General features: G+C 37.1%; 3 protein-coding genes across 3 annotated transcripts; all 3 read right to left on the reverse strand.

Moving 5' to 3' along the window:
* Positions 1-25,040: 25,040 nt before the first annotated feature.
* LOC150079738 (uncharacterized) lies at positions 25,041-27,547 on the reverse strand. Its single transcript, XM_090382420.1, has one exon. The coding sequence runs from the start codon at positions 27,417-27,419 to the stop codon at positions 26,094-26,096; it is 1,326 nt and encodes a 441-aa protein (XP_090238546.1). The 5' UTR covers positions 27,420-27,547; the 3' UTR covers positions 25,041-26,093.
* A 17,108-nt stretch (positions 27,548-44,655) lies between these two features.
* Positions 44,656-101,576, reverse strand: LOC150079739 (uncharacterized). The gene is made up of 4 exons (XM_090383205.1): positions 101,115-101,576; positions 95,772-95,969; positions 79,200-79,285; positions 44,656-45,816 (listed from the first exon to the last, which is right to left on the reverse strand). The coding sequence occupies exons 1-4, from the start codon at positions 101,574-101,576 to the stop codon at positions 44,856-44,858; spliced, it is 1,707 nt and encodes a 568-aa protein (XP_090239331.1). The 3' UTR covers positions 44,656-44,855.
* Positions 101,577-127,487: 25,911 nt separating this feature from the next.
* Positions 127,488-128,297, reverse strand: LOC150079740 (uncharacterized). Its single transcript, XM_090383206.1, has one exon. It carries the CDS (start codon positions 128,295-128,297, stop codon positions 127,488-127,490), a length of 810 nt encoding a protein of 269 aa, XP_090239332.1.
* Positions 128,298-144,179: the final 15,882 nt, after the last annotated feature.

A 144,179-nucleotide genomic window follows, 5' to 3' on the forward strand; every position in this document is an offset into this window, starting at 1 on the left:
GTCAGCTCATGGTAGCTAGAATGATAGGTGTTTGAACTATAATTGTAACGAAACATATTTTTTCTGTTCATGAATAAAATGAATATTTTCAACGATGAATAAAATACTATAAAGAAATAAATCTTTATTTCCATTTACTGTATTTCTAAAATACATTTCGCTCCCTTGTGCTTAGAAACGCAGAATTAGAATAGAATCATAAGGAAAAGCAAACAAATATCTTCGTGCACATGACATTCAAAGGTTACACTATGTTTATAGAAAAAATGTTTCAAGGCATTACGGTTTTTTCAATTTTGAATTTAAATGAATATACTTTTAATCGAAAACAGATGGCATTCATCTTTAATCAAATCAAAAAAATCTACAAGAATAGAAAACACAGCGTTTTAGTTAGATTAAACTCGTTTATCGGCAAATGTTATTCCAGTTCTTGAACTATCTCTACTTAAAAACCTGTTACAAGAACAGCTCTTTACGATTCGCCGCGATGCCTAAATAAAAAATCGCTATTTTCCTTGCAAATTCTTTGATTGATGTTCCTTTAGTCTATTATTCAAATAGGCAGCCTATTTAAACATCTTACTGTATGAATACAACAGCAGCGATTTTTGTTAAACAGAGCGTAACTTTCCATCCCGAAAAAACGACAGCTTTGCTTTTTAGTGATAGCTTTAAAAGATGATGAAAAAAAAGATATTTTTCTGTTGTTTATTTGAAGGTTTAAGCACATTTTTTCAGAGAAAAAATACAAATCAGATTCAGAACCCATTGTGCAGTTTTTTTTTATTGTTTTTTTTTTACCCTCAATCTATAGGTCAGATTTGACAGGGAGCAGTTTTATAACATCAGATTGCCTTCTTGATGGCCAGTCACGATTTTTTTAAAATCTTATTGGTCCTCTAGGGCCACCATTTCGATGCTTCCTATTGGTTGCAGCAGGGGTCCTATCGGTTCTAATCGCTGATTGGTGGTTCAGATCAGGTACACAACATCACCCGAGATTCAGATATTAGAACTCGAAGTGGGAAATGAATGAATGAGTCTGCAATCAAAGGGTAGCTAGCTCTCTGATCTGTCTGTTGGTTTTGTTCTTTGTTTGAGATATCTGAATGAAAAATCAAAATGTGTGTTGCTAGCTTTTAGCATACTTTTATCTTTCCGAATCTGTATTTGTGTATACATTCATTATTTTCAGTGGATTCAAACAAAATGATAACATTTTGTAACACCGGAAAGCAAAACTGTAGAAATCTTATACGTGGTGGTGGTAGTAGTAAGTTAACTTGAAATTATACGATCAAAAGGCTTTTTTTTTTTTTACAAAGTATAGGAGAAAGTTACGCTTTGACACATATCAATTTCATTCCGAAGAAGGAAAATTAATATCAGGTCACATTTTTCCAACCACTCAGAAAATGATTCATACCTGAAAAGGTATGATTCATTTCCTGTGGAACCAATAGTTCCACAGGAATTGAATATTGGTTTGGAATATTGGAATACAGGTTTGGTTTGATTTTCGGTTCGGCTTTGAGGTGGGAGAGGTACTCTCACCTTTCCAAATCAGTATCTGTGCGCTAAATACTAAAGCCAACCTTTCTACAATGAAATTCTGCATCTAAAATTATCGATTTCATAACTCCCAAAAGTGACAGTTTGTTTGTGAATCGTAATACCATAACCGATTCTTGACCGGTAACGTGTATTAGTACCGACGTAGTAGCTCAAATTATCTGCACCTAAATATTCTTAAAAGTTTAATTTTCTAGACAAAGTTACAGCTGCCCTTGAAAGCTGAAAATTTGTCCCTTTTTATTTATTTATTTTTTTTCAAACGAAAATGGATATGTAGGTGGACATTCTTAGAATTTTAAAATTGTGTCTAATTCTTTGAAGTCTTAGCAAGTGTACCTGTAATGAATTGCATTTTATAATACCTCTGAATATACTTGATACGTAAATAATTTTCAAAGTAAATAAATTAAACAGTTGTCAATTCTCATCCTAGCTTTGCTTTTAGTGATAGTTTAAAAGATAATGAAAAGGAGATCTTTTTCTGATGTTTATTTGAAGGTGCAGAGTCTTCTCTGTTCTCGGTGCTACCTGAAAAAATAAAAATAGTGAAGTTCCTTACAGGATTCATCGTTTGAAACGTTTAAATGGTGCTTCTCTGCTGTTGGAACTGCCTGAAATAAAATTGTTTTTATTTCAGGAGCATCAGTGGTAGCACACGCTCCTTGATTAGATCGTGGTTCCAGCCTGTCACCACTAGGGCTTGCAAACCGGTTTTATAAACCGGTTAAATCCGGTTTTCATATTGAGTTGTTAAAACCGAAACCGAGCTTCTAAAACCGGATTCAAATATTTTTTTAGTTAGCCCTCGAATGTAGTTTTTCGTTACGCACATTTTCTTTTGTTTGTTCGTTTGTCTGGATCGTTCAACTGCTTTATGTTTTTTATTTTATTTTATTTTAAGGTAACTGTATTCATTGACTCTAGACGAATATACGTCTATACAAAATAAAAGGTATATGAATATAAATGTGCATTCAAAAGACAATCATTGGTCGTTAGGTCTTATTGAGATTAATGGTTCACTTGATAGCAGAAGAACTGAGCAAATTGTGAATGGACACTTGAAGGAATTTGGTTTGAACTTGGATGAGGATATTGTTGCCTGCACCACCGATTGAGCAGCAATGATGATTAAGTTTGGCAAGCAAATTACGCCTAATCAACAATGTATAGCCCATTGTATACATCTGTCAGTTATAGATGTACTTTATGAAAAAGCAATCAATTATGGTGCCACAGTCTCTGAGTCTCCTAAAGACAATGAAGAAAATGAAAATAATGAAGAAAGTAGTGATGATGAAGAAGTTGAAGAAAGACAGCAAGGCATGCTTTATCAAACCGACTTTACCGATGAGCTCATTTATTTCTTCAATCCGATGACCAATATTGCACAAACTATTAATAAAGTCAGAAAAATTTGCAAGCTTTTTCGAAAATCGCCTACCAAAAATGACATATTACAAAATTTTGTTAAAGCAAAATTTAATGGGAAAGAATATAAACTTATATTAGATTGCAAGACTAGATGGGATAGCACATTCTATATGATTGAGAGATTTTTGAAATTGAAAAATTGCATTCCAAATGCTCTGTGCAGTACAGTCAACTGAAGCTGTGTCTGACGATGACTGGAAAACACTTGAATTGCTACGTGAAACTCTGCGACCAGTTGAAATGATTCTGAAGGCTATAGAGACTTACTTAAAGTAGAGTCTTCAATAGAATTTCTGCTTGCTAAGCTTGATACAGCAGAAAACCCATTTGCTTTAAAGTTTCACCAAAGCCTTTTGCAGCGTTACAATGCAAGACGAAATTGCCAAACTGTGGCTTTGCTGAGCTATCTACACAACTCCAAAAAGTTTAGGAAAGAAGATTCAGATTCAAGAACTTTTGATTTTCCAAGTAAGCAAGTTTTGAAAAAGCATGCTGAAGAGATTTATCAGAGATTATTTGCAAAACATTCCGAAGGAGTCTTAGCGTTGAATGAAGAAACTGAAAATAAACGAACTGTTCTTTTAGAAGAAAACAAAGACTCGTCTAGTTCCGATGTGGAGATACACTCATGCGAGAGTATGATAGTGTAATAAAGAGATTAACTGAAGAACATTCAAAATATCCCAGTGAATTGGAAATCAGCAAAGAATTTAAAATTTTGGAGGCAACTAGCAGTAGAAGTGAAAAGCTGGAGAAAGTTTATAGAGCACTGCTGACCATTAAACCAACAAGTGTCCAATCTGAGAGAGTGTTTTCGATCACTGGTCTCTTTAACACAAAAATAAGGTCCATTTTCAGAAAAAAGCTGAGAAAAAAGCAGAAAAAAAAGTAATTTCCCCAAGCTGTTTTTTTTTCACATTTTTATTTATTATTATTATTATTATTATTATTATAGGGATTATTAATTTTTTGTTTACTATACAAGAAGATAGTTTTTATTCAAAGGATTTGAATACAATTTGTAATTTTGTATAATCTCAAGCTGGTTACTTTTTTTGGAACATTTTAATTTTTTAATTTTTTTTACTATAAGAGGTGATAGATTTTGTTTAAAAGATTTGATTACGATTTTTACAATCTACCCAAGATAAAATAAATACCTGTGTTATAAGCTTTTAATTATTTTCCCTAAGTCTGAGAAAATCGGTTTTAAAACCGGTTTTAAGAGTAAAATTCGGTTAAACTCGGTTTTGAAATTTCTCGGTTTTATGCAAGCCCTAGTCACCACCAAATACGGAGGATGCGGAAAGGTCAGGGAATGACCACCCCATATCCCCGGAGCAATATGGCCTTAGTTGCTAATGCTCCTAAAAACCAAATAACAAACAAACAGCGATGGTTTGAGATATATTTCTCAGCACACTCCATTAGCTGTGGCGGTGAATGGTTGTCTCCAGTATGAACACAAATATCTCTTATCAGAGGCCCATTTCTGGAAAACATTCTTGAAAGCTGATTTATGACAAATTGGACAGGTGAAAGACTTTTTATCATTACGAATCTAGACAGGGGTTGTTAGCTCTATTTATCAGGCACTTCTTTCGTAGGTTTCAGAACGGCAAGATCTGATACCGAAGTATTGCCACAGAAATTGTAATTTTCGTTTAATAAGACCATTCATCACTCAAAGATTTCTTCTTGATATGTACAATGAGAAGAACTCGAGATTCTTTATATAAACGTCTTAACAAGTTTAATTGTTGGAAGGCTATTTTGCGTATGTTCTTACATGTGATGGTTAAATTTCCCGAGGGAACTGATTCTTACAGATTGGAGTTATGAAAAGATTTTGAATGAAACCATAAATAAATTTTGAGATGCCTTCTTCCTGAAAATGTCCTCTCACAGGTAGGTCAACAAAACACTTTTCTCCAGTGTGAACTCCGGTAGTTTTTGAACTTTCCTCATTCTGAAAACTTCTCACGGATTGGACAGCTGAAAGGTTTTACCCCAGTATGAACCTTGAAATGTCCCATGAAACTTTTAGCGAAAACGTCTTACATGTTAAATATAGGCCGCCGTAGCCAAGTGGTCCAGCGTGCGGGTGCATAAGTACACATTTTTTTTTTTATGAAAACCCCAAACACGAAAGGTATCAAAACCTATAGTACTTAGTACCGTGCATGGGTTGAAGGAGAAGTATGGGGGGAGGGGGATGCCGGAAACTTTGCTCTAGAGACTAAACATTTTGAGTGTCCCGGATTCAAGCCCGTGACTGCTGAATGCAGTGCTGTTTCTTGTATACCTTGTAAACTCTACCTTGTTTCTCTACCTTGTAAACTCCTCTGACCGTGTGGTCGTCCCGGATTATAAACAGAAAATTTATTTATTTATTTATCTGATTGGTTTCTCCTCAGTATGTAGTATCAGATGGTCCTCACAATATGAATCACAATTTAACAGAAACCTTATGAGAACTATAACCTGTAGTGTCTGCTAAAGAAAATATATTTAATCTAAATTTTAAGCATTCATATTCTATTTAATTAAGAGTCGAAACCAACATCAGGCTTAGCCGAACCGAGTGATTTGTGTTTAAGGCAACACGTCACTTAAGCTCCTGGCAAGGACAAGTGGCGAAAGGGTTAGTGATTGTTTCTCCCCCACTCCCACCCACTGCTGCATACTTTCTCCACTAGTCATCGAACGGAAGAAGTTCACTACCACTACAGTTGACCATATGGATGTCATCCCAGGGCAAATAGCACGTGACTTTAAATCCTATTGGTGGTAGCTGTTCTTGTGTATGTGGACATGTGTTTTGTAAAGGGCGGCTCCTAGAACGTGAGTTCAACTCCGCCTCGTATCTCTGTGAAGAACAGTATCACTACAAATGGGCCAGATGTGTGTGACGTCGGTTTGTGTGTATTGTGTGTGTGTTCTGTTGTTCTGTTCTGGCCTCTTGGCTACCCAGAAGCATCAGTCACCCGGATAGATGATTCTGGGTACTCGTCCACACCACGGGAAGGTAGGCCAGTCCCAATGGAGCACGTACTGTCTCGATACGAGACTCTGAACCACCTGATGTTGCCAAAAGGTGGGCCAGATTTCTCTGGGGGCCCACTCCAGAGAGGGGAAAAATATAAAAATTAAATAAACTAAAAACAGAAACAAAATGTATTTCCCGTGGTGCAAAAAAGACAAAAAAAAAAAAATAATAAATAAAATATAAATAAAATAAAATAATAAACAAATAAATAATTATAATAATTCCCCGTGGTGAAAAAGAAAATATATTAAATAAATAAATAAAAAAATATATATAATAAAAATAAATAAAAATAAAAAAAATTTAAAAAAATAAAATAAAATAAAATAATAATAATAAAATAAAAATAAAAAATAAAAAAATAATAATAATAAAATAAATAATTAACTAAAATAAGAAAAATAAAATAAAATAAATTCACTGTGATGAGAAAAAAAAAAAGGGAGAGCTGTCTGGCACCAATGATAGTCCACATCCCAGTTGTCAGAACAGAGCACGAGTAGAAAAAAAAAAAAAAATGAAGCTAAGTAAATAAAAAAAAAAATAAAATAAAAATAAAAATAAAATATATAAATAAATAATAATAATAATAATAATAATAATTACAGAATAATTAAATAATTTTAATCCCACAGTGAAGAGGAAGATGTAAGTCGGGGTGCCAGCAGAGAGAGAGTAAGAGAAAAAAAAAAAAAAAAATGTGAGAGTGGTTATCTATCCTGCACAGAGGGAGAAAGAAGAAAAGGTGAGCCAAAGCTGCTCCTAGTTCCAGGGCAGGATCCGGAAACAATGCAGAACGGAGGTTAGAAAAAAAAAAAAAATAGTCAGTAGAAGGGGTGACTTTCAGTTGGCAGTGGAATTGTTAATGATCGGCATTTCCACGTCGGTGATTGACGATCAGTGTCCTCCTCCAGGCAAATACCTCAGCTGCAAAGGTCTGGAAAGTGTGTAGCACTTCTTAAGTTGATTCACATACTAACTTGCAGTGGGTATCATCTGCCCTCATTTTCTGAGCTCCTTCTCTGAGACTGTCTCGCCACTCGCTCATCCGCAGTGAACTCGCCAATTAGTATCTGTTCAAATGGAAGGTAAATCGAGGAAATCGGCTGTAAACACAACCCTGCCAGTGACCGACAACCCTAAAATAGCAGAGAAACACGAAGAATCTCAAACTGAACCCCACATTAAGAAGAACAAAAAACCAATCGGTACCAAATTTGATCGGGAAACCAGGTAAAAATCTCAAAACAGAGGGACCATGGAACCCCCCTCTCCCAAACCGAGTACACAAACATGAGACAACCTGACCTCCCCCTTTAACCCAACATGCCTGAGGGTACAGTTATCCAACAATCGCTACAACTGAAAGTAGCACTGGAGAACTTGCTGAAAGAGCCAACTAACAGAGTTACAACACTTCTTAGGGCAGAAATCGTCACCCTATGGAATAAACTGGAATCGCTGCTTATCCAGACTCATCTGGAAAGCGAAAAGGCAACTGCAAAATTGGAAGCCTACACTAACTGTGGAGTAAAACAAATGCGACAGCGCGACTCCACATATGCCCAAGCGCTGAGGAAGCCACCACCGGACATTATTCCCGAATCTCAGGAACTGGGCTACAAGACAAACAATTCAGGTGCCAATCTATGGACTACACTGAAGAAAACGCTATCACCCAGACCTAACCTAGTGTTACTTAAACCCCCAACCAATGAAGGTTGTATGTCCAGTGAGGAGGTCAAGAAGACCGTCATGGACTCCTTGACAGATGACTTAAAGAACACTAAAATCAAGTCAATTCGCAAAACGCGAAATACAGGAGTAATTATAGAAACAGCCACAAAAGAGGATGCTGAACTGATTATTAAGAACCCTAAAATACCATCTCTGGGACTCCTGGCCGAGCCACCTAGACAAAAGGGCCCTTGTATACTGGTGCTAGACGTGGACAAGAATCTCCCTCCAGAGGAATTGCAAAGCGAAATTTTCCACAGAAACTTGAAACAGGAACTCCCAGATGAAGAACCGACTTCTCACATAATCCCTAAATTCCAAACAAAAACCAGAGCTGGGCACACCATTAACCAGGTCTTTGAGCTATCACCAATGGCCTGGAAGATCCTCTCCTAGCAAACAAGAATTTACATCAACTGGGGCAGCCACCGCTTTAGGGAGCATGTAGCCGTCCCCAAATGTTTCAGGTGCTGGCGCTTCGGCCAAACTGCGCGCACGTGCAGGCAAAATCTGCCCACCTGTGGCCACTGTGCCGAAATGGGGCATACGTACGCTACATGCCCCTAAAAGTCTCAACCTCCCACATGTGCCAATTGCAAGGCCCTAAAGGTGCCAGCCAACCATTCACTCCGTGACAGCAATTGCCCAGTTTATCTCAAAGCCAGAAGTGCTCAACAGTCAAGAATACATTATGGGGAGTAACAGACCAAACGTAAATATCCACACTGTGAAAATAGCACAATATAACACTCAGAGGTCCAAGGCTGTTGCTGCACAACTGGTCAAAAAGGCAGATGAAGAGAACTTAGATGTGCTGCTTTTTCAGGAGCCATACAGTCATAATAATTAGGTAAAAGGCTACCCCTTGAGATTTAAAGTGGTCCAGGTTGATGGTGACACACCCTGGGCCGCGATCGTCGTTCGCAATTCCGAAGTGATTGTCACCGAAATCACTGATCTGTGTACTAGCTGGGCTGTTTGCGCCCATGTAATTTCACCACTGGGGCAATTCTACTTAGTCTCGATATACTGTCGACCAGGGGAAGATATTCTTCCTGCCACCCGATATCTACAGACCATCCAGCTACAAATGCTAAATGCAACACTCATTATAGGGGCTGATGTTAACAGCAGGTCCACAGCCTGGCACAGCCGTACTCAAAATCACAGGGGAAATAGAAATGGCCAACATCTTGAGGACTACTTATCTAACAGCAACCTGGTCATTCTAAACAAACCTAACTGCCTGCCAACTTTCTCCAGTACCCTGTGGGAAACTACCATAGATGTCACCTTAGCCTCAAGCTCCATTGCTCAGCACCTTGCTTCCTGGACAGTCCGTGAGGACTGGACCACCTCTGACCACAGGGTACTAACCTCCCAACTACGCCGTTCACTAGTAACTCAACCAAACTCAACAAAGAAGATATGCCCTGAATAAGGCTGACTGGAACCTTTTTAAAGAGGAATTGACCAGTGCAGCTAGCCACTTCAATCCTAGCTGCCTCAGCCCAGACCAGCATCAAAGTGCAATTACACAGCTCGTCACTAATGCCGCAAACAAGGCGATCAAAAAGAAGAGATTCACACCTGGTGCTGTTCCCTGGTGGTCACCAGAACGCCAGGCTCTTAGACGCGAAGTCATTTACCGACGAAAACGCCAGCAACGTGCAAGAAGAACATGGCCTCCAGAGGCTTTACTGCAGCAATATCGAGCGACCAGGAACCAGTATACCACAACAATAAAACAGCGCAAAAGGTGCTCATGGGAAGCCCTGGTAAGCACTGAAGGGAACGCCGATCCCTGGGGGGGTTGTGTACAAAGTGACCACTAACAAGCTCCCCAGAGGCGAGGTCGTATCAACCACAAAATTACCGAACGACTCTACACCAGATCGTGGCAAGACACTATCAATAATATTCTAGACGCTACTTTCCGGCAGCCTGCTGACCCACACACAATGGAACAGCTAGAGCTCTGCATGGAAAATGAAACATATCGCACAACTGCAATTAAAGAACCCTTCACCCCAACCGAGCTCAACTTAGCTGCATCTAGAACCAGAAACAAGAAGGCTCTGGGCAGAGACATGCTCGATCCAGAAATCGTCCAGAAAGCCATTGAACTTATTCCCACTACCATACTCAATTTGTTAAACCACTGTCTTCACCAAGGATTCTGCCCCACACAGTGGAGGACTGCAACCGTTAGACTTATATTGAAGAATGCAACCAAACCACATGATCTATCACAATCCTACCAGCCCATTGCACTGCTGCCAGTCTTCAGCAAACTTCTCGAAAGGATGATCTCCCATAGAATAGAAGCCTACTACAATGACGCTGGTCTCTCCTCACCTAACCAGTATGGTTTCCGGAAAGGACACTCCATGGTAGATGCACTGGAAACAAACATTGAAGCTGCTACCAACTGCCACTCCTATTACTTCTTTCTAATCTCCTTTGATTTTGCTGGTGCCTTCGATTTCCTCTGGTGGCCTAGCGTCCTCGGCAGGCTCCGGAGGGCACAAGTCCCAGAAAACTTATATAGATGCATAAAGACCTATCTCCAGGACCGGCGAATTGTCGTGTCCACTACCCACCGCACTGTCTCCAGACCAGTCTTCAGAGGATGCCCTCAGGGATCTGTCCTGTGGCCTTTCCTTTGGAATCTGGTGCTGGATGAATTTTTGAACACCAAACTCAACAATGTACAGACCCAGGCCTATGCAGATGACCTGGTCATGCTCTTTTCTGCCAATAAAGAGCCCAACTAGAAGCAACTGCCAACCAGGCCATCTCCACCCTTCAAGTTTGGGCAGAGCATAACAACCTAAAGATCCCACCCAGAGAAAACCAATTCGATCCTACTAAAAGGTACTCTTGATTTGAGAAGACCACCCCAAATCAAAGTCAATGGTGTTACAGTAAAACTAAAAACAGAGCTTAAATATCTAGGTTTGATCTTAGACAAAAACCTCTCCTTCACTCTTCATCTAGATCAACTCAGGATTAAGATCAGGAAGTATGCTGCCCAAGTCTCAAGAGTTGCCCGGAAGGACTGGGACTTAAAGAAGGCAATGCTGTCCCTTTTCTATAAGGCAGTTTTCATCCCGGTTATGACCGGGATTTTTTTTTTTATATATATATATATGTGTGTGTGTGTGTATATATATATATATATATATATAGGCCTCACAGGTCTAAATCTAAATACATCAAAATTATTGCCCGACCTATTTGGCCCTAGAACAAGTTATCAGAGAACACCCCTACGCTCTCTTAAAATTACAACCGTTGCTCACGAAACAGCGATGGTGTCATTCTCAAATCTGGTCCTAGCCACTGAAATTCCAGGAACGTAGGTGGCAGGACCCGCCAGAGTACTCTAGCATCAGTGGTGCACCCGGTCAGCCTCCCCGTGGCACGGTGTGGTAACGTCGGGTCCCACTAGGGGCTTGGTGGCTAACAGACCGGAGGAACAAAGGGCACAACACAATATACAGCACATGACCCCCACATACTTCAAATCTCTGGCCTGATACAATGTATACCCGCGGAGATGGGAGAAATCCCAGGAGACGTTAGACACTAACATACCTTACACCTTACACGATAGATTTGAGGACCCCACAGAAAGAAATCAAGGCTCGATAAATCAGGTGAGCATGGGGGCCAGGCAACGTGTCCATCGCGGCCAATCCATCGACGCCCAAAACACCTGTTCAAATGGTCACGAACACACGTTCCATAATGGGCAGGCGCCCCGTCATGTTGAAACTAAATGTTGCATCTCACATTTACTGGAACATCGTCAAGTAACCCTGGTAAAACTTGTTCAAGAAAGATCCGATATTTAGCGGAGTTCATGCGGGATGGTAACAGGTATGGGCCGACTAAGCAGTCACCGACCATACCTGCGCACACATATATTGCGAAGCGATGTTGTACCGCATGGGGGCGCACACCGTGTGGTTTGTCGTCAGCCCACACATGAGCATTGTGCCAATTGAATAAGCCTTCCCGAGTGAAATAAACCTCATCCGTGAACAAAACATAGGCTGGAAAATTCAAGTCTTGAATCCTTTCTTGGAGAAACCGTTGAGCAAAAGCCACACGTGCAGGATGATCTTGGGGAAGCAGTAACTGAACCCTTTGGAGATGAAAGGGGTGTAAGGAATCGTCGTGCCAGACACGCTGTACACTGCAACGAGACACGCTGTACCCTGCAATGAGACACGCCTAAGGCAGAGGCAACGGCACGTGTGCTCGTAGTAGGATTATTCTGGACGGCATTCAACACACTTTCTTCCATGGCGGGAGTTCGTGTCGAACGTGGTCTGCCCGCACTACTCCTGTTACCTATAAATGACCCATAATCGCACAAATTTTGATGCACATGCGCAAACAAACGGTGGTCCGGGACATGTCTGTCTGGGAAGCGTTCTCCATAAATTCGTTGAGCGGTTCGTCCATTTCCCTCTGCTAATCCATACACTAGGTGCATGTCTGCCAGCTCACAGTTCGTATATCGATGCATGCTCTTCGTGCGGCGCGACTACTGCTTGAATGAGTAAACCAGAAATTTTCCCTCACGCGAACTGATGAACAGCGCCGTCTACCGACTTACGGTGATGTTTCCGGTTATGGGTTCGTATGCGATTCACATTCCTTTAGATGTTACCTGCATCCCCTAAACGTTTGTACCAATATTTTTGAGACACCCTGTATAAACACTTAGGCCTTGCTGTAACACGAATGAGAACACCGGATTGTGCTCTAAATAACATAAAAACTTTAAAAAATTTTGGCGCCTAAAATCCGTAACTATACTCCATGCCGCACATGCGTGAGAGTTGCAGGAAAGCATATTCGATATCTGATAGTAATTATTAATTTTATCATGTGACAACTTATATATGCATAACGCACCGTTAATTACCTGTTGACGACATTTTCAAAACATTTTTTATTTTTTGTCCATAGTATATAAAAGGCTCAATAGGGCCGGATTTACGGATTAACATAATCTAGACAAGCTACAGCTTAGTGCCTCACATTACAAGAGGACTCCGCGTCAGTATAGAAAAAAAATAATTTAAAAAATATATTGTAGGAGTAGAGGCAGGTAATGCAAGAAGGGAAACTTCAGTAGCATCGCAAAAAAAAAAAAAAAACATTTCCCAGATTCATTCCCTATAAAAGTTTGTCCAGTTCCTCCTTGAATTTATTTTAACTATAAACTTCCATGGAAGTTTGCTGGAACAAAGGGTAAAAAGGCAAATTCAGCACATCTATTCGACAACTGTCTTTCCTGAATTTATGCCCCCACAGGTGTGCAATCTGAGAAAGAGGAAGAATCGCATCAGCATTAAGCTTGCTGAAACCATTCAAGGCCTTATACATCTGTTAGATCACCTCGAAGATGACTAGGCTCCAGACACTGCAATTTGCAGTACTTAAGCCTTTCTTCGTAAGAGCATCCCCTTTGTTCCCCTCACCAGTCTTGTTGCCCCTTCTCTGTACTCGGTCTAGCAACTCTACATCCTTCCTAAAACGAGGCCTCCAGAACTATATGCAGTATACTCAAGGTAGGGCCAGTCACATCACCTCGCAGGTGCCTAGGTGATGTGACTGGCCCTGCAATCCTTTTTTCCACTCAAGTATGACGAACGACAAGTAGAACACATTCAGAATGACTTAGGTTCATGAGAAGATCAGATCAGTAAAAACATTTAATGTTGCCTAATGCAGAGTTGTCGTAATCCAAAAATAGCATCTACATTTGGGGTGGAGCAGATAATACAGATTACTGACGAATTAAAAATGGCAGAAGAAGAAAGCCGTCTTGAAATTAGGATAGTGGTAGACAGTGAATGTTTTTATGCAGTAGAGAGAGGACGCATATGGTGTCAGTAGGAGGGGAGGCACTTTGAACAGAATTGCACAGCGGGTGGTCTGGCGACTTCCCCCTCCCTCCCCCACCCCAAAACACTTTGAACAGAATTGCACAACGGGTGGTCTGGCGACTTCCCCCCTCCCCCACCCCAAAACACTTTGAACAGAATTTGTCAGCGGGTGGTCCGTCGACCCAACCCCGCCACTAGGTGGCACTGTCATCGAAACACTTTGAACAGAATTTCAAAGCGTGTGGTCTTTCGACCCACCCCCGGAACACTTTGAACCGATTTTGGTTGCGACGGTCGCCGCTAGGTGGCACTGCCATAGACCAAGGGCAGTATTCCACCCTCTCCACCCCCCGCACACAGATGTTGAATCTTTGATTGTGATGACATCACCAATCACGTGAATCCTTCCCATGATAATGTTATTTTTAGGCAATAAATTAATTAGTGCTATTTTGAATTGTTTTTACTTTAAAGTATTCATGAACAAATCAATGGTATTTTTAAAGTATTCATGAACAAATCAATGGTATTTTTAAAGTATTCATGACCAATATTTTTAACCAATGGTATTTTTTAAAGTATTCATGAACAAATCAATGGCATTATTTGAACATAATTAAAGTATTCATGAAGAAATCAATGGTATTATTTGAACGTCGATGGTATTTTTTAAAGTATCATGAACAAATCAATGGTATTTTGTGATTTGAAAGTGATTTTCAATATAATTTTTAATGAAGACAGATTTTAACGGATGACCTTTTTTGTTTGGAATACTGAACTACAGTTGCTTTCGAATAGATTTGAATAAATTTGTACATGAACATCCTTGTGAATATTGTTGTTTGCCGTATAACGAACAGTCAAACTCATTCATGGCAAGATTTCACTGGTTCTCTTTATTTCGAACACAGTTATAATTTGATTAGTGTTATTACTTGAATGCAATTAATGTGTTTTTTCATAATTATAAAGTTCGAAATTAATTTAAAATGGTTGAAGTTTAAGGGGAAATTTAAAAAGTTAAAATAAATTAAGGGGAAATTTAAAAAGTTAAAATAAATTTACCACAGGTTGTGTGAAAATTACAAGGTAAACATCGTAACTCCCAAGCTGTATAACATTCTTACTATTCTGGTTAAAATTCTAAAATCTTCATTGCAGACACGGGTTAAACGAGCTTTTATCGGAATTCTAAAGAGACCGCACAGGTCTTTACTAATAATAAAATCTCAATTCAGATTGCATACTGTTATGAGAACAATCCATTTTTTTGTTTTCCCGTATGAAGTTTTCAATCATAGTTCCAGAAAGTGTTCAGCATTTACAGTATGGAAAAAATTTTGAGCTCCACAAAAATAGACCGGTGATGCTAAGTTTAAGTACTTAGCAATTAAATTTAACTTATTTACATAGTTTTCCGCTCATCTAGTTTTATTAGAGTTCACATTTTGTCTTTCCAGTGAGCAAAATTTTTACCCACACATAGCTGAACGAGAATGGTTTGAATTTGAAATTGTACGTTACCCAGAGCCACAATCCTTGACACGTTGTCTTCCTTTTGCTGCGAATATTTTATCAATTCAGGACGTTTCTTCTCCACTTTAATAACAACAACACAAGAATCTGAATGGAGGGTTGAAAATTCACAAAACCAACACGAGCAATCCATTTGAAGATACAGAAATTGTAATGATATCAACCCCACGGCTAAAAGGCAACTGAAATGCTATAATTATCACGTGGGAGTTTAACCAATCATAAACCAGCTTTGCACGATAACAAGCAAAAAATTAAGTGATATCCACAATATTTTTTCAAAAATGTTTCCAACATTTGTGCGAAACGTAATCTGTATACTGATATGTCCATAAGCCTGGAAAACGCAAAATAGGTAGAACTCTGAGAAAAAACCCCCAAAACAGCAGTGCCATAAACCTCCGTTTACGTCATAATCCTTTGGTTTAATTCCAGGAACACAATTCCCAATTAAACAACGTAGTTTTACATAATTGTAACATGTCTCTGTAGCCAATAGAAAATAATTGCATGTCTATATGAACGAAATAATATTTATTGTGATCCAGCGATTGTGTTTTTACCAAAACACTAAGACGTTAGTATGAACTTATTTTCTCTCTCTCTCAATAATAGTACTAAGACACAGATAAAATTCGCAAAAGAATAAAAACTTATTTCTCTATCAATAATAATGTTAAGGAACCACAAAGACACAGATAAAAGTTACAAAAGAATATTCTATTTTATTCTTAAAAAAACTAAAGAAAGATACAAAATACTTACAACTAAAGATTCCCTAATCTAAATAAATCAAGCTACTGTAACCACCATCTGTTGTTAAAACATCGTTACTCCGATCGTGCCAGATGATGGGCATGGTGGAAGCACCGGACGTGGAAAAACCGCTCTCGTCAACGGCATAGGGATTCCGAGGACCACCAACATTTACTTCTTCTTCTTCATACTCCCTGACAATAATTATGTCCGGTGAATGAACCTCACGATCAACGTATGCCGATCCTATTGACACTTCCGATGCCGACCGTGAGGAGTTGGATGCGGATATATCACCATCGTATGAAAGATGCAAACTTGCAGAGGTTGAAAATTTCATGGACACTTCCCATGAACAGAGGCTATCATCCAGCGATAGAGATGAAAATTGGTGTAATCGATACAGGACTGCCCCGTACTAATGGGAGTTGAGCTCCGTGTTTTTGGAAAATATGTCGAGGCATTCCAGTCAAAGACCTCATAACGGTTAGCAACGTCCGAAAGGTCTTCGCAGGAATCCAAGGGAGTTGAACTCCGTATTTTCGGAAAATATGTCGAGGCGTTCCAGTCAAAGGTCTCACAACAGTCGGCAACTTCCAAAAGGTCTACGTCGTTGCAGGAAACCCACGGGTCACAACACTCTGAACTTTTATCATAACAGACAACTGACCCTGAACACATGCACAAACTGTACCTACACAACATTGTAAGGATGGAAAAAACGTGAGAGTAGCATGAAGAAATAAACAAAAAACTAGCCCTTTTAAACTCAAGCAGGTTCAAATGTTAACCCAATACAACCAATCAGATTGGTAGGGAAAGCTGAAAAATACTGTTGCTAAAAACAACTTATTAGTTAACGTGCTACTTTTTACATAATTTGTTAACACACATTTTGTTGGATCTGTGAACTGCAAAGATTTAGAACATATTTTTCTGATATAATTTAAAACTTCATAAATGAACGTTCTGTTATGGTAATAGAAATGAGAAAATACAGATATATACACCTAAAAATTAACAGATTTTCTAATTTTCACAACCTATTTGTAGGTGTCAAATGTATATTTTAGCCGTTAGGGGATAGCACAGCTTGGAACTCCACAAAGTTTACGAAAGATAGCCTTTGTTTGTCCATAAGATCTTCACTGAAAATGGGGAAGTTTGAGAAAATCACATGTCACCTTTAGATATTTTGCGTGTCCAACCGGAAAAAATTTGTCCCGTTATATTATTTTCAATTGCTAGAATTTGTACGAAATCGAACTTTTTGTGGCAGTTTCTCTTTCGGGATAGAGAAATTGTCCTTAAACGATTTCGCCCACCTTTCAATCCAACCCTCAGGTTTTTTATGCATTCCAACTCAAAAAAATCACGCAAAACGACTGTAAAACGGTTCGCAACCGACTAGTCGGAATTATTGAAATCATGAAAAATAAATATCATAAAGCTACATTGACTGGTAGTTTAAAATCAACACTTGTTGACAAGCTGATGGAGGGGAAAAAATAACGTTCAATCTCAGCAACTGCGAATAGATCCAAAACAGTTAAAAGCTGAGATTTTTAATAAATTTTCAGTTATCCATCAACACTTTGTAATCTTTTCAAAACAAACGTGAAAAAATCAACTTAAAATTCTTAATTTTAAGCATTTTCCGTGTACTATAAGATAAATTTGAACTTGAACAGCTCATTCAAATCATAAAAAACATCCCCAAATAGCGTAAAACCCCAACAAATACAGCCAAACCTCGGAAAATCTAAGAAAAATTATGTAAAAAATCTTAACATGTTTTTCAACATTTATTTGCGATTGAGACCCACACAAGAGGATTACGGTGTCACAGCAGATTAAAGCCTCATGATTCAAAAATATATAACTCAAGGGGATTAATAATGATTATAACGTTCTTGGGTTTTTTTCTCAGAATTCCAATAAGCTTACACATTAACATGAAAAAACAACGGAAACTGTGTACATGTAATTAATGGACCCTTTAAAATTAGAGAAAATGATCAGAAAGAGAGAAAATAATCGGCTTTTCCCCATGTACCCAAAGGATGTGTTTGTGAGATTTTTACACATCATTAGTGATGTGTAAGCAAATTAAAATTTGCTTACACATCACAACATTTTTGTGCTGTCAAAACATGAAATTCATTCATCACAGTAAAAATCAGGGTGGAAACACACAAAACACTGTCAAGAGACAGAAATATAAGAAAATTATGTAAAAATATCTTAAAAATACAGCTTCAACATTTATTCAACCCTCAGACCCCAGCCACAACTTCACAGGTTCTTAGAAACCCCCCTCAAAACGATTATGGTGTTAAGACACGCCTAAGGTTAAAAAAATATTAACCGTTATCATTGAAATAATCACATTTTAGATCTTTTGTGTACTGTAAAATTAACAATGACAACAGAAACTATACTTTTATGAATCTATCGGCATAACAACTGATGAATTTTCATATGCACACACTCATACAAAAGATGAGCAAAGGTAATTTGAGACAAAAATCTTGATTTAACACAAAAACAACATAATAGATGATGGGCAAAACACCATACATGTGTTCATACAATTCTAAACTACCATATTTAAAGTGCATGTTACAATAAGAAAAACAAGCAGTGTGTTACAATAGGAAAACTCACCACAATGTTCCAGAAACATAAGTAATTTTGAATCTCAAAGCCAACAAGAGTTCTGAAACCATGGTAATAGCAGTAATAATCACCGCTGTTACAATCATATCCTTATTGATGTACCGTGTTTATTATATAATTCGTCATTTACCAATGTAACGCCTTACTTTATATTTGAAAAAGGAAAAATTCGAAGCAAACACATGAAAATTTAAGATAATTTTAACTGGAAGCGTATACATTTCAAGCGTCACACTTTAAATTTCATTATTTCGACCGAAAATAGCCGATGCCTGCAGAAATAGTACCCACCGAAGGCAATTAGGCTAAGACTGCATGCTATTTTCACATTCACATTGAACCAAAATAAACCTGAAAAATAAAATAACCGCTGCAGATCACCGACTATTTTACACACGATAAGACCGAACAACACCAACCTAAGTCAAAGATTTCACTAAATCAAATAATTTAGTGAAAATCAGATTTTCACTAAATTATTTGATTTAGTGAAATCTTTGACTTAGGTTGGTGTTGTTCGGTCTTATCGTGTGTAAAATAGTCGGTGATCTGCAGCGGTTATTTTATTTTTCAGGTTTATTTTGGTTCAATGTGAATGTGAAAATAGCATGCAGTCTTAGCCTAATTGCCTTCGGTGGGTACTATTTCTGCAGGCATCGGCTATTTTCGGTCGAAATAATGAAATTTAAAGTGTGACGCTTGAAATGTATACGCTTCCAGTTAAAATTATCTTAAATTTTCATGTGTTTGCTTCGAATTTTTCCTTTTTCAAATATAAAGTAAGGCGTTACATTGGTAAATGACGAATTATATAATAAACACGGTACATCAATAAGGATATGATTGTAACAGCGGTGATTATTACTGCTATTACCATGGTTTCAGAACTCTTGTTGGCTTTGAGATTCAAAATTACTTATGTTTCTGGAACATTGTGGTGAGTTTTCCTATTGTAACACACTGCTTGTTTTTCTTATTGTAACATGCACTTTAAATATGGTAGTTTAGAATTGTATGAACACATGTATGGTGTTTTGCCCATCATCTATTATGTTGTTTTTGTGTTAAATCAAGATTTTTGTCTCAAATTACCTTTGCTCATCTTTTGTATGAGTGTGTGCATATGAAAATTCATCAGTTGTTATGCCGATAGATTCATAAAAGTATAGTTTCTGTTGTCATTGTTAATTTTACAGTACACAAAAGATCTAAAATGTGATTATTTCAATGATAACGGTTAATATTTTTTTAACCTTAGGCGTGTCTTAACACCATAATCGTTTTGAGGGGGGTTTCTAAGAACCTGTGAAGTTGTGGCTGGGGTCTGAGGGTTGAATAAATGTTGAAGCTGTATTTTTAAGATATTTTTACATAATTTTCTTATATTTCTGTCTCTTGACAGTGTTTTGTGTGTTTCCACCCTGATTTTTACTGTGATGAATGAATTTCATGTTTTGACAGCACAAAAATGTTGTGATGTGTAAGCAAATTTTAATTTGCTTACACATCACTAATGATGTGTAAAAATCTCACAAACACATCCTTTGGGTACATGGGGAAAAGCCGATTATTTTCTCTCTTTCTGATCATTTTCTCTAATTTTAAAGGGTCCATTAATTACATGTACACAGTTTCCGTTGTTTTTTCATGTTAATGTGTAAGCTTATTGGAATTCTGAGAAAAAAACCCAAGAACGTTATAATCATTATTAATCCCCTTGAGTTATATATTTTTGAATCATGAGGCTTTAATCTGCTGTGACACCGTAATCCTCTTGTGTGGGTCTCAATCGCAAATAAATGTTGAAAAACATGTTAAGATTTTTTACATAATTTTTCTTAGATTTTCCGAGGTTTGGCTGTATTTGTTGGGGTTTTACGCTATTTGGGGATGTTTTTTATGATTTGAATGAGCTGTTCAAGTTCAAATTTATCTTATAGTACACGGAAAATGCTTAAAATTAAGAATTTTAAGTTGATTTTTTCACGTTTGTTTTGAAAAGATTACAAAGTGTTGATGGATAACTGAAAATTTATTAAAAATCTCAGCTTTTAACTGTTTTGGATCTATTCGCAGTTGCTGAGATTGAACGTTATTTTTTCCCCTCCATCAGCTTGTCAACAAGTGTTGATTTTAAACTACCAGTCAATGTAGCTTTATGATATTTATTTTTCATGATTTCAATAATTCCGACTAGTCGGTTGCGAACCGTTTTACAGTCGTTTTGCGTGATTTTTTTGAGTTGGAATGCATAAAAAACCTGAGGGTTGGATTGAAAGGTGGGCGAAATCGTTTAAGGACAATTTCTCTATCCCGAAAGAGAAACTGCCACAAAAAGTTCGATTTCGTACAAATTCTAGCAATTGAAAATAATATAACGGGACAAATTTTTTCCGGTTGGACACGCAAAATATCTAAAGGTGACATGTGATTTTCTCAAACTTCCCCATTTTCAGTGAAGATCTTATGGACAAACAAAGGCTATCTTTCGTAAACTTTGTGGAGTTCCAAGCTGTGCTATCCCCTAACGGCTAAAATATACATTTGACACCTACAAATAGGTTGTGAAAATTAGAAAATCTGTTAATTTTTAGGTGTATATATCTGTATTTTCTCATTTCTATTACCATAACAGAACGTTCATTTATGAAGTTTTAAATTATATCAGAAAAATATGTTCTAAATCTTTGCAGTTCACAGATCCAACAAAATGTGTGTTAACAAATTATGTAAAAAGTAGCACGTTAACTAATAAGTTGTTTTTAGCAACAGTATTTTTCAGCTTTCCCTACCAATCTGATTGGTTGTATTGGGTTAACATTTGAACCTGCTTGAGTTTAAAAGGGCTAGTTTTTTGTTTATTTCTTCATGCTACTCTCACGTTTTTTCCATCCTTACAATGTTGTGTAGGTACAGTTTGTGCATGTGTTCAGGGTCAGTTGTCTGTTATGATAAAAGTTCAGAGTGTTGTGACCCGTGGGTTTCCTGCAACGACGTAGACCTTTTGGAAGTTGCCGACTGTTGTGAGACCTTTGACTGGAACGCCTCGACATATTTTCCGAAAATACGGAGTTCAACTCCCTTGGATTCCTGCGAAGACCTTTCGGACGTTGCTAACCGTTATGAGGTCTTTGACTGGAATGCCTCGACATATTTTCCAAAAACACGGAGCTCAACTCCCATTAGTACGGGGCAGTCCTGTATCGATTACACCAATTTTCATCTCTATCGCTGGATGATAGCCTCTGTTCATGGGAAGTGTCCATGAAATTTTCAACCTCTGCAAGTTTGCATCTTTCATACGATGGTGATATATCCGCATCCAACTCCTCACGGTCGGCATCGGAAGTGTCAATAGGATCGGCATACGTTGATCGTGAGGTTCATTCACCGGACATAATTATTGTCAGGGAGTATGAAGAAGAAGAAGTAAATGTTGGTGGTCCTCGGAATCCCTATGCCGTTGACGAGAGCGGTTTTTCCACGTCCGGTGCTTCCACCATGCCCATCATCTGGCACGATCGGAGTAACGATGTTTTAACAACAGATGGTGGTTACAGTAGCTTGATTTATTTAGATTAGGGAATCTTTAGTTGTAAGTATTTTGTATCTTTCTTTAGTTTTTTTAAGAATAAAATAGAATATTCTTTTGTAACTTTTATCTGTGTCTTTGTGGTTCCTTAACATTATTATTGATAGAGAAATAAGTTTTTATTCTTTTGCGAATTTTATCTGTGTCTTAGTACTATTATTGAGAGAGAGAGAAAATAAGTTCATACTAACGTCTTAGTGTTTTGGTAAAAACACAATCGCTGGATCACAATAAATATTATTTCGTTCATATAGACATGCAATTATTTTCTATTGGCTACAGAGACATGTTACAATTATGTAAAACTACGTTGTTTAATTGGGAATTGTGTTCCTGGAATTAAACCAAAGGATTATGACGTAAACGGAGGTTTATGGCACTGCTGTTTTGGGGGTTTTTTCTCAGAGTTCTACCTATTTTGCGTTTTCCAGGCTTATGGACATATCAGTATACAGATTACGTTTCGCACAAATGTTGGAAACATTTTTGAAAAAATATTGTGGATATCACTTAATTTTTTGCTTGTTATCGTGCAAAGCTGGTTTATGATTGGTTAAACTCCCACGTGATAATTATAGCATTTCAGTTGCCTTTTAGCCGTGGGGTTGATATCATTACAATTTCTGTATCTTCAAATGGATTGCTCGTGTTGGTTTTGTGAATTTTCAACCCTCCATTCAGATTCTTGTGTTGTTGTTATTAAAGTGGAGAAGAAACGTCCTGAATTGATAAAATATTCGCAGCAAAAGGAAGACAACGTGTCAAGGATTGTGGCTCTGGGTAACGTACAATTTCAAATTCAAACCATTCTCGTTCAGCTATGTGTGGGTAAAAATTTCGCTCACTGGAAAGACAAAATGTGAACTCTAATAAAACTAGATGAGCGGAAAACTATGTAAATAAGTTAAATTTAATTGCTAAGTACTTAAACTTAGCATCACCGGTCTATTTTTGTGGAGCTCAAAATTTTTTCCATACTGTAAATGCTGAACACTTTCTGGAACTATGATTGAAAACTTCATACGGGAAAACAAAAAAATGGATTGTTCTCATAACAGTATGCAATCTGAATTGAGATTTTATTATTAGTAAAGACCTGTGCGGTCTCTTTAGAATTCCGATAAAAGCTCGTTTAACCCGTGTCTGCAATGAAGATTTTAGAATTTTAACCAGAATAGTAAGAATGTTATACAGCTTGGGAGTTACGATGTTTACCTTGTAATTTTCACACAACCTGTGGTAAATTTATTTTAACTTTTTAAATTTCCCCTTAAACTTCAACCATTTTAAATTAATTTCGAACTTTATAATTATGAAAAAACACATTAATTGCATTCAAGTAATAACACTAATCAAATTATAACTGTGTTCGAAATAAAGAGAACCAGTGAAATCTTGCCATGAATGAGTTTGACTGTTCGTTATACGGCAAACAACAATATTCACAAGGATGTTCATGTACAAATTTATTCAAATCTATTCGAAAGCAACTGTAGTTCAGTATTCCAAACAAAAAAGGTCATCCGTTAAAATCTGTCTTCATTAAAAATTATATTGAAAATCACTTTCAAATCACAAAATACCATTGATTTGTTCATGATACTTTAAAAAATACCATCGACGTTCAAATAATACCATTGATTTCTTCATGAATACTTTAATTATGTTCAAATAATGCCATTGATTTGTTCATGAATACTTTAAAAAATACCATTGGTTAAAAATATTGGTCATGAATACTTTAAAAATACCATTGATTTGTTCATGAATACTTTAAAAATACCATTGATTTGTTCATGAATACTTTAAAGTAAAAACAATTCAAAATAGCACTAATTAATTTATTGCCTAAAAATAACATTATCATGGGAAGGATTCACGTGATTGGTGATGTCATCACAATCAAAGATTCAACATCTGTGTGCGGGGGGTGGAGAGGGTGGAATACTGCCCTTGGTCTATGGCAGTGCCACCTAGCGGCGACCGTCGCAACCAAAATCGGTTCAAAGTGTTTCGGGGGTGGGTCGAAAGACCACACGCTTTGAAATTCTGTTCAAAGTGTTTCGATGACAGTGCCACCTAGTGGCGGGGTTGGGTCGACGGACCACCCGCTGACAAATTCTGTTCAAAGTGTTTTGGGGTGGGGGAGGGGGGAAGTCGCCAGACCACCCGCTGTGCAATTCTGTTCAAAGTGCCTCCCCTCCTACTGGTGTCCTGTCGATAAGTTATTGAACAATTCGTTTCAGTGATAGGGAGTATTATAATTCCACTATATGATTTTATTTCAATACATATGGGCCGTTGAGACGGGGAGAATTTACTTAGAAAATTCAGAGGCCACCACGGAATTCTGCTTCTTAATTTGATTTAAAAAATAAAAATTAATTATAAATTATCCAAATGAATAAAGTGCTAAAATATATGGGTAACGGATGTTACTTTAAGAGAAATTCATCAGAAATATGGAGATATTTTAGTTCATACATATTTAAACATATTTAAAGGAAGCAGTAATCGAAACAATTCAATTCATAGATATGGCTTATTTTTGTTTTTATTTAATGCATTTCATTGTTCTAAAAGAATTCATAGTCACACAACTGTTACCTGTATACGAATTTTAATCATACAATTTGAACTGGTAGAAAATCTAGAAGTGTTCGTTTTTCTGAGGACTTCTTACCAGTTTCTAGAGCTAAAATATTTATCATTGGGACTAATAATGCAGAGCTGTTTTTTATGAGAATCTTTTTTTTTTCTAGGAGCTTCTTTAGCAATGAAAACCAGCTGAAGGATGTGTCTCTTGTATACAAACTGAGATGGTTTTAGATATATTTCTCACACAATCCACTGACTGTCGTGATGAATGGTTGTCTCGAGTATGAAAACAAATATCTCTTATCAGAGGCCTATTTTTTGAAAACGTTTCATGACAAATTGGAAAGGTGAAAGAGTTTTTCTCATTACAAATCTAGACACGGGTTGTCAGTTCAGGCACTTTTCGCAGGTTTCTGAACGTCAAGATCTGATATCAAAGTATTTCCACAGAAATTGTGATTTTCGTTTAATAAGAACATTCATGAATCAAAGATTTCTTCTTGATATATAGAATAAGACCTTGATATGCTTTATATAAACGTCTTAACAGGTTTGATAGTTGAAAGGTAATTTTGTGTGTACTCTTTCATGTGATTGCTGAATTTTCCGAGGGAACTGATCCTTACAGATTGGAGAACTGAAAAGGTTTTGAATGAAGCCATAAATACATTTTGAGACGCGTTCTTCCATAAAACGTCCTCTAATAAGTAGGTCAACAGAAGTTTCTTCAGTGTGAACTCAAGTAGTTTTTGAACTCTCCTCTTTCTGAAAACTTCTCGTAGATTGGACAGCTGAAAGGTTTTACCTCAGTATGAACCTTGAAATGTCTCATGAAACTTTCTTTTTGCGAAAACGTCCTACATGTTAAACATCTGAATGGTCTTTCTCTAGTATGTAGTATCACATGATCCTTGAGGTGTCCTTTATTTGAGAACTTTTTCACGCAGATTGTACAACTAAAAGGTTTTCTCCAGAATTAACCACAGACGGTATTTCAGGTTTGTACTAAATGACAACTTCTTCCTCAGAGGTTGGACGGCTTAAAGGTTTTTCTCCAATACGAACTGTGAGATGAGTTTAAGGTTTACTCTATGTCAGAACTTCTCACAGGTTGGACAGGTGAAAGGCTTTCTCCACTATGAATTCTGAGGTATGGTGTAAAGTCTCCGCTCTGTCACTAACCTGTGAACTTTTTTTCACAGGTTGGTCAGCTAGAGGGTTTTTATTTGGTATGAACTCTGAGATGGATTTGAAGTTGGTGTTTCTGTGAGAACTTTTTCTCACAGGTTGAACAGCTGAAAGGTTTTTCTCCACTATGAATTCTGAGATGGGTTTTAAGGTGTGCTCTTTGTGAGAATTTTTTCTCACAGGTTGGACAGTTGAAAGGTTTTTCTTTAGTATGAACTCGGAGATGAACTTGTAGTTCGCCTTTCCGTGAAAACTTCTTCTCACAGGTTGGACAGGTGAAAGGTTTTTCTTTGGTATTAATTGTGAGATGGATTTGAGGTTCGTCTTTCAATGAGAAGTTCTTCTCACAGGGTAGACAGGTCAAAGGTTTTTCTTCACTATGAATTCTGAGGTGTTTTGTAAGGTTTCCCCTTTGTGAGAACTTCTTCCCACATGTTGGACAGCTGAAAGGTTTTTCTTTGGTATGAGCTCTGAGATGGATTTGGAGGTCGTCTTTCCGTAAGAACTTTTTCTCACAGGTTGGGCAGCTGAAAGGTTTTTCTCCACTATGAATTCTGAGGTGTGTTGCAAGATATCCTCTCTGTGAGAACTTCTTATCACAGGTTGAACAGCTGAAAGGTTTTTCACCAGTATGAATTCGGAGGTGTGTTTTAAGGGTTCCACTCTCTGAGAACTTGTTCTCACAGGTTGAACAGCTGTAAGGTTTTTCTCCCCTATGAATTCTGAGGTGTCTTGAGAGGACTCCTCTCAGTGAGAATTTCTTCTCACAGGTTGGACAGCTGAAAGGTTTTTCTTTGGTATGAACTCTGAAATGCAAACGGAGGTCGTCTTTCCGTAAGAACGTTTTCTCACAGGTTGAACAGCTGAAAGGTTTTTCTCCACTATGAATTCTGAGGTGTGTTGCAAGATATCCTCTCTGTGAAAACTTCTTATCACAGGTTGGACAGCTGAAAGGTTTTTCTTTGGTATGAACTCTGAGATGGATTTGGAGGTCGTCTTTCCGTAAGAACTTTTTCTCGCAGGTTGGACAGCTGAAAGGTTTTTCTCCGCTATGAATTCTGAGGTGTGTTGCAAGGTTTCCCCTCTGTGAGAACTTCTTCTCACAGGTTGGACAGATGAAGGGTTTTTCTCCAGTATGAATTCGGAGGTGTGCTTTGAGAGTTCCACTCTCTGAGAACTTCTTCCCACAGATTGGACAGTTGAAGGGTTTTTCTTTGGTATGAACTCTCAGATGCATTTGGAGGTCGTCTTTCCGTAAGAACATTTGCTCACAGGTTGGACAGCTGAAAGGTTTTCCTCCACTATGAATTTGGGGGTGTGCTGTATGGGTTATTCTCTCTGAGAAATTCTTATCACACATTGGACAAAAATGTTTTTCTCCACTATGAACTTGGAGGTGTCTTGTGAGGTACCCCTCTGTGGGAATTTTTTCTCACAGGTTGGACAGCTGAAGGGTTTTTATCCAGTATGAATGCCGAAATGGATTTGGAGTTCTCTCCGTTTATGAAATATTTATGAATTATAAATATGTTCATAAATCTCCGTTTATAAATTATTTTTATGAAATATATCTTTCATACGAAACTCATACCAGAAATGTTATGAAATATATCTTTTATAAGAAACTCATAGGCAGCTGGAAGGTTTTCGGCAAAGTGAACTTTGAGATGACTTAAGACTTCCGATTTCTGAGAATTCTTTAACATAGATTTAACAGCTGAAAGGTTAATCTTTATTATGCTCTCTGAGGTATGTTTCAAGATGTATTCTCTGTGATAACTTCTTCCAAGAAGTTTTACAAACAAAATATCTGTCCTCCTCAGAAGCGAGAAATGGGTTTTAAGAGCTCTTCTTCCTTTGAGCGTCTTACCTCAAGTTTTACAGCACATGCATTTGTCAATATTGCTAATTGGTGAATGACCTTAGTGATAGATAGCTATATCGAATATCACAGAACTACAAAGCTTATTCTTAGGAAGACGTTGAATATTTTGTTTTTTAGTGGTTTGGTTAAAACTCTTTGCCAATGAGAATTCTCCCTTTACTACTTTGTGTGAGATCATCTCAGAAGAAATACTCGCACTGGTTAAAATTTTCACTCTGTTATGAACATATCTGCGGAAATTTTACTTCTGAAAAACTGTATACTAATATTTTTTTTATGATTTGGACTCAAAACTGTGTTTAGATTAAATTCAAATTAATCCTAACAGCAAGCATCATAATTTTTTTTTAATTGATTGACTAGACGTATGTGTTTTTAGACATATTCCTTCAGCTTACTTCATGATTCAAGTTGAATATCTTCATAATTGTTCAAAAGGGTTTCTTCTGTGGAAGAAAATATGTATAAATATCTTTTGTCACCAACATTCTTTATGATGTGATTTGATTATAACTATATGGTAGTTTGACACATAAGGTGTCGTAACTTTTGCGTAATATTCTTGATTGGTGTTACTTACATTGTACCATTTATGTTCATTTGTCAGGTCCTGCAGGTGTACGGTCTACAGAAATCTTATTAGAATATTCAAACCAGATGCTCAGTTTTGAATCTTTCCTTTAGAATTATATGGAGGTTTTCGATTATTAGAAATCTTCACTCTGTTCTAAATACTTTCTTCTTCAAAAGTGTGTCTTCAATTCATTTTCTAGTGATCTTGTTCTTTCTATTAACAGGTTTCGAGTGGGATGTTTCTATTAATATGCCACGTTTCCTAAAAAATAAAAAATAAAATAAATGCCATTTTCAATAAAGCTATATACACTCACCAGCCAAAGACTTTGAAACCTTTATTCAATATCTAGGAAGACCCACCTTTTTCCCAAATAGGAGGTTGTGAACTTCGTGGCATGGATTTCACTAAATCTTTTATGGAGACTAGCCTTCCTGACTTTGACCAAACTTTCATAAAGATGTTTGTTGTATTGTGATTTGCAGGGAACTGTGAGGCCGAATTACTCTAACCAACATATCCCTGACATTTTCAGTTTGAGTCAGATGTAAAGTATGATATGGTCAGAACAGACCATGGAAATATTTGGAATCTCTTTAAAAGTTATGAGGTTACATGGCTTGCTAATTATATGACTGGACCCAGTTTTCAGCAATAGAAGCTATCTCTTGTTATTCGATATCATAACAGCACCTCCATCCGATTGAATGGTGGAAATCATTAAGTTGGGTGCTTGACTTCATGGTATTCGTGCCAGTCGCGTAACTATGGCAATTCAGCCAATGCGATGCATTGGGGCCCACGTTCGAAGCGGGGCCCACTGCCCTCCTGCCCGATACAGAAAACAATGAGTACAAATCCAAGTTTTCCAGTTATGTTTATGTATGATAAAATTTTATGTCGACGAACAATAATTTTTTTAACATGAAATTGTGAACATGTTATTGTTAGCTAGCTGCACAGCACAAGCGAAACTGCAGTGAATATAGGTGAAATGGTATTAGCATAGCTGCTGCTTCTAGGACAATATTTAAAGACTTGTGAGTGCAGGGGACAAAGTTAAATAGTGGCACACTTATAGGGGGTCATAATTATTGAGTATATTATTACTCAATATTTTCAATATTTTCAGGGGGTTCCACAGTAAACGTTGCATTCTGGGCACACTTTTTATAGTTACGACACTGATTCGTGCCATACTTTCACACGACCACTGGTTTAAATAAGGGTAAATTAATGCATGTTCTTTATCTACAGCATGTTCTTTATCTACAGATCCTCAGTCCTCTTTTCGTGTAGGCGGCAAGCAAATTGTTCGAATTTCAAAAGAAAGAAATCACTTTCGTATAAGCTCACGTCAACCAAATCGCAGATTGTTTCAATTCCCTCCGCATAGTTCAATTGGAAATGGGCCATTTTCCTTGAATATTTGAATTTTTCTAACATTTTCTGCCCTGGACCTTCTATTCTGGTTTAATTTTAAGCCACACAACTGGCTTAAAATTCATGTGGTCTCTTTCTTAAGATTACCGTATTTCGGTCTCATGTATTCCTTTTAGAGTTATTTTCTGCTTTTGTCTTCCACTCATTTTACTGTTTTGAGATGATTGCTTCCGACACCCCAGTGATTTCTTACGTTTCCCTGAAGTGTGACCCCTGCTAAACACCATCCAAGAAAAACAGCTTTCTGAAAATCGGAAACATCATCTGACTTGCGCATGATAGGAACGACTATGCGGCCCCAGGAAAGCGCAGAGTATTTATATGTTACAAGGAACTCTTGTTAATGCCAAGAGGCAACTTACATTCTCATAACTTGCGTTTAATTATCTACTTATACCAATTGCAAAAGATTTCTAATATTTTGGCCAATGAGTGAAAATTTTCTATATTTCTTTTTTTCATATATAATATAATATATTTGGTTTTGTATATTAAAACTAATTTTTGTTAATACTGTATTTGGTTATCTAAACATGGTCTGAATTCATGCATGTACAACGATAAATTATTTTTAACTGTCATTACATAAACGGAAATACTTGACATCAGCACTTAATCTGTTACATTATCTAGAATAGTATATTCCACCATTCACCTGCTGTTCTATTTACATGGATTTGTTAAAACTTATTAATGTACAGAAGACACCTTACTAAGGAGTTCAGGCGGAGCTTCGTTTTCCTGGATGAAGCTTGAATTGATTTAATTAGCAAAAATATTTTTTGACCTGACATGGCAATTCTGGTGGAGCTAAGTTTCTATGTCATGATATTAAAATATAGAAAAATCAAGAATCTCTTATTTGCTGAATACGTAAAAAATTAAGGGCTTTCTACTCACAAACCAAACGGAATAATCATTAAATGTAAAAGAGATGAAAGAAAAGGTCAACACAAGATCTAAATTTCATAATAGAGATTCCAACCAAATGAGTAAACAACGCCAATCTTATACACTGTCCAGTCGAAATATCATGATCTATTATTGGGTATATTCTCCTTTATCCATGATTACTTTCCACAGTGTGAAACATGATCAATAAGTTGCGGTCGTGCAACCAAAACCAATTGGTAAATAGGTTTAGGACCAATAGCTTGCGGACCTACGCTTTCTGGAATTCGGCGGGTGTTCAGTGATTTTCAAATAAAGATTCACAGAGAAATAATGGGTAAATGGGGAGACAGTTATGTAATCACTCTTTACTGTCTCTCTTGAAATAAGATTATCACAGGCAGAACGATAAAACATTCACTGCAAGGAGTACTGACATAAAAGTGAAAGAGGACGTATTGACCAAAAATTCAGACCTAATAGTACAGATCGATGCAAAATTCGGAATACAAGGGAATTGGAAAAAATCAACGCTACACCTCGGATTCTGATATGAACAAACATGAATACCAATTAACAGAACTTCTCTCTCCGATTTATAGGGCCCTTTGTGAGATCCAACAGGAGAACAATAAATTAAGAGAGCAAAATATTAAAATCATTAGGAATCCGAAATTATTATATAAAAAAATTAAATACAATACTGGCCCAACTACAATTAAGAGACAGAAGAAGTGACAAACACAATGCAATACGGAAGAAAATAACGATGTGGAGAGAGCAGCATTCATGGATAACTAAATTGCAGAGTGATATGGATAGAAAAGTAAGAAATGATAGGAATAATACTGCCAAAACGAGGGCGGCAAGACACCAGAGTGACTAAGAGTGTCAGGATCCGACATCTACACTCAGAAAGACTCCATGTCTAGGCCTGGGACAAGAACAGACCGCGCCAAAGCTTGTCCTCTTTCTCCCAATCCTCATTACAACCCGAAGAACACATCAATGACAGAAATAGATGTTGGTCATAATAGGCAACCGACGTTCGCGCAGATTGCAGCCCTCCCCCTGAAATCACAGCAGCAAAACGCGATAACGGAATCTGCTCCATGGATGCCTTTCCACACAACAACGAATCACTTTAGATAACAATAACATTGACTATAATCATTAAAAAAGGGGAAGCAATGATAAGACATTGCTTCCCCTTTTTTAATGATTGACTGAGACCGCGAACAGAACTGAGACCGCGCCGAAACGTACATCAGGACACTGTAAGAGTCTAACGGATAGATTCAGCATAACCTCTGTAGAAACCAGAGGAAAAATATTTATATGTCCAAGCCTTATTAAAGAAATGTGGGACAAAGAAATAGGGATAAATGTAAAGGTTAAGCAAATCTGCACAAGACATCCGGCATACGCGTTTTCATAATCTCCTGCCCAGTAAACAGGGAAGCGGTTCGCTTGAAAAGAAACATCTGGCCAGTTGGAATGATAATGAAGCAATACAGAGAAAGGGTTGGTAAGCCCACAAGCAGAAACAATGCAGCGAACTTCCGAATAGCCCAATAGCAAATCAACAACCAACTTAACTGACAAATGAATCTAACCAGATTATTATATTCCTTCAAATTCTAAGAAGCATATAGAATAAGCTGCACACTCTACAAAGCTTTTCCTTAATTTGGAGAAGGACTGTATATGCTTAGTAGAAACTTGGCTCCAAAATAACAGGAACCTCTACGCCCACTCCTTCGGTTATAATTACATCACAAACGGAAGGGAAAATAAAGGGGAGTTGGTGTAATGATTCTGTTCAAGAATGGATCCATGGTAGTCAATGAACAAGGGCGCAATCTAAAAATTTAGAGGCTTTCATTGCCACATTCGGTATGGAAACGAGGAAATTTCAACTAGGCAAAATATACTTACCACCGGAGCACGCTAAAGAAAACAGAGCGCTCTAGAGATCCTTACGTGGCTTATCTCAAACCTGAGCACGAATACCGATATATGGGGAACCTAAATATGTCACTACCAAAACACAGGGAAGCAAAAATTGTGTTGAATGACACAACGCAAGCTTTAAATATGAACCAACTGAAAACATCAGCAACAAGAGGATCTCAGTGCTTGGACTTGATTTATTACAACATTCCTGATATAAGTTTAACGATAACAACATGAAATTTGCATCAGATCATCAACCACTCACATTTGAAGCCACTTTATGAAGAAACCGAGACATCCAATAAACAGGTCCGCATTTGAAAAGTGAGACAAATATAATCTTCTCAACAAAATATATTAAAAATGACATCATTCTAAAACACCTGCTTGAATATAACTGGCAAAGCCTATAGAAAAGTAAGAAATGAAACTTTTTGAGAACCGATGTTGCCTTATCAGCATTCTCGCAATCACTCTTGCACAGAGCTCAAGAAGGAGCATCTAAGGAAATAAAAGTGTCAGATAGGGAAAATCAGGTTTAGCCCAACATCAAAAGTAATTTTCAAAAATAAACAAAACTTGTATAGGAAATAGTAGTAGTAGTAGTGGCATGTGATGCAAGAAAGCAAATGTATGAGCTTATGCAGCATCAGCCAAAAAAAAAAAAAAAAAAAAAAAAAATCACACCATTCCCTCCAAATGCCTTTCCAGTTCCTCCTTAAATTTATTCAACCTATCAACTTCCACAACGACAGATGGAAGTTTGTTCAGCAATTAACCGCCCGCTCGCTAAAGGCAAATTTCCGCACATCTATTATACATCTGTCCTTTCGTAATTTGAATTTATGCCCCCTCAGGTTCGTAATCTGAACAAGTGGAAGGATCCCATCAGAATTCAGCATGCTGAACCAATTCAAGGCCTTATACTCCTCAATGAGATCACCGCGCAGGTGCCTAGTCTCCAGCCACTGCAATTTGCAGAATTTAAGCCTCTCTTGATAAGAGGATCCCTTCATTCCCCTCACCAATCTTGTTGCCCTTCTCTGTACACGCTCAAGTAAATCTACATCCTTCCTAAAATGATGTCTCCAGACCTGTACGCAGTACTCAAGGCGTGGCCTGACCATTGCCTTATACAGAGGGATAATCACCTCCTTTTCCCTGCTAGCAAAATTCCTATATATCATTGACAAAACCCCATGACCTGCCCTGGCAGCCTGTCTGCATTGCTCAGAAAACTTCATATCTGCCTGCACAATTACTCCCAGGTCTTTTTCATTTTCTACCACCTTAAGTGTAGTACCACACAGTTGGTACGTTTCTCTGGGGTTACTTCTACCCATATGCAGTACTTTGCATTTGTCAAGGTTAAACTTCAGTTGCCACTTCTTAGCCCATCTGCCCAAATTATCTAGATCCTGTTGCAGTAGCACACTGCCATTACTGTCATTAACAACCCTGCCAACCTTTGTATCATCTGCAAACTTCGACATTAAGCCTGATATACCTTCATCAATATCATTGATAAATATACAAAACAACAGTGGACCTAACACCGAACCCTGTGGGACTCCACTAATAACATTAGTCCAAGAAGAGCAGCACCCATTGATTACCACCCTCTGTCTTCCCGCACTTAACCATCCTTTTATCCATTGGAAAAAAACTGGGCACCCAGAGGATCATGTCCGGTACAAACAAGAAAGAGCATGTTTCATGAAGGTTAAGAAGCGGGCACACCTTGATACGGTAAAAGCAAAACTAAAAAATAGCAAAAGAATTGTCAACAAAAAAAAAGCTTCATACAAAAAATGACAGAGTAATTCAGTCCTTTAATGAATGGACTGAAGCCACCTTCGGAACACCTCAAGGAAAATCAAATTAACAGCGAAGAAAACATTAACAGAATGCAAGATGTAATTAAGAAGATTAAGGAAACTATCAACACTAACCAGATCGAGACTAACAATGAAGAATTGAAGGAAATCAGTATTAGCAGAGCCAACTTAAAAAGAGCAAACAACAGCCTCCCAAATAAAAAAATCTGTAGCTGTTACCTCATCGATATACTATTACTCATATTCCAGAGAATATTGATGGAAGATGTTTGCCCCCGAAGCTGTGGAAAAGCTACTACTTAAATCTATCCCCAAAATAGAAAATCCTAAATCTGAAAAAGACTTCAGACCAATTGCTGCTGGATGCTCTTTACAAAAAAATCTCTTTGAAGAAACAATCCTGGAAATCAATAAACACAGATATATTGCTTTAAACACAGACCAGAATGCCTGTACTCAGTACTTCCTCAGAGATCGACTATCACCAGCCTCATGGGAATGAGGATCCAGCAAACGCTAGCTAAATAACAAGGAGCACGTGGATTTCATTTTTTTTAGATGTGGCAGCCACACATGACAATATATCTATCCCAGCTCTCACAATTATTCTACGGGATTACTTTCTCATTATGGGATATGCCCTCCATTTTTAAAGAACACCCTTCGGCGCAGACAAAATTAGAGTAACAAAAAAACATGAGTGCAAATTATCAGTTTGATAAAGAAGTCCCATAAGGTGGCGTCTTGTCGACCACATATTTTGCCATAACACTAGAGCCCTTCTTAGCTCTAAACAGAAAACAATTCATCACATATGCAAATGACAATTTTTTTTTTACCTCGGAAGATGAGAAATTAGCTGACTAATGCAACCAAGTGGCTAACAAGAAAATAAAAGAACTCCACAAATATCTAGAATATATCGGGCTACACTTAAATGAAAAGAAGACTGCGCAAATGACCTTCACCAATAAAATAAATGCAAACAAAATAGAAATATATGTAAACGACATCCTTGTCCAAAAGGTTGTCACATCTTGACTTTTGACTCAAACTGGACAAAGGGCTGAACTTCTTTCCGCACAAGCATACATTCAAAAAAAAAAAAAAAAAAAACACATGCCGCGCTCTGGATAACCAAGTAGGAGCTCATCAGCATTAGACTCTAGTTTGATGTAGCAATATATCAATACATGCCTTATTCCAATTCCCCTATACGCGTCACAAATCTGGTCTTCAGCTCCTGAAGGCACTATCACGGCTTGGGCTTGAATACTGGCTCTTGAGGTGGCTAAACAGAATTTCAGCTAAGCCTTTTACAATCTCAAGATCTATATTATACTCGAATCTAGACGTCACACCCTGGAGAAAAATAATCACCACAAGAAATATAATGATGCTCGCTCAGCTCTTAACGTGGCAGCTGGATTCACTGAAAGCTCGAGAATGGATAATAACACCTGGCGATAAACAAAGATGAGTTGCAGATAAGGAACGATGACTCAGGGGTGCATTTACACAGTTGGATAGTCTAGGAAGATTCGTTCTAGCAAACACAAGCCCAGACTGCTGTCAACAAAAGGAAGCTGGAAACCATCGAGCGATCAATCGTCCTGATGGTCTCCAGAACATGCTGTACTGTTAGTATTCAAGCGCTGGAGCCCTTCTCCTGGACCTGGAAATTATCCACTGTGGGCAACTTTTCCAACTTTTCAAGGGCAGGACTTCCACCTGCCTAGACTTCACCACAAATCCAGCGAACGACCACAATGTGGAGAAGAAACGACTCCTAACCTATCTTCAATGGACCTGGCAGACCCGCTGGGCGAACTCAACCAAAGGAGCCGTCAACTGGCTTTTCAACCTGGATATCCACAGGGTTCTCCCCAAAACTCCAAACTGGTTCTCTCCCTGCTTTCTAACTTCATACCTGCTTATGAGGCATGGAGCAATCAGAGTAAAACTCTCCACCCTCGGACTGAGCATCACACCCTTATGCCACTGTCGACAACCAGAATCGTGGGAACATCTCATGCACCACTGCCAACTTTATGAAGTCTTTGATGTCTTCTAATAACTAGATTGCGCTTCGTGCCACAAAACGAAGAACATCATCTACTAGAGATTGAGGCAGCCACAAATCCCTGACCCAACATGCGTAGGATCTCTTCACCTGAAGAAGAGCATATCCACAACCACCATAAGAGTACAGTACCTGTATTCGGCCATTCTTATCACTTGAAGGTCTCTCCCAGGCATTCTGCAGTTGTATAAGTGCAACTTGCAAGCAACATAATGAAAAATTTCCTTTGTGTTTTTAAAATACTTTTTGTGCTTTTATATCTCTAAAACGTCATATTCAGTTAATCCGTACAGAACAGGTATTTTAAATTAGCTGTAATAGTACATTCCAGAAGTAACTTTTGATTTTTTTTTTTAGAAATTATTAGCGATGGATAAATTTTTAGTGAATGGAAATCAGAAGAGGCAAATTGTTAACGAGCTTGGAGAAAATGACAAAAAAAAAAAAAAAAACCCATCAACATCAAAAAAAGAAGAAAACATATCGTAAATATGATGATTATTTGGGGATGGGATTTTCATATGCTGGTACCCAAGATTGTCCTCAACCTGTGTGGCATGTGTTTTAAAATTGTCGAATGAATCAATGATGCCAAGCAAATTGCAGCGTCATTTTTCTGTGAAACACGAGAATTTATCGTCCAAAACTATGGAGTATTTTAAAAGACTGCTGGCCTCTACTAGAAAACAAGGTACAGAATTTTATAATATGGCTAAAATATCTAATAAAGCGCAAGAAGCGAGCTATTTAGTAGCCGAACTGGTGGCAAAAAACAAAAGAGAAAATCTCACCCGATTGCACAAAGTCTGATTTTACCAGCATGTCGAGTAATCGTGAAAAGTATTTTGGGAGAGGAAGCTGAAAAAAAAAAAAAAAAAATGACAGTACCACTTTCGAACAGCACAATTAGCAGGCGTATAAAAGAAATGTCCAATGATATCGTAGGACAATTTGTTCGAAATATTAATAATTTTGGGCGGCTTTTTGCATTGCAAATAGATAATTATACGGATATTAGCGGTAAAGCCAATTAATAGCATTTGTCAGGTCCATCGAAAACGACACAATTATTATTATGTAGTTGTGACGAACTCAATGAAAGAACAACCAACTATAGCAAGATATTTCCGAAGTAATCAACAATTACTGTATTTACAAAAGTGTGGTATCTTTTGTGAAAGTCGTTTTATTGCTCCTGTCATCCCGTGATGACAGGAGCCATAAAAGGATTTGTAAACTTACTAAAACAATACAATTCAAATATTACCACAACACAGTCGTACCGATTTAAAACTTGAACTTGATCAAGCGGTAAAAATGGTCAATTATATCAAAAGTAGACACACAAAAAACGTTGTTTCGGAAAATTATGCGAGGAACTGAAGACTGCATCATTTTTTATTTAATGGTTCGTTGGCTATTGAAAAGAAATGTACTTATCTGTATGTACGAGTTCCGTGAGGAAATGCTTTTTTACACTGGAACAATCAAAATTGTGATTATTTAAGTGATGAAATTTGGTGCTGTAAATTAGCTTTACTAGCAGATTTATTCGCGCAGCTTAATGAATTAAATATGAGTATGAAAAGCCCATAGGAAAATTTACTCACTTCTAATGACAAGTTGTTCGTCTTTAAAGAAAAGTTGAATATATGCAAAAAAATATGTAAATGAAAAAAATTGTTTTCCTTGACTGCCAAAACGAATTATACTAAAATAATTAATGCAATAAGCGAAACATTTCACCTGTTAAAGACAAAAATTGAACATTACTTCACATCCCTTGATACCAAAATATTTGTGCGTAAGAGACCCAATTGCAACAAGAAACCTTCTGATGTTAGAACTTAATCTTCAAGAGGAAGAACAATTGGCTGAGATCCATAGTGATCAATCGCTGAAAATTTACTTTAATAACGCTAATATCAGCAAATTAAAATATTAGAAAAATCCAAAATTAATATCCACGAATTTCGAAAAAGACATTTAGAATTTTATTGCCATTTTCCTCTTTCTACTGCGAAACAGGGTTTTCCGCTTTAAACGAGATTAAATGAAAAGAGAGAGAGGGAGACAAAAGTTGGTAAAACAGGAGCAAGTTTATTCACAATAAATCCTCGTATTAAAAAAAAAACAAAAAAAACTGTGCTTCCATCAAACCCAACCGTCTCACTGCTCAAAATGTTATAATTGTATATTTGTTTGTTTTTATATTTAAATGTTATTTTTTTTACATATTTTCTTTTAAATTTCATGTCTGTTTTTTAAATACATTAATTTTTCTTTAAATTTCATGCAATTCATGTAAGTTCAGAAAATAACATTGCAATATTAAAACAAAAATAAGTTTAAACAAATTTAAAACAAATAATAAGTGTACTATTAAATATACCCAACAGAAATAACTTGCAGTTTGTGAATATATATATATATGAGAATAATAGTGATTGTAGTGTGCCGCAAAATTTTAGCATCTTTAAAAGTGTGCCGCAAAACGAAAAGGTTAAGAAACACTGAATTACTATTTGTTTCAAATATGGCCGGTAATGAAAAACTGAAGCTTTTGGTAATAGACAAAAGTAAATAACCCCGATGTACCAAAGGGGTAAAGTCGTTAGAGTTGGATTACAACAAAAAATCTTGAATGACAAGCGAAATTTTTGAGCAGTGGATTTTAAATTTCGATAAAGAAAGATGATGAAAGAAAACAAAAATTGCGTTGATTTTCGACAACTGTGCTGCCCAGCTTTACTCAGTAATTTCGAAACTTAGAAGTGTGAGGCTTGTTTTCTTCCTTCTGAAAATTCGTCTTAACTGTAGCTAATGGACCATGGCATTATCAAGAATTTGAAAATGACCTACCGAAGGAGCATACTGAAAAAAATTATACTGAGAATAGAAGCCAGCCAACCACCCTAAAGATTTTGTTATAGAATTGGAGAAAGAGTGGAGGCAAGATGTGACGGAAACAACTATTAGGAATTGTTTGGAAAAGTAGGGTTTGAAAAAATGTTAATTAACAGAGATGAATGGGGTGACCTACTAGACGACATTGAGCAATTTAAGGAATAGTGCCAAGCGATGTTAGATCAGTGGAGAAATTGTTCTTGACGAATTTTTAGGAGTTGATAATGATGTCATAGTAGCTGAATATCCGAATGAGGCCAACATTCTGGAGCATATTTAAAGAACTAGTGAAAATATTGATGATGAGTTGGATGAAAATGTGGGCAATATTAAACCTTCCAAACATGAAATGTTGGCAGTATTTGAAACTTTGCGTTGAGGCCTTCAGTGGAAAGAAAAAGTAACAGAAAATATATCTGAGTGTTTAAAGTTTAAACAAATGCGAACATTTTCATGAGTGGTGTACAAAGAATCCAGTGTCCAACAAAAATAATCAAATATTTTACAAAATGATTCTTAAAAGTGTACTAATTAATTGTGGGCATCATGTAAGTAGATACAGTATAGTCATTTCTTAACATGTATGCATTAATAAATTGTTTTAAAATGTTAGAAAATTTATTCATTTTCACTTCTTTCCCAACTTTTACTATATTTCTGAATTTACATTTCTTTTCATTGTTGAAGAGGACATATTTCTTTATAACAAAATTTCTGTGTAACGAATTTTTTCAAGGGAACATTCGATTAATTTCGTTTTATAGAAGTCCGACAGTAGTAGTAGTGGCATGTGATGCAAGAAAGCAAGTGTATGATCTTATGAAGCATCAGCGAACATACCATTCCCTCCAAATGCCTGTCCAGTTCCTCCTAAAATTTATTTAATCTATCAACTTCCACAACGACAGATGGAAGTTTGTTCCAGCAATTAACCACCCACTGGCTAAAGGCAAATTTCCGCACATCTATTCTACATCTGTCTTTTCTTAATTTGAATTTATGCCCCCTTAGGTTCGTAATCTGAAGTAATGGAAGGATCTCATCAGAATTCAGCATGCTCAACCCATTCAAGGCCTTATACACCTCAATCAGATCACCTTGCAGGTGCCTAGTCTCCAGTCACTGCAATTTACAGAACTTAAGCCTCTCTTGGTAAGAGGATCCCTTCAATCCCCTTACTAATCTTGTTGCCCTTCTCTGTACACGTTCAAGCAAATCTACATCCTTCCTAAAATGAGGCCTCCAGACCTGTATGCAGTAATCAAGGCATGGCCTGACCATTGCCTTATACAGAGGGACAATCACCTCCTTTTCCCTGCTAGCAAAATTCCTATATATCATTGACAAAACCCCATGACTTTCCCTGGCAGCCTGTCTGCATTGCTCAGAAAACTTCATATCTGAATGCGCAATTACTCCCAGGTCTTTTTCATTTTCTACCACCTTAAGTGTAGTACCACACAGTTGGTAAGTTTCTCTGGGGTTACTTCTACCCATATGGAGTACTTTGCATTTGTCAAGGGTGCCACTTTCTAGCCCATCTACCCAAATTTTCTAGATCCTGTTGCAATAGCACACTGCCATTAACAACCCTGCCAACCTTTGTATCGTCTGCGAACTTCGACACTAAGCCTGATATACCTTCATCAATATCATTGATAAATATACAGAACAACAGTGGACCCAACACCAAACCCTGTGCGACTCCACTAATGTGTGGGACACACATTAGTCTATGAAGAGCAGCACTCATTGATTACCACCCTCTGTCTTCTCCCACACAACCATCCTTTTATCCATTGTAGCAACTTACCCTTTGTTCCAATTTGCACAAGTCTTCCATGCACAACAGTGTCAAAGCTTTCCTGAAATCCATATTATTTTTTGCATCCAGTTCCTTTGTAACCACATAATATCCTATCAAATTTGTCAGACAAGACTTTCCCATAACAAACCCATGCTGTGTATGAATTATTGCTGCAGTCTTGTCTAGATGATCCTGCAATGCATCTTTAACCAGTGACTCCATTTTCAAACCTTAATAACTCATGTGTGAATGTAGATGCAAAATACTCATTCAGTTTGTTTGCTGAGTAGGATCACCAACAGTCGAACCATCGATATCAAGAGGACCAATCAGATTCATCCCCTTCCTTTTAGTTTATATAAGAAATCCTTGCTGTTTTCTTATCATCCTTTGCCAAAGATTTCTCGTAATCTGCCTTCGCCTGCCTAACCTCCTTTGTGACCTGATTACACACTAGCTTATATCTGCCATAGGCTTCTGACGCGGCTGATAATTTATATGCATCCCATGCATTTTTATTCTGTCAAGAGTCTCATTAGTTCATTTGATAACCATTTAGGCCTAAACCTTGAACAGTATTTCTTAATAGGTATGGAACTTTTAGTACCTTGCACGATTAATTCCTCGAATCCTTCCCACTCAGAATTTACTATTGGTAACATCGTCAGTTGATCCCACTGTACAGAATTTAAAAACTGTCTGAGACCACTGTACTCACCTGTACGGAAGCAAAAACCCTTTCCTTTACCCCTGATGGTCTTTAAGTTGTTGTTTGGATTTTTGGGAGCATTAGTAACTAAGGTCATATTGCTCCGGAATATGCGTTGACCTTTCCGCATCCTCCGTATTTGGTGGTGACGGGCTCGAACCCCGGTCTAATCAAGAAGCGTGTGGTACGCACTGCTGCTCCTTCCCACCTGGCTATGGACGCACCAAGTAAATCCCACATCAGTACACTGTGATCACTGCCAGCTAGTGGTTCCTTTATCTGCAAATTCTTTTTTGCAGTACTTTGATCCAAGCCCGAGGCGGGATTCGATCCCGCGACCTTTGGGTTGCCAGGCAGGCACTTTACCCACCCGGCTAGCCAGGTCGGCAGCAAATTCTTAATACACAAATGATCACTGCTGATAACCAGATCGAGTATTACCCTCTCTGGTTGCCTCTCGAACAATGCTGCTGCAGAAAACAATCCAATAAATCCACAAAAGTCTTTCTAGTGTGTGAGTGACCAACCCACAAGTTCCAGTCAATATGTGGGAAGTTAAAATCCCCCATTATAAGATATTCTGATTTACTAGCCCACTCTTATTTCTCTGTACAATTGTTCATTGTACTCATTCGAGTCATTAGGCTAACTAATAACACACTCCCTCTTATTTTTGCTTTCACAGTGCTTATGTCACACAAGACTTTTAACCTTTTAGTCAATGTATGGTCTATTGTGGACAACTTATTGAAAATTTCACTTAGTGACAAGGCAGATTATAATTCTACTATATGATTGGACATGATTATATGCTGATCATTGACACAGACAGAATTTATTTAGGAAAATTCAGAGACCACCACAAAATTCCGTTTTTTAATTTGATTTAAAGAAATAATAATAATAAAAATAAAGTAAAGTAAATTATCCAAATGAATCAAGTACTAAAATATATGGGCAATGTAAATATAAATTTACATAAAAATATAAAGTACTAAAATATATGGGAATGTTGTTTTAGAAGAGAAATTCATCGTTATGGAGAGATTTTAGCTCATTACTGTTTATATTTAGAGGAAGCAGAAACAAAAATTCATATATGCAGATATGGATTATTTTTGTTTTTTTATTGAATGCATTTCATTTTTCAAAAGGAATTCACTGCCATGCAGCTGTTACTTGTAAAGAAACTTTGATCATACAATTTGAACTGGTAGAAAATCTAGAATAGTTCGTTTTTCTGAGGAATTCTCACCAGTTTCTTTAAAACGTTCAATGAAAATTGGACTGGTGAGTTTTTCTCATTACGGATCCAGACATGGGTTGTTAGTTCTATTTATCAGACACTCCTTTTGTAGTTTTCAGAAAGGCTAGATCTTATACCTAAGAACTGCCACAGAAATTGGGAGTTTCATTTAACAAGACATTTCATGTCTCAAAGAATTGTTCTCGATAGGTACATGAGATGACCATATTCTTTGCTTAAACGTATTAACAATTTTGATATTTGCATGGTCATTCGTTAGCATGTGCTCCTACATGTGATGGTTGAATGTTTTGAGAGAACTGATTCTTACAGATTGGAGAGCTGAAAAGAGTTTGAAGTAAAGCCAATAAATTTTGAGATGCCTTATTCCCAAAAATGTCTTCTAAGAGGCAGGTCAACAGAACAGTTTTCTCTAGTGCAGCATTTCTCAAATGATGTTCAGCAGAACCCTGGGGTTCTGTGAGGTAAAATTAAGGGTTCCGCGGGGAAAAAAAAAAAAAAAAAAAATTACAAATTAAAAGTTAAAAAAAAAAGTTAAAAATATTGCAGGTATGTTTATATCTGGCGGACGGGACAATATTTGGGTCAGGTCGCTTTTATTGCACAGCTTGTGTACTAAACTGCCTTTGTAATTCAGAACCTGCACTGTACAGTACGACTATATACTACCACACCTACCTAAATAACAGGAAACGAAGCGCAAACGGCTGTGTTTTGTTACACTCCGTGTTTGGACCCATATTTCCTATGGTGGGACGTATTTGTATTTTTTTAAATATTAATATAAACAAAGAATTTAAAGGTGTTTGACCTTGAACCAAGAAAATTTTTCACCTACGCTGCATTTTTTTTTTTTTTTTTTGTGCGCTACACTAAAAAGATTTAAGGGGTTCCGTTATGTTGTACAAAATATAAAACGGTTCTGTGACTAAATTTAATTGGAAAACGCTACTCTAAGGGTGAACTCAGATGGTTTTTGAACCTTCCTCTTTCTGAAACTTCTCACAGATTGCACAGCTGAAAGATTTTACCACAGTATGAACCTTGAAGTCCTTTTCTACAGGATGAACTCCCAGACGGTATTTGAGGTTTTCATTAAAGCAGAACAGGTTGGACAGCCAAAAGGTTTTTGTCCAGTATAAATTTTGAAGTCTCATGAAACTTTATTTTCACGAAAACGTTTCACGACATGTTAAAAATCTGAAAAGTTTCTTCTCAGTATGCAGTATCAGAAGATTCTTGAGGTATCCTTTCTTTTAGAACTTTTTCATGCAGACTGGACAAGTAAGACTTTTCTACAGGATGAACTCCCAGATGGTATTTGAGGTTTTCATTAAAGCAGAACAGGTTGGACAGCCGAAAGGTTTTTCTCCAGTATAAATTTTGACAGTATTTTTGGCGTTTTGTGTCGGTGAGAACGTCTCATAGTTTGCATATCAGAATTGTCTTTTCTCCACTATGAATTCCGAGGTATCTCTTGCGGGTGCCTCTCCAAGAGAACCTCTCCTCACACGTTGGTAGTTGTAATGTTTTACTCCTGTATGAATTGTGAGATGTCTTTTAAGGTATCCTCTCTGTGAGAACTTCTTCTCACAGGTTGGACAGCTGAAAGGTTTTTCTTTGGTATGAACTCTGAGATGCATTTGGAGTTCGTCTTTCCGTAAGAACTTCTTCTCACAGGTTGGACAGCTGAAAGGTTTTTCTCCACTATGAACTCTGAGGTGAGTAATAAGGGGTCCGCTCTGTGAAAACTTCTTCTCACAGGTTGGACAGCTGAAAGGTTTTTCTCCACTATGAATTCTGAGATGTGTTTTAAGGTTTCCTCTCAGTGAGAACTTTTTCTCACAGGTTAGACAGCTGAAAGGTTTTTCTCCCCGATGAATTCGAAGGTGTCCTGTGAGGTTTCCTTTCTGTGAGAACTTCTTCTCACAGATTGGACAGGTGAAAGGTTTTTCTTTGGTATGAACTCTGAGATGGATTTGGAGATCGTCTTTTCGCGAGAACTTCTTCTCACAGGTCGGACAGCTGAGAGGTTTTTCTCCATGAATTGTGAGGCGTGTTTTAAGGCTCTTTAAAGCTCTGAGTGAAAACTCACAGGTTGAATGGCTGCAACGTTTTTCTGCAGTATGAATTCTGAGGTGTCTTGATAGGTCTTCTCTCACTGAGAATTTCTTCTCACAGGTCGAGCAGCTGAAAGATATTTCCTCCACTGGGCATTCGGAGGAGTCTGAGGTTCTTCTGCATGAGAACTTCTCACAGGTTGGATAGTTGAAAGGTTTATCCTGAAATTCCTCTCTGAGGTGATTTGTGAGCATTTCTAGTTGTAAGAACTTCTCACAGGTTGGACGACTGAAAGTTTTTACCCAGTATAACCTAAGATGTGTTATGATATATCCTTTTCATTAGATAGCCGTGGCACAACTGAGACAGCTGAAAGACTTTTTAGCAAGGTTAACTTTGACATGTCTTTCCAATTACTGAGAACTTATTACCACAAGTTTAACAGAAAACGTATGTCAATATTGCAAACTACCACATGTCCTGAGTGATAATGTCCATGTCAGATATCATAGAATTACAAGTCTTCTTCTTAGAAAGATTTTGAGTACCTTTTCTACAAATGTTTGGTAAAACCCCTTTGCCAATGAGAATTCCCTCGACTCCATTTTGTGTGATTATCTGGGAAAAAATACTTGTACTGGTTAAAATTTTCACTGTTACGAACGTATCTGAGGAAATTTTACTTCTGAAAATCTGTATCCAATTTTTTTTTTGCACTCTAAACTGTGTTCAGTTTAAATTCAAATTAATCCTTATATCAAACATCATAACAAAGCTTTGGATATTATTGTCTGGACGTACTCCTTCAGCTTATTTCATGTTTCAAGTTGAATACATTCTTAATTGTTCATAAGGATTAATTCTGTGGAAGAAAATATGTATAAATGTCTTTGATCACTCACATTCTTTATGAAGTGATTTAATTATAGCTAGATGGTAGTTTGACACAATGTGTCATTGCTTTTATGTAATATTCTTGATTGGTGCTACATGCATTGCACCATTTTTTTTTTCATTGATGTATTTCTGCTGTGTCATCAGAAACGTTATTAGATTAGGCAACGCAGATGTTTAGTTTCGAATCTCTCCTTTAGAATTATATGGACTAATCCGATTATTAGAAATCATCACCCTGTTTTAAATACTTTCTTTCTGAATGCTTCAAAAGTGTCTCTTCACCAGTGATCCTGTTCTTTCCATCACCAGCTTTCGGTTAGGTGTTTTTATTAGTGTGCTTCCTACAAAAAAAAATAAATACATAAATAAGTCATATAAATGCAATTTTCAATAAAGACATTATACACTCATCAGCCAAAAACTTCGAAACCTTTATTCAATATTTAGGAAGCGCCACCTGTATCACTAATTGCAGGCTGTAAACTTCGTGGCATGGATTTCATTAAATCTTTCAGGGACACTAGTTTCCCTGAATTTGATTACTCTTTCATCAGGATATTTGTCAGCTGTTGTATTGTGATTGGCAGAGAACTGCGTGGGCGAATTGACCTCTACATATCGCAGGGTGGCATTGCTGTCTATGCTAAATGCGCTGTTATTATGTGCTCCTCAATTTTATGTTGAAAATGTGATATTAAGAAATTGATATGCCTAGTCCACACTATGGTTAGTTACAGTGTTTATCCCCTGCCTTACCACTGTTTTTATAGCGGAAGAAGAGTTCCCTATTTTAGCCGGTAACAAGGTTGTTAATTGCAAGTAGCAGTAATTGATGTCTAGCCCTTGCTATGGTTTAGTCTTAGGGTTTTTATTTCCCTTTACCTCTGTTTTAATAGTGGAAAACGAGATCCCTATTTTACAACAGCAGTAAGGGGGAGGGATAAACACCCTGAATAACCAGAGGGCTTTTCATATGCAGTGACGTCACACCTCCTTGCAACGATCAATAGGAAGGTATCAGCTTGTAACAAGAAAATGGGATTTTTTTTCAGAGATACTTTTTCTGGGATTCGCTACAGCATAAAGTAAATATTTAAAATTTTATCTGGTTATAATTTAAAATCCTGATGTTTAGAGACTGGGGATTATGATTAATTAATGCAAACAACCTTACCATTCTGTATGTCAGGGTTTAAATCTGAGGAAATATAGTGAACCTTAAAAGTGATTTTTGAAAATTGTAGCAGCATTGCATATTATAATTGAATTTTGATTAAGCACCTTAATGAATAAAATGAGTGCTAACAAACATACTGTGTCAGGGAAGGGTAACAAAACAAATAAGAAATCACTGTTAAAGAAGCTTCCCGTGATTAAGCCTTTTGTAAGTAATGAGGTATATAGAGTGAATGCGGGTTTTTTTTTAACGAACCTCTGGAAGACAGTGACTGGTTTTCAAATTCTGAGTAAGGGATCCCATAAAATATTTAAGAAAGTCTTAAAGCAAGGCAATAAGCTGAAGGTTGAAAGGGCAAAATTTGACAGTATTAAGCAACATGACCCTACTTCTGTTGAAGAAGGCAGTGCTGATTGGGCTATGGCTGTTTCTGGTAGGGCCATGGAATGTGACTTGGATGTCGACAGCTTTACTTCCTCAAGCAGCAGACCGACCCCTGAGAATTATATTATGACAAGAAGTGGTAGATGTGTTTAACATGACGAAGGAGAGAGTTCTGTGGGCACTCCTACTTTGGTTAAGAGTAAATCTCCTGTTTTGAGAAGCAGAGAAAAGAGGAGCAATAAACACAATAAAAATCTGAGTAATGTATTAAATGAAGTAGAGGTATTTAAGAATAATGAAGAAATTAGACAAGGCAACAGGAATATAGAAATGGAGTTAAACATTGACAGTTAATATATGAATCCACTTGAGGATAACTGACAATTTTAATAATTGTCAACATTGGCACTGCTGATAAACATCAGTATGCCTCACACGCTTCTGAATATAACTTGCAAATTTAGTGGAAAATGAACTGGATTATGAACCAGATTTAAGAGCCAACTGTTTGATAGAGATAAGACTGAATAATATTGCCAAAATAAGCAGAACAAGCACCTAACTATTTTGATAATGAACCAATCAACGTTGTCATTATATATGTGAGAAGAAACTTAGGGGAATTTTTATTTGCTAAAGAACATGGAATCAATAATGATGCTATCTCTCAAATAATGGCTAGATTGGGTTATTTGGAAAGTTAGGGCCTTGAAATTGAAAATAGAAAATGAATTCTTGAAAGAGAGAAAAATAGATGTTTAGAGGTGTCATTAACTGAATACATAGAATTGATTTCTGGTTTTAGGTGTACTGGCAAGCTATACAGTGAGGTTGTTAAACTCGTGTTAAAAAGTAAAATTGGAAAGATAACTAATTATGACAGTTATGCAAAGCCGAAAAATTAGTGGGCTTAGAAATAATTTTAGTTCTAAAAATGTGCTTTTGATGAGGCCTGAGCATGATAAACTTCAGTCTAGCATGAATGTAGAAAAGGTGGTCTCCAAATTCATGGGAAAATTCGGCTTAAAAAGGGTATGAATTAGGAGAATGAGAAGACTACCTGAGAAGGGTATTGCCACAGAGACTGGGTCAAACAAGAAGCTTCAGGATATTTGAACAAATTACCCCAAAAATAAATCGAATATCACTAAACCTATGAAACTTAGTTTAAAAATAATATTGTATGATGTAATTAAGGACATAAATAAAGATCTACTTAATGAATTATATGAAAGAAACATAATACATATGGGTCTATGCAAAGATGATGTTTGTCAGTGATAAAGTGAAAATGTTTTTCTAATGAAAACAAAAACAGAATTAACTAGATGTAGAGTTTCTTGATAAACAAACACAAATCTTTATTGGACTGATCTCCTATAGGTTTAAGGAATTCCATTTGTTATAACTGTCAAAGTTACGAGCACACTTCTAAGACGTATAATTGAAAAGTTAGTTTGCAGTCATTGTGATATGACTGGTCATAATTTTAAATGCTGTAAAAATAAAAGCAAACTTCATTGTCGTTCCAACTGTAGTGCAAAAAATAGGCCTGCTGCCCATTCGGTTATAGATAAGAAGTGCCCTGAATATATATTTGCACTGAAAGTTACTAAGGAAAGAATGTATTTTGTGCTTTACGGTAATGGGCAATAGCACTCTTACCCATAGAAATAATATGTACAGTTAACTCAAGGTTCTCCAAATTAATGTGCAGCGTGCAAGATCTGTAGCAGATGAACTAGTATTAGTTTGTGAATATGAAAGGATTGTGTTTGTGTTCATGAACCCTATGTTTATAGGGGTCAGTTGACTGGCTATCCCAACTCTTAGAATTGCCTCAAACTGCAACAAACTAAGGGCTACTATACTAATTTTCAGTGCTGATTACTTATGTACATTGCATGCAGTCTGTGTTGGCATTGACACTAGTTGGGGACAATTTTTCATTAATCTATGTATTGTCAGCTGATTAAGAATGAAAGGCAGAAAAGTGATCTGTCAGGATTCAAATGCTAAAATCATTTATGGCATTCCAGATTTGTGGATGTCAGAGGTAGCTTACTGGAAGAATTGATATCCTCATCTAAACTTGAAATAATTAATAAATAAGCATGGTAATGATCTGACATTTTGGCCTAATAATGGAAAGTATAACATAAATGTAACGCTAGCCAATAGTACGGCTTTAAATTTCGTATTTAATTGGCAAGTTAAACCAGACTGGATTAACAGCAACCACAGAGTGATTAATTTCAACTTAGGCTGTGCTAGAAGTAGATTTATTGAGCCTCATTTGTTACAACTTCGAAGACCTGCAGTTAAGCACTCTGGCTAGAGTAAGTTTGACAGATGTTTTAGGACAATTTTTGACGTGAAATGTTGTTAGCTAAGTTGGATAGGATTAATGCATTTAATATGATTCAGTAAGTACAACAGAATTTATTTGATGCCTCGAGGGAGTCACTAAAATTAAAATCAAATAAACATGCTCGAGTGCAATGGTGATCCTCCGACCTCACTGATTCCCAGAGGGAGGTCATCAGGACACAAGAAGTTCCAACGTCAGAAAATATGAGATAATATAGATATACTGCTAGGTGAAAACTGAATATCAACTGATCAAATGAAAATACACCAGTTTAATAGCTAAAACAAAATTTGATGCATGGAACAACTTAGTGAAAACAGCTAGTAATGAGGATCCATGGGGCATTGTTTATAAATTGTGTTTGCACAAATTAAAACCATGTGGGGATTTGATGTTTCATGGAGACTCTGAAACTGTAGATTGGCTTGGCAGTATTAATGTTATACTTGATCACCCAGTCAATGGATTTCATCATCATATGGATGAGGGGAAGCATTGTGATAGTACTGATCGGTTAGAATGTAGTTGTGTTAGCAATATTCAAGAGAAACCTTTTCAGAGGAAGATCTTAATTTAGCTGTTAACAAAATTCGTAATAACACGTGTCCTGGTATGGGCTTCATTGAAAAGGAAGTTAAAGTGTTTCTTCAAACTGTTTTCTGAGCATCTGCTTGTTTTCAACAAATGACTGCTTGAAAGAATTTTTACCTCACCTTTAAAGGATGATCTTCTCAAGATCACTTTGAAGTCACCTGAAAAGCTTAAAACCGAGCACTCCTCTTATCCAATTTTTCTTCTTCCAGGTTTCAGCAGGGTCTATGAATGCATGTTTCACAGCGAATATTGCAATATATGTAAGAAAATTTGGTTTCACAAATAAACAATATGGCTTTACTCCTGTTCGTGGTACAGAGGATCCTTTAAAATCTTCGGTTGAATTGGTTAGAGACTCAAATTCAAAATATTTTCTTAGCATTTTTGTTGATTTTTAAGGGTCTTTTGATGCCTCTTGAGACAGCATGTTATTGATGCTTTGCCTCGCAAATGTCCTCATCAGCTTCATAGCATTATTTTAAGGAAAGATCTTTTACGGTTAGGTCTAGATGAAATTCAGAACTAGATCTGCTATTTAAGGATATCATCCACAGGGATCTGCGTTTGGGCAACTAATGTGGAAATTGGTACTAGAAGATTGGTTACTGAAGGAATATTGTCGCATAAGTGGATGACCCGGTAGTCATAGTTCAAGGCACTTCATGGCTACAAATTGAACAATGATCTAAATGCTTGGTGTGACTTGCATAAATTAACAATATCTAGGTCAAAAACATTATTGCTAAAGGAAAACCTATCTGTTTGGAGAGAACCTCATGTGCTGATTGGTTGTAAAAGTTTAAAAATTCTATTAAAAATCTTAAATATCTTGGAGTCTTGATTGACAGGGATCTTAGGTTTGACACCCATATCCATTTTATATATAAATTTTCTGTCTCAAAAGGTTCCAAATTTGTTTACATGATAGCAAGAATCTGTGTATTAGAGGTAGGGCGCTCTCCTCTTTATGACTGTTTCCCTCCTATTGTTTCCTATGGTATCTCAGTTTGGACACTGTTAATTAAAAAAAAAAAAAAAAAAACGTATTCCATTCAGAGGATGATGCTCCTGAAGATGTCTCTAGATCATAGAAATGTCTCCATTGATGTGCAACTGTTTTTCACAAGGAAAATGCCAGTTGACCCTTTTCTGATTCACAGAGTAATGACTTTCAACATTTGTCGTGGAACTCCTTTATTTATTTGTGTTCTCGAGTTAGACTTGGCTAATAATCCTAAGAATGAAGCCAAGCGAATCTTAGATGGGTTAACTCAAATAAATGTGAAATAACTCATTAGGTGCTGCTGTGTTGTTCCACCAGAAAAATGGCTTGTGCCTAATCTACAAACCAGTCACAGCTGAATCATCTGGGGGTTTCAGAAAGGTTGCAGTATCACTGCATGGCTCTAAAGACAGAGTCATGTTTTATGTTATTGTCATAAATGACAATCTCTGATCTCATAAATGAATTTTTTTTTTTTTGCTAGTCTCTTGCTCAATCCTCGGTTTCAATTAAGACCGAGGAAAAATTTTCAGGCTTTTCAACCATTTTCCAAGAAATTATTCCAGAGGTCAGTGCTGCTTGAACTTCAGGAAAGAACAGTACAAGGTTTAGACCAGGATTTCTCAATCGCAGTTCCATGAGAGAGATGTGATTGAAAAAATAAACATTTTTTGAACTTTGTGCTATGCTAGTGTTTGCAGTGATGGACAGAAACCGAGGAGCCCTGCCATTTACGGCAGTGTGCAATAGCACTGTGTTCATTTGGTCGAGTCCATTCTCAAATTTTGACAAGAGATAGGGATGGCCATTGATAATTGGTGAGTACTGTATTGCATAGAGGGGAGGATGGCAGACTGATGACATCGCCTCTTCCTCTGAAATTACCTCCCTCAACTGCTGTTGTAAATGTAAAACATGAATTGTGTACGTAAGAAGTAAAGTATATTGTGAAGGTTTGGTATTTGTGATTTTCTCATTTAATTATTTATTATTCCCTTCTGTTTTTTTTTTTTATTTCATTAGCATTTGTTTTACAAACATGTCTGACAGTCCAGTGTGACATTTTTGAAGATGAGGTGTGAGAAGTGGAGGACTCTGGGCCTATGGACAAATCTGATAAGATTAGTGAGGAAGAATTACAATCTTCTGAGTCATTTCACAGGACTATTGCATTAGTGCTGTGAAATGGGACACAAAAAAAGGCAGTCTTTACAATGAAAGCTATTATCAATGGGTTTAAAATCAGCTGGTATTCAAAGTTGTCCTATTCCATTGTGCATCGTCTGTAGCAATCAACTTACAAATGCAGCAATGACTCCAGCAAAGTTGAAAAGTCACTTAACTACAATTCACGGTGATTTGACAAGTAAAGGTGCCAATTCTTTCAAATGGCCATTGGAATCTCAAAACAGAGTAAAGCTTTGGTTTAAAAAAAAGTCACATTCAGTGAAAAGGTTCAGGAAGCAAGTTACTTAATAGCAGAACTTATTGCCCAAAAAAGGAAGTCGCAGTTGGTGAGAACCTAATAATGCCACCATGTAAAATTATAGTGAGTAAAATGCTAGGATGAGATGCAGTAAAGAAACTGAAAATTTCCACTCTCAAACAGTACGATAATCTGTGTATTGATGATGTCACATGATGTGAAGAGGTTTTGTGCAATTAACTGAAAAACAACAGCTTCTCTGTCCAGGTTGATGAGTCAACAGATTTCACCAATAAAAGTCAAGCACTTGTTTTGTAAATGATGGTGAAAGTATCAAACTTTTTCTCCTGCAGAGCTGCCCAAAACAAGCAAAGGCCAAGATATATTTAAGGTTTTGTGCTCATATTTGGAAACAGAGAGGTCTATCTTGGAGGAACTGTGTTTGCATCTGTATTGATGGTTACCCATCAAAGGTTGGCTCCATGAGAGGTTACACCTCTTGTAAAAAAAGAAAATCCCAAAGTTGTCACAATATACTGCTTTCTTCACAGAGAGGTGCTGATGTCAAAAACTCTTGGAGATGAAATGAAAAAGTTTTGGATGATGCTGCAAAAATGGTTAACTTCATTAAACAAAGACCAGGTCACTCAAGAATGTTTAAAAACTATGTGAAAACCTGGACAAAGAGCACATAAATGTCATGCCATATACAGAAATCTTAAATATCTTGGAGTCTTTTAGCTCAAACAACATGTTTGAGCTAAAAGATGAATTTCAGGAGTACTTTCAAAAAAAAAAAAAAAAAAACACTAGGCCAGATTTCGATGAGTGCACTGAAGACAAACAATGGCTGCAGAAACTAGCATACTTAGCAGACATTTTGCATCACATGAATTAGTCAATTAAATCTCTGAAGAAAATGTTTTGACTCCAAGTGACAAGATCATTGGATTTAAAGGAAAGTGAATCTTTGGAAAAATCACATTGCAAAAGGAAATCTTGAAATGTTTCCCTGCTGCTTGGGTTTGAGAATGAGGAAGGATATCAGCAAGTCTCAAGTCTTATTGAAAACCACCTGGAAAAACTGAATGGTATTTTCCCTTTCAACACAAGTGTATGGCTGGGTGAGGTACCCATTTCTCTGAATCTTCTGATCAGCATGGGAACTTGATTTTTTGTTGTTATTGGGCTTTATGAGCATCGGCAGCTAAGACCTTGTTGCTCCGTGTATATTTTCTGTTTGCTGGACAAAACACCCCATGCTACCCTTGTGTAAAAGACCCATAAAAATTCCTCCCTGCATCGACAGGATTCGAACTCAGTCTTTACCACCCAGTGTGGGGAGGACGGTGATCCTACCAACTGTGCTACCCACAAGGGCAATTACCCACAAAGTGCTCTTAGACAAGTTTTGGATTTCTTTGAAAGAATATCCTGCCATTTATAAGAAAGCACTGAACATTCTGCTACAGTTTTCAACTTCTTACATGTGTGAGCAAGCTTCTTCTTTAACAAGCATCAAGAGCAAGGACATAAATCGTCTCATTTCAGTTGAAGCTGAAATTCGTGTTCTCAAGTTCTACCCAGAATTGAGTATTTGTGCACAAAAAAGAGGCAGGTTTCACTGAAAAGAGGTAAATATATTCTTTTTAGTTTGAAAAATAAAATGTTTCATGCACATACAGGCAGTTCCCACTTTACTAGTTTCCAAGTTTAGAAGTTTTTTTCTGTCTTTTTTTTTCAATTATCAAAAAAATTGAAAATATGAACTGCAAAAAATGAATTAATGACTGCCACATTTCAAACCAGCTTGTAGCTACACAATACGGTGCACCACACTTTACGATATTAATCCGTTCCAGAGACACCATCATATTGTAAAAATATCATAATGTGAGCCCAACAACACTGTTTTTTTAGTTATTCATTCCAAGACCTCAGAAGTTAATTTTCTGCCCAGCAGATGTTGCCATTTTAGTATTTTGTATAACAGTTTAGGATGCTGATATAAACCTTGTAATTGACCTTGTGGTTAATGATCTGTTTCTCTGTAAACAGGAAAATATTCAACAATTTACGTTGTTACTTGTGACCATGCTGCTATTTGTCTTCATCTCACGCTGACTTTGTAAGATCAGTGGCTCCTTGTGCTATGTTTGGTCTTATTCATGTCATACGGCTACTTGTCATACATTTGGCCTTATTTACTCCATATGACTCATTGTGCCACAATTGATATTTCTGATTAGTTGTGTGATGCGATTTATTGTCTGGACATGTTATATGTCCATTTCACTTTATGACACTGTAATTAACATAACTTTGAATCTGTATATATTATAATATGTATGTATACAGCAGATTTGCTAATTTCTGACTAGGGGTCGCTTTGTTAATAAAAATGTAAAAAGTATCCAACATATCCCAGACATTCTCAATTATAGTCAGATGTGGAGTATGAAGCAGTCAGAATAGATCTTGGAAATATTTGGAATCTCTTGGACCATTCATTTTCAAATGTTGGATAGTTGCACTGCTGTGTTGAAAGAATCTATAGCAACTGGGGTAAAATTGTGGGAAGCAGGGTGAAGCTAATTCAAACAACAGCTACAAAAAAAGCTATATATTTGAGGTCACATGACTTGCTAATTATATGTCTGGACCCCATTTTTAGCAAGAGAAGCTATCTCAATATCATAACAGCACCTCCATCTGATCAAGCCGTGGAAATGAGAGACAGTCTGGGTGATTGACTTCATGGTATTCACGAAATGCTTTCACACGACTGCTGGGGTAAAAAAGTGTAAATTAACACTCAGCAAATCACATGAACTTTATCTAATGCTCATCAGTCCAGTTTTCACGTTGATGGCAAGACAAATTGTTTGAATATTAAAAGAAATAAGTTGCTTTTGTATAAGCACGGCAACCAAATCGCAGATTCTTTAACTCCCAGCACATAGTTCGATTGGAAATGGACCATTTTAGTTGAATATTTGAATTTTTCCAACATTTTCTGACACCCAACTGACTTAAAATTCCAGTGGTCTTTCATTTTTTTAGACTTACTGAATTTCTGTACCATGTATTCCTATTGGAGTTGCTTTATGCTTTTGTTTTCCACTGATTGTATTCATTTGAGATTACTTTCCTGGGGTGTCGTAATGTAAATGTAAGAGATCTTACATTTACATTCAGAAAATGTAAGATCTTACATTTTCTGAAGTGTCTCCCCCTGTTAAATGTCCTCCAAGAAACACAGCTTTCTGAAATTTGGAAACATCATCTAACTTGCCAGTAGTAACAAGCAATGATCTGAACAGGCATAATGGCAGCCTTTGTGACACATACAAGCTGTCTGTTGAGACGGGGACTTGAAATGAGTGGCTGTGATGTCATTTAAGGGTGCAATGTGTGGGAAAAAAAAAAAAAGTTTAGTTGCTGTTTTAGTCTACAGATGGAATTGCATGCATTTTCTTATAATTTTTCCAATTTTCTTTTGCTGAGACATGAACTCTGCTCTGCTGTGTTTATCCATTATTGGGCTACAGGGCTGGTTGAACGAGTTTGTGTAAATGTGGTTAATAGACAAAAGTTTGAATTGTGTTCTGTTTTTGGGCTCTGCTTTGCAGGACCTGACACCGTGCTAAGATCACTTGCAATGCTAATAATTTTATTTCTCCTTCTGATGGGAGGTACCTGTAAAAAAATATCTTTTTTTTTCTCCTGTATAAATCCATTGGAGATACATTAAGTTATTATTAGTAGAGGACCGCTTTGCTGATGAAACCTGAAAGTAAAGATTTCTTTTATTATTTTTTTTGTTTTCCATATTATTTGGTATGCTAAAATATTTTTCCTTCTTTCCAATACACTTATTTCCAGTCAGGTTGTAGCTCCATCAATTAACCCATTTTGCAATCTAAAAATGGATTTTTTTTTTTTTATTGCTAGAATATAGTTTTAAATTTTTCATTTTTCTTCTATGTTGATACCTGAAAAACAGTGATTTACCTTCTTAAAAAGTAAATTCCCAAAGTTATTTTCTCTAGTAGCTAAAAATTGACAGACACAATATTTACAATTTTTTTTTTTTTTTTTATTGACAGATCAAAAAAAAAAAAAAAAAGGCACAAAATATTGGTATGATTGATTTGAACAACAGCTTGTTTTTCTTTTAAAAAGTCATTCAAATGCAATATTGCACTTTTTTTATGTTCTCAGAATGATTACTACCCACCCCTGGTTAGAAATATTAATCAGAATGAAATTCAGACTCAAGTCGTCTGCTATTGTGAATTAGCTGTTTGATCGGTCCACAGCTATAAATGCAGACATCACGTGGTCAAGCGCAAGTTCGGACAAAGCCATGAATGGCAAATTTATTGGGGTTATCAGGTTTGGTAAGTCTAAACACAACCTTACATGGGAAAAGTCTTCTCTGGCATTTAGATGTTCTATTATCTCTCCCAGCATTTCCCAGAAGGCCTGTAAAAAAATTCATTGCCCTCACCAAGAATTTCAATATCAGTAAAGTGCATTACAAACATCTTATACAGTGTCTGGTATTTCTTTGAATGACATTCAATACCACCTTGAATAGCGTAAAAGTGTTTGTAACCCCCAGCACTAATATGCTTGCCTTCTTCCTCCATCTGAAAATAATAATAATAAAAAAGATGTGCAAGAGGAGGGGGCTTTTCACTTAAACCTTAGCACATTTTCATTTTCACTAACAAAAAATTAGAGATACTTCCTTGTTAACTTCAACCACCTCCAAGCCTTCTTGGGTTTTGGGAGTCCTGCACTGCCCAGAACCTGGGCACCACTGGTAGAACACCCTGCCATTCCAAACAGATGGACAGTACTTTTGGGAAAAGCATCATTTCAGACGGGTCAAAGAAATCCGTATTCTGAAAAAACATGAAAGTGGTTTAAAATAAGATTATCAACAATAAATAACTCTAAAATAATAAACTGTTTTAAACTAAATTAAATTTTTTCAATAAGGAAAAATACTCACTTGTACGTTCCAATTTCTGGCATAACTCCTCAGCATCTATCTGCTTGGCATGCTCATGTTCCTTTTCCAAGTGTTCTGCAAGGGCAATAACCTCTTCCTCCAAATCACCAAAAAAAGCTCTAAATCTAGAAATGACAGGTCAAGGATTAGAAAAAACAAGTAGGTATTGTTGCCAAAATGAGGCTTTTTAGAGCAGTCAAGGATTGAAATGATAGTTGTCTTTGACCAATCAACGATTAGAACAGAGGTTCCCTGCTGCAGCCAATAGGAAGACTCGAAGTGGTGGCCCAAAAGGACCTATAAGTTTTTTTTAATGAACAGAAAAAAAACAAAAAAAAAAAAAACGAGTGAATGCCTTCCAAGAATAGCAACCTGACATAATAAAACCGCTTCCTGTTACCTCCGACCTATAGATAAGGGCAAAGAAAAACAAGCTTAAACCTTCAAATAAACAACAGAAAAATATCTTCTTTTCATTATCTTTTAAAATAATCACTAAAAAGCATAGCTGCCATTTTCAGAATCGAAAGTTACACTTTGTTTAATGAAAATCATTGCTGTTGTATTCATTCAGTAAGAAGTTTAAATAGGCTGCCTATATGAATCACAGGTTCCCAAACTTTTCGGTTCATGGCACCCATACTGTCCGAGTAATTTTTTAATGGCACCCCTAGCACAGTGGTTTTCAACATTTTTATACCTATATAATAATTTTATTCTTTATACAGAGGTACTAAATAAAGATCAATTATGATCACCACAAAATTAAAAAGATACGGTACAATGGATATTGTACCGTACCCTTTATATTGTACCTTTTTTATAATGAAATAAATATATAAATTTCAAAAAATAAATAAATAAATAAATAAAATAATAACAACAATAGTTTTAAGCAACTTAAATGCAAATTACACAGTACCCTGGTTAAAAACCACTGGTCTATATGAACATACAACAATGAATTTACAAGTAAAATAGCAATTTTTTACTCAGTGGTACTGAGGTGAATCGTAAAGAGCTGTTCCATGTAACAGGCTTTTCAGTAGAGATAGTTCCGGCTCCAGAATCAAATTTGTCCATAAAAGTTTTAAACTTACTAAACACTCTGCTTTCTCTATTCTTGTGGATTTTTTGATTTGATTAAAGATGAATGAATATGAACTGCTTTCGAATTAAAAGCATATTCGTTTAAACTCGAAATAGAGAAACATTGCTTTTGGAACATTTTTTCTGCAAACAGTGTAACCTTTGCACGTCATAGGCACAAAGATATTTATTTGCCTTTCCCTGCGAGTCTAATTTTGTCTTTCTAAGCACAAGGGAGCAAAATGTATTTTAGAAAGATGGTGGATAGTAAATGGAAATAAATTTTCACTATAGCATTTTGTTGGTTCCACAATGCTCTCAAGCCCGAGGTTAATCTAAGCTCAGAATTTGCAGAACTACAACTATTATTGGCTAGAATCACAGATATTGACAATTTAATTGGGTACCTCGAAGCAGAAAAGTCTTTATTTCTACTAATGCAAAATGTTAATTTAGAACACTTAAACTGTGTTAGAGACCATTTAAATTCAGGAACCTTTACAAATTCATCTAACTTTACTTTTAACACTTGTGTACAAACATTATCTTTGCAACAGAACTGTATAATTCTGTTAATTTTTTCTGCTAAATGCCAGAAAGAAGTAATAACATCGGAATTCAACATATGGTATTTGCATTGTTGTGAGTGCTATGATTCAAGAACTTGACGTAGTCTATACTGTACTCTGAAATATAAGGTGTATCTGTTCAACTAGAAAAAAAGACAATACCATGTACTCTACAAATTATATAAGTGACTGTACTGATTTTTACCCTTTTCTCTTAATAGTTTAGAGAAAAAAAGAAATAAGAATTTAGAAGAAATAAAATTATTACACTGTAATTGTCGTGAACCATGTGACAATCAATAAAAAATTCATTTTGTAAACATTGTTTACATTTGTTTTTCTGTTACATTTCTAAGCTACTAGAGAAAATAACTTTAAAAATTTTACAACTATTCAGTAATAGTTTTTAAAAATCTTAAAAAAACTTTGGGAAATTACTACATTTCAGGTATTAACATAGACAAAAAGAAAAATTCAGAATTTTATATTCTAGCAATAAGAAAAAAAAAAAAAAAAATTTTCAACTTGCGAATAGGGCCAATAGATGGAGTCACAACTTTGACTGGCTATAAGTGTTTTAGGAAGAAGAAAATATATTTTAGCATCCGAAAGAATATGGAATACAAAACAAATAAAATCTTTACTATCAGGCTTTCATTAGCAAAGAGGCCTTCTGCAAATAATAACTTAGTACATCTCCAATAGTATTAACACATTGAAGAAAAAAAAAAAAAAAAAAAGTTTTACAGGTACCTCTCATCAGAATAAAAAATTAAATTATTAGCGTTGCAAGTGATCTTAATGCAGTGTCAGGCCCTGCAAAGCAGAGCCCACATAGCAGAACACAATTCAAAATTTTTCACGTCAGACTTCTGTCTATAATAACCACATTTACACACACATATTCATTCAACCAGCCCTGTAGCCCAGTGAATAAATACCCAGCAGCTAACACAGCAAACAGGGGTTCATGTGGCAGCAAAATAAAATTGGAAATATACATGCAACATCTAGGAACTAAAATAACAACTAAATTACATTTTTTTTCCCAATTCACCACATGCTGGAATAATATCACAGCCACTAGGTCAAAGTCCTTGACTCAACAGACAGCTTGTATGATGTCACAAAGGCTGCCATTAGGCTGGTTTAGATCACTGCTTGTTACTGCCCAGGCTGGGAACAACTATGTGGCTCCTGGAAAGCGTAGAATATTTATCTGATACAAGGAACTTTTGTTCATGCCATTTGGCAACTTATGTTCTCATAATGTATATTTAATTATCTACTGATACCAATTGCAAAAGGTTTCTAATTTTTTGGCCATTGAGCAAAAATTTTTTATTTATTTAAGGTATACTACATAATATATTTGGTTCTGTACACTAAAAATAATTTTTGTTTAAATTTGCTTACCCTTTCTCTAAACAAGGTCTGTATTCATACCTGAACAACAAGAAACTACTTTTAAATCTCATTACATAACCGGAATTAAGTTATGCCATCATGTAACCTGTTACGTTATCCAGAATAGTATATTCCGCCAGTTACTTGCTGTTCTCTCTACATGGATTTGTCAAAACTTTTTAATGTACAGAAGACATTTCAGTAATGACTTCAGGTGGAAGTTCATTTTCCTTGGATGAATCTCAAAATTATTTAATGAACACAAAGTATTTTGTAGCCTGGCATTGCAGTTCTGTTCAAGCTAAGTTTCCATGTCATGATATTAAAATAGAGAAATATAGAATAATCAAGAATCTATTATTTGCTGTCTACATAAAATATTTTAAGGCTTGCTACTCGCAAACCAAACAGCATAATCATTAAATATAATACAGATGAAAGAAAAGGTCAAACAACATCTAGATTTTGTAATAGAGATTGCAAGCAAATGAATAAACAATGCAAATTATCTTGTACATTGCCCAGTCAAAATATCACGGTGACCTATTATTGGGTACATCCTCCTTTATTTCCAATTACTTGCCACACGGCAAAACAGGACTAATAATCTGCAGACATGCAAGCAACTGGTATACAGGTTTAGGACCAATAGGTTGCAGACCTACAATTCCTAGAATTCAGCAGGTGTTCAGTGATTTTCAAGAGAGAAATAATAATGGGTAAATGGAGAGATAGTTATATAATCATTTACTATATAATATCGGTGTAAATACACCATAGTTAACTCATATATTTGAGCTACGATTGTAGCGTAGAAGGCATCGTTTTAAATGTATCTCATAATGTGGTTGCCTTCACAACAAGATAGCTACTATTGAATTACTTCAAATAAATAACGCTTCTCTAGTAGAGAAGGCTACTGTTATTTATTTTCAGCGGTACCACTACCCAGACGATCGTTTCGAAGCTTTTTGGCTTTGTCATCAGTGGGCGGGTAGGTACCCAGGTAATACAACAAGCCATCTCAGTTGCGAAGTTGTATCCACATTATGAGAGATGCCAGAAGGGTGTGGTGCTAATGTATTTGGAATGCACTAGGCAATAATCCTTATGGGTTTTGATAATTAACTATATAATATCGGTGTAAATACACCATAGTTAGCCCATATATTTGAGCTACGATTGTAGCGTAGAAGGCATTGTTTTAAATGGGTTAACTATGGTGTATTTACACCGATATTATATAGTTAATTATCAAAACCCATAAGGATTATGCCTAGTGCATTTAATTTTCCAAATAATCATTACTGTATCTCTTGAAATACACCTATCAGAGGCATGGCAATAAAGGGTACACTGAAATTACTGACATAATTAAAAGTGAAAGTTACAATGAATGGTTTTAAACTTATCCTGACAAGCAAGTATCCAATAGAAATCAATCTACCACCTGACAGAGCCATACATTATAAATATGACTCTTATTGTAAAATGCACAGGATCACACAAAGCAGGTACCATGATTTTACAAAACCCTTCACGGCAACATGCCAGGTATTATGCTAATAAAAACTTGGGTTGTGACTACAATTTATTCCCATTTTTTGGTTTGGTCAGTAAAAAAAACGGGTAAACTACAGCCATTATCAACCCACTGCAGGACGGAAGCCTCCTCAACAATTCATGTTGAGGGAAATGGACCATAATCTGCCAAGCTGATACAGTGCGGGTTGGCAGATCGACCGTATTTAGCAGTCAGAGGCTTGAACCCTGGTCTACTCAAAGAGCGTGTGCTACTGCACCTCGTTCTTGACCACTCGGCTACGGAGGCTGTCAGTAGGATAGCCACATTTCCTGTACTCAGGATGGCAACTAATAGTTGTTTAGATCAGTGCTTCTGAAACTAATTGTTTAGAAGAACCAGTTTCTTTTATTTCCAATCTGTTGCGGACTGGTACTTTTGTGAAATATTATTATTACTCTTTATATATTATTTCTCCCTGATTAGCATTAGTCACATGGTGCAAGGAAGCCTATGGTTTATGCTGCACCAGCCAAAAAAAAATAAAATAAATAAATAAATAAAAAACAAAAAATAACAAAATAAGAATAGAAATTAATAAGAGAAAATGAAATGGACAACCTATGCATTTTCCTCCTCCATTAGGTAATTATCCAGCTGACCTTTGAATTTACCCAGAATGTCAGCCTCTACCACCCATGTAGGTAACTTATTCCAGTAATTATAACTCGTTAGCTAAAATAAAACTTCCTGCAATGCAGTTTAAACAACTCCCCCCCCCCCACCGTAATTTGAAATTATGGCCCCTAGTTCCAGAATAACTTATAACTGCAAAAAATCTCAGAAACTTAAAACACCTCAATCATGCCTCCTGTAAAGTGCCTAATTTCCAAGCTCTGCAACCCACATATTTGAAGTCTTTCTTCATATGAACGCCCTTTTTCCGATCTTGTCCTGCAATGCAGGATGAGATCAGCAAACAATAGCCTTACACAATGGGAATATAACGTCCTTATCTCTACTAAGGTGTTACCTGTCTTGGGACCCTTTCAAGAAAAGCAATGTCTTTCTTTAGATGCGGTCTTTTATACTCCATACTTGAACACTATTCCAAGTGTGGTCTAACAATAGCCTTATATGATGGGATTATGACGTTCATATCTCTACTAGCGATTGTTCAATAAATCATCGATGGCGACACCATGTGCCCTCCTTGCACCAGTCTACTCTCTGAGAACTTCATATCTGACTGCATCATAATATCCAAGTCCCTTTCCTCCACTACTAACTTTAGTTCAACTCTGTCAACTGTATGTTATTTTGGGGTTACTGTTCCACATGTGCAATGCTTTACACTTTGTTGGATTAAAGCATAGCTGCCATTTTTCTGATCATTTCTGAAACCTATCTAGGTCATTTCGAAGCAGGTCTGCTTGGCGGCAATTATTAACTACTCTATCAATCTTGACATCATCTGCAAATCTAGACATCACGCCCTCTATCCCTTTATCAATGTCATTTATGAAAATCAAAAACAGTGGTCCTAATACTGATCCTTGGGAAACCCCACTTCCTACATCAATCCAATCTGAGGAATAACCATTTATCACAACCCTCTGCCTCCTGCCCCGAAGCCACCCTGCTATCCATCTAAGGATTTTCCCTGTGGTTACAACTTATAAAGTAACTGCTCACGTGGGACTGAGTCGAATGATTTGCTGAAATCCAAATAAACATCAAAATTATTCCCAGAATCCACCTCTTGAGTGACCCTGTTAAAACAGCTAACCATTAAGTAAGCTATTTAGACAGGGTAAGCTAGTTAAACATGATTTTCTCTTTACAAACCATGGTGAGTAATCTTCAGAATTACATTTCTATCTAAGTGATCCTGAATTGCACCCTTGTTCATAGTCTCCATGATTTTCCCTACCAGTGAAGGGAGACTAACTGGCTGGTAATTTCTCACTTCACTCTTAGAACTGTCCTTAGGTATTGGAGATACATTGGCACATTTTCAATCCAACAGAAACTCTGAGTTTGGTTATGCTCTCATAATTAGCCCCAATGGTTCAATGCACTCACTTGCTGCCTCCCTTAAGATTACAGGTGACCTCCCGCTTAACGCTGATAATTTGTTCCGGAAAAACAGAGCACTAAGTGAATCTGCGGTAAGCGAGCGCCGCATTCCCATAAGGTAACATATGTATTTGTGAGTTGCAGTCGGTGCCATAGGATATTTCCTAATCAATAAATAAACTGTAGTGAAAAGACGCACAAATGTCGGTCAAAATATTTAATATTCAAATATGTGTACATATAAAATATTCTGCATTACATACATATCATGCGGTAACTACTTATGTATCAAAATTAAATTTAAAATTCCAATTAAAATCATGAATTTTTAATGAATTTAATTTAATTGATGAATTTAATCATGAAAAATGTGTCGATTTTTGGGTTGTACATTAGCCCTCTTCCTGGTAAACTAAAAGGGGTACTAATTTTAAATCCCCAGCAGCGTTACCACCCAACAATAAAGTCAACCGATCGTTCGCCGCTTTGAAACCTGGCATGTTTTTTTCTTCTTTCAATATGAAACTTCTTTTTTGAAAGTTTCGACTCCTTGATCTGTACTTGCAGCTTCTCCCTAGATTTTAAAATCTATTCAACCAGCCCTTACTAGTTTTAAATGGTTCCACAATTTTTTTTAGATGAGTTTTCTTCAGCTCTCTCCTCTCTCTCTCTATATATATATATATATATATATATATATATATATATATATAGAGAGAGAGAGAGAGAGAGAGAGAGAGAGAGAGAGAGAGAGAGAGAGAGAGAGATTTTATATATATATATATATATATATATATATATATATATATATAAACTTGGCGAAACTTTTACTTATACAGTACTGTATTATATTTCACTATTCTTCCACCATTGTTACTGTTTTTTTTTTTTTTTCTATTGGAATCAATTAATTTTGAATATTTCATACTGTACTAATAATCAGTGAATTCATATATCATTCACTGGATGCAATAGTGGCATAACTCAAAAATCATAACTGAGATAATTGATGAGGAAAATTGGTTTTTAAAATTAGTTTGTTTAGAATTGAAGAAATTATGTGATTGTCGAAACATATTGTGATTCACGTAATCATACCCAGTGGTACTCAAAAATTAGGCTAGTTTGATCACCATTCCCTTATGGATAACCAGAATACTGAAAAATTTAACCCCCCTTTTGAATTTTGTACCACTATTGCACCAACAAACACTCAAAATTTGTGACTTGAGTCTCATAAAAAAATGAAGGTAATTAGGATGAACAAAAAAAAAAAAAAAAAAAAATTAAACAAGACTATTGTTTATATTCATAAACTTAGTAACAGGTATGAACGACATTTTACGTTTTAATCTTTGATAAACCATAAATAAGAAAAAGTTAATACGTAATTACTGGTGTACAACAAGCAAAAAGGAAGAATTTAAGTCATTCTTAAGAAAAATTTATTCCTTTCGTAAATTAACTTTGAGACTGTTATAAAAGCTAGCATGACATTTGAGAACTGCACTATTGTTCAACAAACAGTGGCTCTCACTGTGCTTTTATGAAATCAGAATGGAACTCTTGTAGCCTTTTTTCAATTTGAAATCTACAAATGTCTTCAAAGGTTTTGTTGTTTTACTAGCTTTAACATTAACAGATTTATAATCATCCTGTTTGTATGATGTTTTATAAAATAAAAGGAGTCGAAATACTGCTTTTCTGTTTTAAAGCTAGGATTGTGATTGAATTTCACTTCATCGGTATTTTCATTAAATTTCATAGAAGCGTGCTGAGCAAAATCTTTTAGGTCATAAAAACTGCAATGACTCGTCTGCAACCTTGAAGGGTTTCCTGTCTTTCTGGCAGTTCTAGCTGATCTAACACATTGTGATTGCAAAAATACAGGACCAAACTTTAGCGATATTTTAATATTTTTTCTTTAATAATCAGTTGCACAGTCACCCTCGTTTTGCATTAGCATTAGTGGAGGCACACGATGCAAGAAAGCAAGCTTATACAGCATTAGTCATAAAAAAATAAAAAAATAATAAAAAAAAACAGTTCACTGATCCATTCATTCCAAATGTTTGTCTAGTTGGACTTTGAATTTATTTAAGCTATCAACTGTCACAACAATGATGGAAGTTTGTTCCAGCAATCAACTACCCGCCAGCTAAAGGCAAACTTTTGCACATCTATTCTACAACTGTCTTTCTTCAGTTTGAATCTATTCCCACTAAGGTTTGTAATCTGAGCAAGAGGAGAAATCCCCCTCAGCTTGAGCCTGCTCAATCCATTCAAGGCCTTATACACCGCAATCAGATTGCCTAGTCTCCAGAAATTGCAATTTGCAGAACATAAACCTTTCTTCATAAGAGTACCCCTTTGTTCCCTTCACCAGTCTTCTTACCCTTCTCTATACTCGTTCTAGTAAATTTGCATCCTTCCTAAAATGATGCTTCCAGAACTATGCAGTACTCAAGGTGTGGCCTGACCATTGCTCTATACAAGGGGATAATCACCTCCTTATCGCTGCTCGCAAAATCACTGTATATCATTGACAAGACCCCATGACCCACTCTGGCAACCTGTCTGCACTGCTCAGAAAATTTCATGTGGGACTGCACGAATATCCCCAGGTCTCTTTCATTCTCCACTATCTTGAGAGAAACACCACATAGTACATCTCTCTCTGAGGTTACCGCTAACCACATGCAGAACTTTGGATTTGTCAATGTTAAACTTCAGTTGCAACTTCTCAGCCCATCTACCCAGTGTTAAGTGGGTAGGAAAACTGATAGCTTGGGGGGATACAAGAACTAATAGTTTAACAGCAGCCATAGGCAGAGGTGAAGGTGATTCTTGCACAACTTCTATTAGAATAAGTAGCGACCTGGAGGGAGGGATGTTGGGGGTTTCAGGGACGGATGGCAGTCATCCTGAAATAGGTGGGTATATGGGATGTGTTAGGGGGAATAGGAATAGGAGCATGTATGCTTGCATGTATGTATACCAATATAGAGGCTACAGGTATAGTAAATAAATTTGAAGTGTTGGTCAAAACATCAAAGGCGGATATTGTTGGGATAGCAGAGACGTGGGGTCACACAGATATAAGGAATGCAGAACTGGAATTTGGGGTGTACAATATGTACAGAAAGGATAGACAGGGAGCAGGTGTTATGCTGTTAATTAAGAAAAACAAAATCAAAAGAAGTGCACCCAGTTGATATAGATGAATAGTGCACTGTTCAGTCAGTTTGCTGTGACATAAGCACTGCGAAAGCAAAAATAAGAGTAGGAGTGTGTTACAGGCCTAATGATTCCAATGAACAATTGTACAGAGAAACAGAGTGGACCAGTAAATCAAAATGTCTTATAATGGGGTATTCTAACTTCCCAGATATTGACTGGAACTTGTGGTTGGTCACTCACACACACACTAGTCAGACTTTTGTGGATTTATTGGATTTATTGTTCATCAGGGGTAAAGGAAAGCGTTTTTTCTTCCGCAAATGTGAGTACAGTGGTCTCAGAAAGTTTTTAAATTCTGTACAGTGGGATCAACTGACGATGTTACCAACAGTATATTCTAAGTGGGAAGAATTCAAGGAATTAATCGTGCAAGCGACTAAAAGTTCCATACCTATTAAGAAATATTGTTCAAAGTTTAGGTCTAAATGATTATCTAATGAACAATGAGAGTTGTAACAGGGAAAGAAAATGCATGGGATGCATATAAATTATCAAGTGACTCAGAAGCCTATGGCAGATATAAGCTAGTCTGTAATCAGGTCACAAAGGAGGTTAGGCAGGCGAAGGCAGATTACGAGAAAATCTTGGCAAAAAGATCCCAAGAAAAATAGCACGGATTTCTTTACTTATATAAACTCTAAAAGGAAGGAGATGAATCTGATTGGTCCATTTTACATCAATGGTTCGACTGTTGATAATCCTGCTCAGATAGCAAACAAACTGAATGAGTATTTTGTATCTACATTCACACATGAGGAATTATTAAGGTTTGAAAATGGCAGGTTATCAAATTGTAGCAGGATACTTAATGATTTTGTAATAACTGAGAGCAAAGTGGAGGAGAAATTGTTGAAGTTAAACATAAGAAAAGCACCTGGGGTGGATGGGATCTATCCAGTTATATTAAAGGAGGCGGCAAAGCAACTAAGCAAACCCTTAGCCATAATTATGAGAGCATCCTTGGATTCAGGGGAGGTTCCCACAGACTGGAGATGTGCAAATGTATCCCCAATTCACAAAGGGGGATCAAAGTGTGACATGATTAATTACAGACCAGTTAGTTTAACTTCTGTTCCGGGTAAAATAATGGAGTCACTGGTTAAAGATGCATTGCAGGATCATCTAGATAAGACTGTAGCAATAATTCAGACACAGCATGGGTTTGTTAAGGGGAAGTCTTGTCTGACAAATTTGATAGGATATTATGATATGGTTACAAAGGAACTGGATGCAACAAATAATTTTGATATCATATATTTGGATTTCAGGAAAGCTTTTGACACTTGCGCATGAAAGACTATTGTACAAATTGGAGCAGAATGGTATTAAGAGTAAGTTACTACAATGGATAAAAGGATAGTTAAGTGGGAGAAGACAGAGGGTGGTAATCAATGGGTGCTGCTCTTCATGGACTAATGTTATTAGTGGAGTCCCACAGGGTTCGGTCCACTGTTGTTTTGTATATTTATCAATGATATTGATGAAGGTATAGCAGGCTTAATGTCGAAGTTGGCAGGTGATACAAAGGTTGGCAGGGTTGTTAATGACAGTAATGGCAGTGTGCTACTGCAAAAGGATCTAGATAATTTTGGCAGATGGGCTAAGAAGTGGTAACTGAAGTTTAACCTTGACAAATGCAAAGTACTGCATATGGGTAGAAGTAACCCCAGAGAAACGTACCAACTGTGTGGTACTACACTTAAGGTGGTAGAAAATGAAAAAGACCTGGGAGTAATTGTGCAGGCAGATATGAAGTTTTATGAGCAATGCAGACAGGCTGCCAGGGCAGGTCATGGGGTTTTGTCAATGATATATAGGAATTTTGCTAGCAGGGAAAAGGAGGTGATTATCCCTCTGTATAAGGCAATGGTCAGGCCACGCCTTGAGTACAGGTATGGAGGCCTCATTTTAGGAAGGATGTAGATTTACTTGAGCGTGTACAGAGAAGGGCAACAAGATTGGTGAGGGGAATGAAGGGATCCTCTTACCAAGAGAGGCTTAAGTTCTGCAAATTGCAGTGGCTGGAGACTAGGCACCTGCGTGGTGATCTGATTGAGGTTTATAAGGCCTTAATGGGTTGAGCACGCTGAATTCTGATGGGATCCTTCCACTTGTTCAGATTACAAACCTAAGGGGGCATAAATTCAAATTAAGAAAGGACAGATGTAGAACAGATGTGCGGAAATTTGCCTTTAGCCAGCGGGTGGTTAATTGCTGGAACAAACTTCCATCGGTCGTTGTGGAAGTTGATATGTTGAATAAATTTAAGGAGGAACTGGACAGGCATTTGGAGGGAATGGTGTGATTTTTTTTTTTTTTTTTTTTTTTTGGCTGATGCTGCATAAGCTCATATACTTGCTTTCTTGCATCACATGCCACTACTACCTTTCCAGATCGTGTCGCAGTAGCATACTGTCATTAACAACCCTGCTAACCTTCGCATCATCTGCAAACTTTGACATTAAGCTTGATATACCTTCATCAATATCATTGATAATATACAAAACAGTGGGCCCAACACTGCACCCTGAGGAACTCCATTAATAACATTAGTCCATGTAGAGCAATATCCATTGCTCGCCACTCTGTTTTCCTCCACTCAACCATCCTTTTATCCATTGTAGCAACCTTCCCTTAATACCATACTGCTCCAATTTGTACAGAAGTCTACTATGCGCAACAGCATCAAAAGCTTTCCCGAAATCTAAGTATACAATAACAAAATATTTCTTTCAAGCAGTTCCTTTGCGACCACATCATAGTATCCAATCAAATTGGTCAGACAAGACTTCCCCTTGAAAACCTATGCAGTGTTTAAATTATTACTGCTGTTTTGTCTAAATGATCCTACAAATGCTTCTTTAACTAGTGACTCCATTATTTTCCCTGGAACAGAAGTCAATCTAACAGGTCTATAATTACTAGTGTCACCTTTTGTTTAATTCCAGACAGGTTTGCACATCTCCAGTCCATGGATACCTCCCCTGAGTCAAAGGATGCTCTCATAATTTTGGTTATTTCCTTTGCTGCCTCCTTTAATATAACTGGACAGATCCCATGCATCGCAGGTGTCTTACTTATGCTTAACTTCAACAATTTCTTCTTCACTTTGCTCTCAGTTATTACAAAATCATTTAACACCCTTTAGAGTTTGATAAACATCTGGCCCTCTCCTCCTTGAATAACTCCTCATGTGTGAATGTAGATGCAAAATACTCATTTAGTTCGACAGCTCTCTGAGTATGATCATATACAGTCAAACCACGGCTATCAAGTGGACCAATCTGATTCATTCCCTTTCTTTTAGAGTTTATACAAGTAAAGAAGTCCTTGCTGTTTTTCTTTGCCAAAGATTTTTTGTAATTTACCTTCGCTTGCCTAACCTCCTTTGTGACTTGATTATAGACTACCTTGCATCTACCAATGGCTTCTATGTCGATTGAAATCTACATGCGTCCCATGCATTTTTCTTCTCTGACATGTCTCATTAATTCATCTGACATCCAATTGGGCCAGAAAATAAGCAGTATTTCTTAGTTGGAACAAAAAGCCTAGTAGCTTCCAAAATTACTTTCTTGAATACTTCTCGTTTAGAATTTGCTGTTGGTAACATCATCAGTTGTTCCCACTGTAGTTACCTTTACGAAAGCAAAAACCCTTCCATTCACTCCTGATGGTAGTTACATATTTAAGTAAATCCCATATCAGTACACTGATCACTGCCACCTGGTGTTTCCTATATCTGTAAAATTCTTAATGCATGAATAATCACTGTTGATAATCATATCAAGAGTGTTACTCCCACTTGTTGCCTCTCTAACATCCTGCTCTATAAAACAGTCATGCAATAAATCCAAAGAAGCCTTCCTATTGTGCAAGTGACCAATCAACAAGTTCCAGTCAATATCTGGGAATTTAAAATCCCCCATAAGACACTCATTTACTGGCCCACTGTTTCTCTGTATAAATGTTCAATTGTACTCATCAGTCATTAGGCCTATAACAAACTCCTACACTCATTTTCGCTTCCCCAGTGCTTATGTCACACCAAACTGACTCAACATTGCACTGTTCATCTATGTCAACTGGATGCACTTCCTTAGATTTTATCTGTTTCTTAACTAACAGCATAACCCCTCCTCCTTTCCTATCCTTTCTGTACACATTGTACTCCCCAAAAATTCCAATTCTGTATTAGTTATGTCTGAGTGGCACCACGTCTCTGATATCCCAACAATATCTGCCTTGGATGTCTAAAGCAGCACTTCAAATTCATCGAATTTATTTACTATACTTCTAGCATTGGCATAAATGCAAGTATACATGCACCTATTCTTACTCTTAGTTACTCTAACACAGCCTATGTATTTACTTGTTTCATGACCCCACCAGAAGTTCCTGAAATCCCAGCAACTGGATTTCAGGACTGCTGCTGATTCCAATAAAACAGTACAAGAATCTTTGTCACCTCTGCCAGTGGCTACTGTTAACCTATTAGCCTGAATAAGCTAGCAGTTTTCCAACCTACTAACATTGCCTCAATACCATCAGAAAATATTCTTGCACCCCTTCTATTTAAGTGTATCCCATCCCCGTAAAATCAATCTCTCCCGTTAACAAGCACAGACCACGCTGAAAAAAATTCTACTCCACAAGCCGTACACAATCTCTCCATGGGAAAATAACCGTATGACCTACAACAAGAAATATGCATTGCATTACGCTCCAATACTGGCACAACTCAAAAAGGATCACTATTGCATACAGACCACGCTCCATTCAGTGCCACGGTTGGAGCACACTGAGAAGTGCCACTGTTTTTTGATGCAGTAAAAAATCAGATGGCATGATGATGCTTGTGTTACCTAGTGAGATAATATTAGTCTCGTCTCATTTTGTATTGGTATTGCATAAACGTTGAGTACACTATCCCAAATTTATCAGTTGTAATATCTCAAAATTTAAGAAATTTGAGTTGTTACTATTGAGTTGTCCATAGAAATCACAAAACTTTAGAATTTCTCCAGGAACTCTTCACAATGTTCCAAACTGTTTCTATGTCTCAAAAACTGGCGACTCCACTATCTATGTGTTATAACATGTAACCGGAATTAACATTGTCATCTATGACAGTGTCCACTCCGTATGTTACTACTATGTGCCCTTAAGTGAATATTTAAGGAATAAAGAACAAATTTTTTTCTACAGCAGCATGTTCGCGAGGCAACTAGAGCGAGTAATACTCTTGATCTGATTATCAGTAGTGATTCTTCATGTATTAAGAATCTGCAGATAAAGGAACCACTGGGTGGCAGTGATCACAGTGTGCTGAAGTGGGGTTTATCCAAAGAGGTAACTACCATTGGTTGTAAAGGCAAAGTTTTTGTATTCGTAAAGGACACTACGGAGGTCTGAGACAGTATTTCAATTCTATACAGTGGGACCAACTGATGATGTTACCAACAGAATATTAAAAATGGGAAACATTCAAAAAATTAATCTTGGAAGTTACTAGGCTTTTCATACTAACTCAGAAATATTGTTCATGGTTTAGGCCTAATTGGATGTCAGATGAACGAATGAGACATGTGGCAGAGAAGAAAAATGCATGAGATACATATAAATTAACAGGTGACACAGAAGCCTATGATAGATAAGTTGTCTATAACATGTTCTATTGTCTATAAGTAATATAAGATACAAGTTGCACAGAATGAACCAAGGTCTGTAACCAAGTCACAAATGAGGTTAGGTAGGCAAAAGCAGATTACAAGAAATCATTGGCAAAGGATGCAAAGAAAAACAGCGAACAGTTCTTTACTTATGTAAACTCTAGAAGTAAGGAGATGAATCAGATTGGGCACTTGATATTGATGGTTCAACTGTTGATGATCTTGCTCAGGTAGCTATGAAAGTAAATAAGTATTTTGCATCTACATTCACACATGAGGGGAGTGCCAGAGGTGAATTAAACTCTGGCAGTGAGCTAAATGATTTTGTAATAACTGACAGCAAAGTGGAGGAGAAATTGTTGAAGATAAACATAATAAGGCACCTGGAGTGGGTGGGATCTATCCAGGAGGCAGCAAAGGAAGTAACCAAATCTTTAGTCATAATTATGAGAGCTTCCTTGGACTCAAGGGATCCATGGACTGGAGATGTGCAAATGTGACCACAATTTGCAAAGCAGAATCAAAGGGTGACAAGTAATTACAGACCTGTTAGTTTGACTTCTGTTCAGGGGAATTTAATGGAAGCAATGGTTAAAGCAGCACTGCAGGATCATCTAGACAAGACTCGTTATAGCTCAGACACAACATGGGTTTGTTAAGGGGAAGTTTTGTCTGACCAATTTGATATGATGCTATGATGTGGTTACAAAGGAACTGGATACAGGGAATAATTTTGATATCATATATTGGGATCTGAGAAAGGCTTTTGATACTGTTGCACATGGAAGACTACTGCACAAACTGGAGCTGTGTGGCATTTGAGGCAAATTACTGCTAAGGATAAAGTGAGAGAAGACTGACAGTGGCAATGAACGGACACTGCTCTTTGTGGACTAATGTTATTAGTGCAGTCTGCAGAGTTCAGTGTTGGGTTCACTGAACTTGTCAATGATATACAGGAATTTTTCTAGCAGGGATAAGGAGGTGATTATCTCTTGTATAAGCAATGGTCTGTCCACACCTTGAGTACTGTATACAGGTCTGGAGGCCTCATTTCAAGAAGGATGTAGAGCTGCTGGAACGAGTACAGAGAAGGGCAACAAGATTAGTGAATGAAACAGAGGGTTGCTCTTACAAAGAAAGGCTTAAGTTCTGCAAATTACAGTGTCTGGAGACTAGGAACCTGCGAGGTGATCTGATTGTGCTGTATGATGATGGGATTCTTCCTTATGCTCAGAATAATCATCTGAGAGGGTATAAATTCAAAGTGAGGAAAGACAGTTGTAGGATAGATGTGTGGAAGTTTGCCTTTAGGTGGTTAATTGCTGGAACAAACTTCCATCTCTCATAGAAGTTGATAGCTTAAATAGATTCAAGGCAGAACTAGATAAAACATTTGGAGCAAGTGGATGGGTGTAATGAGGTTTTTTTTTTCTTTTTTGGCTGATGCTATATAAACTATATGATGAACGCCGTGGAGAGATCCAATATTCCTTACATTTCGAGGGTACAGCTCTAAAACGGTGTTCGCAGGCCGGCCGCTAGTTAGTACACCGGATTGAACCTATTGGTAACTCTCTAGGAAGCTTCCGGATCAGCTAGTGTATAATCTTGCTGCCTCTACTCTGCCAGATAGTGACTGGAGGGAGTCCGAGTAGTGTGTATGCGGGGAGCATTGTCGAGGCCACGTTATGTCAAGGATCTGGGTATATTCTTACCGCATGTACGCCATATCCAAAAATTTCATTACTTCATACAGCATGTCCCACCCACTTTTTCTTACTATTGAATACACCATGAATTGTCAAAATAATAGAGCAAGCTTATCTGCGAAAAGATCTAAACCTCCCAAGGACTTCCTAATTCATTTCACAAATATACGTGGTCTCAATTCTAATCTCAACGATGTCCATTTCCACTTGCAGTCTTCCAAACTCCATGTACTTTTTCTGACTGAATCTCAGTTATCAGTTGATTCAACTACTGCTCATCTCAGATGTCCAATTATTTGCTGTATGATTCCTTCCGCCTCAAAGGTGGTACTTGTGCATATGTCCGTTCAGATATTCCCTGTCAGAGACTTGGCAATTTGGAATCTCCTCTCTTTGATCTTCTCTGGCTTAAAATCTCTCTACCTCATTGTGTAAAATTCATCTGTTGTCTCTACCGTTCTCCCAACTCCACTAATCACTTGGAGCTCTTTGACTTCCTCTCTTTGCAACTTGACTTTCTCCAGTCCAACTTTCCTAACAGTGAGGTAATTTTCCTTGGTGATTTTAACGTTCACAACTCCAGCTGGCTTCCGTTTTCTAGTCACACCGACCCAGCAGGTCGAGATGCTGAGGCTTTTGCAATTACTAATGACCTAGCACAGATTGTTCATTTGCCTAGAAGAATACCGGACAATCCTAACCATACAGCCAATACGCTTGATCTTTTTCTCACAAACAACCCTTCTAAGTACAAGGTTGAAGTGAGAGGTCCTTTAGGCACTTCAGATCACAACTTGGTGATTGTCTCTTCTCCAATGGAACCCTTATCTCATACCTATTCCCAACCTCGTATTGTTTGGCATTACAAGAATGCAAAATGGGATGACCTGCGAGACTTCTTTTCTTCTTTTCCTTGGTCTGATTACTGTTTCAAAACTTCTGATGTCAACGTTTGCTCAGATCGTGTCAGTGAAATTATTCTTGCAGGAATGGAATCCTTTATCCCACACTCCACTTTAAAATCTCGTCCTTTATCTAAACCTTGGTTTTCCAATAAATGTGCTAAGGCTGTCCAAGAGAAGAATGTTGCATATCGTAATTGGCTTGTTTCTAATTCTTCGGTTTCATTTTCTGCCTACACCAAAGCTCGCAACAGTTGTAAAGCAGTTATTAACCAGTCCAAACTAGGGTTTGAACAGGCTAAGAGTAGAAAACTTGCTTCTTGCCCTGATGGTAGCCGAGCATTCTGGTCTCTTGCCAAATGCTATTGGCCGCAACTTTTGCCCATCATTGCTCCCACCTCTGTCCAAACCAGATGGTTCTGTTGCCACTTCAGCCAAGGATAAAGCTGACCTGCTAGCATCCCATTTTTCTTCCAGCTCATGTATTAATGATCTTGGTAAAACACCTCCCAACATTCCCAACACGCTCCATTCAATGCCTCCTGTGGTCTTCCGTCAAAAGGATATTAGAAGGATTTTGATGAATCTTGATGCTAAGAAAGCTCCAGGTCCTGATGGTATTTCTCCACTTGTTCTCAAAACCTGTACTCCTGAACTTACTCCTATTCTTTGCCGCCTTTTTTCACTTTCTTATTCCAAAGGTGTTTTTCCTTCTGCTTGGAAATTTGCTCATATCCAGCCAGTTCCTAAAAAGGGTGACAAATCCCTCCCATCCAATTATCGTCCCATTGCAATTACTTCTACTCTTTCTAAAGTAATGGAGAAATCAATTAACCGCCAACTCTTAAACTACCTAGAAACCTTCCGTCTGATCAATGATCACCAGTATGGATTCCGTCAGTGTCGATCCACTGGAGATATTCTGGCTTATGTTACCCATTTATGGACTAATTCAATGGAAAGGTTCGGTGAAACACAAGTAGTTGCTCTTGACATCTCAAAGGCTTTTGATCGTGTTTGGCATAAAGGTCTTCTAAACAAGCTTCCATCTTATGGTTTGCCAACTGTTTTTAGTAATTGGTTATCCAGTTTTCTCTCTGATCGCTCACTGAGGGTGATGGTAGATGGCTCTCTGTCTTCTAACTTCTCCACTAATGCCGGTGTCCCCCAAGGTTCAGTTCTTTCCCCCACTCTTTTCCTCTTGTATATCAATGACCTTCTTCCATTGACTGGAAATCCTATCCATAGTTTTGCCGATGATAGCACATTGCATTCAACTTTCCATTTTGAGAAACCTTGTCCTGCTCAATCAGCTTCAACTTCTCGAAAATCTGCTACCAATTCCTTAAATGCCGATCTTCAGGTAATTCTCCAGTGGGGCAAAGAGAACTTAGTTGATTTCAACCCTTCTAAAACTCAGTCTTGTCTTATATCTCGCAAAAAGGATTCTTCTACTCCTATGCTTATCTTTAGTGACACTCCGATTTCTAGGCAAAATGATATATCTCTTTTGGGGAATACCCTGACTTCTAATCTCTCTTGGCACAAGCACATTACAAATATTGCTTCCTCTGCATCTAAAAAACTTGGTTTCCTCTTTCGCTCTCGGAGTTACTTTTCTTCCAAACAGCTGCTCACCTGTATAAATCGCAAATTCGCCCTGCCATGGAATATTGTTCCCATATCTGGGGTGGTGCCCCAAAACCTCTCTCCGGCTTCTTGATTCCATTCAGAAGAGGGCAGTTAGGTTAATTAATGATTCATCTCTAACAGAGTCTCTCCACTCGCTTTCTCATAGACGCACTGTTTCTGCTGCATGCCTCTTCTACAGATACTTCCATGGGCACTGTTCTTCTGAATTGGCTTCTATAATTCCTGCTCTCTCTTTCAAAACAGTCCAAACACGTGCCGCCACCAGCCAACATCCATCCATTTACTGTCCAACTTCAAACCCACAGAACCAACTTTTCATCTTCCTCATTTATTCATTCAACTGCCGTTTCCTGGAACAACCTTCCTTCGTACGTATTTCCTGAAAATTACAATCTACAGAAGTTCAAGTCCAATGTCAACAAATATCTTCTTTTGTCTTCTTAACCTCAAACCCAAGCACGGTACTAAGTACTATAGGTTCTAATACCTCTCGTGTTTGGGGTTCACATAAAAAAAAAAAAAAAAACTTGCTTTTTTTTTTTTTTTGGCTGATGCTATATAACTTGCTTTACTTGCATTATGTGCCTTTACTAATGCTAATAAACAAAATAAAACAAAGAGAAAAAGAAAAGAAAAGGACGTGTGCGAAAAAAGGATCTAGAAACATTCAATTGAAAACACTTTCTTTAAATAGTCAGCATCGTGAGCTGGATAATTCTTCTCTCTCTCTCGGTAAATTAGAAATTACGGTATTATTATTTATTTATTATTTTATTTTATTTTTTTTTTGTGGCTCTTGCAGAAAAAGCCTAAGTCTTTCTTGCACCATATGGCTAATGATGATAATAATATTATTATGCTGCACCATCCAAAAAAAAAAAAAAAAAATCGAGAGTGAGAGGTAGAAAGGAATCAGCAAGAAAGAGAAGAATCATGATATCTATATCTGCAATTAACGTATTAAAATGCTAAAGATCTAAAAATATAATCTATACATACAATAATGAGTTTGAACACGTATAGAATGTAATATCAGTTTTCAGTTCTTCAACGGTGTCAACATTTCCAGAATGACTTTCACTTATCTATCAGAGAAAATTATTATAAAAAATAAGATTCTACTTCGTCATAACAGTTTCCGGCTAAGATTTAGTACTCGGTGCACCCTCTCTATACTCGCCGACACGGCAGTGATTGACGGGTGCTGACTCCGCCCAGTGTCACGTGTTCTCCTGAACATACGGAAACATCTGGCACGCGTGCCACGCCGTGCGTGTCACCCGTGTTATGAATTTCGCTGTTAGAAGTGTCACGTGGTGTTAATACTTGATTAGCATATTATTTAATTTTATCGATGCGTAATTATAAAGCAAAAAAAGAAAAGTTGTTTGATTTTGGAAAAGGCTGAATAATACGTATATTATTCGTCCTGAATAATACATCCCCACAGAAACGGGGGGGTCTGGGGGGCAGAGCCCCCCAGAAAAAAAAAAAAAAAAACCCTCAATTTGCGTATTCGATTGTTAGTGACTTACTCTTTGGTTTCCCATGGTTGAGATGGGTGTCTGTTGTATTGGGTGATTTTTTTTTTTCCTGCGAAATATTAGTTCGAAAATGTTGGGTTGTTTTGAAAATATAATTCAATTGATGAGGTGAGTGGTTTTCTGTCGTTTTAGCATTTCTGTTGGGCATCAGCAATTTTCAGTGTTGCCCATGGTGTTAATTTTTTTTCCAGTGTTGCACGTGGTGTTAATTTTTTTTTTTTAGATTTTAGATCAGTGATTATTAGAGTGCTTGTGATTAATTTTTTGATTTTAGCATTTCTGTTGACGGGCATCAGCAATTTTCAGTGTTGCACGTGGTGTTAATTTTTGTTACAAATAATACTAATTACTTGTTTTTTACAATACTAATTACTTGTTTTTTCCGGCCAGAAAGGCAGGGGATTGGGATCCCCGTCTAGTAATGTACGGGCGAGAAGAATGAAGGGTTGCACGTGGTGCGAATTTTTTTTTAAACAAACAAAAAAAAGAAAACTTGTTTGGTGTTGGAAAAGGCTGAATAATACGTATATCGGGGGTGTGGGGGCAGAAGCCCCCACAGAAACGGGGGTCTGGGGGCAGAGCCCCCAGAAAAAAAAAATAATAATGATCCCCCTATTTGCGCTAAAAATAATTGCCCTAAAATTATAGCTTAGATTGTAAGCTATAGCTTGGAAAAACGTGCATTTTTGTTTGTTTTATTTTTAATAATTGTTCATTTGTCGTTCCTTTTCTTTCGCGAAAATTACCTTTCCCCCTTTTTTTTTTTTCTTTTCGGTTGTATCCGACTTATTCAAATGTCACGTGATATTTTGTGATCCACGAAAACCGTATTTTTGTAACTTGAACTTTTGAAATTATTGGATTTATCCTGTTTTCAGCGGCCGTATTTGTTGCTGTGCCACCCGCGTGTCACCTAGTACCGTTTGCCGAGGAGAATAGCGGGAACGCAGTGAGTGGGCGGAGTCACAATCCGTCAATCACTGCTTTCCCCCCTCTTCTCCTCGCCGCCATTTTGAAGGGTGCACCGAGTATTAAATCTTTACCCAGTTTCCGTGAACAATTACGCAATTCACTATTTTATTGCATTAAATTATAAATTTCTTACTTCTTATGTCCACTGACAGCAATGCGGCATTCCTATAATTGACAAATCGCAAAACTGTTCCACAAAAATTTCACTGATTTATCACAAGAAAAGGCAACAGAAGAGTATAACATCACTTGTGAAATTATTCTCGAGTAGCTTTGTCTACGTTGCCCGTCTCCACCAATGCATCCTTTAACGTCATTGGTGGATCTTGCCAGTAGTGGATGTCATGTGACTTTTTATATCCAAGACAGCGTGAAGGCAAATTTCCGCACAGAGGGGGTAGATATGCCCACAGGTCATATCAGGAATTGGGAAATTTCAAGTTTCCCCCAATTAACGCATTTCTATAAATTATTGCATATATTTTGCGCTGGTCAAGGGGCATTTTAATATACAGTACAGTGTCGTTTATTAAAATGTAGTAGTAGTGGCATGTGATGCAAGAAAGCAAGTGTATGAGCTTAGGGTATGAACACATTGAAAGCAGTGATTGGTGCAACTTCTCACTGGGGTAGGTTTTACGGGCACTACTGTATTGCGGAACGTTAATCCCTTTAGCTCTTGGGTAAGCCGCTACCGTAAAATTTCCGATTATCTTTTCCTGCAATTCTCCAGTAATTTTCGGGTGAAAACTTCAAATGATAAATAATTAGGGGAAAAGAGAGGGAGCTGGTTGTTTACTAATGCTCATTGCGGGACATTCGATTAAATATTCTTGGAATGAGCGCTGAAATAATTGAAAGAGGAAGGAAATAATGTTTCTGCAGGGGAAGAATTTAAAATTTATCGAAGGAAAAAAAAAAAAAAAAAACGCTAAAGTTGCGAAGTGTTCAGAAGTTACTACATACGCGTTTTGTATTGATAACAGTTGAGGAGAATGAAAAAAAAAAAAAAAAAAAATTGGAAAGATGAGAGGAGGCAGCATAGCTACAAATCGAAAAATGAAAAAGCATAACAATCAAAGACAAAAAATAATATATTTTTATATTATTTTATAAAATAATATATAATATAATTATATTGTCCGACGCCGAGCAATCCTGGAGTCTCTTCCAGTGTGAAACACCAAAATTGAACAGAAAAAAAAAAAAAAATTACAATATCGGTTTTCTTGCAATCATTCTTTTTTAAGACTTATCTCCGAAAGGGTATGGGGGGGGGGGTTACGAGATCTAGATAGAATTAAAAAACTAGGATACTTAGTTTTAAAAACGATAACATTTTAAAATGATATAATTATTAAATTATTTTTAAATTATAAATTAAATTATTATTATTTGGGGAAGAATCCCCAACATATCGAAAAATATAAGAGATATTTTCACAACGTTTATTGTTAACAATCCCATTGAATATAATATCATTTGATTTTTTATGAATTGTAAAGTTAATTGTAAGAGTTCAATTACGTAGAAAGTGAGCCCGAAAACATCCAGAATGATCCGTTTCATTATTATAATTATGAATTTTTACTGGTTATATTTCTTCACAATTTAACTATAAAAACAAAATTTAAATCGAAACGCATTCATTAAAAAATGTTTTACCATGACACAATAATAGTACACGATTGCCATAACTAATCTATTCGTGTAACACAAATTTATGTAAATTATGATAATAAAAATAAAAAAATATATTTACCTTCTGCATTAATTTCTTGGCTTATTTCTTTCCAACATTTCTCCACAGCATTCCTGTTAGAATGTAATTTTTCTGTTTTGTCCCATATTGGTCGTCGAAGGTACACCTTGGAAATAAAAGCTTCAATGTCCATGTTGCAATGAATGTGGGGCGTCGACAACCAGCGAGCTTAAATAAAAATTCATTTAAGTGAGCAGGTGGATTAGAACAACCAGCACTAACCAATTCCGATACGTTTTTGCGGACCCCACTGTCTCGCGTGACTTGGTGGAGAGGGGGATGAATCACATTTTCCATTAACAGATTAAATTTGGATATTTATCGGTGATTTTTAGATATAGCTTAGTAATGGAAATCATACAACGTGCATTTTCAAATTAATTAAGTTTCGTTTAATGTTAACTGCAGAAGGAAACCAGAAATTAATTCGAAGTGAGGAAATATGAAACCGACGGGTGTTATCAGCTACTGTCTACTTTAAGGTCTTCGTTTAAAATATAATGCATATTTTACGCACCGTGCAGGCTGCAATTTGTTGTACAAAGCAAAACAATAAGAAACTTTTTTTAAAAAGTTTCTTATTGTTTTCAATGATAATAAAATTTAATGTGAAGATTTTAGAAACAATAAGTATAAATCTAGAAACTGAAGTAATGAAAAGTTCATTTTAGATATTCCAAAACTATTTCATCGTTGTCATAATGATTATTTATTTATTTTTTTTTTTTTCAAGCTTGAAAACAATAAGGAACTGATGAGCAAACCCAATGTCTGTACATTACAGTAGTCAAAATTTTGAATAACATAATTTATGTAACGAATTGGAGGTTTCTAAATATTCCGAACGAATAGAGAAACGCTATGTTTCCAATTCGAATAATAAAAACACTGACTGACCGACTATTTCTACATACAACATTTATTAGCACTTTACAAATAAATATATAAAGAAAAAGAACTGTTGTTACTTTGAGAAAATAAAAAAATATAATGGTATTTTTTTATTATTTTATTTATTTATTTTGTTTTTTTTTTCAGCATTTCTCCATGGTATTCCTGTTTAATGCAGTTTGACAATTTTGTCCCATATTGTGCGTTTGGCATAAATCCATAAAAGTCAGTCTGAAAATCAAAATTTCAGTATCCATGTTTAACACTTTTGGATTACAAGTTTTCTCCGCGAGTTCGTGCTTTCTACAGCAATAGCAGTTCTAAAAATTGCCTGAAGGCTAGATTTGTATCAGAGGTGTGAATAACGCATACCCAGTTGAGTGACATCTGTACTTCCATGAGAACCAGTAAGCTTAATTTGTTGAGGTAAGCTGAGGGATTAACACAAGAAGCGATGCCGCTGTCCACACGCTCTTATTGTATGCACTCCCATTGACTTACATTGTTCATTTAGGCTGCTGGTTTCAAGTAAGTGGTCACCTGCCAAAAAAATTACAAAACAAATCCCACTAAATGTTTGTCCAGTTCCCCCTTAAATTTATTTAACCTATCCACTTCCACAACGACAGATGGAAGTTTGTTCAGGCAATTAACCACCCACTGGCTAAAGGCAAATTTCTGCACGTCTATTCTACGTGTCTTTCCTTAATTTTAATTTATGTCCTCTTAGGTTTGTAATCTGAACAAGTGGAAGAATACCATCAGAATTAAGCGTGCTCAACCCATTCAAGGCCTTACACACTTCAATCAGATCACCGCGCAGGTGCCTAGTCTCCAGCTGCTGCAATTTACAGAACTTAAGCCTCTCTTGGTAGGAGAACCCCTTCATTCGTCTCACCAATCTTGTTGCCCTTCTCTGTACACGCTCAAACAAATCTACATCCTTCCTAAAATGAGGCCTCCAGACTTGTACGCAGTACTCAAGGCGTGGCCTGACCATTGCTTTATACAGAGGTACAATCACCTCTTTTCCCTGCTAGCAAAATTCCTATATATCATTGACAAAACCGCATGACCAGCCCTGGCAGCCTGTCTGCATTGCTCAAGAAACTTCATATCTGACTGCACAATTACTCCCATTTTTTTAAATTTTCTACCACCTTAAGTGAAGTACCACACAGTTGGTACGTTTCTCTGGGTTACTTCTACTCATATGGAGTACTTTGCATTTGTCAAGGTTAAACTTCAGTTGCCACTCTCAGCCCATCTGCCCAAATTTTCTAGATCCTGTTGCAGTAGCACACTGTCATTAACAACCCTACCAACCTTTGTATCATATGCAAACTTCGACACTAAGCCTGATATACCTTCATCAATATCATTGACAAATATAGAAATCAACAGTGGACCCAACACCGAAACCTGTGGGACTCCACTAATAACATCCACGAAGAGCAGCACCCATTGATTACCACCCTCTAACTTCTCCCACTCAACCATCCTTTTATCCATTGTAGAAATTTACCCTTAATACCATTCTGCTCCAATTTGTACAATACCCTTCCATGTGCAGCAGTGTCGAAAGCTTTCCTTAAATCCAAGTATATGATTTGAAAATTATTTTTTGCATCCAGTTCCTTTGTAATCACATCATAATAACCAATCAAATTTGTCAGACAAGACTTTCCCTTAACAAACCCATGCTGTGTCTGAATTATTGCTGTAGTCTTGTCTAGATGATTCTGCAATGCATCTTTAACCAGTGACTCCATTATTTTACCTGAACAGAAGTTAAACCAACTGGTCTGTAATTACTCGTGTCACTCCTTCGATCCCCCTTTGTGAATTGGGGATACATTTTCACATCTCCAGCCCGTGGGGACCTCCCCTGAGTCCGGGGATGCTCTCATAATTATGGCTAAGGGTTTGCTTAGTTGCTTTACCGCTACCTTTAATATAACTGGATAGATCCCATCGACCCCACATGCCTTTCTGATGTTTAACTTCAACTATTTCTCCTCCATTTTTACTCTTCTGCTTTGGGAGAGGAAAATGTCGCCTCTCGAAGGAAGGAAGGTTAATTCCCTTAAATTAAATAGTTCGAAAGAAACGACTGTCTATCGCCCTAAAATTGACCATTCAATTGCAGTCGACCCCTTACTGGAATTTAGCTGGTGTTCGCTGATTTTCGGGTAAAAGATTGCCATGAGCAGGGCTGTACAAAGGGAGATTACTCCCGGGGGCCGAAGCTAAAATTTCAGAATAGGGGATTTTCGAGTGTTACTAATAACAAAACTATCGAGGAGGCAGGGAAGGGAGCCACACGGCCTCCAGTTGAGTGTTGTCTTGTGAGAGTGTGGTGGTCACAAAGAAAGTGTGGTTCATTTAGGGATGAAGTTAAATAAGTGGGATTAATTTTGGGGAAAGAGGTGACCACGGAAAGGACGAAATAAGAAAGAGAATGAGGCAATGAAAAGCTCGAGCGATTTTCTTATGCAAGGAGAGGTAATTCGAGGAATGAGAAGGGCAAACCAATATTACACAGCAACCACAAAGAAGACAACAAGCCATAGGAATTCTGAAGGAGGGAACCTTATCGAGGTATCGGAAGGAAGGCATAATAAAGAAAGCGAATGTAAGTCATTTATTTGATTTTGAGATTATTATATGAGAAACTGAGGGATCTATTCGCACCTGGAATTTGCGCCGGGCGAAGTAATATGTTAAATATAACTAAAAAAATAAAAGCAAGGAAAGTGACCTTGTTAAATAATAGTAGAGAGAAATAATAAAGAATATGTAAGACCTCTATGAGTTAAAGGCATTGATAAGACGAAAATTTTAATTCTGAATCTCATCAAGAGAATTTTAGAGACAGTATGTTAAGTTAACACTAGTATTAGAGGTTGAAGAATATACAGATATGTATAGATATCATCCATAAGTATAAAGAGAGTGAAAGAGATTGCGTTATCGATTTTATATTTCTGAATTTATAAGGCAAAGAGAGCCATATACGTATATACATACATGTAAATTTTGATAGTCTTTTGAATGTGTGGAACTGGATAAGACAGGTAATTGTAGAATCATAAGTTTGTGTTGTAGACAAACAACATTATATGTTTATGTACCTACAAGCGGATAAAATAAGTATCAAATATATGTATGGAGAGAATAATGAAGAATAGACCATCGAGGCCACTATTTTGTTCCTGAACTGCTATGTATAAGTACAGCAGGTATATAGAGAAAGTTGTAACCTACATTTGTATATGTGTATATATATGTTGTTTATTTAGGTTATTTAGTTTTTAGGAGCATTAGCAACTATGGCCATATTGCTCCGGGGATATGCGGTGACCATTCCCTGACCTTTCCGTATCCTCCGTATTGGTGGTCACGGGCTCGAACCCCGGTCTAATCAAGCAGCGTGTGCTACGCACTGCTGCTCCTGCCCACCGAGGCTCCCGTGTATATATATCCCTGTTAAATACTGTAATATATGTAAAAGTTTAGAAGTGAAAAATTAAATTTCTATCATTATGATTATTATTTCTGGCAGGGAAAATTAAGAAAGAAACCTCAAGGACAAGGATCTTCTGATATATATATATATATATATGCAAACAGGTGGTTTGTGGGCTTTAGAGGTTGAGGTACCTGTTGCTTATTGAATGAAAATCATATAAAAGGATTTAATACAACTATTATAGGTTCTAAAGCAGTCTGAGTATATAAGAAGGGCACACAAATAAAGTTAGACGGAGTATGGGCTTGTCACACCCATGGTCCTGGGCTGGAAATCATCATTCTTTTCTTTCTTGGTGATTCTCTTCTACTTGTGACTGTTGTTCTCTCACTCACACACAGACACACACATTTTTTTTCTTTCTTTTGGCTGGTGCACAAAAAGCCTCAGGCACCATATGGCATAATAATAATATACCACTGTCACAGGATAGGATGATAAGACGGCCATTGAAATGATTACAATGCCATAATTAAAAGTAAATTAGGCAAACTTCAACTGTTGGTAAATAATAATAAACTTAGCAACAGATAAAATTAAAAAGTGAACATGTTTTCTAAGGCTGCCCAGAGAACAGTGCTCGGTAAAAATTTCTACAGTAACTCAGCATCATACAGGAAGGAAATGAAAAGTATAATCACGAAAAAATAAAATAAAAAACAATTACGGTCGAATGTCGTTAATACAAAGTTCAAGGGATCTAAATTTTGACGTTTTGTAATAACGTGGTTTGTAGTAATGAGTTCCCCCAAAAGAGTCAAAATTATACCGTTTTTTTTGGTACCTGCTATATAAGAATAATAATATCAAAAAAAAATAATAATTTATAATAAAATAATAAAAATAAAACATAATAAAACAAATGCCTTGTCTAACAATACAGTACTGTAACACAATTTTTTAAAGATTTTATTTTTTTCTTTTTTTTCTATTTTTAAACTAACAAGAGCAAAGCAATTAACGGATATGAAAATATTGCACAGTATACTGTATATTTTGATATATATAAAATATTTTAGTATCACAGTATAAAGAATTGCATTCTTAATATAAAAAAGGAAACAAACAAAGCGTTACTTTTTTAATAAATTAATCTAATTTAAAGAAAGAATCCAATGTCGTTTGCACAATTTTTGTCCTATTCAGTATTCATTTTTAACCACAGCACAGACATTAAATGCAATAGTTCTTTCTTTAGCAACATTATTGCAGAACAACACATTCTCTATTATGCTCAATGTATTTTGTGGATTTTTTTTTTACTTCAGTGTGTTATTATGTGTGTGCTTCTTTACTTTCGCAGTCGATGGCAACATAAACATCATCGTGTTGCTTGGTGTTCTGTTGTAGCAACTTCATCATATATCTTCCCAAACTCTTCAAATTCGTCAACAAAATCCATATGAAAATTCGTCAACAAAATCCAAAATCCAAATTCCTCCATTCCTCAGTGTTGCTATCACATTCGTCTGCTGGGCCATGTTTTTCGATGATATTCTCTCCAAAGCCACTCTTTCCGAAGCAGTCGATTATTACGCTTCCTGCAATACTGTTACAAGCAATAACAAGATTATGGACAGCATTCCAAGACATTCTAATTTGGCTGCAAATTGTTTCCTCTTCTATGTTGCGGTTCAAGTAGGAGTACCTTATCAGGCGGGCTCTATATACTCTCTTGAAGTTATAAATAATGCTTTGATCCAGTGGATGCATAAAACTGGTGGTACTGAGAAGTAAAAACAACAGCCATATACAGTATTTATCAACTTAAGTATCTCGACATAATGTGCTATACGACGATCTAGAATCATCAAAATGTTCTTTTTTTGTCCACTTTTGACAACCAAGACTCAAAAATTTTGACCGTAAGCCAAGCACTTCTATCAAGGGAAGTTGATTAACTTCTTTAAAACATCTTGTCTTGGAAAACTTACCAATCACAATTGCAGCAGCTGGAGATAGGCACCTGCGCGGTGATCTGATTGAGGTGCATAAGGCCTTGAATGGGTTGAGCATGCTGAATTCTGATGGTATTCTTCCACTTGTTCAGATTAGGAACCTAGGGGGGACATAAATTAAAATTATGGAAAGATATGTAGAATAGACGTGCGGAAATTTGCCTTTAGCCAGCGGGTGGTTAATTGCTGGAACAAACTTCCATATGTCATTGTGGAAGTTGATAGGTTAAATAAATTTAAGGAGGTACTGGACAAATATTTAGTGGGATTTGTTTTGTAATTTTTTTTGGCTGATGCTGCATAAGCTCATACTCTTGCTTTCTTGCATAAGTTCATACACTTGCTTTCTTGCATCACATTCCACTACTACTACATTTTAATAAACGACACTGCACTGTATATTAAAATGCCCCTTGACCAGCGTAAAATATATGCAATAATTTATAGAAATGCATTAATTGAGGGAAATTTGAAATTGCCCCTTTCCCGATCCCATATACTATAGATGATACCAAAGTGGAAGATACCAGTGTCAACAGATTTACTGTATATCCACTTAGACCTTGCTATTAGACGCATAGGAACACTGGATTTCACTATAAATAACTGTATATATATATAAAGTGCTTTAGCATCATTATACACAGCCATTTCTGAATAGACAGAAAATTATTAAGGTGGCATCGTTTTAGGTTATATCTCATATTGTGAATACCTTCACAACGAGTTGCCATGATATTGCACTACTTCGAATAAGTAACGCTTCACCTAAGGAGAAGACTAATGTTACTTATTCTCAGATAGGTACCACCACCACCCATACGGCACCGTTTCAGGGCTATTTGGCCCTTCTTCAGTGAGTGGGTAGGTACCCAAGTGATGCAATGATGGCAAAAACAGTTATGAAGTATAACTCAACCTAAAACGATGCCACCTTAATAATTTTCTGTCTATTCAGAAATGGCTGTATATAATGATGCTAAAGCACTTTATATATACATAGTCCAAATTTGTTCGCAGCTTGAGGCACTAGCCCTAAATGCGCCTTAGACTATAAATAACATAAAATCTTTCAAATTTTTGGAGCAATAAAATCTATAGCTATGAAGAAACCCGCGCACACACAAAGAGGGTGGAAAGCTTAGAGTATATCTAATTGTAAGTAATAGTAATTATGACCATACCAGGTGACAATTTATATTTGCATGCCGTACATTTAACATTAAATTAAGAACTGACCCTCTAAGAATTGACCCATTGACGCTCTTTTCAAGAAATTTCCAATTTTTTTGCCCAGTAAGTAGAAAAAACACTCATCCGATGAATCATGGAAAAAGACTACACAAGCAATGAATTGGGCAAAGTTGACACCCAAAGAAATTGGGTATGATTGTTGTATTGTAAAAAAAAAAAAAATAAAATAAATAAATAAATAAAACAAAAAAATATATATTTTGAAGTCCTGTACATCACTGTTTTTTTTTTTTTTGTTTTTTTTTTCTTAAGTGTATTCCATTTTTATTGAGAGAAATCTACAAATTCAATATGAAATTATTTTGGGGTGAATGTAAACTCTAGAAGGAAAAGGATGAATCACATTAGTCGACTTGACATAGATGGGTTGACTATTGATGATTATGCACAGGTAGCTGAGAAACTGAATAAGTATTTTGCATTTACATTCACACATGAGGAGTTATTCAATTAGTGGAATGTCAGATGTTTATCACACTCTAACAGGGAGCTAAGTGATTTTGTAATAACTGAGAGCAAAGTGGAGGAGAAATTGTTGAAGTTAAACATAAGGAAGGCACCTAGGGTGGACGAGATCTATCCAGTAATATTAAAGGAGGCAGCAAAGGAAGCAACCAAAACCTTATCCATAATTATGAGAGCATCCTTGGACTCAGGAAGGATCCCCATGGACTGGAGGTGTGCAAAAGTATCACCAATTCACAAAGGGAGCTCAAAAGGTGACACAAGTAACTACAGACCTATTAGTTTAACTTGTGTTCTGGGGAAAATAATGGAGTCACTGGTTAAAGATGAATTGCAGGATCATCTAGACAAGAGTGCGGCAATAATTCAGACACAGCATGGATTTGGGAAGGAAAAGTCTTGAATGACCAATTTGATTGGATACTGTGATGAGGTCACAAAGGAACTGAATGCCAAAAATTATTTTGATATCATATACTTGGATTTCAGAAAAGCTTTTAATATTTTTGCACATGGAAGATTGCTGTACAAATTGTAGAGATATGGAATTAAGGGTAAGTTGCTACAATGGATAAAGGGATGGTTGATTGGGAGACAACAGAGAGTGGTAATCAATAGACAGTGCTCTTCTTCAACAAATGTTATTAGTGGAGTTCGCCAGGGTTCCGTTCTGGGCCCATTGTTGTTTTGTGTATTCATCAATGATATTAATGAAGGTATATCAGTATTAATGTTCAAGTATGCAGATGATATACAGGTTTGCAGGGTTGTTAACTACAGTAAAGACAGTATGCTACTCAGATTAAGAACCTGAGGGAGCTTACATTCAAATTGAGGAAAGACAGTTCTAGAATAGATGTGCGGAAATCTTCCTTTACCCAGAGGGTGGGTGATTGGTGGAACAGACTTCCATCTTTCGTTGTGGAAGTTGACAGCCTAAATAAATTTAAGGCTGAGCTGGACAGGCATTTTGAACGAATGGTGGGGTGAAATGGCAGGTTTTTTTTTTTTGGCTGATGCTGCATAAGCTTGCTTTCTTGCATTGTATCCCTCTACTACTGCTAATAATGTAGAACACTAACGAATTACAAAGGACAGAAGCAGAAAGCCGTTTCAAAATTATGATACAGGCAGACAGTGAAGTTTACTATCTGGTGCAGACAAATGGCGAAAAGAACATACGACATCCTGTCGATAACTAATTGAACCATATGTTTCAGCGATAGAGAATGTTGAAATTCCACTATATGATTGCACACTGGTGTTCAAAGAAAGTGCACGCCTAGGAATTTCACAATTCTAACCCTTTTTCGCGATGGTATGTTACATTAATGACTTGCATCACAAATAGAAATATAAACAAAAGATATTTTTTAATAGCTAAGGCAACGCTAAGTAATATTTGACAGGTGCTCTCAAAAATATTCCAAAATGAACATTTGCAAACTATATTTAACCTTTTTTGATAACACGACAATCATGAATGAGATGTTATCAGATGCCCACAGTTTACCTCAGTTTATCATTTTAAATGGAAAACAAAATGAAAAATTTATCAGGTGCAAACTAATATATAATAATAATAATAATAATAATAATAATATGCAACCACCACAGGATAGGACGATAAGACGGTTATTGAAATGATTACAATGCCATAATTAAAAGTGAATGAGGCAAACTTTAACTGTTGGTAAATAATAATAAACTTAGCCACAGAAAAGGTTAAAAAGTGACCATGTTTTTTAGGGCTGCCCAGAGAACAGTGCTTGGTAAAAATTTTTACAGTAACTCAGCATCATAATATCAGGAAAGAAACGAAAAGTATAAGACATGTACGAAAAAAAAAAAAAAAAAAACATTTACAGTCGAATGTCGTTAATTCAAAGTTAAAGGGAACTAAATTTTCAAGTTTTGTAATATAGTAATAAGGTCCCCCAAAAGTGACAAAATTATACTTTTTTTTGGTACCTACTATATATCTAAGAATAATAATATCAAAAATTAAAAATAAATTAATTTAAATTAATAGAATAATAAAAACGAAATGTAAACAAAAACCTTGTCTAACAATACAGTACCGTAACATAACTTTTTAAAGATTTTATTTTATTTGTAAAATAAAATAAGAGAAAAGAAATTAACGAATATGAAAATATTGTACAGTATATATTTTGATGTACTGTATATTAATAAGTATGGGTTGTTGAGACAGACAGAATTTACTTTAGGAAAAATTCACCAGCAACAGTTTGTTTTTTTTAATTTGATTAAAGTTTAAGTAAATTATCCAAATGAATAAAGAAAGGAAATATATATGGGTAGAGTGTTATTATAAAAGAAAAATTCACCAGAAATATGCAGAGATTTTAGCTAATTAGAATTTTTATTTATATAAAGCAGTGACAAAAAAAATCATATACATTATATAGATATGGCTTATTTTTGTTTTTATTCAAAGCATTTTCAATTTTGCAACGAAATTCATTGCTACTCAACTGTTACCTGTTTTATGAAGTTTGATCTTACATTCCGAACTGGTAGAAAATCTAGAAGTGTACTTTTTGTTGAGCACTTCTTATTAGTTTATAGAGATAAAATGGTTGTCCTTGGAACAAATGCTATTCTCATTTTCTGAGAACCTTTTCTTGCTAGGAGCTTCTTAGCATTGAAAACCGGCTGATGGAGTTCTCTCTTTCATGCACACTGATATAGTTTTATATGTTTCTCAGCACTCGCCGCTGTCTGTAGTGATGAATGGTTTTCTCCAGAATGAACTAAAAAAAAAATCTCTTGTGATGCACATTTCTTGAAACTCTCAAAGAAAAATTGGACAGCTGAAAGAGTACTTCTTATTATCAATCCAGCCATTAGTTGTTAGTTCAGTTTATCATGCACTTCTTTTCGAAGGTTCGAGAAACGCAAGTTTCTTTTAATGAAAGCTTTCCAATCTGAAAGGTTTCTTTTCGACATGTACAATCAGATTACTTTCAGAGTTCTTTGTTTAAACGTCTTAACAAGTTTGACAGCTGAAAGGCTATTCCGTGTGTGCTTTTACATTTCATTGTAGAACTTTCCAAGGGAATTGAATCTTACAGATTATCGAGCTGAAAAGTGTTTCTTTATTTTGAAAGGTCTTTTTACCGAAAATTTTATATCATAAGTAGTCAACGAAACAGTTTTGAAGTGAAACATCTTTAGGTGCGCTCCATGTAGTTTTCGGATGGAAGTAACTTGGGTTTGTAAATCGACAAACAACGCAACGAAAATGCGACTGTTCCTCGAAGTAAACGCATTACAGGCAAGTTAAACGGCTAATTATCATACTAAGCTAAATGATCCCGTTCCCGTGCAATTAATTAAGTTAGGCATGTTTAATAATTGGATGGGTAACCACTTGGAAATATGCAGTGTTATTGAATTTCCTCTTTTTTTTTTCTTTTCTTAATCTATGAAAAATATCCTTCCGATTTACACGACAGAATATTTATAATTCATATCTTTATTTTTTTTATCTTTACTTTTTTATTCCTTTTTTTATCTTTACTTTTTTTTCCCTTTTTTTATCTTTACTTTTATAGCCTGTGGATGATATTCCCCCTATTTTCGTTTATTAGAATAGCTGTTAACGGAATTAATATTCAAATGATTATAGTCATCACAATGACCAACAGTGACGTATGGCAAACCAATCGTAAAGTCGGGACCACTGTAGTGAGCCTTGTAAGTCGTATAGAGCACGTACATGTGCAATGCGTCCACCGAAACCACCTCCATTGAGTGCAAAGCTGAGATCTAAGCAATTTCAAGAGCGGAAGAAATTATATCGTGCGATGAAGTTGAACATAGAAGCTGGGGAGTATCCAACCGTATCTTAAGAGTCATACATCTCCCCAGGAATGTTGGAAGTGAATTGGGAAGAAAGGGTCATGGAAATTTACACTGGAAATGAAAACTACGAAGAGACCTCGAAGCCCAATCGTAAATGAAAAGTGAAGAAGCCAAAACGGACTGCCAGAGGTACTCCATCAAATCGTTCAACACGTAATACACAGCAGGAGCAGCAACAGAATTTTAAGAAACATAGTGGCATCAACGCACAGTTTAAATGTACATTCCTGGATAATGATTTCAGTTTGGTTCAAAACGATGTGAAGATTGTAGCAGCTCGAGATCTCTTTCAAACAGCATTTCCAAATGAAGATGTAAATCATATCGCAGCCTGTAATAGCTGTTGTGGCTCTCTCAAGAACAAAGTTATTTTGGCTCTATTGAAGTCAAATGGTTTTAAATATCATCCGAAGCCACAGCACTTGCCAAAAATATATTTAGTATTTGAACATCCCATATCTGCGAAGTTCCCATCCATGCAGATTCGTTGCATACGGCAATCATTAAGTCAATACGGGATCCGCGATCATGTAATAAAATTTCACCTAAAGAGTATCACTTACTTCTGCTTTGCATGCGCGCCACACATTTTTTTCCCCTTACTGTGAAATAAGATGGTTTTTGCATTTTACTCTATCTGAAAACTTCTCACAAATTGGATAGTTGAAATGCTTTTGCCCACTGTGAACATTGAAATATCTTATGAAATGATCTGTTTGCAAAATGTGTTATTAAAGGTTAAACATCTGAAAAGTTTCTCCCAAGTATGTACTGTCGGGTGATCCTTGAGTTGACCTTTCTTTGTGAACTTGTTCACGCAGATTGGACAATTGAATGTCTTTTCTGCAGTACGACCACTCATCTGGTTTTCACTCAGTGAGAACTGAAAGATTTTCAACAATATGAATTCTGAGATGGTTTTTAAGGTATTGTGTCTGTGAAAACATGTACTTCTTTCGCACACACCCTTCGAGTGCACGTACACGTCTGTATGCATTGTCTTAATATTAAATAAGTGTCTAATTAAGGAGTTTCCATTTCTCTGTGTTAAGGTGATTCCCCTACTCATTGTGACTACACTGATCAACTTACAGAGTTTTTTCTTGGAAAATTGTATGTAATTTCACTCATTTTTTTTTTTAATTTCAGTAATACGGTACAGATAAAGAGCTTTCTTCAGAATTACGCTGGCTGGTCTAGGTCTTAAGTTAGCTTCTTCTGACCTGCATGAACTGTCTTATGCTCTCAAACATTTCAAGTTCTAGGGCTGTTTTGGACAATCTAAAGGTCACTGCTAATTACTGACTGAGTCACTATGAAATGAATCGCAAGGGCTGCTTGGCATATTCCGTTTTTCTTTTTTCCTTTCCACATGACTATGGAGAAACTGTTGATCTTTACTAGTTGCATCGTCCAAGAGGTTCCATGCACTTCAGTGTACAACCTGTCATGCCGATTATTGCGGATCCAGTTAACCTTAGGTGGATCTGAAAAAACTCGCTAAAAAGTAAAAGAAAAATTGGAAATGTGAGCTATGTAAGGGTAGCAATCATGATGACTCAGCAGTCCATACCGATAAATCATGCCTTCCTTTGTTAACACTGAATGACATGTGGAGCACGAGTGATGAAGTATTAACACAGATTTTAACATCTGCGAAACAACTTTCGATTATCCAAGCCAAACAGCAGTGCACAAAACACTTCAGGGCGATACACGATGAAGCAAATACACTGAGTGATCATTGAATTATGACCACCCCTATGAAAACTGAATGTGACCCATTCAACACATGAGGAACAAGAGTGTGCAGTTAGTCGACCCATTTGTACCATAGATAAGGTGTCAGTGGTTCAGTAGGTAGTAAAATTTCGAGCATGATGGGTAAAAGGAAGGATTTATTGGACTTTAATTAAGGACAAACTGTGGGCGTTCGAAAAGCTGATGCCTTGATTTCCCAAATGGATGTACTGGTGGGATATTCGACAGCTGCCATACTTAAAGAGTACCAGGACCGGCGTCAAAATGGTTAAACATTGACGGCAAAACTGCAAAGATCAGCGGAAATTTGATGTTAGAGATGAGCACCAGGTTTGATGACTCGTACAGGCAAACAGGCGCAGCGCTGTTGAGGAGTTGTGTACCGAATACAACATGGGCCAATCCGGAACATTATCTGGCATGACCATGCATTGCACGCTCGCACGTATGGGCTATACCAGCAGAAAATCCCTCTGGCATCCTCTCCTGGTTCATAGGTGTACAACACTGGCCTGGTGATAAGAGCATGCAATTTGGACGTTAGAAGACTGGAAAAAGTGTTCTAAGAAATCAATCTTAAGGTAAACCCTATTGTAACATGTGGCAAAACTAGCCAGGTTCGTGGTAAGGGTATATTTTGGTGGGGTGTCATGAGAAGGGGGTTTTGACATAGCCACCTGTAGAAACAAAATCCCATGCGACGGAGGGAAGCGGATACCACATACAGATTAATAACGGGGAAGAATGGCATGCTGTACAGAAGTAATGGGGCCAGATTGGACATAAATTTCGAGTTTTGGTATGGGTTGTGACAGGAATTAGGAACGTCACTAATTCAAATATAAAATTTCTAGGGGAATATTTGAAGATAGCTTAAAAGAAAGGAGAAAATGAACTACAGTTGGCACTAAGAATCCCAGGCATTTCTACCCAAAAACAGAAATTTAAACCTTCTGTGGGAAAGGGGCCAAATCTAAGATATCTGCTGTCTGTACTGTAAAATGAAGGATTGACAAATAAGGGGAGAAAGACTTTTGAATCTGGATTAGGATTGGTGGAAAAGAAGTGAAAAGTTAGTAAGTGCGCAAGAACAATATTATATAGTTTGCAAAAAAGTGGGGAGGGTAGAGACGGGAAGGAGGCAGTTGAAGAGGGTTTCAAAAACGTAAGGGTGTGAGGAAAAGTGGATGAAAATGGAGGGGAGTAGGTTAGTTAAAGGGAGTTCAAAAAAAAGTAAGGAATAAAGAAGAAAGGAAATATACAGGGTGTCTCAGAAATATTGCTACAAACGTTCAGGGGAGGTAAGTAACATATAAAAGAATGCAAATTGCATAGGAACCCATAACCGGAAACATCACAGGAAAGTAGAACCAGAGGAACGACAAGCAGAAAAGACAAAAGACAGTAGTTAGTGGCAAACATTTATTTGACAAAATATTAACAATGGTGTATGAGATGAATGCATTTCATGATGTTACAACAGATGCTCAAAGGTTCCACCATGAGACGCAATGCATGCATGACACCGACGCTGCATGGATTGGCGGACAAAGTCGAACACACCTGGAGTTTCTTTGACAATAGCAGCAGCGCAGATGAGTCTGGCCACGAGATCCATTTCCATCTCAACAGGCGATTCATGCACGATAGATTTGAGGGCACCCCACAGAAAGAAATCAAGGCTCAATAAATCAGGTGAGTATGGAGGCCAGGCAACGGGTCCACCAAGACCAATCCATCGACACCCAATATGCCTGTTAAAATGGTCACAACACAACCTCCATAATGGGCAGGTATCCCATCATGTTGAAACCAAATGTTGCATCTCACATTTGTTGGAACATCATCAAGAAAACCTCGTAGAACTTGTTCAAGAAACATCCGATATTTAGCGGAGTTTATGCGGGATGGTAACAGGTATGGGCCGACTAAGCAGTCACCGATCATACCTGCCCACACATTTATTGCGAAGCAATGTTGCGCCGCTTGGGGGCACATACCGTGTGGGTTGTTGTGAGCCCACACATGAGCATTGCGCTGATTGAATAAGCCTTCCTAGGTGAAATAAACCTCATCCGTGAACAAAACATAGGCTGGAAAATTCAAGTCTGGAACACTTTCTTGGAGAAAATACGGTGCAAAAGCCACACGTGCATGATGACCTTGGAGGAGCAGTAGCTGAACTATTTGGAGATGAAACAGCTGTAAGGAATCGTCGAGCGAGACATGCTGTACACTGCAATGAGACACTCCTAAAGCAGAGGCAGTGGCACGTGTGCTGGAAGTAGGATTATTCTGGATGGCATTCAGCACACTTTCCTCCATGGTGGGAGTTCGTGTCGAACGTGGTCTGCCCGCATTACCCCGTTACCTATAAGTGTCCTATAATCGCACAAATTTTGATGCACACACGCAAACAAATGGTGGTCCGATACATGTCTGTCTGGGAAGCGTTCTCCATAAATTCGTTGAGCGGCTCGTCCATTGTCCACTGCTAATCCATACACTAGGTGCATGCATGCCAGCTCACAGTTCGTATATCGATGCATGCTCTTCGTTCAGAACTACTGCTTGAATGAGTAAACCAGAAAGTTTCCCTCTCGCGAACTGATGAACAGCGTCGTCTACCGACTTACATTTACATTTTCGCTTATGGGTTCCTATGCGATTCAAATTTCTTTAGATGTTACCTATCTCCCCTAAACGTTTGTACCAATATTTTTCAGACACCCTTTACACACATATATATATATATATATAACCAAAAGAAAACCCAACTAGGATATGTAAGGGAAAAAAAATCAATATTTTATTCATTGAGCTCTGAAACAAAACGAAGTTAATAAAACAGAACTAACATAAAAAATGTTTTTCATATTACTCGTTTTGATTGAGTAATTCCAGTAGTCTCTTTTGGCTTTCTTCGCTTTTCATTTAGGATTGGTTTTCAAGGACTCTTCATCGTTTTAATTTGCAGTATCAACTTCCATGACTCCTTCCAAATTCACTTCTAACTTTTCTGGGGAGATGTAAGGCTCTGATGATGGGGATGGATATTCTCTGGCTTCTTTGTTCAGCTCCATCGCACGCTTTAATTTTTCCGCTTTCGAAATAGGTCAGATCTCTGATTTTTACTTAGTGGAGGTGGTTTCAGTTGTCGCATTGCACACGTATATGTTCTATGTGCCGTACAAGGTTCACTACAGTGGATCCCCATTTTGTGATTGGTTCACTATAAGATTAAATCATTTTACGATGGACACTGCATAACAAAATACAGTTCGCTATACGATATGTAGTGTCTGTCATTTTGATCACATATACGAATTGAAATTTAATTCTATTAATGGCAATTCTAATACACAAAAATATGAGGAATGTTATCCACAGGATATAAAAGTAAAGATATAAAGCACAGCTTTCAATTCGTTACGTTATGAATTAACAAAATTTAATGATAATCGGAAGAATATTTTCCAGAATTTAACAAAAGAAAAAAAAATAATAAATCATGCACGAAAGGGGTCATTTAGGTCAGTAGGTTGGTTGTCGAAATTGCCTGTAATGCGTTTACTTATCGCAACTGTCACATTCTCCTTGCATTGTTTGTCGATCTATCAAAGATAGTTACTTCCATCTGAAAACTCTCTGGAGAGCACCTAAAGAAACTTCCCTTAAAGCTAGTTTACATTAGGGTACCTCCTACCTTGAATTTTCACAGGATGTGGCCTGATGGCATGTCTCACCAGCGTTTCTTTTCCAAAGAAGTCAAGTTATATACATGACATCACTTTCGATCATGTGACTTATGAGGCAAGGTGGTCATGTGATATACGTTCAGAGACAATTTTTTGATGAGTCTGCGCATTTCTGCCACAAGCTGGTCACACGACATCAATGCATTATGCCGGTGCTTTTTCGAACTCAGCACCCAACCAGCTGTCCTTGCTAGCCAGTCTGTCACACGACCAACGAACGTCATATGTCACATGATCTAAAGTGACGTCGTGATGTCGTACATATCACGTGATCGCTGCGGAAAAGAAATGCCTGTCAAACACGGCATCAGGCCACACCCTTGGGAAATTCAAGGTAGGGATACCCTATTCTAAACTTTAACCAAAATAAATAAAAAAGGTTCTCAGAGTTTGGGCAGATGAAAGGATTGCTCTCTGGAGAAGTTCTCAAAACTTGGACATAAAAAATGTTTTCTTTTTTCTAAATTATGAATTGTGAGATGTCTTGTGTGGGTTCCAATTACAGAGAACTCTCCTAGCACGTTGGACAATTGAAAAGGATTTTCTACAGTATGCATTCTGTGGTTTTTCTGTAAGCAGATCTCTTTGCATAAACCTTCTCACAGTGGAAAGTTTTTTTTCGCTATGAATTCTGAAGTTCTTTGTGAAGTTTATTCTCTGTTTGAACAGTTGAAATGACTTCTCACAGGTTGGACACCTGAAAGGTTTTTCTCCAGTATGAATTCTGAAATGGATTTGGAAGTCTACTCTCCTTGAGAACCTCTTCTCACACGCCTGACGGATGATAGGTTTTCGGCACAATTAATTCTGATATGGGTTTGGAGCTCTGCTCTCACTGAGAATTTCATCTCATAATGGGACCAGTTTAAAGGTTTTCTCGAGTATGAATTCTGAGGTGTTTTTTAAGGTATCTCTTCTGGAGAAACTTCTTCTCATAGTGTGAACAGCTGAAAAGTGTTCCTTCATTGTGAATTCTGAGGTGAGTTGTAAGACTTCCTCTAAGTGAGAACTTCTTCTCACAGGTTGGACAGCTGAAAGGTTTTTATCCAGTATGAACTTTGAGATGCTTTCGGACATCACTTTTCCATCTGAACATTTTCTCACAGGTTGGACAGCTGAAAGGTTTTTCTCCAGTATGAATTCTGAGGTGTGCTTTTAGGGATGCTCTCAATGAGAACTTCTTCTTACAGATTGAACAGCAGAAAGGTTTTTCTCCAGTATGAAATCTGAGATGGTGTTGGAGATCCTTTCTTGCAGAGAACTTTTCTCCACAGGTTTGACAGCTGAAGGGTTTTTCTCCATGACTTTTGAGGTGTCTGTTTAGTGCTCCTCTCCATGAGAACGTCTTTTCACAGGCTGGACAGCTGAAAGGTTTTTCTCTAGTATGAACTACAAGATGCTGTCGGAGTGTTCCTCTGCGTGAGAACTTCTTGTCACAGGTTGGACAACTGAAAGGTTTTTTTCCACTATGAATTCTTTGGTGTGTTATTAGGTGTGAGCTCTGTGCAAATGATTTCTCACAAGTTGGACAGCTGAAAGGTTTTTCTCCAGTATGAACTCTGAGATGGTATCCGACACACTGACTCATTGAGAATTTCTTCTCACAGATTGGACAGCTGAAAGGTTTTTCTCTGGTATGAACTCTGAGATGGATTTGGAGTGCTGCTTTCTGTGAGAACTTCTTCTCACAGGTTGGACAGGTGAAAGGTTTTTCTCCAGTACGAACGCTGAGATGGGTTTTGAGGCATTTTATTTCTGAGAGCATCTTTTCACAGGTTGGAAAGCTGAAAGATTGTTCTTCAGTTGGAAGGCTGAGATGGAATTGTAGTCCTCCTCTCTGTGATAACTTCTTCTTAGAGGTTTCACTGCTAGAATTTTTATAATTAATACGATATCTGATAGCACTTTTGACCATTTCTCTCTCTCTCTGAACTTCTCACTGCTTGGAAGACCCAAACCTTTAACATTATGAACTGTAGCATGTTTTATGAAATATCCTTTTGATATCAGAAGTTATTCAGCTGAAACGTTTTTCATCCAAAGGAACCTTTAAATACAGTTTAACTTCAGAATACTCAGAATTTTGAGTAGAGATTCAACAAGTGAAATGGTTCTTCACATTATTTTCTCAGAGGTGTGTTTTTAGACCTTGTGAAAATGTCTTCCAACAAATTTCACAACTGCAACATCTTTCCTTATGAAGCGACACATGCATTTCAGGAGTTCTTCCTTTGTACTTCTTGCCAAAAGTTTTATTGCAAGTGTGTTTACCAATAAAGATAATTGCCAGATGTCTTGACTGAAGTGTTCAAATATGCAGATCTAAAAATTAAATTGCCAACATTTTTTATGAACTGATTTAGTTGTAAAGAAATGGTTGTTTTACTCATAAATTGTTGTTACTTCTGTGTAATATTCTTAATTCTAGATACTTGTATTGTACCATTTATAAATCACATATGTTCGGTTCTTCTGGCTGTACGACTGTCCACAGAAAAAAAGTTCTGTGGATACCCAAATAGGAAAAGATGATGCTAAGTTTGGAATCTCTCACCTTTAGAATTGCATAGAGTTTTTCAAATATTAGAAATCGCCACTCTGTTTTAAATAACTACTCATCGATTTCTTTCTTCATTAGTGATACATGTTCTTGCAATGTTGTTGTTTCTGTTAACAGCGTTCCTTTAGATGTTTCTATTCATATGCTATATTCTTCCTAAAAAAAAAAAAGTAAAATAATCATATAAATGCCATGTTTAGTAAATTGATATTCAATTAAAATTTGTATTTATTGGCATTCTTTAGGGTTCCCCTAAAAGCCTCAGTTTCATTTCTAAAGCATGAGCCAAAGCCGGTAAGTGTGACAATGTGGGTGTGTAGTGTATGTGTTGTTCTGTTGAATGTTGAGTGCTGACACTTAGTGCCTTCACAGCCAGGGGGCAGAGGACACCTGGTGCTCAGCCCCCTAACTCCCTTCCCAAGCCACTTGGAGGCATGGCAGGTACCTAAAATAAAATTCTCGTATTGGAGCTTTCAGGGATTACCTGGAAATTCCAAGGTAAATTATGAAAAGAAATGGGATGATAGTGGGAGAAGTAAACAAAGTAGGGGATTTATGGGAAAGTATTCGAAAAGATGGGAGAGGGAAGAGAAAGGCACCTCCCAGAAAAAGGGAGAACAAAAAGTAATAATGAGAATAGTATAGAATACGAAGATAGTTAGGAGATTATCTGTAAACATTATAACAGGAAATCTACTTTGTATGTATCCAGCACTTATGGATATTGAAAAATAATATTAAATGTACATCTGTCATGAGGACAATAACAAAAATTACTGAATACCAACTGGGATATTTGAAACATTAAACCAACTGTCAACCGGATAGCAAAACTATTAGTAAATACACTATATTACGGAAATTTTCTTAAATTCAATCTCCTCATCCAGCGTACGTTGGAGAGAGAGGCATTAATGCTTCTTCTTGCATTATCTTTCTTAGAACAATTCTAAATAAAAGATAAAAGACTGGAACATACACAGTTTAAGTATAGAGTTAACCACACTTCAGTATCCACAGTTAAATCTAATACAATATCCACAATTAAGTCTAATACAACTGTGTAACTCTTCAACTAATACTATAAGATATTGACTCCGAAAGGAGTTACCAGCCAACTTAAAGGACTGACTCAGAGAACAGACACACCTTATCATTAGCACCTTTGTATATCATCAACAATTAGTTAAATCTATACAAAAATTAAAACGGAGAATATATAATTTCAGCTTTAACATCGATTAGCATATTTTTTCAAACAGCGTAATCTGTGTTATAATTAAACTTAACAGCCAAATCAATAAATATTGACAAGTGCCATAACCCATTTAAGAATTATATTATTAACCAGCACAAGTCAGTCCAATCAAAGACCACCAATACCTCAAGTTCAATCTAATTATTGACTTAATCCCAATCAGAATTATCCACAATCTTGAACATTATAGATGTAATAACTAAAATCACATTAGTTCAATGACTCGATTAACTAATGACTACATGTAATTGATAGGTAGAGCAACAAGCTTTATAGCTCTGAACACAAAGATCTCTTATCTCATCAGACTTTCTGCCACAAATATTTTACTTCCACCCACCAACGAATTGAAGACTATCAAGTCAAATTCTATTTGCAACGTACACAGCATACATGTTTGTACAACAGTTGTTAGAACTAGCATTCGGGATCCATTCTACAACTAAGCAACAAATCTCAACTTATTAATTAACTGTACCAAATAACTGCTAGGACTCAACAGACCGATTTTTTTTATTTTTTATTTACTATCATGGATATACGTAAAGCAAATCCAGACAGACATCAAGTATTAAAATTTAATGTCAAAGTCGGTATTCACAATTCTTTTCCTCCTCTTAAATAGCCTATATGCAAACTTCGCTAAAGCAAGGAAGTTTTCTTTATTGTTCACCAATTGTTCTAGATCCTCATGATTATAAATCCTAATTATAACCTGTATTTGAATTCTTAAATTAAATATAAATTAGTCAAAAAGTAAATGTTCGACTGGTTCAATATTACCACAAGAACATGAAGGAGTAAAGGACTCCTTTACCCCAAGGACATAAAAGACCAAAAACATGTAACTTAGAATTAATACTATCATGTCAGTCAGTCGGAATGAAGTATTCAATCCAGGACATGTAGACATGTATAGCATCTTACGTAGGATGGCACCTGAACGTCTGTTCACCTCGTTGTGTTCACCTGTAACCATCGTTGTACACTACGATGGTTACAGAGCACTGTAACAGGCCAGAAATGTGTGTAATATTATGTTCTTGCAATGTATGTGTTGTGGTGTTTAGTAGTTTCTGAACCGTTTTTTCACCAGGCAAGCGATCACCTGGAAGGCCTGCCTAGTGTTCCACTTGTCCCTTGTCCCTCCCTGTGGTTTACCAGCTCTTACTGCCCTATTATCAGAACAAAAATAAATAAATAAAAATAATAATAAATAATAAAAAAATAATAATAATAAAATAAAATATATAGGTAAGTAAATAATGAACACTAGATAAAAACATCCTGTCCCTCGGGCTGCCCAAACCTAGGGAACATGTAAAAATAAATAAGTAAATACAAAAAAAGTGAGATGGGAAAAAAAATAAAAGTTAAAAAAATTTCAAAAAATGATAAAAAAATAAAGAAAAAATAAAAAATAAAAAAAAATTAAAAAAATAAAAAATTCAAAATAAAGTAAGAAAAAATTAAAAATAAAGAAAGAAAAAATAAAAAATTAAACATAAAAAAAGAAAAAATTAAAAAAAATAAAAAAAAAAAATTAAAAAATAAAAAATTCAAAATAAAGTAAGAAAAAATTAAAAATAAAGAAAGAAAAAATAAAAAATTAAACATAAAGAAAGAAAAAAATTAAAAAAATATAAATAAATAAAATTAAAAAAAATAAAAAATATATAAAATAAAACAATAAATAAAATAAAAAAAATAAAAATAATAAATAAAAAGAAAAAAAGAGGGGAAAAAATATATATCTGATCAGCATCTATCTCCATTAGGAAGGCTAGGATGTATTCCGTAGTTGAGTGAGAAATTCTCTGGCGATCAAAAGCATGACGAGAAAATTTTTGCAGGGAATGGAAATTTGCTGAGGAAGTCTGGCTCTTTTCCGGGTAGAGTGATACTGGTGGATAGAAGAAGGTTCTGTCGAAGATCTAGGTATTGACGGCAGTGGTATAAAATATGTTCCCAGCAGAGGCGGATTTAACGGGAGGCGCACCGGGCGCGTGCCCTGGGCCCGACTTCTGAAGGGTCCACGCAAGCCCCAACAAATTATTTGAACATATTAGTTCAACTAATAGTTGAATTAATATGTTCAACTAATAGTTGAATTAATATGTTCAACTATTAGTTCAAAACTTTGTGATTATTATTATGCTATTATTAATTATATTATACATATATTATATTCAAATTTTGTTGGAAATAAAACATTAATAGTACATAATATTTTTTATTTATTAAAAAAATGGTTAACATGTATTTTTATTTTCCCCGTCTCTCTCTTTTTTTAAGGGACCTAATATTGTATTCTGCGCCCGGGGCCTCAACCGACCTTAAACCACTCCTGGTTCCCAGTCTTCTGGGTTGCCATAAGTACAGAGAGGTGATTCAGCGATTTTGAAAGTTGCAAGTTGGAATTAAGGGAGTCATGACCAAAGAGTAAGTAGAGAGTGTACAGACCAGGATGAAACCATTTCTGAGTGGACTCTAACGTGGCAAAGGAGACGTTAGGGATGAACTTTAAAGTAACAAGACCCATAGAGGTAGCGGACCATCTATCTTGCCAACTCTGCATCAGAATATTCTGAGAGTCTTTGCTCTGCATTGGGATCCACTGTGACATCTCTAGTCATACCAAGGAAGTTTCAGGGACAGCGTGCCTAATGTAGAAGCACAGGCCTCGCACAAAAGAAAGAGATCGAGGTGCAGACAGCCGTTAAGGACCTGCAAAACAGGAATAGACACAGTCCTACAGGCCCTGCACATTGGTAAAAGCATTTTACATTGAATGCTCTGAAGTTTACGTCAGTACTGAAAACTTCTTAACATGCCAGAACCAGGCAGCCGCACTATAGGAAAAAATTGGTAGAAACACAGCTTTGTAATATAACCGTAGAGAGCGAGAATTCAGACCCCTAGATTGTTTAGAGAGATGCAGAAGTGAGAAGGTAAGTTTTTTGACTTTCTCTAGGAGATATTCCAAGTGGTTAGTGAATGTAAGTTTACTATCAATGATCAGACCAAGAAATTTTAGAGAAGGAGCCATGGAAAGTGATTTGTTTTGAAGTTTTACAACAGGTGGCCATAAAATATTAAGAGAACCCTTTACCAGAATCATTTTAGTTTTCGTGGAGGATACGGATAATTTATTTATGGTGGACCATTGAGAGAGATCTGCCATGACTAAGTTGGCAGTACTTTCAAGAGAGGCAGAGGAATTGCACTGGATCAGAAGGGTGAGATCATCTGCATAAGCCAATTTGGAAGTATAAGGAATAGCTTTAAGGAGCCATTCGTCAAGAACGATGTTCCAGTCGAGTGGTCCAAGAACAGAGCCCTAGGGGCAGTTCCCAGTGATAGAGCAGGAGACAGTTAGATCCAGAAATAAAACTGTACGGTTTTCAAAATAACAGGATAATCGGCAGCCTGTAAGGAGCAAACAAACTAGACCAGCATAACAGATCAAACGAAAATAGCAAGAGCGTATTTAGTGTTTACAGAGTTAACTCGAGAAAGGAATTCAACGACTGCTTCTTCAATTCCTCATCCAGTTCGGAAACCATATTGATAGTCTGATACAACAGAGGTGTTCGTGAACAGCGAAATGAATCTTATAGTAATCAACCGTTCAAGTGTTTTGGGCAAATGTGATAACAGAGCAGTAGGATGGAAGGACTTGCCACTTTGGGTGATTGAAGGTTTAGGAATTAGTTTAAGAAGAGCTGTCTTCCAGATAACAGGGAATGTGCTTTCATTCAGACATTTGTTGAATACAGTCGGACGTAATTTGTGGAATTGTTTGATAAAGATGTCCTCATAAAGGTCAAGCAAGGCCTGGACAACCAATTTATAAGAAGGAATTTATAAGAAGTGGCAACTGTGTCCACCTCTAGCTGCGTACATGGCTGAGATTCAGAAGTAGTAGTTTAGGAATTATTGAACAACCAACGTTCTGTCTTATTTGTTGATGAGTAGTCAAGTCATCCTCTGGGCGATCAGAAGGAAGCAGATTGTCCAAGATAGTGTTGATGGTGTCCTAACAGATAAGAGTTTCGGTGCCGTTTGCAGGAAAAAACAAAAAAAATTATTTTAGGGATGCCCGTAATTAAATACATTAACCTGTATTTGTGTCGGTAAATTGCGTATGTTCTATGGACGGTTTGCCTGTTTTGCTGGACGATAAAGCCCCAGTTCCTGGGGAGAAAAACCTTGCTATCTACGCCTGAGTCCGACTAACTCAGCCACGGAGTGAAAAAAGCCCATTAAAGTTCCTCGCGTCATCTACGGGATTCGAACCCAGGCCTTTTCCGCCCGGTGTGGGGAGGCGGGTGACGATACCACTGTGCTACCCGCGCAGACGCCATTTGCAGGACATGCGTTTTGTAAAGGGGGCTCCTAGAACGTCCGTTCAACTCCGCCTCGTATCTCTGTGAAGAACAGTATCACTACAAATGGGCCAGAATGTGAATGACGTAGGTTTGTGTGTATTATGTGTGTGTTCTGTTCTGGAAAATGATGATTTGGAACAAATAAACATAAATGAAATAATTTATAAATTCGCATCTCTTAAAGCAAGGAAACAGATTTGTATTATTATATTTTTTAACAATATAATTTTCCTTTTATTTTATTACTGTGATATTTCCAAAATTTCTGGATGATTTTGTTATTTTTGTTTATTGTTTCATTATATGTGAGATATTTTGTAATTCTTTTCTTTTTTCAATAAATTAAAAATAATTATTTACGTATTATCTTATTTTTTAATCGAAATAGCGGTTCTGGCCTGACCATTGTTTCGAACAACGTTATAATCACCTCCCTGTTCCTGCTAAAAAAGTTCCTATATATCATTGATAAGAGTCCATGACCCGCCCTGGCAAATCGTCTGCACTATTCGGCGAACTTGATATTTGACTACACAACTACCCCCAGTTCTTTTTCACTTTAAACTTCCCTGAGTGTAGTACCACAGAGTTGGTTCGTTTCTCTTAGGTTATTGGTACCCATACGCAGTACTTCGCATTTGTCAATGTTAAATTTCAGTTGCCACTTCTCAGCCCATTTGCTCAACTAATCTAGATCCAGTTGGAGTAGCCAACTGTCTTTGCTCATGGACGGGCGAGGAGAATCACGATTGCACGTGATGCGATTTTTTGTTGAAAAATTGGCGTTTTCCTGCTTCTTTTTTTTCATTTCAACACCCGCATATTGAGTTCAGTTATGTTCGATTACAAAACCGGAGAATTCACAAAATAACTGCGTTCCCCCTCTTCTCCTCGCCGCCATCTTGAAATTTTTAGTTTTACCGAAAGTTTTAACAGGAGATCGAACACGTAAAGAACGTGATGATATAGATTTTCAGATCAAAAGTTTTGAAATTTACAAAATGGCACTTATATTAAGTACTGATTCTATTTGAGAAAATAATTATAAAAAATAAAGTTCGACTTCGTCATTACGCGTTACTTCCGCTCTGGAATTTACTATTTTATTCCATTAAATTGCAAATTACTTACTTTTCATATCCATGAGCAGTAATGTGGAATCGTTGTAATTGAAAAATCACAAAACTATTTCACCAAAAACTTCACTGACTAATCTTCTTTCAACAAAAACCTCAGTAATCTTCACTGAAATTCTGTTGCAAAGACAGCAGAAGTAAATAAGTTCCTTGTGAACTTTAATCCCTCTTGAGAAGCTGAACCGCTTTGTTTATGTATCCATAATTAAACACTCCCTCTCCCACTGCGTCCATTTCCGGCATTGGTGGTTCTTAGCGTTTTTTTTTTTGTCATGTGACTTATTTTATTCCTTCCCATGACAGCCTGAGGTCAATCTGCCCTACTTTACAGACATGGGGATATAGAGTGATAGCAAAGAGTGAGAAAGGGACAATTTGAAGTTTTGTCCGATTGAGGGATTTCTCTAATTTCGCCGTATATTATGGAAAATTACAACTTAGTTTCTCTTCAAATACGAAGATCAAAGGACAGGATTATGGTAATTTCAACGTTTATTGAAATTATTGCATTGACATAAACAAAACTGAAAGCGCAAACCACAATTGTTGGTATACGGTTTAAAACTTCGCAACAAAAACAGTTTAAAATGACGATGTCTTCTGGACCTGCCCAATGAACTCTGCATCACCAAAATTTCTACACTGTCTGTATTCCAATATTAAAGAAAGAAATGACAAGTGTTGTCACAGAAAAAAAATAATCGAAAATGTTTTAATTTTTGTGTTAAAAGAAAATGGAAAGCACAACAGATCATCTTATAATTAGTATTAACATCAATAATGGTAAATAGTGCGAAAAAAGTAAGCTTATGCAGCGCCATCAGGGGAAAAAAAAAAGTTTAATCTAGACAAAAGGAAAATTCTCACCATTAAAGAGCATAATAAAGCCGTTGAAAATATTAAACACCTCAATCACATTACCTCGCAGGTGCATACTCTCAACACACTGCAATTTGTAGAATTGAAACCTACCTCGTTATAAGCACTCCTTTGTTCTCCTCACCAATCTTCTTGCTCTTCTCTGTTCTTGATACAACAGTTTTACATCCTTCCAAAAGTGGTACTTCCAGACTTGTGTACAGTCCTCAAGGTGGGGCCTAATAATTGCCTTACACAAAGGAATAATTACCTCCTTATCGCTGCTATCAAAATTCCTGTGTATCATAAACAATACCCCATGAGCTGTTCTGACAGTCTGTCTGCACTGCTCAGAAAACTTCATATCTAATAGCACAATTACCCCTAGGTCTTTTTATACCCTGAGTGTTGTTTATTCTCCACTACCCCGCACAGTTGGTTTGTTACTGTGGAGTTACTGCTGCACTTTATGCACTATTTTGCATTTGTAAAGTTACACATCAGTTGCCACCTGTCAGCCCATTTCCTCAACTTTTCTAGATCCTGTTGCAGTAGCGTACTGTCATTAACAACCCTGCCAACTTTTGTATCATCTGTAAACTTGGACATTAAGCCTGATATATCTTGATCAATATCAATGATAAATATCGAATACAACAATGGACTCAACATCCAACCCTAGGGGACTTGTCTGCCATGAGTCTCATTAGCTCTTCCGTACATTTAGGTCTAAACCATGAAGAGTATTTCTTAGTTGGTATGAAAGACAGCCCCAAGATTAATTCCTTGAATGCTCCCCATTTAGAATTTACTGTTGGTAACATCGTCACTTGGTCCTACAGTATAGCATTTAAAAACCATCTGAGACCAGCACAGTCACCTTTATGAAAGCACAAACCCTTTTCCTCCTGAAGGAATTAAAACATCTCTAAGTATATAGCAAATCATTACACTGTGATCAAAGCCACTTAGTGATTTCTTTATCAACATCTTGTTAGAGCATGAATAATTAATGCTGATAATGAGATGAAGAGTATTGCTCCCATTGCTTGCCTCTGGAGCATATTGTTGTAGACAAAATTCATCCAACAAATCCGTGTGTGTGAGTGATCAAAGCACAAGCTGCAATGAATATCTAGAAAGTTAAACCCAGAGTAACGTACAAAGAGTGCGTTACACTGGGGTTAACGTTTCATACGACACTTCCCTGAGTGTTACTACACTCAGGGAAGTGTGGAATGAAAAGGCTTGGAGGCAATTGTGCATTCAGATATGAAGTTCTCTGGGAAGTGGAGATACGCTGCAAGAAAAGCTCATGGGGTCTTGATTTTCAGGAATTTTGCTACCAGGGATAAGGAGGTGATTATCCCTCTGTATAAGACATTGTTCAAGTCACACCTTGAGTACTGCGCACAGCTCTGCAAACCTCATTTTAGAAAGAATCTTAATTGCAACAATAATAAGCTCAAGATTTGCAATTTGCAGCGTTTGGAGAGTAGGCGCCTGCGATAAGATCTGATTGAGGTGTATAAGGCCTTGAACGGGTTGCAAGCTGAATCCTGATGGGATTCTTCCTCTTGTTCAGATTACGCACTTGAAGGGCCAAAAGTAAAATTGAGGAAAGAGAGATTTAGAATAAATGTGCGGAAATTTGCCTTTAGCCAGAGGACAGTTAATTGCTGAAACAGAATTGCATCTGTTGATGTGGAAGTTGATAGCTTAAATAGATTCAAGCCAGAACTAGACAAACATTTGGAGGGAAAGGATTGGTGAATGGGAAGGGATTTTTTTTTGGCTGATGCTGTGTCAGCTTGCTTTCCTGTATGACATGCCTCTGATAATGCTATGGGTAATGTTATGTAATAAATTCAGATCTAGGTTGTTAGCGTTGTATCATCGAGGTACCTACCCACTCACCGTTGAATAAAACTTTAGATGCTAAACAGTCTCTAAAGTATTATCTGGGTGGCAGTGCCTGCTCAGAGTAAATGGGCACTGTATTAGTCCTATGGTATCCATGTCTAAACGTATGACTTGCTGCCATTTGTCGGTTCTTCTTCCAGTCACATAGCTCCCTGAGGAGCTGTTGTGGTCACCAACAAATTCCTCCCACTGCATCTATCGTGTGCTGTATGAGCAGCATCGCAAAGTGTCAGGCCCAGAAGTTGACTGATCCCATCCATCCACCTAGTTGTAGGTCTTCCTCTGCACCTCTTCACCTCGGTTTTTCCTTCCATTATGTTCTTCTAGAGAAAGTTTTCCCTACTTACTATATGACCAAAAAACTTGAGTTTTCTTTTGCTGATGCTATGAAGAATTTTAGGCCTGCCAATTTTATTCATTACCCAATCATTTGTTCTTCGATCCAAGTAAGAAATACGCAATATTCTGCTGTAACACTACACTTTAATTGCCTCAATTTTCTTCCTGTCCACTCTTTTCAGTTTCCATCCTTCACACCGATACGTGGCAACTGGAAAGATTAATCAATCAATCATTCTCATTTTCGTCTTTAGGGGTAGATCATGATCTCTTCATAATTTTGTCAGATCAGTGACCAACGTTTTAGCAATTGTGTCGTCTCTTTACATCGTTTGAGCAGCCACTATTTTTATTTATTCTTGACGATAAGTAATCAAATTCATCGAATTATTCGATATATTGTCCATTAACCTTCACTTTACTGGAATCAAGATTATCACCAATCACCATAATTTTAGTTTTACACACATTCAGAAACAATTCTTTTTCTTATTTGCTTCACGTGCTCTCCTCAGAGTTCCTTTAAGTTGATAAGAATTACAAATTAGCACAATATCATCCGCATAACGAAGGTTGCTTTTCTTCGGTCCTCCAATTTTGATTCCAGTCTCTAAATCTTCCAAAGGTGTAGAATTTGTTCTAGTTAAATATTGATGTGGTTATGGTTATGTAAGTGCGTATGTACTTGTTTATTAAATCTTTCGTTGTGCAAGTGAATTGTTCTTGGTTTGAGGAGAGACATCAGAGTATGTGGGGATTCTATGATCAGGTCTAAAGGCATGTATAAAGGGAATATTTACAGAAGTGCTCGTTAAATTATCTATTGATGAGCATAAGAAAGGTAACTGGTTCTTTTGTTAGGAAAATAGCAGCCAATGAGACAGACAGAATTAATGTTGCTAGTTTAGTCTGAGAAGGTGGGAAAAGTAACGATGTGTTGGGGGTGGAATTTATAAGAAGTGGTTTATTTAGTATTTATTTATTCCTTATTTAATATTAATTTAATATTCTTTGTTTCTTATTCTTATTTTGTTTTGTTCCCTATTATGTGTTTGTCCACTTTATCTTATTTCCCCCACTTACGGATCTGACTTTGCTTTACAGGAGAATTCCAGAATCAAGGGAACTTCTCAATTATTTATAATTCCCTTCGGAAAGGCTGAGTGTTCAAGAATGACAAACAACACACATTAATATATAACATAACATAGTTTATTTACACTTATATATAAAACATAAAAATTATCAACTCTCAGACACATACTACATGTATTATTATTCAAATTTTCCTAAGGAGTATCAGTTATATATGTAATTACGTACATTGGTTTACTCTAGCAAAGTTATCCTTTCTATACAACACAATCAAAATCATTACAGAAAATTGCTATAGTTTCTTCTTCTTTACACATGATCCACAAATACTTAAGAGGTTTAGTTAACATCCTTTTTTAAATCAAATTTTTACGCTGTAACTGATTTAGGAATTTCGCTCTTCTGATTTATTTAGTGCCCCTTTTTGTCTTGGGGATTATAATATCACAAACTTCTCTAATTAGGATAAATCATACATTTGATATAAATTTCTGGACTAATGCTTGTCCCAGCTACATTTAGAAGGCTATATCTTACTCTGTGTTTCTTTACCCTTCCCTTCAAAATATATCATACATATATGTCACACAATAACTTAATAACAAATGTCCAATTTCTCTCCTTTGCCTTCCTACATATGTCTAATTATACAATAACCAAAGTCATTACTATGATTAAACACCCGTATTTTCTCAATTTATGTAGTTATACCTGTCAAATTACAATTATTATCTAACTTATCTATACTTTATGTGTATAATTTGTACATATATATATCTCACAGTATCTTCCTAAACTTCCACTAATCTGCTATTAGGGTTCCTACAGTCCTTTAGGGGTAAATGAGAATACTATATGCTAGTCACTTACTTAATTCTTCGAATCGAGCTCCTCTGATTTGGGGGCTTCAGCTCCTTGTCGGGACTGGCATCATCATATGTCAAGGGCATTCATCTCAGGACTTCTAGAGAAATTTTCGTGTGCGTCACAATTCTGGTACTCTGCTGATCTTACTGTTCTATCTGGACTGGACTGGCACTTAGCGGTACGATCATACTCAGTCGTTTCGGGGACTGCTATCTTCCTTCTGCGGCCTTTCTCCACCTTATACGGGCTACTTCCATTCGCCACTTTATCGAGCTACTAATTCCGAGTTTTCACTCCTCTCTCTCGAGCTACTGATTCTGCGGATTTCGCTCCCTTTCTCTCCACCTTATTAAAACCTTTCACAAGGAAAAACTCATAGGGTGCTACCCTCGTTTTTTCGCTCCACCTATTAAGAACTCTTTCAAGAAGAAAACTTCCCAGGGTGCTACCCTCTCCTTTTCCTCCACGACCAAACATTCAACTCTTAACTGACACATATTTCCTACCACAACAGAACCCTCAACTGTCCGTGTTACTAACTCATTTTTACTTATATCGACGAAAATCTCGACTGCTGTGTCCGCTGACTATTTCATTTTCCCTAGCACCAACAAAAACTCAACTTAGAATCCCACTAACCCATTTTCATAAACACCCACAAGATCTCAACTGTCCGTTCTCTGAACTATATCATTTTCCCAAGCACCGACAAGAATCTCAACTTTGTCTCCCTCCTAAGTCATTTCCATCAACACCCACATAACTCAACTCGGGGTTCTGTGTCCATCTCCCCCTGTTCACTCACTTTTTGTTTCTCTAAATTTAGCAACACCCCTCATAATTCAGGCCGCCTTATTTTTCAGTTTTAACCAAGTCTTCTTTTCATCAAACTTTCATTCTATCCTATTCGGCCTTTAACTTTTCTCAAGCTGTATCTACAATGTACGGTTCAACCTCTTATTTTAATAAATCGTAATTTTCCCAGGTTGTCTGTACCTTTGAAGTATGCCGTCACCTTCACCCCCCCTGGTTAAACTTAGCAGATTTATTTTACAGGATCTACCAAAGTTGCCATCGCTGACAGCCAGACGTCAGCCTTAGTTCTAATCCAAGCATTTGACCCAGGTGTTACGTTTCAAAGAAATGTCTGACAATATTCAGTCTACTGCCCTTTGTTCTTTCAGAGCCTTAATTATTCACACATACTCGCCAGTAGTCGCTGCTATGGTTCCCGTTGTTTTGGTGTTATCCTGGGAGCTCACCCCTTATTGCCTTTTTCAAGCTTACCGCTCCCTTCTCTAATTTTTAACCTTGTCTAATTTTAATCCCTTGCCAGTGACCTTAGTAATATTAGTGACGGGTAATGTTTTGCTGTCCCATATTGCTATTTCATAAGCTTTACTTTAAATTAATCTCACATTTTATAAAATATTATACTTGTAAGATTTTTGATCTTACAGATGGTTATGTCTATTAACTTATTTATATATGTACGTGTTAAAATAAAGAGATATTTGGCACAGGAACTACATTTTCATTACTTGGAGTAGCGAGTTATGTGTACATGTTTTGAGAAGGAAAGTGGTAAATATAATTGTGCATTTCACTTATATTGGTGTTATTGTAAGGGTACATTTTGATATTGAAAATAAATTACAATATTCAACATGTCTCTTTATTCAAGAGAAGTCCATACAGCCTTGAGAAACATACATCGAAAATTATCCTGGTTGGGGGAAAATAAAAGAAGTTAAACCTAAAGAAGGCACATGGGGTTGACAAGATCTATTCAGTTATACTAGAGGAGGCAGCAAAGGAATGAACGAAAACCTTATCCCTAATTATGAGAGTTTCCTTGGACTCAGGAAAGGTCCCCATGGACTGGAGTTGTGCAAATGTATCACCAATTCACAAAGGGGGCTCTAAAGGTTAAACTACAGACCTGATAGTTTAACTTGTGTTCTGGGGAAAATAATGGAGTCACCGGTCAAAGAAGTGATGCGAGATCACCTAGACAAGAGTGCAGTAATAGTTAAGACATGGCATGGGTTTATTAAAGGTAGGTTTTCTCTGACCAATTTGATTGGATACTATGATGTGATCACAAAAGAACTGAATGACAAAAATTATTTGGATATCATATACAGCGGATTCCAGTTATTTGGGACACCGGTTATTCGGGGCAGCCGTTTATTTGGGGCTAATCTTAAAAAACACAAAGCAGGCGAGAAAATAGCCAGGGTTTACTTCGCTTAATTGGGACAAAATGCCGTTTAATCAGGGCAGGAGACTGCAGCACTGGAGATTACCCTACGATTGTCTCCGACCGTACCACGTAGTTCGGCCAGAGAATAATGGGCAGACTGGCTACCTCCTAGTGGTGTGTGCGGGCAACGTGGAGTCCCACTAGGGGCCCTGCGGCCAAATGCCAGGACACACAACAGAACCTAACGCAATATGTCATATACAACACACAACACTTTTCTGGCATTTACAGTAGTACTGTATTCCTTCACAGCGAACATATGGCGCAGATGTGGGAAACCACAGGTGGCGCCTGACCCTAATACTATGCACACTATGCAGTTCGGTCGGATTTCTGGAGGTCACAACCATAAAACAATAAAAACAATTAGCAGTCACCTGTTTCTTGGGCTTTTGTGTCAGTGAAATCTATGATAAACTGATAGTAAACTGGATCTTATTAAATTTGCGATAATACCGACAGCTGGAATTCTGTGGGTTATTATGTTAAAATGTGTTTACACTTCTATGGAATCTTCAATCATATAAAAAAATTAATTTTAAGATCTTCTCTTCATTCCTATTTTTTAAAGCTTCGTAATTTGTTACTCCGTTCTCACTTGCGCGTGTTGTGTTACTTGCAATCTGTGTGTGCCGTGTTCTTTGTTATTGATTGCTTATCTTTTTACTGTTTTAAATTTTAACCCCCACCCACAAATGACAGTGAACAGAATTGTCAACTAGTTCAGTTAGCATGTACATATTACAGTACGTATTAATTCTTCCGGTTATCACGTATATTCTTCTGAATTTCACCTATCATTTAATTTTTTAATCGTTAAGGTAATAAAGGGTAAATTGGTGCTTAATATATCTTTACTTTTATAGCCTGTGGATAATATTCCTCCTATTTTCGCTCATTAGAATCGCTGTTTAATTGAATTAAAATTCAATTCAATAAGGAGATCACAATGACCGGCGTTTATTACATATCGTATAGTGAACGGTACTTTACTATGGTGGGTTCGTCGTAACGTGATTTGATTGTACAGTGACCTAATTGTAAAGGAAGGGAGGGGGTACATTGTATTTTTAATTTTTTAGTGAAACTTCGGATAATTGGGGCAGCCGCTTAATCCGGCCAAAATGCACTAGTCCCGATGTGTCCCAAATAACCGGAATCGACTGAACTCGGATTTCAGAAAAGCTTTTAATATTGTTGCACATGGAAGACTACTGTACAAATTGTAGAGTTATGGAATTAAGGGTAAGTTCCTACAATGGATAGAGGGATGGTTGATTGGAAGACGACAGAAGTGGTAATCAATGGACAGTGCTCTTCATGGACAAATGTTATTACTGGAGTTCCCCAGGGTTCAGTTCTGGGCCCATTGTTGTTTTGTGTATTCAATGATATTAATGAAGGTATATCAGTATTAATGTCCAAGTTTGCAGATGATATACAGGTTTGCAGGTTTGTTAAAAACATTAAAGACAGTATGCTACTCAGATTATGAACCTGAGGGAGCTTACATTCAAATTGAGGAAAGACAGTTCTAGAATACATGTGCGGAAATTTGCCTTTATCCAGAGGGTGGTTGATTGGTGGAACAGACTTCTATCCTTTGTTGTGGAAGTTGACAGCCTAAATAAATTTAAGGCTGAGCTGGACAGGTATTTGGAACGAATGGAGGGTTGAAATGGGAGTGTTTTTTTTTTTTTTTTTTTTTTTTGGCTGATGCTGCATAATCTTGCTTCCTTGCATCGTATGCCGCTACAACTGCTAATGCTAATAATGTAAAATGGTAACGAATTAAAAAGGACAGAAGCACAAAGCCGTTTCAAAATTATGATACATGCAGACAGTGAAGTTTACTATCTGGTGCAGACAAATGGCGAAAAGAACATACGACATCCTGTCGATAACTAATTGAACCATATGTTTCAGCGATAGGGAATGTTGAAATTCCACTATATGATTGCACACTGGTGTTCAAAGAAAGTGCACGCCTAGGAATTACACATTTCTAACCCTTTTTCGCGATGGTATGTTACATTAATGACTTGCATCACAAATAGAAATATAAACAAAAGATATTTTTTAATAGCTAAGGCAAAGCTAAGTAATATTTGACAGGTGCTCTCAAAATATTCCAAAATGAGCATTTGCAACCTATATTCAACAAATTTGATATCCACGACAATTATGAATGAGATGTTTTCAGAAGCCCACATTTTACTTCAGTTTATCATTTTAAATGGAAAACAAAATGAAAAATTTATCAGGTGCAAACTAATATATAATAATAATAATAATAATAATATGCAACCACCACAGGATAGGACGATAAGACGGTTATTGAAATGATTACAATGCCATAATTAAAAGTGAATGAGGCAAACTTTAACTGTTGGTAAATAATAATAAACTCAGGCACAGAAAAGGTTAAAAAGTGACCATGTTTTTTAGGGCTGCCCAGAGAACAGTGCTTGGTAAAAATTTCTACAGTAACTCAGCATCATAATATCAGGAAAGAAACGAAAAGTATAATCACGAAAAAAAAAAAAAAAACATTTACAGTCGAATGTTGTTAATTCAAAGTTCAAGGGAACTAAATTTTCAAGTTTTGTGATAACGTGGTTTGTAGTAATAAGGTCCCCCAAAATTGACAAAATTATACTTTTTTTTTTGGTACCTACTATATCTAAGAATAATAATATCAAAAATTAAAAAATAAATTAATAAAATAATAAAAACGAAACGTAATGAAAATTAAAACCTTGTCTAACAATACAGTACTGTAACATAACTTTTTAAAGATTTTATTTTATTTGTAAGATAAAATAAGAGAAAAGAAATTAACGAATATATGAAAATATTGTACAGTATATATTTTGATATACTGTATATTAATATGTATGGGTTGTTGAGACAGACAGAATTTACTTTAGGAAAAATTCACAAGCAACATGAAATTCTGTTTGTTTTTTTTATAATTTGATTAAAGTTTAAGTCAATTATCCAAATGAATAAAGAAAGGAAATATATATGGGTAGAGTGTTATTATAAAAGAAAAATTCAACAGAAATATGGATAGAATTTAGCTCATTAGAGTTTTTATTTATATAAAGCAGTGACAAAAAAAATCATATACATTATATAGATATGGCTTATTTTTGGTTTTATTCAAAGTATTTTCAAATTTGCAACGAAATTCATTTCCACTCAAATGTTATCTGTTTTATGAGGTTTGATCTTACATTTTGAACTTGTAGAAAATCTAGAAGTGTACTTTTTGTTGAGCACTTCTTACTTGTCTATACAGATAAAATGGTTGTCCTTGGAACAAATGCTATTCTCATTTTCTGAGAACCTTTTCTTTCTAGGAGCTTCTTAGCATTGAAAACCGGCTGAAGAAGTTCTCTCTTTTATGCACACTGATATAGTTTTATATATGTTTCTCAGTACTCGCCGCTGTCTGTAGTGATGAATGGTTTTCTCCAGAATGTACTAAAAAAATTCTCTTCTGATACACATTTCTTGAAACACTCAAAGAAAAATTGGACAGCTGAAAGAGTACTTCTTATTATCAATCCAGCCATTATTTGTTAGTTAAGTTTATCATGCACTTCTTTTCGAAGGTTCGAGAAACGCAGGTTTATTTTAACGAAAGCTTCCAAACTGAAAGGTTTCTTTTCGACATGTACCTTCAGACTTCTTTGTTTAAACGACTTAACGATCTTGATAGCTGAAAGGCTATTCTGTGTGTGCTTTTACATTTCATTGTAGAACTTTCCAAGAGAATTCAATCTTACAGATTATCGAGCTGAAAAGTGTTTCTTTATTTTGAAAGGTCTTTTTACCGAAAACTTCGTATCACAAGTAGTCAACAAAACAGTTTTGAAGTGAAACATCTTTAGGTGCGCTCCATGCAGTTTTCAGATGGAAGTAACTTGGGTTTGTAAATTGACAAAAAACGCAACGAAAATGCGACTGTTGCTCGAAGTAAACCCATTACATTCAAGTTGAACGGCTAATTATCATAATTGGCTAAATGATCCCATTCGCGTGCAATTAACGAAGTTAGGCATGTTTAATAATTGGATTAGTAACCACCCGGGAATATGCAGTTTTATTGAATTTCCTGCTTTACTTTTTTTTCTTTGTTAATCTGTGAAAAATATCCTTCCGATTTACACGACAGAATATTTATCCTTCATATCTTTAGTTTTTTTTGCTTTATATCTTTACTTTCATAGCCTGTGAATAATATTCCCCCTATTTTTGTTTATTAGAATAGCCGTTAATGGAATTAATATTCAAATCGTTATCGTCATCACAATGACCAACACTGACGTACGGTGAACCAATCGTAAAGTCGGGGACCACTGTAGTGAGCCTTGTAAGTCGTATAGAGCACGTACACGTGCAATGCGTCCATTGAAACCACCTCCATCGAGTACAAAGTAGAGATCTAAGCAATTTCAAGAGCGGAAGAAATTATAGCGTGCGATGAAGTTGAACACAATGTGGGGAGAAATGATAGAAGTGAATTTGGAAGAAAGGGTCATGGAAGTTGATACTGCAAATGGAAACGACGAAGAGTCCTCGAAGCCCAATCGTAAACGAAAAGCGAAGAAACCAAAACGGACTGCCAAAAGTACTCCATCAAATCGTTGAAAACGTAATACACAGCAGGAGCAGCAACAGAATTTTAAGAAACATGGAAGCATCAACGCACAGTTTAAATGTACATTCCTGGATAATGATTTCAGTTTTGTCACTTCCGTGTGTTTGATTCAAAACGATGTGAAGATTGTGGCAGCTCGAGATCTCCTTCAAACAGCATTTCCAAATGAGCATGTAAGTCATATGACAGCCTGTAATAGCTGTCGTGGCTTTCTCAAGAACAAAGTTATTCTGGCTCTATTGAAGTTAAATGGTTTTAAATATCATCCGATGCCACAGCACTTGCCAAAACTATATTTATTATTGGAATATCCCATATCTGCGAAGTTCCCATCCATACAGATTCGTTGCATACGGCAATCATTAAGTCAACCCTCGATCAAGTGATAAAATTTCGCCTAAACAGGTATCACTTACTTGTGCTCTGCGTACTCGGCACACCTTTTTTCCCCTCTATGGTGAAATCAGATGGTTTTTGTATTTTATGCTATCTGAAAACTTCTCTGGAAATTGGACAGTTGAAATGATTTAGCCCATTGTGAACGTTGAAATATCTTATGAAACGATCTTTTTGCAAAATGTTATTAAAGGTTAAACATCTGAAAGTTTCTCCCAAGTATGTACTGTCGGGTGATTCTTGAGTTGACCTTTGTGAACTTGTTCACGCAGATTGGACAATTGAATGTCTTTTCTCCAGTATGACCACTCATCTGGTTTTCCCACAGTGAGAACTGAAAGATTTTCAACAATATGAATTCTCAGATGGTTTTTAAGGTGGTTATTGTGTCCGTGAAAACGCACTTCCTTCGCGCACACACCCTTCTGTATGCATTGCCTTCATATTATGCTCTTCAAAAGTGTGCTTTAAATAAGTGTCTAATTAAGGAGTTTCCATTGCTTTGTGTTAAGGTGATTTCCCTACTCGTTGTGACTACTCTGATCAACTTACAGAGTTTTTTCCTGGACAATTGTATGTAATTTTACTTATTTTTTGAATTTCAGTAATACAGATAAAGAGCTTTCTTCAGCATTACGCTGGCTGGTCTAGGTCTGCAGTTAGTGTCTTCTGGACTGCATGCACTGTGTTAGGCTCTCAAACATTTCAAGTTTTAGGATTGTTTTGGACAAACTAAAGGTCACCGCTAATTACTGACCGAGTCACTATGAAATGAATCGCAAAGGCTGTTGGCATATTCTGTTTTTCTTTTCTCCTTTCCACATGATTATGAAGAAACTGTTGATTTTTACTAGTCGCATCGTCCAAGTGGTTCCACGCACTTCAGTGTACATCCTGTCATGCCGATTATTGCGGATCCTGAATTATGACCACCCCTATGAAAACTGAATGTGATCCGTTCAACACATGAGGTACGAGAGTGCGCAGTTAGTCGACCCATGTACCATAGATAAGGTGTCAGTGGTTCAGTAGGTAGTGAAATTTCGAGCATGATGGGTAAAAGGAAGGATTTATTGGACTTTAATTAAGGACAGATTGTGGATGCTCGACAAGCTGATGCCTTGATTTCCCAAATGGCTGTACTGGTGGGGTATTCGACAGCTGCCATAATTAAAGAGTACCAGGACCGGCGTCAAAATGGTTAAACATTGACTCGACGGCAAAACTGCAAAGATCAGCGAAAATTTGATGTTAGAGATGAGTGCCAGGTTTGATGCCTCATACAGGCAAACAGGTGCAGCACTGTTGAGGAGTTGAGTACCCAATACTACATGGGCCAATCCGGAACAATATCTGGCATGACCATGCATTGCACACCCGCACGTATGGGCTATACCAGCAGAAAACCTCTAAGGCATCCTCTCCTAACCATGGTTTATGGGTGTACAAGACTGGCCTGGTGCAAGGAGCATGCAAGTTGGATGTTAGAAGACTGGAAAAAGTGTTCTAAGAAATCAATCTTAAGGTAAACCCTATTGGAACATGTGGCGAAACCAGCTAGGTTTGTGGTAAGGGTATATTTTGGTGGGGTGGCGTGAGCAGGGGGTTTTGACATAGCCACCTGTAGAAACAAAATCACATGCGATGGAGGGAAGCAGATACCACATAGAGATAAATAACGGGGAAGAATGACATGCTGGACAGAAGTAACGGGGCCAGTTTGGGCCTAATGTAAGATATCTGCTGTCTGTACTGTAAAATGAAGGATTGACAAAAAAGGGAGAAAGACTTTGAAATTGGATTAGGATTGGTGGAAAAGAAGTGAAAAGTTAGTAAGTGTGCAAGAACAATATTATATAGTTTGCAAAAAAGAGGGGAGGGTAGAGACGGGAAGGAGGCAATCGAAGAGAGTTTCAAAAACGTAAGGGTTTGAGGGAAAGTGGATGAAAATGGAGGGGAGGGGGTTAGTTAAAAGGAGTTCAAAAAAAAGTAAGGAAGAAAGGAAATATACAGGATGTCTCAAAAATATTGGTACAAACGTTCAGGGGAGGTAGGTAACATATAAAAGAATGTGAATTGCATAGGAACTCATAACCGGAAATGTCACAGGAAAGTAGAACCAGAGGAACAAGAAGCAGAAATAACAAAAGACAGTAATCAGTGGCAAACATTTATTTGACATAATATTAACAATGGAGTATGAGATGGTTGTATTTCATGATGTTACAACAGATGCTCGAAGATTCAACCATGAGACACGATGCATGCGTGACACCGACGTAGCATGGATTGGCGGACACAGTCGAACACACCTGGAGTTTCTTTGACAGTAGCAGCAGCGCATACGAGTCTCGTCAAGATATCCATTTTCGTTTCAACAGGCGATTCATACACGATAGATTTGAGGGCCCCCACAGAAAGAAATCAAGGCTTGATAAATCAGGTGAGCCTGGAGGCCAGGCAACGGGTCCACCAGGACCAATCCATCGACGCCCAATATGCCTGTTAAAATGGTCACAACGCAACTTCCATAATGGGCAGGCACCCCATCATGTTGAAACCAAATGTTGCGTCTCACATTTGCTGAAACATCGTCAATAATCCTCGTAGAACTTGTTCAAGGAAGATCCAATATTTAGCAGAGTTCATGTGGGATGGTACCAGGTATGAGCCGACTAAGCAGTCACTGACCATACCTACCCACACATTTATTGCGAAGCGATGTTGTGCCGCTTGGGGACACATACTGTGTGGGTTGTTGTGAGCCCACACATGAGCATTGTGCTGATTGAATAAGCCTTCCTGGGTGAAATAAGCTTCTTCCATGAACAAAACATAGGCTGGAAAATTCAAGGCTGGAACACTTTCTTGGAGAAACTACGGCGCAAAAGCCACACGTGCATGATGACCTTGGAGGAGCAGTAGCTGAACTCTTTGGAGATGAAACGGGTGTAGGGAATTGTTGTGCCAGACATGCTGTACACTGCAATGACACACTCCTAAAGCAGAAGCAATGGCACGTGTGCTCGAAGTAGGATTATTCTGGATGACATTCAACACACTTTCCTCCATGGTGAGAGTTCGTGTTGAACGTGGTCTGCCCGCATTACCCCATTACCTATAAGTGTCTCATAATCGCACAAATTTCGATGCACACACTCAAACAAATGGTGGTCCGGTACAAGTCTGTCTGGGAAGCGTTCTCCATAAATTTGTTGAGCGGCTGATCCATTGCCCTCTGCTAATGCATACACTAGGTGCATGTATGGCAGCTCACAGTTCGTATATCGATGCATGCTCTTCGTGCAAGCCTACTGCTTGAATGAGTAAACCAGAAAGTTTCCCTCTCGCAAACTGATGAACAGCGTTGTCTACCTACTTACAGTGACGTTTCTGTTTATGGGTTCCTATGCGATTCAAATTTCTTTAGATGTTATCTACCTTCACTAAACGTTTGTACCAATATTTTTTGAGACACCCTGTATATATATATATACATATATATGTGTGTGTGTGTGTGTGTGTGTGTGTGTAGCCAAAAGAAAACCCAACTAGGACATGTAAGGGAAAAAACATCAATATTTTATTCATTGTGCTCTGAAATAAAATGAAGTTAATAAAACAGAACTAACATAAAAAATGTTTTTCATATTATTCGTTTTGATTGAGTAATTCCAGCAGTCTCTTTTATCTTCTCCGTTTTTTGTTTATGATTGGTTTTCGAGGATTCTTCATCATTTTAATTTGCACTATCAACTTCCATAACTCCTCCTTCCAAATTCACTTCTAACTTTTCTGGGGTTATTTGTTGTTATGTTGTTATTTGGTTTTTAGGAGCATTAGCAACTAAGGCCATATTGCTCCGGGATATGAGGTGATTATTCCTTGAAGTTTCCGCATACTCCGTATTTGGTGGTGACGAGCTCGAACCCCGGTCTAATCAAGAAGCGTGTGCTACGCACTGTTGCTCCTTCCCACCTGGCTACGGAGGCGCCTACTTTTCTGGGGAGATGTAAGGCTCTGATGATGGGGATGGATATTCTTTGTCTTCTTTGTTCAACTCCATCGCACACTTTAATTTTTGCGCTTTTGAAATTGGTAAGATCTCTGATATTTACTCAATGGAGGTGGTTTCAGTTGTCGCATTGCACACGTATATGTTCTCCGCGCCGTACAAAGTTCACTACAGTGGACCCGCACTTTATGATTGGTTCACTGTATGATTAAATCACTTTACGATGGACACTCCATAACAAAATACAGTTCGCTATACGTTATGTAGCAAGTGTCTGTCATTTTGATTACATATACGAATTTGAATTTAATCCTATTAACGGAAATTCTAATACGCAAAAATATTAGGAATATTATCCACAGGCTATAAAAGTAAAGATATAAAGCACAGCTTTTCACTTCATTTCCTTATCAATTAACAAAATTTAATGATAATCGGAAGAATAAATTTCCAGAGGTTAACAAAAAAAAAAAAAAAAAATCATGCACGAAAGGGGTCATTGAGGTCAGTAGGTTGGTTGTACAATTTGCCTGTAATGCGTTTACTTATCGCAACTGTCACGTTCTCCTTGCATTGTTTGTCGATCTATCAAAGCAAGTTACTTCCATCTGAAAACTGTCTGGAGCGTTCTTAAAGAAACTTCACTTCAATAAATAAAAAAATTAAGGCTAGTTTACATTAGGATACCCCCCTACCTTGAATTTTCGCATTATGTGGCCTGATGCCAGGTCTCACAGGCGTTTATGTTCTGAAGAAGTCACGTGATATGCATGACGTCACTTTCAATCATGTGACTTATGACGCACGGTGGTCATGTGATATATGTTTGGAGACGATTGATGAGTCTGCGCATTTCTGTCACAAGCTGGTCACATGATATCAATGCATTATGCCCGTGCTTTTTTCAAACTCAGCAGCCTACCAGGTGTCCTTGCTAGCCAGTCTTTGCACTTATGTCACACGCCCACTGAATATCATATGTAACACAACCACCGAACGTCATATGTCACATGATCTAAAGTAACGGCGTGATGTTATAGATATCACGTGATTGCTGCGGAAAAGAAACGCCTGTCAAACACAGCATCAGGCCACACTCTTGGGAAATTCAAGGTAGGGATACCCTATTCTAAACTTTAACCAAAATAAATAACACAGGATCTCACAGTTTGGGCAGATGAAAGGATTGCTCTCTCTGTGAGAAGTTCTCAAAACGTGGACATAAAAAATGTTTTCATTTTTCCAAATTATGAATTATGATGTCTTTTCTACAGTATGAATTCTGTGGTTTTTCTGTAAGAAGATCTCTCTCCGTAAACCTTCTCACAGTGGAAAGGTTTTTTTCACTATGAATTTTGAAGTTCGTTGTGAAGTTTATTCTCTGTTAGACACCTGAAAGGTTTTTCTCCAGTACGAATTCTGAAATGGATTTGGAAGTCTAATCTCCTTGAGAACCTCTTCTCACACGTTTGACAGATGATAGGTTTGCGGCACAATGAATTCTGATATGGGTTTGGAGCTCTGCTCTCATTGAGAATTTCATCTCATAGTGTGACCATTTAAACCTTTTCTCCAGTATGAATTCTCAGGTGACTTATAAAGTATTCCCTCTGGGGAAACTTCTTCTCACAGTGTGAACAGCTGAAAAGTGTTTCTTCTTTGTGAATTCTGAGGTGCTTTGTAAGATTTCCTCTAAGTGAGAACTTCATCACACAGGTTGGACAGCTTAAAGGTTTTTTTCTCCAGTATGAACTTTGAGATGCTTTCGGAGATCACTTTTGTCTCTGAACCTTTTCTCACAGGTTGGACAGCTGAAAGGTTTTTCTCCACTATGAATTCTGAGGTGTGCTTTTACGGATGCTCTCCATGAGAACTTCTTCTCACAGGTTGGACAGCTGAAAGGTTTTTCTCCAGTATGAACTTTGAAATGCTTTCGGAGATAACTTTTGTGTCTGAACCTTTTCTCACAGGTTGGACAGCTGAAAGGTTTTTCTCCACTATGAATTCTGAGGTGTGCTTTTAGGGATGTTCTACATGAGAACTTCTTCTCACAGGTTGGACAGCTGAAAGGTTTTTCTCCACTATGAATTCTGAGGTGCGCTTTTACGGATGCTCTCCATGAGAACTTCTTCTCACAGATTGGACAGCAGAAAGGTTTTTCTCCAGTATGAACTCTGAGATGGTGTTGGAGATCCTTTCTTGCAGAGAACTTATCCCCACAGGTTTGACAGCTGAACGGTTTTTCTCCATGACTTATGAGGTGTGTGTTGAGTGTTTTTCTCCATGAGAACTTCTTTTCACAGACTGGACAGCTGAAAGGATTTTCTCTAGTATGAACTACAAGATGCTCTCGGAGTGCTCCTCTGCGTAAGAATTTCTTTTCACAGGTTGGACAACTGAAAGGTTTTTTCCCACTATGAATTTTTTGGTGTGCTATTAGGTTTGCTCTCTGTGTGAACGACATCTCACAAGTTGGACAGCTGAAAGGTTTTTCTCCGGTATGAACTGTGAGATGGTAACCGACACAGTGACTCATTGAGAACTTCTTTTCACAGATTGGACAGCTGAAAGGTTTTTCTCCGGTATGAACTCTAAGATGGATTTGGAGTGCTACTTTCCGTGAGAACTTCTTCTCACAGGTTGGACAGGTGAAATGTTTTTCTCCAGTATGAACGCTGAGATGGGGTTGGAGGCATTTTATTCGTGAGAGCATCTTTTCACAGGTTGGAAAGATGAAAGATTTTTCAGTTGCAAAGCTCAGATGGAATTGTAGGCCTCCTCTCTGTGATAAATTCTTCTTAGAGTTTTCACAGCTGGAACGTTTATCCTTAATATGATATCTGATATGATTTTTGATCTTTTATCTCTCTGAACTTCTCACTGCTTGGACGACCAAAACCTTTAACATTATGAACTATAGCATGTTTTTAGAAATATCCTTTTGATATCAGAAGTTATTCAGCTGAAACGTTTTCATCAAAGGGAATCTTGAAATTCAGTTTAATCTTCAGAATACTCAGAATTTTGAGCAGAGATTGAACAAGTGAAATGGTTCTTCTCATTATTTTCTCCGAGGTGTGTTTTTAGACCTATGCCCTGTGAAAACGTCTTCCAAAAAAATTTCACAACTGCAATATCTTTCCTTATGAAGCTACGAATGCATTTCAGGAGTTCTTCCTTTGTACTTCTTGACAAAAGTTTTATGGCAAGTGTGTTTACCAATAAAGATAATTGCCAGATATCTTGACTGATGTGTTCAAATATGCAGATCTAAAAATTAAATTGCCAACATTCTTTATGAACTGATTTAATTGTAATGAAATGGTAGTTTTACTCATAAGTTGTTGTTACTTCTGTGTAATATTCTTAATTGGAGATACTTTTATTGTACCATTTATAAATCACATATGTTAGTTCTTCTGGCTGTACGACTGTCCACAGAAAAACGTTCTGTGGATACACAAATAGGAAAAGCTGATGCTAAGTTTGAAATCTCTCATCTTTAGAATTGCATGGAGTTTTTCAATTATTAGGAATCGCCACTCTGTTTTAAATAACTACTTATCGATTTCTTTCTTCACAAGTGATACATGTTCTTGCGATGTTGTTCTTTCCATTAACAGCATTCCTTTGGATATTTCTGTTCGTATACTATATTCTTCCTAAAAAAAAAAAAAAAAAAAAAAATGGAAAATAATCATATAAATGCCATGTTCAGTAAATTGATATTCAATTATAATTTCTACTTATTGGCACCCTCTTGGGTTTCCCCTGTATGCCTCAGTTTCATCTGTAAGGCATGAGCCAAATCCGGTAAGTGTGACAATGTGGGTGTGTAATGTATGTGTTGTTCTGTTGAATGTTTAGTGCTGACACTTTAGTGCTGACAGCCCCCTAACTCCCTTCTCAAGCCACGTGGAGGCATGCCAGGGACCTAAAATAAAATTCTCGTATTGGAGGTTTCAGGGATTACCTGAAAACTCCACGGTAAATTATGAAAAGAAATGGGATAATAGTGGGAGAAGTAAGGAAAGGAGGGGAATTATGGGAAAGTATTAGTAAAGATGGGAGATGGAAGAGAAAGGCACATCCCAGAAAAAGGGAGAACAACAAGTAATAATGAGGATAGTATAGAATACGAAGATAGTTAGTTGATTATCCGTAAACATTATAACAAGAAACCTATGTATCCAGCACTTATGGATATTGAAAAATAATATTAAAAGTATAGCTGTCATGAGGACAATGAGAAAAATTACTGAATACCAACTGGGATATTTGAAACATATATATATATATATATATATATATATATATATATATAGAATCAGAATATTACTGAGTTTAAATTATTAAATTAAATAATAAATGTTAAGTATAGAACGAACCTATTTATGCAATCGAGCGATTGAACATTACATCGGACGTTAGATATGTCATAATTAGATAAGTTATAGTGTAAGTGCCCTCCATAGTTTGATAATGGATGTAGTCCCAAGCCAACCGTACCCCCAGTATACATGAATAAAACATATGTAATAAGATAATAAATATAATAAGCCTTACGTGGGAAAGATATTTTGCAAAGGACTTACTAAAACAAAAAACCCTTTACCCATACGGTCTCAATAGCATGTTCAACGGACGTAATTATAATAATGGTAGCTTAGACACCTGCGTATATAAACTTTTTCGCATGGCAAATAGATCAGCATACAAATTGCCACGTAGCAAGAAACGCAACTACAATTATTCCAATGCTCGTACTGGCAAATTAATACACACTAAGCATATATTAGGCAGATTTACTGAAGTTTTGGATACATGGGATGAACCTAATATAAATATAAAATACATACATGATATCGTATTCGGCCTCAAGCATAGCAAGCTTAAAGCTTTGGAAAAAATTAATTTGACATATCTACACCGTAACCAGCATTTAGACCACTTACTCAAGGATATCTTTAAATATCGCTTGGGTAATAAACCAGTTATCCATAGCATCTCTATTAATATTAAATTCTGTAACATTACATTTGACAGCTTACCTTTTAAGGATATCTTAAATAAGCATATTAACGATTTTCCACTCAAAAATATGAATATAGTAACCAGGTTCAGTTATAATAAACCTTTTGGGCTTACTGCTTGTAACTATAAACCACTAGCATGCAACCTAGATAAGGGCTACAAGGAGGCTATTTGCTACTGCCACTTGCCACAATACCATGATTATGTAGATATGCACCATAAGCATGTCATTACGGGTGATCTCAACTTGGTTCCATACCAGGAACTGCGCACTGTACTATCCTATGGTTTTAAATATAGACCTAATACTAGTCCTAATATCAACTATATTACCAAACAGTTACACTCTGACCTTATGCAATTTTGCCTTAAACTGGCATATAAGTATAATTTACCACTAGAGGCCTTCTATAATTGGTTGGTACTTACCAACAACGACCTTAATCAGCATATACGTAGGAAACATTTACGTAGGACGCACTATACCAATAGAGATATTAAAATATTTAACCTGCAGATAATTAAGCGGCAATTAAAGGATCTACAGGACATATTTATCATAACTACTATAGACAAGGCCGCTAATAATTACAGTTTCATCTGCAAAAAATTCTACGCCTCTCTATTACACAACGAATTATATAGCAGTGCTACATACGCTAGTATAAATAGTAACCTTGGTACTATTACCAAGAAGCTACTAGCCATAAATAAAAAGTTAAAACTGAATAACTGCAACACCAACTTCCCTTATCTGTATGGTATACCCAAGTTTCATAAATCGCCTATTAGTTTCAGATTTATAACATCATGCAGGAATAGCTATTCAAAGGTCCCGCATAAAAAGCTAGTTGAACTGCAAAGCATTATCTTCAACACTATAGAATTCACTAGAATTATTAGTAATAATAGGCCTATTTTAACATTCATAAATAGTAATAAGCATAATATCAAGCATATCAGTACATATGATTTCAAAAACTTATTCACTAGCATTCCTCATGATAGTTTAAAATTAGTTTTAAATAAATATTTCACAGATTATAGCGATATCTTACTCTGCCAACGTAATTACTGGGATAACCTATTAAACCTTTGCATTTCTAATAGCTACATTTATAATGGTAGCAACATTTTTATACAACATACATGCATCGCCATGAGGGCGAGTAACTCTTGTCTCATTGCCAATTTATATTTACACCACTATGAAAATAACTTCGATAAAGATATCAATATGTTTAGATATATTGACGACCTAATCGTGTTCAACTATCCTAACTTCCATGCAGAAGCAACTAAGCACTACCCACAGGAATTAGTTCTAGAGGTCACTAACAAGAGCGACTCTTTCAAAGCTACCTATCTGGATATTGATATACATAGTAAGAATAATAACCTACATACCAAGGTATTTGACAAGCGCAAAGAATTCAATTTCAAAACTATAGACCTAACCTGTTGGTTTACAAATATCTCAATACGTATCCTTAAAAACATAATAGTGGCACAATGTATCAGAAGATTAAATATCTGTAATAATACTAGTGATGTTATCGACGCACTTATCGATCTCAAGCATAAATTATTAGATAACGGTTTCCCGCATAATTTCATTATTAAACATATGAGTACTGCCTTGTCCATAGCCCTAAATAAGTACCACCATAATTTAAACCAGTTGGATACTATGGAAGCCATTTGGCATACCGAACATTGAAATATATATAACTGGAATAGTTGCTCATCTTTAATGGTATTATTATCTTGTTTTATACATCGGTATATATTGTGCGTGACGGTTACTACTTAGCCTTGTATATACATGTACATACTAGGTACTGCTGCAAAAACACACTATATATAGATTACACTCATTAAAAAATCGTACCTATATGTGTTTTTACAGTAGGAATTAATTCGTTTCTATTCTTCTACTGAGATTTCTCTTCTACATCTGAGAATTTATTAGTTTTGCTTTCACTACTATAGAGGGCGTCTATTATCCTTTTTTTTTTATTTATCTTAATATTGGCTGGTCAGTAGATATTCGACACATCTTAGGTGGCGCTGACAAGCACAGCGGTTATATACGACTTGTGCTTAGATTTACAGGCTTTTAGTTCTTTCCGCTATTGGCTATGGTAAAGTATGAATCTTAATATCATAGTCGGGTTACTATACGGGTTCTGGCGTGCTACCTCCTGCGCTATTAACGCTTAACATTCTACTCTAAAGGATCGACACTACTTGCCATATTTCCGTTTGTTATATATTGGCGTTAAAATATATTAGGAATTAGCCATTCCGTTTTTTTCTTGTTGCCTTTTTTCATACCTCACGAACTATTAGAGTAATTCGAGGGGGAGTGAGGTACTATTTCTTTATCTATACCGCTTTCCGTTCTCCTTATGTTAGCTTATTTAGCCTTTATTCAGCAAATATTAATCGGTCGGGCTAAATGTCATCCAGCCTGTATTCTACTAAATTACGGTTTAGACATATGTACTCCCTTAATTGTTCACTTGCATAATACTTATTTAGGCTTGCTTAGTACTTATTTTAAAGAAATATCCATCATTATGGACTTTTTCGTCATAGTTATACAGGCATATGACAACAGAAACCGATAGCTCAGCCTGACATGGGTTGGATATTTTGTAGGGGTTTAGCCCTTGAAAAAGTCCCTTGCAAAATATTTTTCCCACGTAAGGCTTATTATATTTATTATCTTATTACATATGTTGATTCATGTATACCGGGGGTACGGTTGGCTTGGGACTACATCGATTTTCAAACTATGGAGGGCACTTACACTAAGTTATCTAATTTATGGTATATACTGTATATATATATATCTAAAAAATAGAAAGCTAAAATCATTAGATCTATAGAATTAAGTACTACACGTATTTTTATTTAATTCACCATTTTCATAAATGGAATAATTCACAAATTATTACAAATACAGTATATAAAAATAATCACAAAATATTCATATTTTTAATTTCAGGCAATATAAAATATATTACCCGAAAATAATACTTAGCTATTTCCGTTATCGTTTTTATAGCTGTCTGCTTTTCTTTTTATAATCAAATTCTTATGTAGTCAGGAAACTTTATCCTTTCTGAAAACGAAAAAAGTTACTGCTCGTATGTTCTCCATTGCCAGTATGTTACAATGTCACTGTCGCGCATGCTCAGTCAAGTCGGAACTGCCAGTCAGAATTCACCCGAAGTTGAAGCTGGCGGTGACTTGCGGGTTGACCGTGACTCACGAAATTTAAGTGCAGGATTACTGTTTCTTCTTTTTGTTTTATTTTTAGCTCTTCGTTAATGGCCAAAAATACCCATTAACCAAAAGCCATTTCATTTTTGATGCATCTAGTGAAATGCGGTTTCAAAACAGGGGTTTGAAGATTAAAAAAAAAAGAAAAGAAAAAAAAAATTCTTTAGACATTTGTTCTTTTACAAAGAGCAATCTAATCGGACAAACACGTGTGGTCGTCTGCCTAGCATTAGCTTTAGCATTAGGAGAGGAGTGTGATGGAAGAAAGCAAGCTTATACAGCATCAGCAAAAAAAGGAAAAAACCCTACCATTTGACCTCTCCATTTGTTCAAACTGCAAAAGATTCCACCAATCAACCACCCGCTGGCTAAAGGCAAATTTCCGCACATCTATTCTGCAACTGTCTCTCCTCAATTTAAATCTGGATCCTCTCAGTTTCTTAATCTGAACAAGACGAAACTCAATGTTCAATCCCATTAGCATTGAGCTTACACAATCGATTCAAAGCCTTAAACACAATCAGATCACCTCACGGGTGGCTAGTCTCCAGATGTTGCAATTTGCAAATCTGAAGCTTTTCTTGGTAAGAGCGCCCCTTTGTTCTGTTCAACAAACTCGTTGCTCTTCTCTGTACTTGTTCCAGCAGCTCCACATCTTTCCTGAATTCTACTTTCCTAAAATGAGGCCTCCAGACCTGTACACAGTACTCAAGGTGTGGCCGGACCCATGGTTGCCACAAGAGGGCCTTGGAGTAGGCGAGGTAAGGGTCGCTTCCGGGCGACAGACCAGGAGGGTACCAAAACTTTTTGACATATACAAGTCCGACCGCTGTTCAACGAACTTCGTTGTAGACAAATTTGATATTTCTGATTTTTTTTTATTAATTCCCATGGTAATTACATTTAAGTTTTAGTAGAACAAATAAAATTTTCGTACAACGGACAGATTGCGAGGGACTTTACTGGGAACGCATTGTGCGCATCTATTCAGTTAATTGAGGCTATTGAGTTAATTAGCGTTGCTGCTAAGTACGAATTAAGAGCCAAAAGGGATTACCATTCTGCAACTTAGTGTTACTCTAAAAACCTATTCAACCGCTTGTCCCACATACCCAGCAGTCACACTGCTCATCTAATTGGTTTTATACAATCAACGCGACTACCATCATTTCGTTTCCACAAGTAAGCCCTGTAAGGAAAAGACTAGACGTCATTTCGATTAAGAAAGTAGAGAGAAAGCTATTCAGGATCCGCAACAAAATTTCAAAATTAATTTTTTCTTTTAAATTATGTATAATTTTCTCATTAACTGAAAGTTTTACAAATATGAAAGAAGATGTAGAAATATTTGAAATTTTATAATATTTCAGAATTAAAAAAACATGGAAATAAGATTTATATCTTTGCAAACATTTAATAACAAATTAAGTGACATTGATCATAATCAGTCTGATATTGATGGTTTAGCATTATTTGAAGAACTTAAGAGTACTGTAAATTTATATTAAAGACAATGTCACTCCACTTGAACTGTTACAATATTTTTAAAAACAATTTGACATACTTTTTCAAATGTAGCAGTTCCATTAAATATTTCTGCAAATGAGGGGAACAAAGCTGCTCTTACCAAGAAAGGCTTAGGATCTGTAAATTGCAGCTTCTGGAGACTACGTACCTGCGAGGTGATCTGATTGAGGTGTACAAAGCCTTGAATGGGTTGAGCAGGCTCAATCTTGATGAGATACTTTCAATTTATGCGAGAGCATAAATTGAAATTGAGGAAAGACATTGGTAGAACAGTTTGGAAATTTGAATTTAGCTAACGAGTTGTTGAATGTGAAACGAACTTCCATCTGTTGTTGTGGAAGTTGATAGCTTAAACAAATTGAAGGCAGAACAGGACAAACTTTTGGAGCGGATGGGGAGGTGTATAGGAAATGGTTTTTTCCCTTTTTTGGCTCATGCTGTACCAGCTTTTTTTCTTGCATCAAATGCCACTACTAATGCTAATTTATTATTATTATTAGTCATATGGTGCAAGGAAGCCTGATTCTTATCCTATACCAGACAAAGAATTCCCGAGTTACCCTAAGAGTGATATCCAGTTCAGGACCCTGGGTGTGCCAACCCATACTCCCTACATGCGAGTCCTTTTATGACTTCAGATCGGACAATTTTTTCAGTTTCAGTTGGCTGAGGTTAACGGAGTTTTTCAAAATTAAAATTAATGAAAAATTTATTTACGATCGACATTGTGACAACGACTTTCTAATTTGGCAATAATTTCGATGGAAAATGATGATTTGGAACAAATAAACATAAATGAAATAATAAATTCACATCTCTTCTCCTCGCCGTCATTTTGAAATTTAGTTTTATCTAATGTTTTAAGACATCCCCCGACAAAGACATCCCCCATGGCAGTATCGGGACATGACACTGCCATGGGGGATGTCTTTGTGTGTGCGCAATGCAAGCAGTGTATCGATATCAGGCAACAACTCTGCGTTCTTGTGGGCCTGTATGAGAGCTTGAAGGACAGGGTGGATGCCCTCGAAGGATCTAAATTGAGCGGCCCATCAAGCTCTCAGCTGCCCACATCAACGCCAGAGCTTGCACTTGGGCATCACGTGACACAGAGGCAACCCCCAAGGCAGAATGCGCTGGTCCCGAAGGAACTAGTAGTTGTTGGTGACTATTGTCAGGGAAACGGGGAACATCCTTTGTAAAAAGGATAGGTGGAACAGGACCAGGGTATGTCTGCCAGGGGCAAAGGTTGATGACGTTGTACAGCGAATATCATCTTTTAAGGGCACAAAAGGTGATATAGTTGTACACGTTGGCACTAATGACATTAAGAGTAGGAGACCGGCAGAATTACTTAACAAGTACAGGTCACTGATGAAAAAGCCGTGAATTAGGGTTGAATTTGAAAGTGTCTGCAATTCTGCCCAGACGGGAGGGAGGAGGGAGTATATGATGAGAGCCTTGCCGATCAATTCGGCCCTGGAAAGATTGTGCAAGGCTCAAGGGGTAGAATTTTTTTCCGCCTGGACTGTACTTGTTAACAGGAGAGATTGCTTCTACAGGGATGGGACACCCTTAAATAGAAAGGGTGCAAGAATATTTGCTGATGCTATCGAGGCAGTGTTAGGTGGGTCAGAAAACTGCTAGCTTGGGGGGGAGACAAAGACCAATAGATTGCCAGTAGCCACTGGCAGAGGTGAACGATTCTTGCACTGCTATTAGAATGAGTAGAAGCCTGAAAAACAAGATGCTTAATATTTCAGAGACTGCTGGGAGCCATTGCGGTACAAGTAAACACATGGGTTGTGTTAGGGTAGCCAAGAATAGAAACAGGTGCATGTATACCTGCGTGTACACCAATGCTAGGAGTTTAGTAATTAAATTTGATGAATTTGAGGTATTGCTCAAAACATCAAAGGCAGATATTGTTGGGATATCAGAGACGTGGTGTCACACAGATATAAGGGATGTAGAACTGGAATTTGGGGACCACAACGTCTAAAGAAAGGATAGACAGGATAGGAAGGGGGGAGGGGTTATGCTATTAGTTAAGAAACACAAAATCCAAGGAAGTGAAGCCAGTCAACATCGATGGACAGTGCAGTGTTAAGTCAGTTTGATGTGACATAAGCATTGGGAGATCAAAATTGAGAGTAGGAGTGTGCTATAGGCCTAATGACTGATGAGTATAATAAGAAACTGTACAGAGAAATAGTGGGCCAGTAAATCAGAGAGTCTTATAATGTGAGATTTTAATTTCCCAGATATTGACTGGAATTTGAGGGCTGGTCACTCACACATTAGCAAGGCTTTTGTGGATTTATTGGATGATTGTTTTCTACATCAGCATGTTCGGGAGGCAACTAGAGGGAGTAATACTCTTGATTTGATTATCAGCAGTGATTCTTCATGCATTAAGAATCTGCAGATAAATGAACCACTAGGTGGCAGTGATCAGTGTGCTGAAGTGGGATTTACTCAAAGAGGTAACTACCATTAGGGGTAAAGGGAAGGGTTATTGCTTCCGTAAAGGCGACTACGATGGACTGAGACAGTATTTAAATTCTATACAGTGGGACCAACTGATGATGTTACCAACAGCAAATTCAAAATGGGAAGCATTCAAAGAGCTTATCTTGGAAGCTACTAGGCTTTACATACCAACTAAGAAATATTGTTCAAGGTTTAGGCCAAAATGGATGTCAGATGAACTAATGAGGCATATGGAAGAGAAGAAAAATGCATTAGCATTAGCATTAGTAGAGGCATTTGATGCAAGAAAGCAAGCTTATGTAGCATCAGCCAAAAAAAAAAAAAAAAAAAACCACTTCCACTTCACCCCCCTGTTCGTTCAAAATACATGTCCAGCTGAGCCTTAAAAACTTATTTAGGCTATCAACCTTCACCACAAGGGATGGAAGTCTGTTCCACCAACCAACCACCCGCTGGCTAAAGGCAAATTTCCGCACGTCTATCCTACATCTGTCTTTCCTCAATTTGAATTTATGCCCTCTCAGGTGATTTTTCTGAGCTAGAGGAAGAATCCCATCAGCATTGAGCATGCTTAAACCATTCAAGGCTTTATACACCTCTATCAGATCACCTCGCTGGTGCCTAGTCTCCAGACACTGTAATTTGCAAAACTTAAGCCTTTCTTCGTAAGAGCACCCCTTTGTTCCATTCACTAATCTTGTTGCCCTTCTCTGTACTCGTTCCAGCAGCTCTACATCCTCCTTGAAATGAGGCCTCCAGACCTGTATACAGTACTCTAGGTGTGGCCTGACCATCGCCTTATACAATGGAATAATCACCTCCTTATCCCTGCTGGAAAAATTCCTGTATATCATTGACAATACTCCATGAGCTACTCTTGCAGCCCATCTGCACTGCTCAGAGATCTTCATATCTGCCTGCACAACCACCCCCAAGTCCCTTTCATTCTCTACCACTGTCAGTGTTGTACCACAGAGTTGATACGTTGCTCTGGGGTTGCTGTTTCCCATGTGTAGTACTTTACATTTGTCAATGTTAAACTTCATTTGCCACCTCTCAGCCCATCTGCTCAACCTTTCCAGATCCTGTTGCAGCAGCATAGTGTCAGTAGTGTCCTTGACAATCCTGCCAACCTTTGTATCGTCTGCAAACTTGGACATTAAGCCCGATATACCATCATCAATATCATTTATAAATACAGAAAACAATAATGGACCCAACACTGAGCCCTGAGGGACTCCACTAATAACATCAGTCCACGATGAGCAGTGTCCATTGATTACCACTCTGTCTTCTCCCCCTCAACCACCCCTTTATCCATAGCAGCAATTTGCCTCCAATGTCACACTGCTCCAATTTGTGTAGCAGTCTTCCATGTGCAACAGTATCAAAAGCCTTTCTAAGATCCAAAAAGTATATAATATCAAAGTTATTCCCTGCATCCAGTTCTTTTGTGACTGCATCATAGTATCCAATCAAGTTGGTCAGGCAAGACTTCCCCTTCACAAAACCATGCTGTGTCTGAGCTATAACTGAAGTCTTGTCTAAATGATCCTGCAGTGCTTCTTTAACCAGTGCCTCCATTAATTTTCCTGGAACAGAAGTTAAGCTCACAGGTCTATAGTTAATTGTGTCAGCCTTTGATCCTCCTTTGTGAATTGGGGTCACATTTGCACATCTCCAGTCTATGGGTACCTCCCCTGAGTCCAAGGAAGCTCTCATAATTATGGCTAAGGGTTTGCTTACTTCCTTTGCTGCCTCCTTTAATATAACTGGATAGATCCCATCCACCCCGGGTGCCTTTCTTGTGTTTATCTTCAACAGTTTCTCCTCCACTTTACTCCCAGTTATTTCAAGATTCTGTAGCTTACTGCTAGAGTTGAATACACCTCTGGCATTCCCCTCGCTGAATACCTCCTCATGTGTGAATGTCGATGCAAAATATTCATTTAGTTTGTTAGCTACCTGAGCAGGATCATCAACAGTTGACCCATCAATATGAAGTGGACCAATCTGATTCATCCCCTTCCTTCTAGAGTTTACATAAGTAAAGAACTCTTTGCTGTTTTTCTTTGCATCCCTTGCCAAAGATTTCTCGTAATCTGCCTTCGCCTGCCTAACCTCCTTTGTAACTTGGTTGCATATCAACTTGTATCTATCATAGGCTTCTGTGTCATGTGTTAATTTGTATGTATCCCATGCATTTTTCTTCTCTGCCATATGCCTCATTAGTTCATCTGACATCCATTTTGGCCTAAACCTTGAACAATATTTCTTAGTTGGTATGTAAAGCCTAGTAGCTTCCAAGATAAGTTCTTTGAATGCTTCCCATTTTGAATTTGCTGTTGGTAACATCATCAGTTGGTCCCACTGTATAGAATTTAAATACTGTCTCAGTCCATCGTAGTCGCCTTTACGGAAGCAATAACCCTTCCCTTTACCCCTAATGGTAGTTACCTCTTTGAGTAAATCCCACTTCAGCACACTGTGATCACTGCCACCTAGTGGTTCATTTATCTGCAGATTCTTAATGCATGAAGAATCACTGCTGATAATCAAATCAAGAGTATTACTCCCTCTAGTTGCCTCCCGAACATGCTGATGTAGAAAACAATCATCCAATAAATCCACAAAAGCCCTGCTAGTGTGTGAGTAACCAGCCCCCAAAATCCAGTCAATATCTGGGAAATTAAAATCTCACATTATAAGACACTCTGATTTACTGGCCCACTCTATTTCCCTGTACAGTTCCTTATTATACTCATCAGAGTCGTTAGGCCTATAGCACACTCCTACTCTCAATTTTGATCTCCCAATGTTTATGTCACACCAAACTGACTCCACACTGCACTGTCCAGCGATGTCGACTGGCTTCACTTCCTTGGTTTTTATGTGTTTCTTAACTAATAGCATAACACCTCCCCCCTTCCTATCCTGTCTATCCTTTCTGTAGACGTTGTACTCCCCAAATTGCAATTCCGCATCCCTTATATCTGTGTGACACCACGTCTCTGATATCCCAACAATATCTGCCTTCGATGTTTTGAGCAATACCTCAAATTCATCAAATTTATTTACTAAACTCCTAGCATTGGTGTACACGAAAGTATACCTGCACCTGTTTCTATTCTTAGCTACCCTAACACAACCCATGTGTTTACTTGTATCGCAATGACTCCCAGCAGTCTCTGAAATATCCTGCATCTTGTTTTTCAGGCTTCTGCCCATTCTAATAGAAGCAGTGCAAGAATCTCTTTCACCTCTGCCAGTGGCTACTGTCAATCTATTGGTCTTTGTCTCCCCCCAAGCTAGCAGTTTTCCGACCCACCTAACACTGCCTCGATAGCATCAGCAAATATTCTTGCACCCTTTCTATTTAAGTGTATCCCATCCCTGTAGAAGCAATCTCTCCTGTTAACAAGTACAGTCCAGGCTGAAAAAAATTCTACCCCTTGAGCCTTGCACAATCTTTCCAGGGCCGAATTGATCGACAAGGCTCTCATCATATACTCCCTCCTATCGTGTCTGGGCAGAATTGCAGACACTTTCAAATTCAACCCTAATTCTCGGCTTTTGTTCAACAGTGACCTGTACTTGTTAAGTTATTCTGCCGGTCTCCTACTCTTAATATTATTAGTGCCAACGTGTACAACTATATCACCTTTTGTGCCCTTAAAAGATGATATTCGCTCTACAACGTCATCAACCTTTGCCCCTGGCAGACATACCCTGGTCCTGTTCCACCTATCTTTTTTACAAAGCATGTTCCCCGTTTCCCTGACAATAGTCACCAACAACTACTAGTTCCTTCGGGACCAGCGCATTCTGCCTTGGGGGTTGTCTCTGTGTCACGCGATGCCCAAGTGCAAGCTCTGGCGTTGATGTGGGCAGCTGAGAGCTTGATGGGCCCCTCAATTTAGTTTCTTCGAGGGCATCCACCCTGTCCTTCAAGCTCTCATATAGGCCCATAAGAACGCCGAGTTTTTTCCTGATATCGATACACTCCTTGCATCGCGCACACACAAAGACATCCCCCTTGGCAGTATCATGTCCCGTACCCGATTGCTCTGCAAACATCAAGCAAACAGTGCATTTTATAAGGCTGTGAGTCAGAGGACAACTGCCCCCCTCAGTTCTGCTCTGAGCCACAGCACTTCCATTAGCTTGAGCCTTTTGCTTTGCTGCTCTGGTCTGAGTCATGATTCTATTAATTTATTAATTAATTATGTTATGTTATTAATTATATTACGTTTGTAATCTAAGTCGTTATATGTATTTATTTAAACGTACAATTTAACTGCTAACGAAGTTCAACTAACGCTATCTAGTACGGTATATAACCTACGGTATCACAATGGCGGGAAAGTTCATAACGGTAGCGGTAGTTACGAACACGTGGAAACCCTTACCGATACTTTTACAAGGCCGAGTAAAGAATAAATACGCCAAATTAATCAAAAAATCACAAAATAATGTTATACTACTAAATTTAAATCAAAAGTTTTAGAAAAACAATAATTTCAAATCAATAAATAAGAAAAATCCACTTAGCGGCTTGGAACACGACCGTCACTAGTCGCCTCGTCGGCAGACTGTAGAAATTTTGTAGAAATGCATGGGATACTTACAAATTAACACATGACACAGAAGCCTATGATAGATACAAGTTGATATGCAACCAAGTTACAAAGGAGGTTAGGCAGGCGAAGGCAGATTACTAGAAATCCTTGGCAAGGGATGCAAAGAGTTCTTTACTTATGTAAACTGTAGAAGGAAGGGGATGAATCAGATTGGTCCACTTGATATTGATGGGTCAACTGTTGATGATCCTGCTCAAGTAGCTAACAAACTAAATGAATATTTTGCATCAACATTCACACATGAGTAGTTATTCAGTGAGGGGAATGCCAGAGATGTATTCAACTCTAGCAGTAAGCTAAAGAATCTTGAAATAACTGGGAGTAAAGTGGAGGAGAAATTGTTGAAGATAAACACAAGAAAGGCACCTGGGGTGGATGGGATCTATCCAGTTATATTAAAGGAGGCAGCAAAGGAAGTAAGCAAACCCTTAGCCATAATTATGAGAGCTTCCTTAGACTCAGGGGCGGTACCCCTGGACTGGAAATCTGCAAATGTGACCCCAATTCACAAAGGAGGATCAAAGGCTGACACAAGTACATGCTCCTATGCCTATTCCTTGTTACCCTAACACATCCCATTTACCCAACTATTCCATGATGACTGCCATCTGTCCCTGAAACCCACAACACCCCTCACTCCAGGTCACTTCTTATTCTAATAGAAGTTTAACTTCTGTTCCGGGTAAAATAATGGAGTTCACTGGTTAAAGATGCATTGCAGGATCATCTAGACAAGACTGCAGCAATAATTCAAACACAGCATGGGTTTGTTAAGGGAAAGTCTTGTTTGACAAATTTGATTGGTTATTATGATGTGGTCACAAAGGAACTGGATGCAAAAAATAATTTTGATATCATATACTTGGATTTCAGGAAAGCTTTTGACACTGTTGCACATGGAAGACTACTGTACAAATTGGAGCAGAATGGTATTAAGGGTAAGTTGCTACAATGGATAAAAGGATGGTTAAGTGGGAGAAGACAGAGGGTGGTAATGAATGGGTGCTGCTCTTCGTGGACTAATGTTATTAGTGGAGTCCCACAGGGTTTGGTGATGGGTCCACTGTTGTTTTGTGTATTTATCAATGATATTGATGAAGGTATATCAGGCTTAATGTCAAAGTTTGCAGATGACACAAAGGTTGGCAGGGTTGTTAATGACAGTAATGGCAGTGTGCTACTGCAACAGGATCTGGATAATTTGGGCAGATGGGCTAAGAAGTGGCAACTGAAGTTTAACCTTGACAAATGCAAAGTACTGCATATAGGTAGAAGTAACCCCAGAGAAACGTACCAACTGTGTGGTACTACACTTAAGGTAGTAGAAAATGAAAAAGACTTGGGAGTAATTGTGCAGTCAGATATGAAGTTTTCTGAGCAATGCAGACAGGCTGCTAGGGCAGGTCATGGGGTTTTGTCAATGATATATAGGA

This window comes from Mastigoproctus giganteus, chromosome 10, assembly GCF_048544385.1.
Source record: "Mastigoproctus giganteus isolate SK-2022 chromosome 10, ASM4854438v1, whole genome shotgun sequence".
NCBI classification, from domain to species: Eukaryota; Metazoa; Arthropoda; class Arachnida; order Uropygi; family Thelyphonidae; genus Mastigoproctus; species Mastigoproctus giganteus.

What these genes read in the sequence shown, in the direction of transcription:
- LOC150079738 (XM_090382420.1), bottom strand. Translation starts at nt 27,419, where the DNA reads ATGTGTGATAAGAATTTCTCAGAGAGAATAACCCATACAGCACACCCC.
- LOC150079739 (XM_090383205.1), bottom strand. Translation starts at nt 101,576, where the DNA reads ATGAGTCAGTGTGTCGGATACCATCTCAGAGTTCATACTGGAGAAAAA. An exon ending in ATTTCATAGTGACTCAGTCA is followed by an intron (nt 79,286 to 95,771) that starts GTAATTAGCAGT and finishes TTTCTCTGATAG; the next exon opens with ATAAGTGAAAGTCATTCTGG. An exon ending in ACGTGTTCAAACTCATTATT is followed by an intron (nt 45,817 to 79,199) that starts GTATGTATAGAT and finishes TATCTAATGAAA; the next exon opens with AGGATATATCATAACACATC.
- LOC150079740 (XM_090383206.1), bottom strand. Translation starts at nt 128,297, where the DNA reads ATGAGTCACTGTGTCGGTTACCATCTCACAGTTCATACCGGAGAAAAA.